The sequence below is a fragment of the Theropithecus gelada genome, chromosome 14, assembly GCF_003255815.1.
Source record: "Theropithecus gelada isolate Dixy chromosome 14, Tgel_1.0, whole genome shotgun sequence".
NCBI lineage: Eukaryota > Metazoa > Chordata > Mammalia > Primates > Cercopithecidae > Theropithecus > Theropithecus gelada.
In genome coordinates this window covers 65,169,633-65,309,513 of record NC_037682.1, presented here as the reverse complement: position 1 = coordinate 65,309,513, position 139,881 = coordinate 65,169,633, and the positions used below count along the sequence as shown (strand labels likewise).

The window sequence follows — 139,881 nt, the reverse complement described above, 5'->3', positions numbered from 1 at the left end:
TGGGGTCAGCCAGATAGTCTGGATCTATGGCGTGACTCAAGCTCCTCCTTACCCAGGGGGAGGTAAGGCCAGGCCTCTGGCAACCTGGAGTTGTCTGTAATAATCTTGAAAGGCCCAAGGGCCTGTCCCCATTCTGATTTCAAGGCATCTCCTTCCCTGTTTCATACCACATGACAGAGAAACCTGTTCTCATGGCATGTAACATCCCTGTGAAGACAGCGTTGTATATGATTTTGTATTTTTTAATTCATTTTAATCTACAGGTTGGAATCTAATTTTTAAATTTTATTGGAACTCACATTTTAAAAAGAAATAAAAACATTTAAAATAATAACAATAATAATAATAATAAACCTTTGACCGGTGTCTTCCAAGTAGTTTGATCAAAGAATTTATAGGTGTTTTCAAAACACAGTCCAGAGTGTAAAGATTGGAAAGCCCCATGGCCTCGCTTGTGTGTATGAAGTGTAAATCTGGTTTTGTTTTGTTGTTTTGGATTCTTTTGGGTTTTTGTTTTGTTTTGAAGATCAGACAGTGATCACTCTGAAAGATTGAAGCCAAGAATTTGTAACTATGATATTTACTGTAAGCTGTAGAACACTCAATAACTATTAAAAAAAAAAAAAAAGTTTCCCAAAAAAAAAAAGTCTTAGGTGACTAGACTGAGTGGTTCTTGGGGAGGGAGGCACAGAGGACTGTCCCGGGCCAGTGAGTCCCTTGGGCTTCTCCCCAAGTTGATGCTAAACTTGTTCTCAGCAGTCAAGAAAAACCTGTGGTGCATCTCACAGCTGATCTGACAAGGGTCTGCCCTAAGGGTCTCACAGCTGCTGGGGAGCTATAAAGGACAACTTCAGCACCTACCCTAAGTGTGTGATGTGGGAGCACAGTGAGGCCATTAAGAGTTGAAATCCATAGAGCCATCTGCTCAATGAAGCTGACATCTATCGAGTGCCTAGTGTGTGGCTGGCGCCTGCTGCTCATGTTTGTTAAGGCATTCGGTCCTCACAGCACAGATGAGGTGAGCCCTGTTGTTAGCACCATCTTAGATGGGGAAGCTGAGGAGGGTAAGTACCTTGGCCGAGGGTACACAGCTGGTGAGGGGCAGAGTTAGAACTCACATTTGGCATTTGGTCTGACTCCATAGCCCACGCACCAAGCCCCATGTTCTGCCTATCTCAGAGTAAGCAAGGCCCAAGTTGGTGGTGGTTGTTTTTGAGACAGTCTCACTCTCACCCAGCTGGACTGCAGTGGCGCAATCTCGGCTCACTGCAACCTCCACCTCCTGGGCTCAAGTGATCCTCCACCTCACCCTCCTGAGTAGCTGGGACTACAGGTGCCCACCATCACTCCCAGCTAATTTTTGTATTTTTGTGTGTGTGTGTGTGGAGGCAGGGTTTCACCATGTTGCCCAAGCTAGTCTTGAACTCTTGGGCTCAAGCGATCTGCCTGCTTCAGCCTCCCAAAATCCTGGGATTACAGGTATGAGCCACTGAACCCAGCGCCCTGAGCTTTCTTAAAAGATGGATTTGTCAGATGGGAAACCAAGGGGGACTTGGTGGTTTGTGGTTACAGAAAAAGGACAGCTGAGAGACTCTGGTGCCTTCATCCAAAGCAGTCCCATCAAGTGCTATCAGTTTTGCCTCCTAAACATCTGAATCTCTTATCTCCCCTCTGGGTGAAGCCACTGCCCTAGCCCAGGCGCAGGCTTCTCTTCCTGGTTATCTGTCCACCATTCCTTCCCAGGGCCGGGCGCCTACAGTTCATGCTTCATAGCTGTATCTCCAAGAACTCAGCCTCCTTACCTGGAGAGGAAACAGGCCAAGAGTCCAAGTAGCTTGGCTCACACTGCAGCTGAAATGAAAACTTAGACCTCCTTACTCTCTAATGCCTCTCACCAAATCTCACCCTGTGCCTCCACCCAGCCTCCCTTCCTGTCCTTGATCCAATATGAAACCCACCCACAGTGTCCGAGGCGGCACCTCTGGCCACAGGCATTGTTGGGGCTGAGTCACCATAGTCAAGTTTATCCGGTGCAGGAAGGGATTTTCTCCCAGAGGCTCAGCTCCAGGTCACAGTGGAGGAGATGAGGGCCAGGAGGGGAGGTGGAGACTTGGGTCCCAGCTCCTACCATTCTGGCCCATAGGGAAGAGGGGTGGAGCACAGAGGTCAAGCTCAGAACTCTTCCCCTCAGTGGTCAGCCCAGAACCCCACCCTGTCCTCCAGCTCCCACCTCCGCGTGGGCCTCTTGAACTCAAGAGCTGACAAAGCTTCAGGGATTTAGATGGAGCAAGCCAGAAACGCTTCCAGGTGAGGGTATGGGCCCTAAAGACCAAGGACATCAGACACACTCCTACTTGAGCCCTCAGCTCTTCATCCCACTCTTGCAGGCTAGCCTCAATACCCCAAGGGACAGGTGAAGAAATAGGCCAGGGCCATACCTTTCATCAAACAGAAAATTGGAGGCGGGGAGTCTGGAGGAGAGCACAGTGCTTACTGTGAGGGGCGTTCAGCCCTGGCCTGGAAGCCTGCACCCAGCCCCAGTGCACCCTGGCTTGCATGTGTGTGCGCCTCTACCCAGGCGAGACGGGCAGGCTGCGGAGAGGGCATCTCGACCCCACAGCCCAGCCTTCCCCTGGGGAAGGAGGCCGAAGGCCAGCCAAGATGGAGAAGGCAGACCCTGAGATGCAGCTGAACAGCTGGCAAATAGGGACTCCAAGCACACTCTGGTAGCCGCAGGAAATACTTCCTTGGGTACACTGGTGATGCCTGCTAGTCCCCTACAGTGGACACCCTGTCCTACACTTTGGCATCCTTTTCTGCTCCAGAACATCCCTCCTGATGTCCACCCTCTGTTTCCTTTCCCTCTTCTGGTACGAGTGAAACATCTGGATCTTCAGAGGTGTCCCTCCCCTTCCTGCCCACCTGAGAAGCCCCCGAGAGAGACACCTGTGCCCTAGGTACCCAAGGAGAGGTCAAATCCCAAAGCACGTCTACCCAGGGCAGGAGGAGGACCCCAACTTGGTTTCTGCTTAGGAGAAAGGCCCCTGCCCTCCGTGAAGCCAGGCCTCCCACAGCCCCAGCATGGCCTCCCTATAGCTGCCCTGTGCCAGCTGCAGGCAGACCAGGGACTCCCACAGGCTGGTCCTCTCCACACCTCCCCAGGTTCCATCAAGTGTCATTCATGGCCGGGCGCGGTGGCTCAAGCCTGTAATCCCAGCACTTTGGGAGGCCGAGACAGGCGGATCATGAGGTTAGGAGATCGAGACCATCCTGGCTAACACGGTGAAACCCCCGTCTCTACTAAAAAAAATACAAAAAACTAGCCGGGCGAGGTGGCGGGCGTCTGTAGTCCCAGCTACTCGGGAGGCTGAGGCAGGAGAATGGCGTAAACCCGGGAGGCGGAGCTTGCAGTGAGCTGAGATCCGGCCACTGCACTCTAGCGGGGGCGACAGAGCGACACTCCGTCTCAAAAAAAAAAAAAAAAAAAAAAAGTCATTCTTGTTCTTCAGCCTCTCCATGAGGCCGTTAGTTTAAATATCCCTCTCTTCCATCTTTAAACAACATAACACCAGTAAAACCTCAAATTAACTGAAAATTGTCTCTCCTCAGAACCTGAGGCCCCACCTAGCCATGGCCTGTGCCAGGCTTCAGCAGGGAACAGTCTCCCTCAACCCACCCGGCCCTGGTCTCCCCCCTCCCTTGAGACGAATCCCACCAAGTTCCTGTGCCACTCACCAGGGCACAGAGCGGTCCTCCTCACCCCCCAGCAGCAACTGGCCTTGCAGGCTACCCTGCGCCCACCCCCTCACCCGCTCCCCTGGCTGCCAGGACACTGCCAGGGACATTGCCCTCCCTGGTTTCTCTCTTGCCTCCCTGGCAGTGCCTTCTCTGTGGTGCCCTGGAGCAGCCCAGGCATCCGCCCCAGGCCCTGTCCCCAGGACATTTCCTCCCAGCCTAGTCCTGGCCTAAACACCCAAGTGCCTGTAGGTCGTCTTGTCTCCAGGTCTGTCTCCTGAGAGCTCCGGGCCTTCGCATCTAGATGGCATGGGACATCCTCCACGGCTGTGTCACAGGTGCCCCCAGGACTGTTCCTGTTGCCCCACCCAGCTGGCTCTAAGTCCTTGACCCATTTCCCATTACCAAACCCTAGCACAGGGATGTCCAATCTTTTAGTTTCTCTGGGCCACATTGGAAGGATTGTCTTGGGCCACATATTAACACTAACAATAGCTGATGAACTAAAAAGAAAAAAGCAAAAAAATCTCCTAATGAGCCGGGCGCGGTGGCTCATGCCTGTAATCCCAGCACTTTGGGAGGCCGAGGCAGGCAGAGCACGAGGTCGGGAGATCGAGACCATCCTGGCTAACACGGTGAAACGCCGTCTCTACTAAAAATACAAAAAATTAGCTGGGCGAGGTGGTGGGCGCCTGTAGTCCCAGCTACTCAGGAGGCTGAGGCAGGAGAATGGCGTGAACCCGGGAGGCGGAGCTTGCAGTGAGCCGAGATCGTGCCATTGCACTCCAGCCTGGAAGACAGAGAGAGACTCCGTCTCAAAAAAAAAAAAAAAATCTTACAATGTTTTCAGAAAGTTTATGAATTTGTGTTAGACCCCATTCAAAGCCGTCCTGGGCCACATGCGGCCCGTGGGCCGGGTTGGAAGCTTGCCCTAGGAATCTTAGATGGAGACGGAGACTCCATCTCACCTGGGTGTGGCACCCACTCCTGTGGCTCCTTTCCTCTCCACACTGGCCAAGCAGGAACTGAATGCTTTGGAGGCTCCCTGGCGTCCTTGGCATAAGGCCCAGGTGCCCACTATGTGTTGGTGCCCGGCCTTTGCACATGCTGTCCCTCTCTGTGGAACACATTCCCTGGCCCGCACATCTTCCTCACCCCCATTCACCTCCCGGGCTCCACACAGTGCACTTCCTCAGGTGCTCGCTGACCAGCGTGGTAGCTGCTGGCCACATGGCTTATGGAGCCCTTGAAATATTCGAGTTCCAATCAAGATGTGTAAGATACACTCCAGATTTCAAGGCAAAAGCAAAAACAGCTCATTCACAATTTTTATACTGATTTTATAGTGAAATGAAAATATTTTGGATAGACTGGGTTAAAAAATGTATTAAAATTAAGTTTACCTGCTTCTTTTTACTTTTCGAAATGTGATTGTCAGAAATTTTTTTTTTTTTTTTTTTTTTTTTTGAGACGGAGTCTCGCTCTGCCGCCCAGGCTGGAGTGCAGTGGCCGGATCTCAGCTCACTCACTGCAAGCTCCGCCTCCCGGGTTCACGCCATTCTCCTGCCTCAGCCTCCCAAGTAGCTGGGACTACAGGCGCCCGCCACCTCGCCCGGCTAGTTTTTTATATTTTTTAGTAGAGACGGGGTTTCACCGTGTTAGCCAGGATGGTCTCGATCTCCTGACCTCGTGATCCGCCCGTCTCGGCCTCCCAAAGTGCTGGGATTACAGGCTTGAGCCACCGCGCCCGGCCGTGATTGTCAGAAAATTTAAAGTCACATATGTGGCTCACACTATTTCTGTGGGACAGCCCTGCCTCTAGCTAGGGGCTTTGGTAAGAACCAGATGAGCTGATGGATCTCCTCTGGGCCCTGCTTCCCCGGCTGCTGAGGTGCAGGAACTGCGAGGGGAGGGCAGCCTGCCATGGTGCCCAACACAGGGCAGGGCTGGACAGGTACAAGTGGAACAGGCAGATAAGCTGGGAAGGGCACAGAGAAAAAGAGCTCCTCGTGACAGCACTTTCCCACCTTTTATTATTCAACACATGGAAGGGGATGGAGACACAAGGATAAGGCAACGGCAAGTTTCAATAAATAAGAGAAACAGGACGGACAGGCAGTGGGGCCCATGCCTGCACGGCCCCACATAAATAACCAGGTTGCTGAGCCAGAGTGGAGGTCAGGGCTGGGCCTGGCAGCCGCCTGCACTGCCCAGAAGCACTGGCACCACAGGGACGCAGAAACCACTGAGGCCCAAGGTGCGCTCCAGCCCCACCAACACTCTTCTCCCTAAAGCTCCTGAGATCTTGGGGCCAGCTGGGCAGGCTAGGGCTCTGTATCACAGTCCTGCCGGCATCAAGTCTGTTTTTTTCGGTTTCATTAAAAAAAGCTGGGGGAGGGGCAGGCACATGCATTAAGCCCCTTCTGTAGCAGAGCCATGGATGAACAGCCCCGTTGGGGTCTAGAAGGCAGAGGCCCTGGAAGCAGCAAAAACGGGGCTGGATAAAGCTACTAATAGGAGGGATGGTAGAGCCCAGCTCCCCAGCCCCCCACAACCCAGCCCAGAACCCGCAAAGAGCTGAAGAGGCCCTGGGTACTGAGAACGTCTCTCCCTACTTCACAGTCAGAAAAGGGGACCCAGCGATGGCCACAGACGTGCCCCAGATTAGAACCCAGGGATTCATTCTCCTAGCCCAGGACTTTCTGTTGCCCTTCCCTTTATAGACCTGCTGGAAGAGGAGGGGGAGGCACATCTGCTCTAGGGCCCTGTACAGAGGCAAGGGTGTGGCTAATTACCAAGGAATGGGGCCAGGGGTGATGGGCACGGGCCCCTCCCCTCTGCCAAGCCCAGCCCTCTGATGATACAGAGAATCCCGTGGGCTCCTAGGATCCAGCCAGGGCAAGCACGGGGGTCGGGGCATCCTGCAGGGGAGCAACCTGGCAGCAGGGCCGGGGCGGGGCTCAGTGTGCTCCTGTACACAGTGCCCGCCGCCACCTGCCTCCTCACTGGGGCGGACACTCCCACCTCCAGGCCTTGGTCTTTGCTGTCTTGTCTGCTGGGCCATTGCTTCTCGGTCCTCACAGTCCCAGCTGCAGCTCCACCTCCTCCAGGAAGCCTTCGGAACCTCCCAGGGCAGGGCCGCAGTGTCCTCAGACTAGACCGCCCCTCAGATGACCAGGTTGCTCTCACTTAGGCGGACCACGTAGCGGTTCTCCTGGTGGACAGGGGTGAGGGGTCAGAGCTGAGTCAGGGGCTGGCTTCTGGCTCCAGGAAAGTGGCCCCTGCCTAGGGCCCACCGCACTTCCACCCCTACCCCGTCTTTGGTCAGGGTTGGCCCAGGTGCCGACAGATACCTTTCTCCTTGGCCCTCACCTCGGTCTTGTTCTCTGCTGGGGGCTTCAGCCACTTAGTATGGCTTCCGCCACTTCCTAGCAGTGCCTGCTGCTCAGCAGGGAGGCCAGGTTGTGGGGAGTCAGGGAGATCACCCGCCGAGGGCCCAGCCCCCGTGATGGTCTTCACCTCAGACACCACTGAACTTGTCCGTTGCTCAGGAATTCGAGCCACGCGGAACCTGTGAGGAGAGTGGGGCAATCATCCCTGTTAGCGGGGATCCCCAGGCACAGAGAAGGCAGCACATGCCCGGGGTCACACAGCAAGTTCATGGTCCAAAGCCTGAGCCTGGAGGCCCGGGTGCCATGGGGGCCAAGATGCTGCCCTAGGGACACAAGGGTTCCATGTGAGACACAGCGTAACTAGGAAGACCTGATCTCTCTGGCCACCCCCACTGCCCAGAGAGGCCCAATAAGGGCAGGGCTCCCAATGAGCAGGGTGCTCAGGGCCCAAGCTGGGGCCCTGCCTCCCCCTCCAGGCCTCCAGGCTGTCACGTCTTTACCTGCCCCTGCTGTGTCTGTGCCCACCTCACCTGCCCACAGATAAGATGGTGATCTCGCCCTGGCGCCCTGCCTTGGCCCCGGCCTTGGGAACCCTGGTCGGGTTAGGCAGAAAGCTGGGAGCAGAAGTAGTGGCAGCTACAGCCTCAGGGGACAGCAGCACCTCAGGCCACTTCTTCTGGCTACAACGGGAGCAGCAGGGGCCAGAGAGCGAGGCCAGGCCCTGCACGGTGTGAAGGTGGTGGCGGTGCGGGCAGATGTGCGGCACGTTCGGGGGCGCTGGCGGCAGCCTGCAGGGGGCACAGGCAGAAGTGGCCATAGGCCAGGCCAGGCCAGGGGCAGGAGACCCCAGCAGGCAGTGGAGGGAACAGGGTGACTCGAGGAGGGGACCCAAGTGGGAGATCCCCAGGAGGCAGGCTGGTTAATGGGGTTTTGGCCTCGTCATCTCCCACCAGCCCACTCACTTGGACACAGGCCTGTGGCTCGTCTGCACCAGCTGTTTGCTGTGGTACTCTTTCAGCAGCTCCTCCAGGGCCGCAGCATTCTCTGTGGGCAGCTGCAGTCAGACCCTCGCTCTGGCCAGATGGGACACGCCTCCCACCCCCTGCCTCAGCAGAGAACCCCCCACCTACCCTCCACACCACCACACCCAGCCTGGGCTGTGCACCTTTTCTCCCACTTCATCAGGCAATTACAGGAGGCAGAGGTGTGCACTCCTGGGTCAGAGAGACCAGGCGGCTCGAGGCACCCTGGCAGGGAAGGCAGAGCAGGGGGGTACTCTACCCACCACGGCTGCCTCACAGGCTTCTGGAGGAAACCCTCTTCTCCTGGGCACTGGGATGGGGTCAGACCTTCTCCTCACCTTTCTTCTCTGTGATCAGGCGCACCAGGACCCCAATGGTGTCCTCATTGACATCCTCAGTCCGGTAGGCAGGGTTGATTCCTGGGGAAGACAAGGGCCCTGATCCTCGGGAAGAGGGGGAAGTCACGCTCCTGAGCTAAACCACGTCTGCCAGCAGAGGGCACCCCTGGCCTTCTTAAGGGCCATAAGCATGTGCGTTTAGGTGACAAGTCTCCCAGAGCCCTGCAAATGTGGGATCCAGGCTCAGAGAAGCCCATATCACGTTCACGACTCAACGCCGCTGCTTCCTGCACCAAGAGCCCGGGTGCATACAGGCTTCAGGGCCACGAGAACTCCAGTCATTGACTTGGGCAGGGGAGGGGGCGGTGCATCAGCATCTACTGGGTATGCACTGTCTCCTCAGCCTCAGGGAGCTGTGGGCTGCCACCCTACCCAGAACTCCCCAAATCTACAGCAAACTGCCATTCCATGGCCTCTCTACCGTGCCCTGTCTGTGTAACAATTTAAATGAGGGCCCCTAGTCAGCTTTGGGCCCAAATCTCAAGAGTGTGAGAATGGGCCACGGTGATCAACCCTGTGCCCAGCAGCAAACAGAGCTCCTGGGACTTGCACAGAGGCAGCATCCAGCAGTTAAAGGAAGTCTCTAGGAAAACAAGCGCAGTCCCAGGCAAAATGGCCCTGAGTCACCACGTTCCCTCCTGCCGGCCTAATGATCCTGTCCCCTTCCTGCCCCTGCCAGACTTCAGTGTCAGGACTTAGAAGGGGCTCTGGCTCCCATGCCAGCCCCAGACAGCCCAGCGTGCTAGCAAGGGAGATGCCATTTCACTCATGATGTGGCCACAGGATCCCATGGGCCCAGGGGAGGGTGTGTGCACGTGGGCCCCTGCCCTGCAGGGGAGTGGTGGTGTGGGGAAGAAGGAAAGGGGCCCGGGGCCCTGGGGGTGAAGGTGGTAGCACATGCCTGTCCCTCTGGTTCCAGGCCTTGTAACTCAAAAGACAGCCTGGAACCGAAACCCAAGCCCCTTGCGGTGCCTGCCCAGAACAGAACAGCTGCCCTACCAGCCCTCCTGACACAGGGCACTCCCCCTACTGCAGGCCAGAGGTCAGAGGTCACCTTGAGTAACTCCAAGGCCATCTGACCCTGGAACCATACACACAACTGTGGCCTCTAAAAAGTCCAGATCCCCACATCTGGGCAAGGCTTCACCCAGGGTGGGATCCCACTGAAGCCGCTTGACCAGCTGTGCCGCCTCTGCTCTGCCCCTATGGCCACACCTCTGTCCCCTCACCTTTCCTCCCATGTTGTCAGTCTGCAGCTGTCACCTCCCAGGCCTCTCCCTCTCAGACCCCAGAGGCCAGACAAGGTTCTGCTGGCAGCCCTCAAGTGGAGCTGGGGCTGGGCTCATGCCCCCGTCCTCCCCACCTGGACCCCAGCCGGGCCTCACCACTGCCTCCACCTCCAGGGCCGGGCCCGACCTCCTTGTGCGCCGTGCAGTGGTAGCCCTTCCGCTTGAGGAGGTTGCACACCAGGATGCCCAACAGCCCCATGAGGCAGAAGACAGGCACGATGGCGATGACCGCGTACTGGGCGGCCGTCTCCTCTGGGCCACCTGCCCGGGTGCCATTCCCAGGCTGCCGTGTCTCACCACCGCTGCTGGCCCCTGCTGCCACCTCCACGCCACGTCGGGCCCGCCGACCCCACTCTGAGCATCACAGACGATGGAGGCAGGACAGAGGCAGTGACACAAACACAGAGAGACAGGGGCCCAGGGCCTGAGTCAGAAGGGGCTGCAGGAGAGCCAATTCACCCAGGGCAGCCCACTCCCCGCCATGCTGGGGATGCAAAGGTCAACCCACTGCCCTCCTGTTTTCCTTTCTGGCCATCGAAGCATTGTCCTGAACAAGGCCTCCTCAAGACGCTCAGACACCCAGCCCCACCCTCCCCTCACGCTCGGGTCAGGGAGTGAAGAGACGGCACACAGGGCACATGCCTCAGCACAGGGAGATGGGATCTGCCTCCCTGTGGCCTGGCCATGAATCCAGTGCCTCAGGGTTGACGGACTCAGCAGCAGGAGGAGGTGCATGTGTGTACCTGAGTGTGTGTGTGAGCTCACTCATCTGCATGGGTTTTTTTAGGCAGGGTCTCGCTCTGTTGCCCACGCTGGAGTGCAGTGGTGTGATCACAGCTCACTGCAGCATGGAAATCATGGACTCAAGCAAACCTCCCACCTCAGGCTCCCAAGTAGCACCACCACGCCCGGCTAATTTTTTATTTTTATTTTTTGCAGACAGGGTCTCGCTGTGTTGCCCAAGCTGGTCTCAAAGTGATCCTCCTGCCTTGGCCTTCCAAAGTGCTGAGATTACAGGCATTAGCCACTGCACTTGGCTGGCATGAATCTCTGAGGAGATGGGGACAGGGTACAGGGGACAGGTCAGCATGTGAGTCCCCAGCCCCCAGCTGTGGCTGCCACCTGCAGGATGCTCTCTGCCACTTGGAAGCATGGTGGACAGAAACAGCCAGGGGAGTGGCTGACTGTGCCCTGCTGGAGACCCTTTGGCTACATGCCCTGCCCTGGGCTGGAAGAAGGACCCCACTGCCCCCACATGAACACTGCAGAGGCTGCTGGGCTCCAGCTCACTGGCCCCCTCCCACACATACGCCTGCACCAGTCCTAGCACCAGTCTGCCACTCACCATCACAGCCGTGAATACCCAGAGGTGCCCAGGAACACGGTTGACATGGAACACGGGGAACCCCCCAAGGCCCAAACCACCTGCGAGGAGGGAAGATACCACTGAGGCCCAGAAGTTTCCCCAAACACTATCCTTAGGAGAGGCTGGATGCCTTCCTTCCAGGCACCCTCATTGGTCCTGCCCCATCCCATTTCACAGATGGGAAAACTGAGGCCTGCTCAGGATACAATAAGGCTGGGACCCCAGGATCCAGAGTCCTGGTCACCCAGCCAGGAGCCCTCCCCGCACTCCCTTTGGCTTACCCAGGCCAGCAGTCTCCACAGAGTGTATCTTGAGTTGCCGTGCCCACCTGGGCCTCCAGCCTCCTCTGAAGGCTGCAGCGGGCATGGGGCTGACATGGGCTGGAGCCCCATGTAGCTGAGAAGGTGCCTGGGGGGCAGGGCCTGCATAATGTGCCCTGACCTGGGTTCTGTGGGAGGTAAAGGGTGAGAGCACGGCCAGGAGTCAAGTCTGAGGATCCCTGGGGGGCCAGGCACAGGACTCTGCCCCCAGCCCTCAGGGCCCTCCCAGGACAGGTAGGAGGGCAGGGCAATGCTCACCAGGTCAGGCTCCTCTCCAGGTGGGCACTGCCAAAGGGTTGTTGATGTCAGGGTGGCCAGAGGCCAGGGCAGCAGCTGGAAGAACAGTAGGCATTGAAAGAGGCAGAAAGTGCTGGGTGTGGGGTCTCTGGGGTCATCTATCCCCCACTTATTTCCTGAAAGCCCAGTGGTGAGGACCACTGACTACTCCATCCAGGCTTCAGGGACACACTCTTCTAACCTCAATCCCTCACACTGAGGAAAACCTGTCCTGTCCCAGACCTGCTGCATGGCCAGTACCTGGGGATGGAGAGAGCCACATCTGGCTCTGGAAAGTGCTGGAAACCCCAGATAAGGCCACATCAAGATCTCAAGCCCTTCCAGCTAACCAGAACAATGAGGAGGAAATGCTTCTGAATCCTCTCTCATATTCTGTCCCCCTTCCTCCCGCCTTGGGTCCATCCGTGCCCCCATCACAGCTGGGCATATCATTAACCAGCCTCATTTATCATCCCTGGAGCCAAGTCTGCAGGTGGCGCTTCCTATTCTGGGCCCTCCCTTCAGCGAAAGTCTCCAGGACCAAATCCTCCTCTGCCACCTCCCCTCGACGCGAGGCCACCCCATTTGCATCCACACACCCAAACAGGGAGACACATCCCAAAGGAAAGCTCCGTCTTCTCAGTGTGTGTCCCTAGCCCATTTCACTAGGAGTTCCCTCTGTTTCCCATTGTTAGGAATGAACTGTCTCTCCTGAATCCCTCCTGGAGGAGACCTCAGTCCCCCAATTTGGCCTAGGCTGGATGGGGCCACCATCAGCTGCCCTGGAGATGGAACAGGGATCTCCTCAGACCCCAGAGCGGCTCCCAGCACCTGCTAAGGCTGGAAGGCCTCCTGTTGTAAGGAGCAACCCTTAGCAAGGCCCAAGGCCAAGTCTCGCCCTCCCTGAGCTTCTAGCGTCACAGCAGAAAGATGGGCCCCAGAGCAGACCCCAAGATGCTGTAAGTCTGTAATGCAGACTCGCCAGAAGCTCCAGGCAGCTGGCCTGATCCTATGATCCTGGGACCTGGAATCTGGGACCCCCCAGACCAATACAGATCTTGAACCCCAGCATCTGAGGTGCTATGGCTCTCAGGATCCAAATCCCAGCTCTCTTTTGCCCAGTTTCCTCTTGGTGCCCAGCCTACCCTCTGGGCTGGGCTCTGTTCTCATGCCTGCGTGCCAACGGGCATCTTGCTCTCAGCCATGCCTGCCTTGCCCATAAATGCCAGCAGGCCCTTCCTTCTCCATCTCCCTGACAAGCCTGGGTGGGCCCAGAGGTGCTTCCTAGGGTCCGACTGCCTCAGAGTCTTCAAGAGCTGAGTAACTCAGCCCTGCCCGGCATGGGGTTCCCGGAGAGTGTCTGCACCCTCTTGCTGGAGGGCTGCAGGGCAGACGTGCGACTTTTCTCCTTCCCAGGGACCATCCCCAACTCACCATAAGGAAGCAGGACAGGGGCCGGCACAGCAGACTTGGCTTCATCCTGAGGCCCCTGGTGGTCACTGGCCTAGGGCAGATGGAGAGGAGGCTCGGCCGAGCGGCAGGGACAGGCAGGCGGCTGCTGTCCCCTCAGCACCACTTCCAGGATAACAGGACTCATGGGGAGCGGGCAAGGTGCTGCTGGGCAGGCAGAGCCCAGGGCTGCCGGCTCCACACCCCCAAGCCCCCAAGAGGGGGCTGCCCTGCCCGGGAGCCGGCCTCACAGGGCAGCACAGGCAGGAAGGCAGGAAGAAGGCTCTGCAGGCTGGGAGACTTCCCAGAGGAGGAAGGGCTTCCTTCCCCTTCCTTAAACTGCCAGGTGCCCCGAGGCATCAGGAGGGGAAGGAAGTGCGTGTGGCGGCCTGTGTCCCTGATGACAGGGTTGCAACCAACACCCAACACCCCAGCCCGCCTCCACACTCCAGCCCAGTGCTCCAGGCTCAGGCTCCCGCCGCCTCCTCCTCACAGGTCTGTAAGCATGCCCGGCCTCTGCCTTCACTCCTGCAGCTTCTGGTCCAAGGAAGGCCTCTTCCTTTACCCTTCAAAGCCCAATGCGAAGGCCTCTCTTTCCAGAAGCTTCTCTAGAAGCTTTCCCCAAAGTGGGTCTGGCTCCCACAGCTCCCCACCCCATCTAGGTCCTGGTCCTTCCGCATGGCCACTGTCCATACCTCTTCCAGGGAGGCTGACTCCTCCCTTGAGGCTGGGACATGTCTGGCCACAGCTCTGCCCTGGGCAGACCTATGGGGCTGGGGTGGTCATGGCAGCCAGTGCTCTGTCTTTGTCATCTCTCCAGCACCTAATGCGTGCGGGCACTGGAGAAATCGGTATGAACAAGACAGACAAGGTCCCTGTCTGCAAGGAGCTCCAGCCCAGGGGAGACCTAACTGCAAACAGAGAGGTGTCCCCGCCAGTTGGTGGTAAGCGCCAAGAAACAAAATAGAGTGGGAGTGCAGTGTGTGATACTTCAGAGAAATATCCATGGTGGCGCCACAGCCCACCGGTCTGAGACTGAGGCCCCCAGGTGATGGTGGCCTGCTCTGGAGAAGCCTTCAGCCAGTGGAGGAGGTGGACACAGCAGGACAAAGGACTCACATCAGACAGCAGAAGGTATGGTGGCAGAGCAAGGAAGTCCGCTGTGTACTCCCTGGAGGCCTGGCTTCAGGGACACCAGGCTGAGAGAAGCTGTTCTCCTCAGGTCACACGCAGCCTCTTAAGCCCAGGGGCAGCCTGGGAACCCAGCCACTGGCTCAGGGCTGCCGCAGGCTGAGGCACCCCGCTGTGACTCCAAGCCCAGCGAGGTGAGAAAAGCGCCTCCTGTGGTAGGTCCCAGGTCACTCAGAGCCCTCTCCCTGCAGGCAGCCCGGCCTTCCCGCCTAGAATAGCAGCCCAGGAAACCGATCTGTCCACCCACCCTCCCTCTTGGCAGACCTCAGAGGGGCCCAGGGTTTGAGTTACACTCAGGGGAGGGAGTGGGCAGCGGTCACATCATCTCGGGACTCTCCAGGTCACTGGCAACCACTCTGGGTCCCAGGCCAGCTCAGGGGAAAGCCAGGGACAGGAGAAGGTAGGGCTACAGTATAGGGTGGAGGCCACACTTCGCAGTCAACACCCAACAAATGACACCCCCAGGCCATGTGGGGAGGGCCCCCTGTCCTTCCTCGAATTTGGTCACAAGTCTTCCTTCCAGTTTCTGCCCCAAAGTGTCCTGTCCCCTTGCCAGGGCCCAGCTTCCACCTCGAGCCTGTCTCCCCATGGCCCCTCCCCTGTCCTTTGAGGGATCTAACCCACAGACCTGACCATGAGCCCCGAGTCCTCAGGCTTCACTTCCCCACTAGGCCTGACTGTGTATGACAGAGCCCGATGGTAGGGGAGGAGGGGTGGCAGGCTGTGGTGGGCATGGTAGCTCACGCCTGTAATCCTAGCACTTTGGGAGGTGGAGGCAGGTGGATCACGAGGTCAGGAGTTCAAGACCAGCCTGGCCAAGATGCTGAAACCCCGTCTCTTGTAAAAATACAAAAATTAGCCGGGTGTGGTGGTGTATGCCTGTAATCCCAGCTAGTCAGGAGGCTGAGGCAGGGGAATCGCTTGAACCTGGGAAGCGGAGGTTGCAGTGAGCTGAGATCGCACCACTGCACTCCAGCCTGGGCGACAGAGCGAGACTCCGTCTCAAAAAAAAAAAAAAAAAAAAAAAAGACAAAGCCAGGGGCAACCCGATAGCCCAGCCCCCGGCTCTAGCAGCCCTCCATGTCCCCAAGGTAGGCCCAGAGGGCTGATGCGGGGGTGAAAAGAGGCCAAACAACCACAGCAGAGAGCCCTATAACCACCCTGACCCCGGGTGGCACCTGCTAGCCCACAGGGAGCAGCTTTGCAGCTGCTTATCTGCAGACAGATGCAGAGCTGTGTAATCTAGAACCTTCCAGGAGGAAAGCAGGGTCCAAAGGCCCAGACTCAAAGCCAGCAAGGGCCCACTCCAGCACACGCACAGACACTGCCACCTAGGGCCTTGCGCCTTCTAATTATGCACCTTCTCATTACCCCAAATCAGCACTTACTCCAGTCTGGCTGCCCGGCCCCCACACTCAGCCCAGACTGAGCCCCCGCTGGACTTGCCCAGTCAGGTAGAAAGGCCTGGTGCACACACATGTCCACACCTGCTGCTCAGCACCCCTACCCCCTGCCCCATGAGGCCTCCACTATCTAAATCAGCCCTGGAACCGTGACCAAAAAAACAGTTCGGATGGAAGCCCCTTCGGCTGCGAGGGGATTTGTGAAGGCCCCATATCCACCTCTGCCTCACCCTGAAGGCTGGGCAGTCAGTGAGGCGCCAGAGCCTCTGATGCCTGACAGAGGAGAGCCACACCCAGCCACAGTGGATGGGGAAGAGGGGCCCCAGGGAGTAGCAGAGAAGGAACTTAGCTTAGAGGCCACTCCTCCCATGTCTCCTAGCCTAGGGCCCAGTCTCCACTGCCACCAACTCCCTGTGGGACCTTGACATCACTGAGTCTCAGTTTCCTCATCTACAAGATGGGGATGTTAATCTGGCTGGCAAGGCTGTCACGAAGTTTTTGGGGGATTTCTGTTTTGTTTTGTTTTTCTGAGACAGTGTCTCACTCTGCTGTCCAGGATGGACTGCAGTAGCACAATCACAGCCCACTGCAACTTTGAACTTTTAAGTGATCCTCCTGCTTCAGCCTCCTGAGTAACTGGGACTGCAGGCATGCCCCACCATGCCTGGTTGAATTTTTAAATTTATTTTTTGTAGAGACAGGGTCTCATTACGTTGCCCTGGCTAGTCTCCAACTCTTGGGCTCAAGCGATCCTCTGGCCTTGGCCTCCCAAAGTGCTGGGATTCCAGGTGCGAGCTGCTATGCCCAGCCAGTCATGGGGTTTAAAGGAGGTAATGAAGCTAAAGTAGGTCATGGGATTTCCTTCTCCACAGCCCTTCTCCTCTGCCCTGCTGGCAGAGGGCTGTGATTAAGTATTTGTTTGCTTACTTGTTTATTCCTTGCTCCCCCACCAGACAGCGGTGAGGCCAGGGATGTCTGTTTTATTTGCCACAAAACTCCACACCCAGCCCCATGTCTGAAGCAGGAGGCCTCCAAACAGGCTCACGAGGCGGGGAGGGTTTCCTCAGACTCAGCCCTCCAAAAAAATGCCCGAAAAATGAGAACCAGAAATTCCCTGGAGAAAAGCCAACTAGCAAAGGCCATGGCCAGGGCCCCAAGCTGAGGGCCCCAGACCGTGATTGAGGCCATAGGCGGTGGAGCCCCAGTGAGGTGCAGCCCCGGAGGCCTCAGAGAAAGAGGAAGCTGTGCCACCAGCCCAGGCCACAGGCAGCTTCCCCTTTCCCAGAACTGAAGCTCGCTGGGGTCACCTGGGCCCTGCCATGCCACTCCCCTTCCCCTAGGCGGGGCCCTCCCCTTCCTTACAGTCCCTAAGCTCTCCCAGGGCCTGCGCCCATTGCTCCTGCCCCGTCACCCTGTCTCTGGCCTCCAGGTCAGTCCTGCCCTGCAGCCTCGGTGCCCTGACACCTAGTTCTGGCCCTGGCCCTGGGCCAGCTCCCACCACCCTCAGGATGCTGTCCTGACGCACCGACACCAACCTCCCCCACCCACACACCTGCCATGCTGAGTGCTTTCCACCCTCACACACACTGCACCTGCTTTCTGCTCTCCCCTCATCGCTTGGCCAGCACCCACTCTTCCTTAGAGCTCAGCTCAAAGTCACCTCCTCCTGGAAGTACCCTCACCCCCACCTCCCCCTCAGCATTCATGGTGCCATGCAGATCCCATTACCCAGCCCCTTCCCCACCACGAGCTGCCTGCTCCATGCCCAGTGCTGACCCGGGCGGGTATGGACTGATTTGGGGGAGAAGGCAGAAAAGGCGCTCTTGGTAGAGAGCCCAGCTATGCCGAGCTAGAAAGGCCAGTGAGCAGGCTGAGGGGGAAGGAGCCCAGAGGCTGGGGTGGGTCAGAAGCCAGATCTGAACCCCTGGGTTAACTTGGGGATACAAAGTGTGGGGTGCAGTCCTGCTCTGCTCTGTCCTGCACTGGCTCTGTGGCCCGCCTGCAGAGGGCTGTGGTAAGGCTGAAAGGAGAGAATCACATTAAGTACTCAGCACAGGCCTGGCACTGAGTAAGCACTCCCCACACTTCACTGTGACTCAGTTTCCCTACGTGTGGAATGTGGAGGAGAAGGGCACACAACTTTTTTTTACATTCAGTGCCTGGCGCAGAGTCTGGTACACAGGTGGTGCTGGGTTCGCCCTGGTGGGAATCTGGAGGGCGGGAGGGTGGAGGAAACGGTAGGAGTCTGGAGGAGTCTGGGAAGGTTGGTGGGCAGTGCTCAGGTCACACCAAGGCTCAGCTGCCTGCCAAAAAGCCTGTACTTCCCCCTAGGGCCTATGGGAGCCTGGAAGGGTTAAGCAGGGGAGGGAGAAGAATGAACAGTTCAGTCTCAGCAGGCTCCCCGGGCTGCCTGCCAAGAGAGGCTACACTGGGGGAGATGGAGGTGGGGGCCAGCGCCCACCTGGAGCAGGGCAGGTGGGGAGGCAGCTACTCTGCTTCCCAGATAGTGGCTCCTGAGCCTGTGGACCTCCCTCTGGCCTTCAGAGGCTAGGGTTGCCTGGAAACACAGCTGGACACAGGCCTCCCTTGGCGGTGGCCGCACCCAAGGCAGGAAGACAAAGGCCACCCATCAACAGAGAAATCCAGGTTAGCAAGGAGCCCAGTGGTTCCCTGGCAACTGAGGCTGAAGTAGGGCAGTGACCACACTGGGTGGCTTTCCCTCCTCCACACTCACGGGGAAAGGAACAGACCCCAGCCCTGTGCAGGCCAGGCCCTCGTCCTGGGTTGCTGCCTTTACTTGCAGAAGAAGTGAGCGTTCCTGTTTCATAGCTGGGCAAACTGAGGTCAGGGGATGTCACTGGCGGGGGTCACGGAGCCAGTAAGAGATGAAGCAGGAATGGAGCCCAGGACTGTCTCTTTTCTGCCTCCTTTCACCCTGCAACTTAGCCCAGGACCTGGCACATCCTTTCACCCTGCAACTTAGCCCAGGACCTAACACATAGTAAACGTCCTTGCAGTGTTTGCCAACCTGATGGTGGAGGCCAGCAAGCTAGTAGCACCCAGTAGGCGGCTCAACTGAGGGTCTGTTACTAAGGACCCAGGAGGGCCCCAGGAGAAGGTGCTGTCTGCACCGCCATCCCATGGAGCCTTTAGGAGTTGCCTGCATCTATACTCCTTTGCATATTGTTCTAGTCTGTGCCAGCTCTGGCAGGAAAGGGAGCTGGGAACTGAAAGAGACAGGAAGACCAGGGAAGTCTGGGAATTCCCAGAGCGGGGAAGAAGAGGTCCCAGGGTGGAGCCCCACCTCACTAGGGCTGCTGCTGGGATCCCAGAGATGTGCGGAGGCTGGCTCAGGGCCACTCAGTGAGAAGGGCACTCCACTCCCGCCCCTTCCCACAGGTCTGGGCAGCCATGAGCTCCCAGGTCACCACACTGGGGTATGCACCCCTCAAATCCTAGACCCCTAATCCTGTACCACCTCGTGGCCAGGCAGCAGCTGCTCCCCAGCCCACCCTCAGCCACACCCCTAGAAGCTGGGCATGGTTCCGCACCTCAGACCTCCTGGCTGCCACCGGGCCTGGGCTTCAGTGGCTCAGGTGGATGGGGTGGGGCTGAGGCTAAGGGGGCTAAATTGGCCCCTTGAGGCCAAGAAAAGGGCTGAGGTGGCCACACCTGGCCCACCCAGCTCCTCCCAGACTGGGTATGGTACAGGTGCAGTCCTCGCCCCACTTCCTGGGTCGAGTCTGGGGCTGGAGGAGGGATGTCTGAGCCCAGACAGTTATCTCTGGCAGAGAGGGGGCTCCCTAACCCTCCTCACTGAACACTACTGCCTGTCCCCTTCCCACTGTAAGCTGGGTCTCACCCCTTAAAGACAGTGTTCCATGCTTCACATGGAAGAAACTGAGGCTCAGAGAGGCCAGGTGGTAGCCTGTAACAACTTCATCTTGAAGGAGATGAGGTTTACCTACCCTGGAGTAGGGGCAACTGGCAGGCGGCCCTTGCCTGTGCCACCCAGGCCTGGCATCTCCACTGCTTCTGGTCCACCATCGACCTGTCAGCACCACGGACAGCCGTGTTGCCAACCCTGGCCCAGAGACAGAACAGCAACGGGTCTGGGGGTGCTGAAGGACACCTCACTGCAATCCAGCTCATGCTCTGCTACATCCTCCAAGAAGCCACCTTTGCCACCTGCCCCGGCCATAAATCTGATCCCGAGTCCCTAATGTGCTCAGCATGGGCCCTGCCCCCAATCACCCTGACCTGGAAGACCTGGGCGGAGGCTTTGGGAGGGACTTGGGGGAGACCACAGCCCTGGTCTGCCCCATTCTCCAACTCTCCCCAGACTTGGGGTGCTGCGGAAAGAGGCCTCCCCCACCCCTCCAGGGCCATCCCAGGTCAGGTCCTACCCAGTGGAGCTACGCTGAGGACTGGGGTCAGTGCATGTGCAGTGATGGGGCAGGGAAGAGACAAGGTTGGGCCCTGGAGCAGCCCACCAAGGTTCAGACTCTGGCTCTGTCACTTCGTGGATCTGTAGCCTTGGGCAGGTTACTTACCCTCCCTGAGTTTCAGGGTCTTCCTCTGCAAACAGGGGTGCTAGTCCCTGCCTTATGGGACACTGAGGGCTCTCAACACAGCCCCACTAGGACCAGAGGAACCCAAGCTCAGGACCAAGCAACAGCCAGCCGAGGTCACCCAGAGGCTTGGGTATGGCAAGAGTGCTTTGGGGAACTCCATGTAAATCCTGGCAGCATGAGTAGAGGGGCCTTGGCCTCTCTGGGAGGGCCCTGGGTGCCCATGTCCCAGCCTCTGTGCAGGCCTGCATCCATCTGCTCCCACACCAGCCAGGGCCACGGTCAGGAAGGTAAGGGGTAGTTCAGCAGTCAGGAACCCAGCCCCAACTTCCCAAGCCTGTTTCCCAGTTGCGCCAGTGCAGCTGACCTCATGGTGTGGTGGAGGACTCAGTGTTCACAGGCAACAGGGGCTCTTCTTACAATCAGGCCTTGGGCCAGGCATCCCCTCCTACAGGAAGCCTCCCCAGCCTCCCTGTCAAGGGGGCCCCCTCCCCTCTCCAGACTCCCCCACCCCCCACCCCCGCCATCAGTTTTCAGTCTCCCTTGACTCCTCTAGAAGGGTTGAGGCTCCTTGAGGGAGGGAGGGATTGGGTGCGTGCAGGAGGCCAGACACACAGCGCGCCGGTGGTGCGGGTGGCCAATGTCCTCCCCTCTCACTGTTCCTCCTCACAGGGCATGCACTGGGCTAAGCACTGGTCCCTCCTCTGGAAGCCCCCACTCCTCTCTCTACCTGCACACTCAGACCCTGCTTCTAACTGGCTGTAGAGGTCCCCGCTGTCCCCCTCTGTCTGTGACAACTAGCCAGGGCACTTGCTCACAGCCACATGGGCAGTTGATTTATAGAGCTCTCATCTTTCCCAGGATGGCCTAGGAAAGAACTCTGGTCTTCAAGGCCAGCAGACCTGGGTTTGGATCCCAGTGACACTGGGGCCTAGCAAGTGCCTCCCCTCTCTGGGCCTTGGTTTCCCTGCCTGTGCTTGGAGGGAATGATGACCCCCAGGAGTATAAGGCTGAGGATGTGACAGCCTCCTGGGCCGTAATCCCAGGGATAGGCAGAGTAGGGATGCAGCATTGGCTTCTGTCCTCTCTGCCACCCCAGCCCCACTCAGCAGCACCAAGCCTAGGCCCAGACAGACACGGGTTCAGCACACAGTGGGTGTTCTCTCTGTCCAGAGACCACATCCCTGCTCCCCCATCGATCCTGAGTGGGGAATGGCGCCAAACATGCCCTGCTGGGTGATCTCAGGCAAAACCCCTTCCTCTCTGGTCCTCGCTCCTGCTGACGTGGTAGAAGGGCCGGCCCCGTAACAGAGGTAGTCAGGTGCCACCCAGCCAGACTAGGTACTGACCAGCCTGGCCCTTCTCAAGAAACTAATGTTAGAATTGTCAGACAAACCCTTTGACCCTCACCTCCTGCCTGGAGACCAGGCTTGGGGCTGGGCGGGATCTGGAGGGCCTGACTCCAACATGAGTGGCCGCATGACTCAGCCTAGGGTTGCTCTCTGAGTCCAGGTTCCCCCATACCAACTTGGAAAGGAGAGGGCCCGGGTGAGTGCTATTGTGAGGAAATGCTGGGCCCAGGGCCTGGCGCACAGCAGGACCTGAGCAGGGACAGTTTCCTCTACTGACACAAGATGTCGAGGACCACGGCAAGCACTACACTTGCCCCCTACCCACAGGAGTGGCCGTGAGTCTCTGCCCCCAACCCCAGCACACATTCTGCCTCAGGTCATGGTGAGCACCAGAGACCTGGGTGCAAATCTCCCGGTGCCTCCCAGCACACAGGTGCCGGGATCCTAGGGCAGCTGCCCGTCCTCAGGAAGAGGCCTCGCCAGCACAGAGATGGCAGTGGGAGGGGGTGGGCTGCTGGCCACACTGGCCCCACCAAGCTGAGCATGCAGTGCCCACAGGTGCCCCAAACCTGTGCTCATTCCCCAGCAGTGAGGGAGGACACCTGGCCGGTGGCCCGCAACAATGAAGAGAGACTGATTTAGGGCCGGGAGGGCTTCCTGGGCGAGGCGGAGCTGGGGCTATACTCTGAATGGCCAAGAGGGTTCTAGAAAGAGGGAAGCTTTAAAAGCAAAGGCAAGGCAGACGAGGCATCTGGCAAGGAGAGGCAAGGGTGAAGATGTAAATTCTGAAAGACTTTGGAAGGAAAGGCCTCAATGCCAGATGAGGAGTTTGAACTATACTTTGTAGGCAAAAAGCAAGAGTTACTTTATGGAGGTCACTCTGGCAGTGTGTGGGAGAACCGATGTGGAAGCAGAGAAGCTGGAACCAGAGCCCGGGCAGGGATGGTAAGGCCGGAGCTGGAATATGAGGCAGGCGGACATCGGAAGGTGTGTCTTGGGCCTACTTCCAGTGCTGGCCAACCTCCAGCCGCCAGGGAAAGTGTAGACACAGAATGGCGAACTCAGGACAGAAGGCAGGTACCGTGTCTGGAGAGTGAAGGTTCTGGGAGACCTTGGGTAAGTCCCTGAATTCTGAGAACCTCAGTCTCTCCTTCTGTGAAATGAGATTGCACCCGACCCTATGAGTAGCGGCAGGTGCTGACTGGCCCTCAATGTCTCCCCTTCTCGGCTAGACACAGGCCCCTCCCTCTAGCAGCTATCACACCAGTCCCAACTGTGGCCACAAGTGGAAACCCAGCCTGGCCCCACTGTCATCCCCAGAGGCCCAAGTTCCCAGAAAGGTTTGGCTTGGCTAGGGCACAGGCTGAGGCTGGGGGCCTCCTTCAAGGCTGGGATAAGGAGAAGTTAACCCTTCCCCTCTTGCTCCCCCTCCCAGGCCCTAAGCTATTTCCACCTCATTGCTGAGGATGGAAATAACTTGGGCTCAGCCCCTAGAGACCATGACAGCTATTTTCATCAGCCCCAAGCAGCACAGCTTCAATCATTGCAGAGAGGACCGAGGGACAGACACCATGATCCCCAGTTCCAGTTCTTGGCCAAGTGGCAACAGTGGTCAGAGCCAAAAGGGGTCTCTGGGAAGAAGAGGGAGACCGAGGCCCAGAGACAGTAGAGATCAGCTCAAGGTCACTCCCTGTCTGCTCCCCACCACAACATGCAGACGGATTTGGGGAAATGCCTCTAGAGCAACTGCAAAGAAGGGGAGGGGGCCTCTCAAGTATGATGAAGGTCACCTGGGACTCTCAATTTTCCCTGCTACCCCTAGGCTGTGCTGCTAACTCCATACACTCTTCAAAGCCATGGGGACACTCCCAAAGCCAGGTCCAGGCTCTAGAAGGCAGGGGACAGGTCTTTCTGATGATGTCCGGTTGGGAATGAGGTCTGGGGAGGAACAGGAATACCATGTAACCCACCCATCCCCAGTGTTCCAGACATAGGTGTACACACACACATCACTTAGAACTCACAATGGGACACCGTGGCAAGGCCACGCCTATTAGCCCAAGTTTGAGAGACAGAAGCCCAGGAAGGCCATGAGCAGTTACTAGGAAGGTGGGTGATCCACTCTCTCAGGTCTCTGGGGTCAGAAGACCTGAATTCCAGTCCTGGCACTGTCCTGACTCTGTACGACCTTGGCCAAGTCACTTTGCTTCTCTGATCCTCAGTTCCTTTCTCTGAAACATAGTCACTACATCTCAGAATCACTGAGAAGATTCAACAAGACAGAACATGAAGTGTTCAGAACAGTGCCTGACACTGTCCCCGACCCTGTCCCCCATCCCTAGAATGCAATCAGCATTTTCCGAGGACAACAGCAGAAGACAGAACTTCCAGATCCTACAGCAAGTGCCACCCACTCCCAGACTAGGGAGCCCAGCTTTCACCCCACCCTGCATGAACCCCACAGGCCCCATATGGGAGAAGGGGCCTCAGAAGGGTCTTGCCCAGATGGCGAAAGGGTTCATGCTCTCCAGCAAGAACTCAGCCTCCCAGACCAGAGACCACTCCTGGGGAACAAGTCTCCCCACTCTCCCCAACCCAAGGAACTGAAGAAAGGACACATAGACAGAGAAGTGAATGTCTATGGATTTGGGATCCATATTGTCTATCAATCCATTTCATGACAGAGGACCAGGAAGCCTTTGGGTGGGAGGCTAATGTTTTCTTGACCAGTTTTGGAGAAGGCTGAGCTTCCAACCCTATCAGTAGCCCCTGAGTGCAGACCCTGGGCCACTGTGTCCCCAAGAGAAGCCTGGCCCAACCCCCCCACTGCAGTTTTTCTGCCTGAAGGGAGAACACAGGCGGTTGACCCAAAAACAATAGAGGATCCCAAAGTGATGATTCACAGTCCATTCAAAGCCCAGCACCTCAGTGTGCAGATGGGGAGACTGAGGCCTGCGCCGGGATGCGGGGGGAGTCTGAGAGCAAGATTGTGCCTGGGTCCACTGAGAATACAGATTACACAGGGGCAGAACTTTGCCAGGTGTAGGGACTTCGATGCATGGGTGTGTGGGTGCAGGTAGGCGGGGACACGCTGAGACTACCACAGGGCCCCTTCCCTGCTGCCAGCTGGGCCACCCCACCAGATGTCGCCCATCCTCGGCTCTCTCCTTCAGCCAGGGCACGTCCCTCAGGGTCCATCTCCTCACTAAGCTGAACTCCTAAGGGGTGCCCTCGTGGGGACAGCCCTGGAGACCCTTGTCTCCTGGTTCCCCAACTTCCTCATCACCCCCCATCTGCTGGAAGGTGTCCTAGGTCCGGTCTCTCCTCCTCCTGCCTCTTACTCATCATCGCCCTAGGTGCAGACAGACACACACACACACACACACACACACATACACACACACACACACACACTCTGACACCACTTGACCCCACACGCACACCATGGCGCCAGCTAGCTTGGCTCATTCTCAGTCACTTGGTCTCCTCTCCCTCTATTTCACACTCACAGTAACGGGTGGCCCTGGCCCTGCGCCGGTCACGCCCCAGGCCACGCACTTCGTGACCCCAGTGACCCCGGGTCTCTCCCTCACAACACATGCACACACGCTGCCTGTCTCCCACACACAGAGCCCCTCTGTGTCGCCTGCTCGGCCCGGCGTCACCGCCCAGTGTTCCAGCCACACGTTCGCCCGGCCAGGCCGCCTCACGCGCCGTGTCACCCACAGTCACGGGCTGACACCGTCCAGACCCCCCCCCCCGGCCGCCCCGCGCCGCAGCCGCGCCGAGGCGCCGCCGTCCAGTCCGCACCCCAACCTGGTCTCCGTCCAAGTTTCCCGGGCCAGGGATCGCTCCGGGCCCCACTGGCCCCTCACACCGCAAGTTCCGCTGCTTCCCCGCGCGCCCCCCGACAGCCACGGCGCAGGGCCGGCCCAGAATCGCGGCCGGAGGACCTGCAGGTCCCGGGGCTCGGAGACTGGGGGGGGCCGGTGCGCGGAAGGCGCCGGGACAGGACGCGAGGCTGGGGGAGTGGGGGGGCGGCGCGCGGCAAGGCTGCAGCATCCGCCGCGCCCGCGAACTTCCTCAGAGACGTGGGGAGGCAGGGGGCGCCTCTAGGGTCAGTATCCCGCTGGCCCGGCCGCGGGGAGTGGACTCTGGATGGGGGCTCCGCGCGCCCTCCTTACCTGGCCGCGCCGCGGCAGCTCCAGCTCGGCTCCCCGTTCGACTCGGCGCCCCGGCCCGGCTCGGCTAGCGCCAGTGAAGCAGCGCACCCTGCGCGCCTTTTGAATGAATCGCCTGCCGGGCCGCGAAGGTGCGCAGCCCCGCCCCCTCACGTCACGGCCGCCGGCCCCGCCCCCGACGTCAGAGCCCTGGCTGCGCCCCCGGCCCGACTCACCCCGAGCCGCGGAGGGTCTGGCCGCTCTGCCGGCGGGCGGCGCTGCTCTACGTCGCCCTCTCTCGCGCCCCTGGGAACTGCAGGGGGCTGCGCGGGACTGGGCGACTAGGCCCAGAGGGCCTCTTGAATCCGCCTCTTCAGGGCTCCGAACCAAGAAAGAAGGGGTTGTGCGAAGCAAGATAAGGAGACTGGAGACTGAGATACTCCTCTGGGTCCTCTTACCATTGCCAGTGTAACTAGAGCCACCTCTGCCCCTTTCTGGGCCTCATCTTCCTCCTGCCAGTTGGTGGCCAGGAAGAATAACCTCACTTTGCCTTGTTGAGGAGGCCCAGGCCCAACCCTGGAAACCCTCACCTAGTTGGTGAAAAGGCCTGGTGAAGGTGAGTCTGTAAAGGAAACCCACACAGTGGGCTTCGGCACATCCTTCCGGGCCTAGTGAAATCCTCTAGGAGGCGTCTCCTACCTTCACTCCCCCACTCCCCGCACCACTTCTCTCTGCCAGGGTGTTAGTTTCCCTCCAGCAGGACAGGTGACTCAGTGCCCCCTCCCTAGTACAGCCATCCCATCCTGCCAGTTTCCAACGCCAGTCATCACAAACTCCAGCCACTATTCACACTGTATTCCGACTCTGAATCGTGTCCCCTGGAGTTGTGCTACAGGGTGTGCCAGGACTGGAGGGAGCAGCTCAGTGGCCTGTTCCCCCTCTCAGTACTATTCAGGGGATCTCAAGCGGCCCTCCTGGGACAGTAGGGCTGATGGGAGACTGAGACACCAGGGAGGGCCTAGTGCTGGGCCAGAGGCCTGGCTAGGGTCAGGATAATCACAGCCCATGACAGAGATGGAGAAAGGAAGGTAAATAAGTCTGCTGGGGATAGATAGCTGGGGGTGGGGTTCTAAACAATCATAGAATCTGAACCCAGGGGCTAGGAGACAGGAAAGGTCAGGTCCCCAGGGTCCAGGAGATTCCAGGAAGAGAACTGGACACCGCACAAGGAGGGGAGCCCGGGATGAGTTTCCATTCCCCTGGGTCATGCCCAGGTTGTGGGGGAAGGGCATAAGGAGCTGCAGGTTATTGATGTCAGGATCATGACATCAGCACCCTCATATGTCAGTGGAGACCTCCAGGGCTAGGGCAGGGATTCTTCCAGGGTCCCACATCCCAGCCTATGGAGAGCCAGAGCAGCCAGAATGCCCTCCACTCCTGGAAATGTTTTCTTTGTGAGGGGACCATCTACACCCCAGCTCTAAATTCTAGAGTTCAAATGGTGGCAATTTCAGGTGTCACTCAATAAACCAAATGGGGAAGGCCAGGTGTAGTGGTCACATCTGTAATCCCAGCACTTTGGGAGGCTGAGGTGGGAGGATCACTTAGCCCAGGAGTTCAAGACCAGCCTGGGCAACATGATGAAGCCCAGTCTCTACAAAAATATGTGAGAGAATCACCTGAGCCCAGGAAGTTGAAGCTGCAGTAAGCTGCGATTGTGCCACTGCACTCCAGCCTGGGTGACAGAGTGAGACCTTGTCTCAATCAATAAACTAAATGGGGAAATGATTTTTGGTTAAGGAGCACTGGCTATTAATCAGACATCCTAGAGAGGGTCCAGGCCCCTCTCTACCACCAGCTCTCTGTGAGGTTTTGATCAAATCCACCCCCAACTCAGTTTTCTCATCTGAAAACTGGAGTGCCAGACATATTGCCTGAAGGTCATTTTAGTTCTCTGTGGGAGGGGGCTACCTGGCTGCCCTGGCAGCAGCTCCATAGGGTAGATCTCCTGGGGCCACAGCCCAAACACTTCTCGCCCCTGCAACCCCCAGGTTAGGAGGTAGCTTAATTATTATTTACTGCTGGGTGGATGGGCCAGCTTCTCCTGCAGGCAGCTCTGACTCTGAAACCACTGTGACGTGAGCCCCTCCCTGAGAGTCTACCAGCATCTGGGTTGCTCCACAGTGAGTAGACACGGAAGGAGTTGTGGAAGCCACAGGAAAGATTTAGACTTGCTTTTTATGGAGCTTGGAGAACCACAGGCTTGAGAACAAAGGACTGTCAGAATCACAGGTTTTCTAAAATCCTGGCATCTCGACTGAACCCATGGAGTCAGCATTGGAATCCCTGAGCTCAGGGACCTCAGAGACCATCTTGTTGAACTTCACATGGCCCACAGCTGGGCAAGTGGGCCCAGGGGATGTGTGCACCTCATTGTAGGTACACAGCACAAGGTCCCAGTAAACTGGGATGAGCTGTGATGAGGATCTGGAGGCAGGGGCACAGGCGCCATGCCCCAGCCAGGCCCTGTCTGGGGTGGGGATCCTGGGTCACAGGATCAGAGCCACCACAGTGTGGCAGTATACAGGGGATCTGAGTAGATGACTGCCTTGGGGTCATGGACCAAAGGTAGTGGGTGCCACTCTACTTGCTGGCTGTGCTGGAATTCCAAAAGGAAGTACATACAGTACAAGCCTGGAGGAATGGGAGGCTCAGACTTAAATTTCAATGCTCCAGGCCAGGCGCAGTGGCTCACGCCTGTAATCCCAGCACTTGGAGAGGCCGAAGTGGGAGGATCACCTGAGGTCAGGAGTTCGAAACCAGCCTGGCCAACATGGTGAAACCCCGTCTCTACTAAAAATACAAAGAAAAAAAAGTTAACCAGGTGTGGTGGTGGGCGCCTGTAATCCTACCTATTCAGGAGGCTGAGGCAGGAGAACCACTTGAACCCAGGAGGCAGAGGCTGCAGTGAGCCAATATTGTGCCACTGCACTCCCGTCTGGGTGACAGAGCGAGACTCTGTCTCAAAAAAAATTATAAAAATAAAAATAAATTCAATGCTCTACCCTAGGCTAACCACCAGCAGGCCAAGTCCTAACCCTAAGAAGGTGGGCTGCTGTCCTGTGTTTGTGTCTTAACTCCAGGGGAGGGTGGGCTAAATCTGAGGAGAAACTGAGGCTAGGAGGCCAGGATGGGGCTCAGCCTGGGGCCAGGCCAGAAGCTGAGCTGGGGCTATCTGGGTCTCAGGACCAGGTTCAACCTGCATTTAGGTCCAGACCCTGGACTGGGTCTGGAATCCCACTGGGGTGGAGGTGTCAAGTCTTTGGTGACTGCCTCACTGGCTCCCTCACGGGAGGCCCAGCACTCTCAGTTCCATCCATCCCAGGTTCTATTGCCCACCTGACTGGTGCTTAGGGAGGCAGGTGTGGGGTCTTCCTGGTCCCATGGTGAGTCTGAGAGAGGAACCCAGAGCCATGAACTGCAGACGATGGGGCTGGTGGGGACCCTGGGGACTGTCAGGGTGAGACTTGCAGTCCAGTTACTCTCTGGGCCCAGAATATGAGCAGGTCAAGAGCTAGGGAGTGGGAGCCAGGCCCAGGGAGGCAGGTGGCTTGCTGAAGCATCTGAGGTTAAGGAGCCTGGAGAAAGAAAATCTAGGGGAAAATGGAAGAATATACGCTTTGGTGTCACATAGATAGTGGTTAAGTCCCACGTCTGCCATTGCCAGGCTGTGTGACCTTAGGCAAATGACTTCACCTCTCTGAGAACTCGCCCATCCAAGCGTGTAATGAGGATCTGCTGAGACCTCATATCAGGGGCACCAGCTTCTTCCAGGCTGCTGGGCTCAGAAGCTCCCTCTTCTCTCCCTTCCCTTGGTGGAGTGTTTGTCCTGGGCAGCAGGGACTCTGCCCAATTTACCCTGATGCTTGCTCACTATCTCCCTCCCGAGTCCAGCCCATCAAACTACCTCTGACCCAGCTTGGGATGCCGGCTCACTTGCCTTTGCCAGGCAGGACTCCTTACTGGCTATAATCGGGCCTAAAATAGACTTCCCTTGCCGCTTCCTGCAACCTGGCCTGTGGCTTAAGGTCTGTGGGGACACAGACTTGGTGTTTGGCAGGCGTGCAGAAGATGTGAAGGGCTCACAGAGGTCATCCAGGTCCATGGAGGGACAGACACTTGCCTGACATCACACAGTGCAGAGAGGCCAGGCTGCAGCTTGAGTTCAGGCCCTGGCGTCCCCCATCCCCTCCCCAGGCCCTGCCCAGATGGTTTAAGGTAAGGCCTTAGCCAGACTTGCTCCCTCCAAGCCCTCTGGACCAGCCCAGTGCTGAGGCTGGTTTGAGGTGTGTGACAGGGCCCCTGGAGGCCAGCTCATTTAGCCTTCTGCCTCCCCTGGCTTTAAGGGTCGTTTCCTGGCTTTTCTGACCACAGGAAGCCTTCCTGCCTAGGCTCTCCTCCCCAGCTACCCCCAGCCTCAATGCTGCCTTTCTGTGTGACCTCAGGTATGTCCCTGTCCCTCTCTGTGCCTCATCTTTTCCATAAGGTAGATGGTCTAGCTAAACCCTGCCCCCTGTCCCTAACCCAAGGGACCACCTAGAGAACTCCCTTGAAGAGGAGATGGCCTCTGGCTTTGACTCTCCTCACTCATCTGGGATCTGGATCCTCTTCCCAGGGCTGGTCTAAGGAACATTAGTCCAGCCTCAGGAGTGACTATGTGTGGCTCTGGGTGCTCAGGCTGTCTCTCCTGTCCTGCAGCCACACCAGGCGGCTGGCCATCCTCTTCCATGAGATACAGAGACCTGAGCAGACAGATTCCAGATTCTATCAGTTAGTGGGTAGGTGACCTTGAGGAAGGCATCTAACCTCTCTGAACCTCAGTTTCCTCATCTGACAAGGAGGGTAATAATGGTACCAACCTCCCAGGACCATTGTGAGGATTCGAGATGATCCATGCTCCTGGCTTGCAGCAAACACTAAGTGGAAGCTGGGTTTATTCAAGACCTACAGTTGATTCTCACCTGAATTCTCCAGATTTAATTCAACAAATATTTACTGAGCATCTACTGTGTGTCACGCACTGTGGCAGGCCTGGGGATGGAGCAAAGAACAAAATCCCACGCTCATGGAGCTCCCAATCTAGCCTCCCCTGCCTTTTCCTCTTCCCCCATCCACCTAGGCCTGCACCAGGCTCCTCTACCCCTCCTTGCCTTGGTTTGAGCTGTTCCTTTTTTTTTTTTTTTTTTGAGACAGAGTCTCCCTCTGTCACCCAGGCTGGAGTGTTATGGTGTAATCTCGGCTCACTGCAACCTTGGCTTCCTGGATTAAAGCAATTCTCTGCCCTAGCCTCCCAAGTAGCTATGACCACAGATGCATGCCACCACACCTGGCTAACTTTTGTATTTTTTGTAGAGATGGGGTTTCTCCATGTTGGCCAGGCTTGTGTTCCCTCTTAACATCAAACCCAAGCCCCACTTTCCCCTACTCCAGTGGCTAACCATACTCATGCCCTTTAAAGCAGTAGTTCTCTACCTTGGCTGGTAGATCATGGTGTCAGAAGCCGGGGTGGTGGTTACCCTTGAAGGGTAGACAAGAAGGAGGTCTAAGGGGAGCTTCTGGGGTGATGAGATTTTCTGTTCCTTGACCTGGGTGTGTTCACTTTATGAATACCCATCACGCTGCACACTAATGATTTGTGTCCTTTTTTGTATAAATGTTATATTTCAACTAAAGGTTTCTAAAAAACATATAGACACCTGGGTCCCACCCTCAGAGTTCAGATTTAGTTGGTTTGGGATTGGCCTGGGCCCTCATGATTATAATGCACATCCCAGGCTGAGAACCACTGCTTCGGAGGAGCTAATCCTTCCAGGAGCCTCCCCTGGGCCGGGAGCCTGGGGTCTGACACTCATTCCAGGGCCTCCCTGCCCACAGCTGACGGGGTCTGGGCTGTCCACAGGCTGGCCAGTGCCCTGGAATGTGGCCCTCTAAGTAACAGTGGGCTGGGCCAAGCCCATTCTTACTGAGGCCTTGAGTGGGGGAAGTGGTGAGGATCTGGCCTTGGGTATCTTGTGCTAAAACTGAAGTCTGCCCAGGGGCCTCTGAGTGGAGGAGGCAGAGCCCCTGAGGTAGGAGAAGCTGGAAAGCAGTGGAACAGCAACTGACTGGCAGTGTGGGAGGCACTGGCGACTCAAGTGGAGAGGCCAGATGTCCTAAGATGCAGCTCTGATGTCTGGACCACTATGCCCTGTGACGACAGCTCCTTGCTGCCAGTTCACGTCTTCACTAATAAGCACTCTTCTAGTTCACAGGCACAATGAATCTCTTACTTGCAATCCAAAGACCTGTGCATGCCAAGCAGCAGTCCTATGCGGGAAGGGATCCTTAGCCTCATTTCACAGGTGAGGAAATGGAGGCTCAGAGGGGATACAACTTGCCCAAAGGCACATAGCTAGTTAGTGGCAAAGTTAAGATCTCAAACAAGGTCTGTCCAGCTTCAAAGCCTGTGTTCCTTCTAATGCTTTGTTTCGTTATAAATTCCACGTGAATGATGCCTCCTACTCCATAATATATCCATAATAGAATCCCTTCCTCCCCAGATAGCCCCAGTAAAATGATGCTGCAGGGAGATGGTCCATGTCCGTCCTGTGGTGTTGAAGACCCAGCAGACCCCTGAAAGGTGTGCTGCCAGTTTGCAGAGCATGAGCTTGCATGCCCCTTCAGGGACTGACTCAAAAGTCAGTCATTTAGGCTGGAAATGTTCATGCGTGTGGCAGAGCTGAGGCATGATGTACTCTTTTCTAGTGATGGCCACGAGTTCTGCAGGTGCACTCTGGTGTGGAGGGCTCTTTGTCCTTGCACAGCATGGCCCCATGTTGCTGGGCCTATGTGTTCTTGTGTCTGATTTAATGACAGACCTCTTCAGACCAGAAATCAGACAGACTTGGATTCTACCCCTGCTCCATAGCCTTCGGAGGGTTGGAGCAGGGCCTTGGCCTTCATCAGGGTTCTCCAGCTGTGAGGCTTTGCTGGAGAACATTGTTTCCTGGAGGAGCTATAGACAGACTCAACGGGAGGCCTGGCTCTTTATCTGGAGCTTCAGATTCCCAAGCTCTGTCCAGGCCCACTGACTCAGAAGGTCTTGATTAATACGTAAATAATTTATGTATCATGTTTCCACATCTACATGTCATCTGCAAGGATTCTACCATGTAACCCTGGTTACAAAGCACTGGACTAGTACAACCCCTTTATTTTCCTGATGAGGAAACTGCAGCCCAGACACCTGCCCAGGGTAACACAGCAAATCGTGGCAACCTCGCTGTCCAGCACTCTTCTGGGTCTCCAAGGCCTCTCTTCTTCTCAAGTGTGTGGACGTCGGAAGGCCCATGTGGCCAGGGAGACTGAGCCCTGAGGTTGCTGACAGGAGGCCACTGTGGCCACCAATGTAGTCATCTGGTGTTTCTATTTATTGACTCTTTAAACTTCATCATCCAAAGAGAGTTAATACATGACTGTTTGGTAGCAAGAGAAACATAATCTAAGAACACAATGACCCACCCACCCCAAAGAAAACCAAAACCAAATAGAACAAACCCCATCTGAAACCAAACCTTTGGAGTTTTAGCTGAAGAAGCGAGGGGGCTGAGGGTCAGAGTGGCTCCCTGCATTCCAGGGGGTCAGGCAGAGGCTGCTCTCAAGTGGAAGCCTTCTCTATTGAAGAGGCTACATTCAGCCCTTCAGCTTTGGGGGGTCCTTCCTGAAGGGGCTTCCCTTGGCAGGAGGGGTGTGGAGATGGATTCAGTGGTCAGAGTGAGGGGCTCCTAGGTCTGCCCTCCAAGGTGACCATATGTGCCAGTGCATGAGACACAGGGAAGCAGGGCCAAGGACTGGGGGCGACTGTGAGGAGATCACGGGCCCATTTCTCCTACCTGAGAGAAAGCCCTGTCCAAGGCCCCATCAGTGTTCCCAAATTAGGGAACCACTAAAGGCACCACCAACAAACTGGGAAATGACAAAGCCTAGCAGGTCCCCAGATGGCAATCACTGCCCCCTAATAGTCAGCATCTTGATCTAGAGGACTGAGGGCAACCCAATCAGGCGGGCCCTGGAAAGTTTACGTCAACGGGCAATGCTTAGCGCCTTGGACATGCAGTGTGCGTACATGTGCCTGTATGAATGGAATGGGGCTCAGGGGCGCGTGGGTTTCTCCAGGAAGGCTTGGTTAGAGTCCCAGGGTTGTCCCCAGGGCAGGAATAGGTTTCTTTTCCTCATGTCATTTCCTCAAGTCACCCCCACCCCAGGTCACCAGGTCACTGCATAAATAAATGCTTGGGAAGGTACACATCTAAAAAGGAACATAAATACTGTACATGGGGAATTCCCCAGCCTTCCTGCTGCCCTCTAGAAAACCCTCCAAATATTGCACATGGCCCTCCCCAGCCCCATGGGGTCCAGACCCGGCTGTGTCTTTGGTAGAAGCTCCAGGGTCAGAGGTCCTGGTCAGCCCACATGTCCCCCACCAGATCATGACTGGGAGCACGGAGGCAGCCAGAGGGTTGGGAGAAGCCATGGCCTGCCTGGTCAGTGGGTGTTCTATCAGGAATGCTTCTGTGAAGACAAGGCAGAGCCCACGCAGACACACGTGTGCCCCTGGCCGGACACTCCTGGTCAAAGTCTGCGTGTGGGCTAGGAAGAGGCAAGCAGGCCGAGGGCAGGTGGGCGAGCGAGTCCTGGGCCACAGCAGACAGGGTCACACCCTCCACAGGAGGAGGTGGTTTGTGCTGTCGTCTCGGCCCACAGTCTCACTGCTGCTGCCGCCCCCACTGCTGAGTCGGAAGTCCTCATAGCCATCACCTCCACTGATAACCAGCATTTTAGGCCTGGCCGAGGCGGGGCCTCGGTGCCGAGGGGAGTCCCGGTGCTCCAGTGACGGCAGCTTCTCGGGGCCTGGGGGCAGAGGGGAGGATCTGTCAGCCTGGGGGCGAATGGAGGCTTCACTGTCCCATCGGGGCCTGAATTCCCATACTCCAGAAGATAGGAAGGAAGATGTGCACACTTCCTATGGGGGAATCCCACTTTCTGTTAGCTAGGAAGTTATTTAGAAAGAATGCCTGCTTCTTGGCAGCCAGACTTCTTATGTCCTATCTGTAATCTCTAGTCAGGAGTGACATAACTTCCCAAGGTGACACCACTTTTGATTTTTTTCTTTTTACAATGTAAGTGCCCTGTAAGACGCCACCTTCTCTCTTGATTACTGCATGCAATGTCCTTGCATTAAATAAGCCTCCTACTTCCAACAGCCCTTTCCCAGGTAGCTTAAATCTTCTGCGAACCCAGACAACTCCTGACCCGAGGCTTTACTGCTTCCTGACTTCCATGGCCACTTCCTCTTGGGAATATCATTTCTTGTCCTGCCAAAGCAAAACTTTTCTGGTTGTGACCTCCTGATGTACCTCATTTCCTGATGTTTCACTTTTTTTTTGAGACGGAATTTCGCTCTTGTCGCCCAGGTTGGAGTGTAATGGCACACTCTTGGCTCACTGCAACCTCTGCCTCACTGCCTCAGCCTCCCGAGTAGCTGGGATTATAGGCGCCCGCCACCACACTCAGCTAGTTTTTGTAGTTTTAGTAGAGATGGGGTTTCACCATGTTGGCCAGGCTGGTCTCGAACTCCTGACCTCAGATGATCCACCCCCTTCAACTTCTCAAAGTGCTGGGATTACAGGTGTCAGCCACCACGCTTGGCCATATTTTTATTTTTATTTTTTTGAGACAGGGTATCACTCTGTCACCCAGGCTGGAGTGCAGTGGCCCAATCTCTGCTGACTGCAGCCTCGACTTCCCTGGGCTCAGCCTCCTGAGCAGCTGGAACCACAGGTGTGTGCCACCACACCTGGCTGTTTTTTGTATTTTTTGTAGAGATGGTGTCTCACCATGTTGCCCAGGCTGGTCTTGAACTCCTGGGCTCAAGCAATCCTCCCATCTCGTCCTCCCAAAGGTGTGAGCCACCGCGCCTGGTGGCCTGCTGTTTCACTTTCTAATTCTCAGTCCATTTTCTGTGCTAGTGCCATTCTATGTTGTTTTCTGTTGCTATTTCTATTTCCTGCTCTGTGCATCACTTTCTGATTCCACTTCCTGCCCTATATATCATTTCTAGTCCTGTGCTATTTCCTGGTGTATATAGGAAATATATACAACAGGATGTATTTCCTATATACATATTCTATTTGTGACATATTCTACCTCTTAGGTTATAGTTCCCTCCCTGCCTCCCATGACATTTCTCTGGCCAGACCTTTATATACACACAACACATGCAGGTGCGCACACAAATACACACACACAGACACACACATACACACTATCCTAGATTTCATTTGGGGACTTCCATGGCCTATTTCCTGTCATATATGCCACCTCCAGCTCTATGTGACACTTTTCCTCCCTCTCAAAAGCTCTTCTGGCAGGATAGTGGGAAGTCCTAAACCAAACGTCCATGATCCCTGGCTTGGGGTATGATGCACTGACCCACCTGTGTCTGGGGCAGGTGGTGGGGTTGGGCAGAGCAGGTTGAAGCCATCTGGCAGCTGGACTGTGGCCAAGAAGCGGACGTGGCCGGTGTGTCCCTGGCCAAGGCCTGTGGGGCTGAGTGGCGCCCGTGGGCAGCTGACAGTACTGGGCGAGGTGGGCATGGTGAGGACAACACCAGCACTGGTGCCCACCCACAGCAGCTCCTCACACACCAGCAGCGCTGTGATTCGCAGACAGGCAGCCTTGTGCTGCCGGATGATGGCATCCGAGCCTGGGGTGGGAGACAGACCACAGCTGGGGCCAAATTCGGGCCCTGGCTCAGCCTCAGCCTCCTCTACGATCGGGCAGAAAGGCTCCAAGGAGGGTGCTGTGGTAGTTTGAGCTCAGTACCTGCCAGCATCCTGTGCACAGGAGGGGTAACGTCTACTTCTGCCAGCTGCTCAAAGGTGTCTGGATGGTAGAGACACACGTGGGCGCTACCTTTCAACGTCACCCACACACCCAGGCTGGAGTCCACCATGCAAGCCACGCTGCGGCTTGAATCCTGACCCACGTAAAACGTGTGCTAGGGAAGGCAGGGAGAAGATGGGTCACTGGCAGGCCTGCCTCCCTTGGCCCACCCTAGCCTGGAGCTTTGCCAGTGTCCATCCCTTACAACTCACACTAGCGTTTGGTCCTTGGTCTGATTAACCTTTCAAAGCTTGGTTTCACCAGCGCCTCCCAACTTAATTCTCAGGAATTACAATGGAGGTGCTCTTTCCCCATTAAACTTGAGTGATTTAAGGATCAGAGAACTTCAATGCTTAAAGGATTTTAAAATCAGTCACTGGCCTCCCCCTGGACAGGTGGGGAAGCTGAAGCCTGGAAGGGAAAGGTCACACAGCAAGTCAGTCACCGAGCTGGGGCCTGAACCCAGGGCTTTGGACTCCTGCCCAGCCAACAATGGAATAAGTGAGAGGGAAATTAAGGGAACCCGTTGCCCCTGGATACTTCTGACATGTGTGCAAGTGACATGTGCAGCACTAAATGCCAGAGTCTAATGCTAATGGATGTTGACATCAGGAAGTACTCCTGTCCTATCCCCAAAGGACCCTAAAACCTGAGTTGAGAGATAGAGTGGGCAGGAGGATGAGTAAGATTCCTAATATATATGGGACACTTACTGTATTCCTCATCAGCTAGAGAAGAAATGAGGATCGAAGGAGGACAGGGACTGGCCAGCGTCACTCTGTGGTCAGAGGAAGGCCCTAGCCCTCTGCTGGATGCTGCTTATGCTCCCACCATGGTCTCCGTCTCCCTCTCACACAGACCCAGCTCATCCCACGGTACCAATTCCATCCCCCCCACCCCCTGCTACCTCCAGCTGCAGCGTGTCAGGACTCAGGACAAGGACTCGGTTCTGGCAGCCACACCACAGCCGCCCACCCACAGACACCATCTTGGTGATGGGGCTCCCCTGGGCGCCCAAGGTCACTGATTTGAAGTTCTGGGGGTCCCAGAAATGGCCTGGAGTGGGGTAAAGAAAACAGGAAATTCACTCCAGTTCTAAATTTGAGCCTCAGTCTCCCCTGAAATGAGATGTTAGCATTCCCCTTTATAACCAAGGACACCAAGGCCCAGAGAGGGCCTGGGAGTTGCCCACAGCCATATCTCCAGGAGACAGCCCCAACACCAGTAAGGGGATAGGGGCAGGGTGTGGGGGAGAGCAGATACTCACCTGCTTCCCTTTGGTAAACCACAAGGTCTCCATTGGCCAGAGACACAAACACCTGGTTATTCAGATACCTGGGTAGGGAAAAGAGGAAGGAGGAAGGGAGTTCAGGCAGCCAAAGTGGGTTACCCAGGACCAGGGGAACCACAGATAGAATGGGTATGGCTCCCAAGAGGCCACCTCTTCCCACCTATTGTTCTCCAGGTGGGGGTTGCCTGAGGCTAAGAAAAGGGAGTGACTTTCCCGAGCTCACACAGTGTGTAAGAGGCATAGCTAGCCTGGGGCCAGGCCTCTGGCTTCCAAAGCCTCCACAGAGAGGAGGGACAGTAGAGCAGGGGGCCCAGGTGAACAGAAGGAGGCCTGCACGTGTGGCAGAGAAGAGTCTAGACAGGAAGGGCCACCCTGGGGCCTTACAAGATGCAGGTCACAGAGGCTGCGTGCTGGAGCTTCATGCTGTTCCTGCGGTCACGGATGCTGTCGGAGGACTGGTACACGTGGACACTGTGGATCGGGGTGTGCACCTGGGACAAATGCTTGGGGCACACCAGCCCCTGGAGTCATCCCTCCACCTCTTTGCCCACAGCACCATGTCTTCAATGCCGGGTGCCTGCCCGAGGTACAGAGGTCCCACAGCCTCCCTGGGATTGTCAGACCCACCGACATCCCTGGTTAGCAGTACCCCTGAGGTGTGACCCAAAGCCCTCCTGCCTCAGCTCCAGGGGACCACATGATTTCCAGAGCAAGGAGCTCAGAGTTCTGGCACTGTATCCCTAGTCCCTCCCCTGTCCCTACCAGCCATCCTCAGTGCCCAGCCACACGGAGCTCTGGTAGGCCTCAGGGTCAACACTCAGCAGGTCCTCAAGGCTGCCCCGGGTGAAGGAGCCGCGGCTGGAGCGGCGAAGGGCTCTCCCATCCATTGGGCTGGTGCTGCAGGGACCGCCAGGCCCAAAGGAGCCAGACAGTGGCAGGAAGCCTGGCTCCTGCTCCTCCTCTGAGCTGGTGGTCTCTGCTGTGGCCTCCTTGGAACTCGGGGTCTCCTCATCTGAGGGAGACAAAGGTCTCTGGCTCCATCCCCCTCTGCCAGGCTTGGGACCTGGTATCTTTCTAGGCCATGCATCCCTCCTGGCCATGCCCCTCCAGAGGGCCTCTCGAAGATGTTCCTCCCCATCCTCGAGACCTCTGCATCTGCTCCAGCCTGCTGCTCTGCTCACCGACAGCTCAGCACTACAGAATCTTTGATCTCGTCTGGCCCCCTTGGACCCAGTGGCCACACTGTGGGTCCCCACCCCATCTTCCTTAGCTGAGTGCTCCAGGGTCTTCATGATCCTGCCTGACTGTCCCACTGTCCTCTGGATCCTCGGTATCACATCCCCTGCCCTCATTGCTCTGTGTGCTAACATCCTGAGGTCTGACGCCATGCCTTTGCCCTACACTGATCCCTCCTCGCCCCCTTCTCTGAGCAGTCCACCCTGCCTGCCAGCGCCAAGTTGGAGGAGATAGCCAAAGCTCACTGCCAAAGCTGGAGGAGATGGTGGACCGGCTGGCCTGGCTCTGCAGCGTCCCCGAGGGGCTGGGCGAAGACTCATCGTCAGAGTCACTGTCAAAGGGCACCAGCTCTGGGCGGGGGTCACCCTCGGCGAGGCCCGGCGTCATCTCCAAGCCCGAGCCTGCAATGGAGATGTGAAGGCAGGGCTGTGGCCCAGGCTCCGCGAGCGTCGCGGCTTCCTCGTCCGCGGCGGCCTCGACGTCCAGCTCCGGCCCGGCGGGCTCCGGTGCCGTCTCTGAAGGACTCCTCAGCGACGGAGGAGGCTCCCTGCGAGAAAAGAGAGTATGAGAGCAGCTCCGAGCCAGACAGGGCCCCGCTAGCGGGCACGCCCACCAACCCCGCCCACACTCGCCAGGCCCCGCCCACAACCACGCCGGGGCGACCTCAGCGTGTGCTGGGACAGGGGTTGGGTCTCCCAGGCCCGCGGTGCAGCCGATCCCGCAGCCCAGGCCTCACCGGTGGCAGCGACGCTGCAGCCCGGGCACCGCCCCGATGCAGAGGATGCGGGCGGAACAGACGGCGATGCAGGCCTCCACGTCCGGCTCGGCGCGCAGGCTCAGCAGGCACACCTGGCCCACGTAGCCGTCGCTGTTGCAGACCCACACTTCAGGCGAGGGCTCCGGGCAGCTGTTCAGGGTGGGAGCCGCGCAGGAGAACTGCAGGAGGCGCCAATGGACAGGAGAAGGTGAATGGCAGAACTGCTGCCAGCATTCCCCACTCCTGGGAAACCCGGGCAGAATGGAGGGAGGCAGGCCTGCATGGGTGTGTATGGATGCGCTATACACCCCTCTACACACGCGTACACATACACGTGGCACAGGACCCTTTTTTTTTTTTTTTGCAATAGGTTTTTGGTTTCTGCTCTGTCTCCCAGGCTGGAGTGCAGTGGTAGGTTCATGACTCACTGCAGCTTTGACCTCCAGGGCGCAAGCAATCCTCCCACCTCAGCCTCCTGAGTAACTGGGACCACAGGGGCGCGCCACTAAACGTGGATAACTTTTAAATTTTTTGTAGAGATAGGGTCTTGCATAGCCTGGTCTTGAACTTTTGGGTTCATGTGATCCTCCTAACTTGGCCTCACAAAGTACTGGAATTACAGACATAAGCCACTGTGCCTTGCCCATGTGACCCTCTACACATCAAATGTACTCATGCCTATGGGATACGGGCATCATGCCTACATGTACACACACATATCCCTGGATATAATCATGGATACATGCATAGAAAAAATGTGATGCTGGTAACCTCTGTACATATGTATGCAACCTCATACAAGCACATAAATGAAGCAACTTCCCGTCATTTATATAGCCTTTGTTCATATGCACGAAGCATACCCATATACATGTATACATGTAATACATATATAGCACCCACACACATACAGAGAGCTGAATTTTCCAAGACATAAGGAGCAATAGTAATGTTCAAGGTATGTACACAATGTCATACACAAAATAAAAATTCATGAAAACCTGCTGGCTTTGAAAACGTGCACCCACGTGACCCAGATGCAGACATACCTGCATGCCACTGCGGGTTTTCATGATGGGGATGGCCTTCAGGAACTCAGGGTCTAGACAGCTTTTGCTGGATGCTGCAGTGGAGATGGATGGACAGACAGACCCTGCTTAGCACAGCATCCATCTCACCCTGGTCCTGCCCCTGCCCCATTCCCCTTCCTCCCCTGCCCCTCAGGGTCTCTCTAGGGGGAGGCCTGATCCAAGCCACACTAGAATAAGGCAGTCGCTCCTGGCCTCAATCTTTTCCCATGTGTATTGTCTTGGGGTTAGACCCAGAGGTTTCTATGGATCTTCTAAGCCATGAACCATGATCAATAGCTTTCCCTGATCTAGCCCTGCTCAGAGTATGTGTAGGGAGGGTATGGAGGGTCCTGGCTATCGGTGCCCACTATGGGGCAGGTCCAGCAGACAGTGAGACCCTATCCATGGAATCCCCCCCCTGTCAGGGAGGCCACAGCTATTATTTAGTCTGATGTTTCACTGCAGAAGCCCCCCTCCCCACCAGGTGGAGCTGGAGCACAGGGCACTGTGGTTCTGGCTCCTGAAGTCACAGACAGCTGTGAAATGCTTCTGGCCTCCTTCCTGGAGGCTCTAGGAGGAGAGGACCAGCATGTGCCTTGGCTTACCCAGCTTCCTCTTGGCCTCATCAAAGGCCTGTTCAAAACCAAGGCGGGCATCAGGGTGAGGGAACTCAAAGATGTAGGAGTCGGTGCCCTCGGGCCGAGTGGTGCACAGCTCCAGCTTGGTTGGCGGGAAGGAAAGCGCGTAGCACAGTGCCTGCTTCTCTGACAGGTCCCGGTGCATGGCAGCTGAGAGGTCCCGCAGTGCATCGTCCAGGCTCTGTGGGGAAGAGGGCCCAGGCTTCAGGCCCCAGCATCTCACCACAGCCTGCGCCTGCCCTTGAGAATGTTTGGAGACCTGCCTCTCTCCTCAGACAGCAAGTGGGATTGTCTCCTCCCTCAGACCAAGAGGTGGCCTGGATTCCTTTGACAGATGGGGGATGGGCCCTCTGTCACCCTCGGATGGGGATGCAGCTACGTCTCCACCCTCAGACCTGGAACATGTTACTTCCCCCATATGCAGGGAGGCTGCAATTTTTGCCTTCAGATGAGGGAAAGGAACGTCTCTTCTCCCAGGCAAATGTCAGGGCTGTCTATCTCTGAGATAGGGTCAGAAGCCTCCCACCCCCTGGCTCCCCAGCCTTGGGTAGAGAGCACAGACCTGGTGGGGGAAACCGAGGCTCTCAGAGAGCTTGCTCATTTGGCCCAGGGTGGTGAGGTCTTCATCAAGGCGACTGATGGCCTTCTGGATGTTCTCCCGATTGGTGGCTTGGGATGCCCCTAGCGGGGAGAGAGGAAGGCCGTGGACAGATACAGAGACAGACAAGGTCAGGCTGGGACAGACTCTCCTTCCCTCACTGCACAGCCTGCAGCTGGGCCTGGGGAGAGGCCTGACAAACCGAGAGCATAGAAACCCCAAACTCTTGGGGAAAAAGTTAATAGGCAGCTCCCAGAGGAACCCCAGGCCTGTGAGCTGGGGACTGGGCCTGATTCAGAGCCATGTCGTGCAGGATGTCAGGCCCACGGAGAATTCCCGGGAGAGCACGGAGTATGAAATGATGGCTGGCTCTGCGATACGCAGGCTCCCGCTGACACGGAACTGCTGCGGCGCTGCAGCCTGCCATGGGAGCAGGGGCAGAGCAGACAGAGCCCCAGGCAGTCAAATGTGCTGACCAAGACACTCATCGCCCCACAAAGGAGGGGGCAGTGCACGATGCCCTGGATTTCTGTGGTCCTATCCCATACCTGAACACTGCCAAGTGACTGGTCCTGCAGATGCCCTGCCACCCTCAACCCAAGGCTTGGGATGCACACTGTGGACCAGTGGTCCATACGTGGAGCTGTCCCTCCACCCTTGGGCCAGGACACATGTGTCTTGAAATCAAGGGAAAAGAAGTTTCTTTTTGCTTTTTCCTAAATGAGTTTCTTTTCCTGTTTTTCTCTGATCTAGTTTATAGAGTATGTTATTGGTGTATATAAATTTAGTATTTGGGCCACAGGTTACAGAATGGTAAGGCGTCCCTGGACGGGTCATGACAGCACTAAATACATGGATCCTGAGACTGGTAAGTCCTGTCCGAAGTGGCCCTGTGACCAGGAACCCCATGGGGGTGAGAGGCAGCCTGCTGAGGAGGGGAGGGCACGCTTTGTAACTGTAAGATGGAGTCACGCTGGACAGGGAGGCTGTCTCACCACGTCTACGGGAAGAAGAGTGTGTGCCGGGTGGATGGCAGTGGTCTTTCCTGCCAGGTCGAGGCTGGGAACAGCTCTGCTGTTACCTGAATATTTGTGTCCCCGCAACACTCACAAGTTGAAATCGAATCCTGAGTGTGTTGGTATTAAGAGGCAGACCTGGCCGGGCGTGGTGGCTCACACCTGTAATCCTAGCACTTTGGGAGGCCGAGGTGGGTGGATCACGAGGTCAGGAGATCGAGACCATCCTGGCCAATGTGGTGAAACCCTGTCTCTACTAAAATACAAAAAAAAAAAAAAAAAAAATTAACCAGGCATGGTGGCGCACCCCTGTAGTCCCAGCTACTCGGGAGGGTAAGGCAGGGGAATTGCTTGAACCTGGGAGGCGGAGGTTGCAGTAAGCCGAGATCACGCCACTGCACTCCGGCTTGGCAACACAGTGAGACTCCGTCTCAAAAAAAAAAAAAAAAAAAAGAGACGGACCTTTGGGAGGTGACCTGGTCATGAGGGGGGAACCACTGTGAAATGAGATTTGTGCCCTGATAAAGGGGCCTGAAGGAGCTTGTTCACCCCTTCCACCAAGTGAGGACACATAGAAGGCACCCTCTGTGAGGCACAGGCCCCTTGCAGTTCTGCTGGCACCCTCATCTTGGCCTTCCCAGCCTCCCGAACTGTGAGCAATACATTCCTCTTATTTATGAATTGCCCAGTCTACGGTATTTTTGTTAAAGCAGCCTGAAGAGACGAAGCCAATCTACTCCTTTTGACAGAAACTGTTCCATCCCAACCCTCACCACCTGGGCAGCCGTGTTTTCTTCTATATGACCCTGCCCCATTCTTGCTCACAGCTGACTGGACCAGGAGTGGGCACCTAACTTAAAGGTGGTCATTCTATTGACTTGGACCAATTAGAGTAATAATCAGGTGGTACTCCTACATAGTGGGGCAGGCCTGGGTTCACCAAGGGGCCGGGCAAGCCCGTCTGTTACCCTAAGGGCCAAGCTCTAGGTGAGCTCCCCTCCAGCTAAGCCTGGAGCCAGTCTGGGTCTGATCACAGGAGTTATGAGGAAACAGAAAGCTAAAAGCAGTGAGAACAGGGTCGACTCAGCAAGAAGGGAAGAAAGACAGACGCCACAGGAGGAGCGGCTCCTGGAAGTTGCCTCAGCTCTCAACACTCTCAGCCCCAAACAACATGGATGGCTCCAATCGACCCTTTGCTTGCAGTAACTCAAGCGAGTGTCTGTTCCCTGTGTGTGAAACCGCTGAACCAGACAGTGCAACATCATCTAATATTAGGCGCTCAAATGATTTTGCACAGATGAATCAATGGCTAATTACAGTGATGCTGCTCTCTGTGCACCACCCCCACCCAGCTCCCACTGCCAGCCTAGGTCCCTGCCCAGTTGGAGGGCGGTGTGCATGGACAGATTGTCTGGCTCCATGGGTGCCAACTGGGTCCTTCATGCCAGCCCCCTTGCACTGGATGAGAAAGTGAGGCCCAAAAGTGGAAAACCAGCTGGACAAGCAGCCAGACTGGCTGGAGCTCAGACCCTCCAGGAAAGCTTCTCAGAGGAAGACCCCAACACCCAGAACCCCTAGCATCAAACCCACCTTTGATGATGTCTGTGTCTTCCAGCGGCAGCTTCCACAGCATCTTGTACTTGCTGGCTGTGTCAATGACACTGGCTGCCGTGTACCTGTGGGGAGCCAATGGGGCACTCTGGCCAGGGTCGGGGAGTGGGGCTCAGAGAGGGACAACTGCTCCCCTGCTGGCACCACCCAAACCCCGCCCCAGCCACTCACAGGCTCATGGAGCTGCGCCGCAGGGAGCCTGACTTTCGCTTCAGAGTGGTGCAGACGATGAGGTCCGTGAACAGGAAGAGAGACCGGTCCTTCTTGCCACTGATTGCCTTCTGTGGAGCCCAAGGCAGAATTTAGGCTGGGTGGACACAATCCAGAAGCCCACCCACCTGCCCATAGTGCCCAAGGGGACACTGAGACCCACGGAGGGTGAGGGCTCTTCCCCAGCTGCCCAGAGAGTCAGAGCAGAGTGGGGACTCAACCAGGGCTCCCTCAGGGTGAAAGACCAGGGAGACCTGCAGATAGAGGGTGAGAGGAGAAAGTGAGGAGGTGGGGACAGCTGGGCAGACACTGGGACACTTCTTACCACTTCAATGACCATCTCCTGTCTCAGGAACCGCCGCAGAGGGGCCTGGAGCTGTGGGACAGCAGGGACAAGGTATCTCGAAGGCCAGTTATTAATCCCTATCCCCTCCACAAATCCCAGTGATCCCTCGGCCCCACCCCATGGGCTAAGCCAATGGAAGCAGCATGCTGCCCACCCTCCCAACACCCTTGTACTGCCAGGTCATGGGACCCAAGGTCAGAGACAGACGTGGAAGAACACAGACAGGTGGAGACGTGTGGCCAGAGGCTGGCAGACATGGATGCAAACACACTGTGGTTCTGGACATGGATGCAGCCATGATTCCAGGTGGCCACAGATGCACACAGAGGCCGAGTGGACACAGATGTGGGTGGGGTGGGGCGGGGCAGGGTGCACGCACATCCTCCATGCCCTCGATGTGAGCCTCTATCTCCTGCAGCACGCGGGCATGCCGCTCTGCCTCCTCAGCACTCCGCACACCCTTGTTGATACGCTCAGCCACCTGCTTGATGTTCCGCTGTGCCTCCAGCAGGAGTGGATGGTCTGGGTGGTCCTCAGGTGTATGCTTCAGGAGGTCCTGGGGTGGGAATGGGGACCAGACCTGACTGCTTAGCTACCCCTGGGGCCCCAGACTACTGGAGCAGGAGGGACTATGGGTAGACACCAAAGAGGACTTTCCTACCTGACCCCTAGGGACCCTGATGTTAGGCTCAAAGAGGCAGGGGCCTTAGACCTCCTTGTATCCCCCCATGCTTCCAGGCCTTGCCTACTTGCCCACCCAGCTCCATGCCCACCTTCACCAGAAGCTCGTAGCGTGGGATCCGCTGCACAGGCTTGATCATGAGGTCAGACAGCGCCTGCTTCTCCTTGTTCTCACGCATGCTTTGCTGAAACCCATGGATGGGCACCGTGTGAGGAATGACATGCCAGGGAGACTATGTCCAGGGACAGGTCCCCAGCAAGGCCCATCCAGCTCCCCCTGAGAGCAGAGGCTGGCCCACTGGCTGGGGCTATGGTGCCCATGCTGGGAGCTCCTGGGACCCTCAAAGCTGGCCCAAAGTGAGGGTCACCTCCATCCCCCTGCCCTAGCCCACAGTACCTCTAGGAACTTGAGAAAGGCAGGCCTCGCCTCCTTGGCCACACGCACAGCATCCTTTGCATTGAGGAAGTTATCAATATAGGCGGAATAGATGTTTACTAGGACATCCTTGGAGAACTGTGGAGGAGGAGGCAGGTTGGGGACCCTCAAGGTATCCCTCACCCCACCTCACCCTGTCCTAGTTTTCACTGATTCATGAGTCGCCATCTTTTCCCTCCAACTAGAAATGATACAATCTCTAAGGGATCAGGCATGTGTCTTGTGGCTCTAAGTGTGGTCGTGTTTAGGCGTAAGTGCATGTGTACACATGGATATATGAGTGCGCATATTATCTGGGTGTGACTGTTCATGTATGCACATATGTAGACCTGAACGTATCATGTGAGCTCAGACCTGGTTCTCTCACTTCCAACTAGGCATTTCCATCCCTAGATCTCCAACCTCACGAAGTCCAGTCAGGCAGGTCTCCCTTTCCCTGTTCTCTGAGTGACACAGACTCATTCTAGTCATTTGGCCTTTGCTTATGCAGATCCCTGCCACCCGCCCCAGGAATGCCCTTCTTCATCCAAATCTCGCCCCGCCTCAGGGCTGTGCTCCAGTTCTGCCTCCTCTTGGAAGTACTCCTTTCCCTGACGAGCTCTGCCTGATACTCCAGTTGGCCTCTGGCTTCTCCTGATCTCCTAGGACAAGTTCTCCCTCTCCATGAAAAGTGCTCCCATTCCACCGACAGTAAAGCCCAGCTCAGGGCATACAGCTGGTGGCTAATACCTGCTTGATGCTGATGGCAGACTCAATATGGAGGTTATTGGTAAGAAGCCTTGTCTGGGAACCAGGACACCTGGGTTCCTGTCTCAAGCTACGTGACCACATTAGTGATGTTTGTGTACACCTCAGAGTCCTGTCTCTCTCTCTTTTTTTTTTTTTTTTTTTTTGAGACGGAGTCTCACTCTGTCGCCTAGGCTGGAGTGTGCAATGGCATGATCTCAGCTCACTGCAACCTCCGCCTCCCAGGTTCAAACGATTCTCCTGCCTCGCCTCCAGAGTAGCCGGGATTACAGGCATGCGCCACCACTCCCGGCTAATTTTTGTATTTTTAGTAGAGATGGGGTTTCACCATGTTGGTCAGGCTGGTCTCAAACTCCTGACCTCGTGATCCGCCCGCCTCGGCCTCCCAAAGTGCTGGGATTACAAGCGTGAGCCACTGCGCCCACCCAGAGTCCTGTCCCTCTAAGGTGCCAACTGCTCCTGCCTCTGGACAGAACAGGGCAGGGCGTGAAGCAGCAAAGGGAGGAAGACAGCCCTCACCAACCACCCCCACCCTGGAACATAGCATCCTGTGCTGACCCCTCCCTGGGGGTCCAGGGCTTTGCCGTAGTCCATGGTCAGCATCAAGGTCTAGGCAGGGGGCTGAGCTTACTGACACTGAGGGTGACGATGGGCTGGAGACATCAGCACTCAATCCAAGCTGGGACCCCATCACCCCTGTCTGGTCCCATCAGTTTCCTGGTCAGCAAGGACATTCTAAGATGGTTCAAGGTCCCATCCCACAGCATAGCAAATATACTGAAACATATATCCCACAGAAATAGATATAATTTTTCACTTGTAAAATTTCTGGAAGAATTTTTACAATTTTGCTTTTGAAATTATGTGGCTCTGAGAAACCATTTAGTTTGCATTTGGCTATGATTTATCAGTCATGGTGTATTCTTGAGAATTCTGGCAAAATAAAATGGAACTGGAAGTTTTTCAAATGTAATTAAATTCTTATAAATACTAAATTTAACAATGAATGAAAATGGCATGCTATGTTTTACAGGCATTTAATTAAATGCTTATTGGTTTTGCTTTTGATGTTCTTTTTGAATTCTGAAGTCAATACCTTTTCTAAGTTCTCACTCACTATTGTGGGAGCTTGACAAGTGTACAGTGGAGATCTGGCCTGTGGTGAGGCAGTATGGGGTAGGGGAAGCCAGGGCACTGGAACCGGGCTTTCTGGAGTTGAGTCCTCCACCACTTCCTAACTGTAACTTTCATCAGGTTACCAATCTCTCCATGTCTCAGTCACCAACTTTAGAATCAGGGTAACCACTGCACTCTCCTACTAGGGCTGTTGATAGATACAACACATTTAGATCAATGCCCAGCAGACAGGTATGCTATTATGATGAAAATATCTGATGGAGAAAAAGTCAAGACTCAGCCAGCATCAACATCCAGCCCAAGTCCAGGGTCAGGGCCAGGACAGTTATTTTGGTTCCAGTAAAGATAGGGTGGAGGTCAGTACCAGCATCCATCTGAGGTCTGGGTCAGCGTCAGCACCAGCTTGGGGTCAGAACTAGAGTCACGTCAGTGCCAGCCAGGGGCAGGGTAGGGTCCAGGATCAGAGTCAGTGTCTGGCTGGGGTCGGAGTCCGTACCAGAGTCTGGCCAAGCTCTGGGGTAGGGGAGTGTCCAAGTTCAGTCCACCCAGGGGCTGGGGTAAGTGCCAATGTCTAGCCACGTTCTGTGGTCAGATCTGGGACCAGAGTCAGCATCCAGGTGGGGTGGGCGGGGATGGGGATCCATGGCCACATCCAGCCCCTTCCAGGAGGGCCTGTGCTTGTGGGAGCTGGCAGCAGCGGGGCCACTCACCGACTGGACGAGCAGGGCTCCCACCTTCTGCTGGGCATGCCAGGTGTGCACGCAGTGCCGAACCTGCTCCAGAAATTGCTCGTGGTGCTCCAGGAGCTCGGGGATCTGGTCGAAGATTTCGTCCACCAGTGCAGGGTCACAGAGCACAGAGTTCTCTGGCTGCTTCAGCGGCTGCATGTAGCCCTGAAGGACCCACAGGGTTGGTGCACACTCCCTCAGAGATGCCGCCCTACCCCACCTACACGGGACCCCTGTGTGAGTGCACACAGAATCACCCGGGCCTGCAGCTCAACACCCTGCCTTCCACATCTTTCTCTTGAGACCAAGAGCTCCAGGAGGGAGATGGGAAGACCTAAGCTCATGCCCTCATTGCTGAGCCCAGGGCCTGGCACAAAATGGGAGCAAGGATGCTCAGGAGAGGTTTGTTTAATGCGTGAACAAATAGAGCTTGGGATAAGGAAAGCAAGATGGGGCTCCTTGAAAGACCTCCCACCACTAACTCGGCAAAGATTTACTGAGCACTTACTACATACCAGCCACTGCTCTAAGAATTAGGAGACAGCAGTGAATAAGAAAGACCACAATCTCTGTCCTGATAGAGCTTAGGATCTAGTCTGATGAAACACACAAAGTTTTGAAAAAAGATTTTAAAAAAATATCATATTTCATCAAATCTAAAAAATATTTTATTTTATTTTATGGCAGAGTCTTGCTCTGTCACCCAGCCTGGAGTGCAGTGGTGTGATCTCAACTCACTGCAACCTCCACCTCCCGGGTTCAAGTGATTATCCTGCCTCAGCCTTCTGAGTAGCTGGGATCACAGGTGTGTGCCACCACACTCGGCTAATTTTTTATATTTTTCGTAGAGACAGGGTTTCACCCATGTTGGCCAGGCTGGTCTCGAACTCGTGACCTCAAGTGATCCACCTGCATCGGCCTCCCAAAGTGCTGGGATTACAGGCATGAGCTACTGCACCTGGCCATTATTTTATATTTAAGAAGAACTGGTTGCCAATTAAATTATGATATGCTACCAATTATAGAATGAACCTGATTTAGGGACATTCAAATGTGAAGACCACAAGTCTCAGAATGGGTGATGTGTGGAAATCTCGTAGTTAGTTAAAAGGCGGTAAATGTGGCCGGTCGCGGTGGCTCAAGCCTGTAATCCCAGCACTTTGGGAGACTGAGGCTGGGCAGATCACCTGAGCTCAGGAGTTTGCCACCAGCCTGGGCAACACAGTGAAACCCCGTCTCTACTAAAATACAATAAATTAGCTGGGCATAGCGGTGTGCGCCTGTAGTCCCAGCTACTTGGCAGGCTGAGGCAGGAGAATTGCTTGAACCTGGGAGGTGGAGGTTGCAGTGAGCTGAGATTGTGCCACTGCACTCCAGCTTGAACAGCAAAATAAATAAATAAATAAGGCGACAATGGTGTGAAGATAAAGCAGGAAGGATCATGGGAGATCACGAGACCACATGGGAAGTTACTGGAGGCTCTTAATGACACTCTCCGAATGCTTTTTTACAGATTTCAGATCTGCTGGCCAGTCTGTGACTAAAACTCCAGTTATTTTACGTCAAATCTACATGCAATGATGTTCCCCTAGCTTGAATGGCCCAGCTCAGGGGCCGGTGCGCTTGTGGAGAGGTCGCCCTCTACTGGCCCTACGCTGTAACTGCAGGCTGAGGAAACAGGAGGGTGTTGTTTGAAAAAGCATATGTGATGTTGCAATAACATTTATATTAAACATTTTTTAAAATCTGGCTTGTTTTATAAAACAAGTTTGAGAAAGTAAAGCTCAACAGAATCCTCTCTCTTGGCTGGGGATTCTGAAAAGGCCGGGATGACGGTGAGGAGATAGGCAGGCAGTCTCCTACCCACAGGTGAGCCAGCTCCTGGGCTGGGTCAGGGCCTGCTGCTCCACAAGCAGCAGGAGCAGCAGCTAAACCGCTCACCTCAGGGTCCAGGCACCCACACAGAAGTGGGCACACAGCAGGAGGAAAGAACAATGACTGAGAGCCCAATATGGAACCTGGCACAAGCCCCATTCACTCACCAATGCTCAGCCCGCCCAGCAAGCACTGGGCACCTCACTGCACAGACCCCCTGTGGGGCTGACATGTGAATGGTGGGAGGCAGGAAAGAAGCACAATAAATACGTAAATTACTACACAGCACGCTGGAAGACAGTGAGTGCTACACAAAAGAGGAGTAGGATCAGGGTGCCAAGGGGAGGGGGGCTCGTCAGGGTGGTCAGGGAAAGGGGTGTTTGTTAGCTTCAAGTGTTAGAGTTGAAAATAGGCTCAGAGGGTGAGGGTGACGCTGAGGAAGGAGTATAGCCCTAGGACCTAGTTTCAAATCCTCCCTCCTTCTGGCTCCTAACTTCTATTTAACTTCTTCGTTCATTTTGAACACCTGGCCTGCAGGAACAACACTTATCAATTAGTGAGGGCAGTGATCGCTGGAAGTTAACACTGGGACTACAGAGTCCAGTCTCAATTTGAATACCACTGTGTTCCAGGTAGGGTAGACTAGTGGGTGACAGGGAGGACCCAGAGTCACAATGACAGGGTTTTAACCCAGGGTGTGCCACTTCCTAAGTCTGTGACCTTGGACAAGCGGCTTTACTTCTCTGGGTCTCAGTTGCATCATCTGCAAAATGGTGTTTATAGTCAGATTTGTATGAATTAACTCACTGTTCTAAAGCATTCTGAACAGTGCCTGGCACATAGTGGGCACTCAGTAAATGTCAACTAATACCACTCACTAGATGGATGACCCTGGGCAAGCTTCTTAACCTCTCTGAGTCTTCATATGAAGAAGAATATAATATCTACCTCACAAAATTAATACAAAGATTAAATGCAACTTTTTACCATGCTTGCAGAGCCGCAGGCAGTATGCTAAATTATAAACATGTCTCTTTAATTACCTGCACTCAAGGCAGGTCTATTACTATCTCCTCTCTACAGATGAGGAAACTGAGGCAGAGACTGGTTACGTGACATGCTCCGGGTCACACAGCTGGCCAGGAGATGGAGCCAAGTTTGAATGCTGGCAGCTTGGCTCTAGAGTCATGCTCCTGTCCTGGAGTCAGACCTCAGTCCTCCTCCTACACTCCAGGGCTGCCTCCAGGGACGGTCCTCGGGTTCACGTGACACCCTCCTGTCCACCTTCACCTAGCTCACCCAACACTCTAGCTTCCTCCACCCACAGGTCCTGCACCCTTTCCCAAGTGCAGCCCTGGATGGGTCCAGGAGATGTGGCGGAGGCAGAAAGACACGCCCAGGCCCTGTCTGCTCCCAGCTCTCCACTGCTCCTGCCTCCTGCCTGTGAACAGACATGGGTGCCGTCATCACCTTTTGTTTTTTTGTTTTGTTTTGTTTTCTGAGACAGGGTCTCACTCTGTCACCCAGGCTGGAGTACAGTGGCACGATCTCGGCTCACTGCAACCTCCGCCTCCCGGGTTCAAGCTATACTCCTGCCTCAGCCTCCGGAGGAGCTGGGATTACAGGTGCCTGCCACCATGCCTGGCTGATTTTTGTATTTCTAGTAGAGATGAGGTGTCACCAAGTTGGCCAGGCTGGTCTTGAACTCCTGACCTCAGGTGATCTGCTTGCCTCAGCCTCTCAAACTGCTGGGATTAGAGGTGTGAGCCTCCGCGCCCGGCTCACCTTTAAATCTTCTTGCTGGGAGATAGGTAGATTAGCTACATTTTGCAGGCAAACTTGAGGCTCAGAGAAGGTGAGGTGATTAGGCTAGTATCACCCAATGAGGACGCAAGTGACTTAAACCCTGGGCTGTCTGACCCTAATGCCTCCAACTCTCACCTAGGGGATGGCAAAGGACCCCCTCAGGCCCCTGCCATGTCTACTCCTCCTGCCTGGCATTGTGGTTGCATCCCTCCCATGGCTTCCTTGTGTGCACAGTAAAGCCCAGCTCCATACCCAGCAGCCTTCCTTCCTGCAGCCATCCGGCTCTGGTTCCCTGCTGCTCTAGGTTCCTTCCAGCCTCCCGGCCTTTGTCCCTGATGGCTCCCTCTGCGGGGAGCCATCCCTCTGGGCTCTCTCTGCTGAAATCTACCCACCCTTCAGGTCTCAGCTAAATACCCCAACCCCAGGGAAGCCCTCCCTGACCCCTACACCAGGGCAGGCCCCCTTCTGTGTTCTCATCTCCCCATGCACTTTTTAAAAACAATAAACAAACACAATGTATTTTATGGTAAAATATATATAATACAAAATTTACCATTTTAAATGTACAGTTCAATGGTATTAAATACATTCATAATGTGTGACCATCCAGCTCCAAAACTCTTTCTATCCTGTAAAACTGCAACCCTGTACCCATTAAATAGTAACTCCCCATTCCCTCCTTTCTCAGCCTGGCACCCTTTCCCTGGCACCCACCATCCTACCTTCCATCTCTGTTCTCACTACCCCAGGAACCTCATACAAGTGGAATCAGACAGTGCTTGTCCTTTGAGACTAGTTTCTTTCACTTGGCATCATGTCCTCCAGGCTCATCCATGTTGTAGGATGTCAGAATTTCCCTCCTTTTAAGGCGTATTTCTGTTGTGTGTATGTACTCTGTGTGTGCACTTCTGCATCACCATGTGTCACTGTGCGTGATGTCTGGCTGATCACTGTCGGTCTCTGCTATAGCCCGTGAGCTCCAGGAGACAGGCCCGTACCACTAATGCCCCTGCACAGAGAACACTGCCTGGAGCGCAGAAGGGGCTCACCGTGGATTTGTGGAGTGAGTGAATGAATGAATGGTGAGTGAGTGAATGCTCTGGATGTTTCCATAGGGTGAAGGTTCTACCTTCAGCCTTTGCTGTCACTCTGCCCAGCTAGCTTGGGCAAATTCATCCTCAACGGTGACTGCCAGGCCTCACTTCAGCTCAGGTCCACACTCATCCAGCCCCAGGCCATGTGTGCATCCAGGCTGTGGGCCGTCCCAGGTTCATGTCTGAGCCTGAACTCACCACCTTGCTCCAGTTGTGCTTCTCCCCTGGGCCCCAGCTTTCCAAGGCCAGGAGCCCAGACATTATCTTGGGCTTCCCCACCTTGCCCCCCACATCCAACCAGTTACACCATGCCTGGCCTGACCAGTTTACCTCCTGAGTGTCTGTCCCCAGCACTCCCTTCCTGTAACCTCTATCCTTGCCTAATGTCAATGGCCTTGACCTCTTCTGCCACCCACCTTCCCAGCTGTCAGACAGATTTCATCAAGCATGAATCAAGCCACACACCTCCCTTGCTCAAAGCCCTTTGCTGATCATCCAGGGACCCTGGCAGAATCTACTCCCTCCAACTGGTGTTCTAGGCCCCCACACTGTGGCCTCCGCCGACTTCGACGGCATCGCTATAGGACCAGCGCCTTGTGCTCTGTGCTGGCCACGTGGACCTCCGAATGTGCCAGGCCTCACTTGGATTTGCAATGTGCCATTCCTGCTGCTGAGAAGACAGGTCTCGGTGGAAGCGAGCACCTCCTCCAGGAAACCTCCCTGACCCCAGGCTTAGCAGGTGCCCCTCGATGTTTCTAGAGTGCCCGTATGCCCGTATACTCCACTACGTCCTCAGCAGGATGGTGAGCTCCTGTGGCAGGGGCTGGGCTCTCTTATTCATCCCTGCGTCTCCTGCACCTGGAACAGGGCCTGCACACAGCAGGTGCTCAACACTAAATTCTAGTCAACTCCTACTTCCCAGTTAGAGAATACAATGGAGGGGGCACATCAGAGGGAGTTCACGGATCTAAGTTCAGGGTCAGCGTTGCCAGGGGGACGTAGAAGAACAGTGGGGTAGGGACGCCTGCCCTGGGGTAGCCTGGCCCCTCTGCATTCTCTCCTGCCCAGGAGAAGGCTTCCTCCTTCTCTGGGATAGCCATGTTGGGGGTTCTCCATGGAAAGGCGATGGGTGCCAGGGACACGGCTCTCTGGCCTCAGTCCCTTGTCCATGAAAGGGGTTTGCTCACACCCATCTGACAGCCTCCTAGGCTCAGAAAGGCTGTTCTCAGGGGAGTGGGCCCCGAGCCCCACCTGCATCAGGGTACGCAGCGACTCCACATACGACTGCTCTGTGTCCAGCAGGGTCATGGCCACGTGCTTCCGCATGTCCTGTGGGGACAGGAGCAGAGGGTGAACAGGGGTCTTGTTGCCCCCAGACCCCATCACCTGTAGCCATGTGGTGCCCAGAGAACCCGTCCACACCCTCTCCCTGCCCTCCTGCCCCTTCCCTCCTGCCACCCAGGGCTCCCGGCTATTCCCCTGAGGCCCCCACAGGCCCTCCACTCTGCCAGTTGCTCAGCTGCTCCCCCTGCCCCCCACTTACACCTCAAACACGTGGCCTCATACAGTTAGGCCGTCACTCCTCTGCCGCTGCCCCATCCACCCACTTCTTGGCTCCTCTGCCGGGCTATTGAAAAAGGTTCTTTAAAAAAATCAATAACCTTTCACATTTGCAAAGAACAATGACTCCAGGCCAGCACCCACTCCAGCTGCCAACTCTGAAGACCCCACTTTCAGGCTCAGCGCTATGGGGACATGCCCACCAGGCTGGGCTGCCCAGCATCCCTAAGAGTAGATACCATCACCCTGCTACAGAGGAAGACACTGTGGACCAGAGAGGGGAAGTCAGTGCTGAAAGTCACACAGCTGGGCAGTATCAGGGTTTAGCCAGTCTCAGATAAGGCTGGATCCCAATTCTGTCATTTAAAAATGTTAACTAAGCCCTCCTATGCGCTAGGCGCTGTTCTAAGCATGACATATTATTCAATAATCCTGGCCACCCTGTGAGGTAGATGTTATTATTCTCTTCATGTTAAGGAGGGGAAAAAGGAAACCCAGACACCGATGCCTCCATCCTATGGATCTGATGACCTGAATTACTGAGTTCCCAAGGGGTCATACAGTCTCTGCACCCACACCCCCAGGCACACTGTGCTCATCCCTGTCTGGGGGGCCTTCTTTGTGTTCAGCCCCTGGGACTGAACTTACCTGCTGCTCCTCTCCACCAGTCCCTACACCTCTACCCCCACATCCCTATCTCCAGGAAGCCTTCCCAGATAGCACCAGCCCCAACAACTTCCCTTCTCTGGCAGAGACTCCACTCTAAGCCCTAGACCCCTACACTCCACTCCTGACCCCTCTAAGGCCCTAGAGTGATCCTGGGCAAGGCCCCTAACTCCTCTAGGCTCCAGATCTCTCGGTTCTTCTCCTCTCTCCACTCCCCTCCTAAGTCTCAGCTTGGCCTGAGCACTTGGGACCCTACCTCAGGCTCCTGCCATCAAGGCCTGCTGGTTCGAGCAGGTGCTGTGCAGATGGCAAAGCCAGGGTGTCCATGTCTGTGGCATCCCTCCAGCCTTCACCTCTAGTCCCTCAGGGTAGGGACTCAACCAGTGGGGCTGTGCTGGTCACTGCTATGCCCAGGGCCCATGTCTTAGTGGACCTGAGCCCAGGCCTGTCCAGCTTGCTTGACCCAGCCACTGCTCCCCCTCTGCCTGTGGCACACTCACTTCAGATCTCTTGCCCTCTGACCAGGGACTCAGGGGCAAGACCTGTCCCCACAGTGTCCTATAATGAAGCACACTCAGAAAAGTGAGCTCCCATGCTAGGAACTCAGTGGTGGGGGTGTGAAGGACATCCCTTGGGGCAGGGAGGAAGGGGGGCTGGCTCTCCCCATCCTTACCAGCCCACCATTGCCAGCCCTGGGCTCTGACAGGTGGGAAGGCACCTCAGAGCCTCCGGAAACAGCAGACCAGAGCCTCAGAGGCTCTGGAGACAAGCAGACCATCTATCCTTGGTACTCCTGTGACCTCTAAAAAACCAGGGCAGCTTCCAGAAGGAGGCAGTGGGAGCAAGGCTCACTGTATGATGGAGAGCTTGGGAGAGTGTGGGGGGCCAGGAAGGCCTCCCGAGGACAGGCCCAGATGCTTAATCCTGCCCTACCCCACTCCAGGGACATCTCAGCACCCCACAGACATGGCCTTGCTTCAGCCTCACACTCAGCTCTGTGACACAGGTGTTCCCATTTCCACTGCACAGGTGAAGGGCCACGTCAGAGAGGTGACATGACTTGTCCAAGATCACACAGCCAGTGAGTGGCAAAGCAAGGACCAGAGTCTCTTCAGCCACCCCATGACTCTCAGGGCTCCAGTCCCTGGAGTTCTCGCACAGACTAACTGGGCAGCCACAGGCCACAGGTCCCCAGCACTGTCCTTACTGGCTGTGTGACTGTGGTGTCACCTAACGGTGGCTGTGTGACTGTGGTGTCATCTAACGGCCCTGTTTCCACATTCTCTTCCATGAAATGGAGCAAATAACCCCTCTCTCCCATCATCATGAAGGCAAAGGCGGCAGTGAGTGCAGCAGCTCTGTCCACACACAGCAGGTCACCAGTGTCCACCCTTCCTCCACCTCAGTGAGACGGCATAGGGAGCTCCCTGACAGCAGGGCCAGGCCAGGTGCGGCCCTGGGCCTCTCAGCCACCCTCCCCCGCCCACACCACGGCCCCATCAGGCCCAGCGGGCACTACGATGGTCATGGTCAGGGAGGCTTGCCCTGAGAGGCAGGGCTGGCGCTGGGCCTGATGCCAGGAGGCTGGGGTGACACGGGGAGGCTGACGCTGCAATGCCCGCCTCTCCCAGCCTCCTCCCTGCGGCAGAGCACAGTGGCCTGTCACTCAGCTGTCAGGTAAAGACACGGAAAACAAGGCCAGCTCCCTGTCACTGCGCGAGCAGCCCTCCACACGTGCCCAGACACGGGTGTAGTGTGCGGGGGTTGTGGGGGTGGACAGGGGAGGCAGGAGGCAGACAGCGCAGCTGTCAGCCTGAACAGCAGGCCCACCTGTTCTGGGCGGGACAGCCCTGCAGGCCCAGCCTTCCCACAGCGCCCCTCATCCCTCACCAGTCCCATCCCCAGACCTTTGCTACACCAGGCACTGTGGGCACTGGGGGATACAGCAGGAAGCCAGAGGGGGCCACTCCTGGGATGACTGGGGCATCACAACCCAAAGACTAAAACCCTGATGGGCACAGTGTGAAGACAGACACGCACACAGAGACGCCATAAAGGCAAGCCGCCCCACACAGAAATAAAAAACACAGCCAGGTCACGCAGCTGAGAACCAGGCCCGCCAGCCCAGAGACTTGAGGTTGTGGAGAGACACAACACAGCACGGGGAGGGGACAGAACTACAGCCCCCAGTGGGGCCGGGAGCATGGCCCAGAGTCCAGGCCCAGAGATACACAAAGACCGGGAAATAGCCCCAAGACGCCTCCCCTCCCCTGTAGGGGTAGGCACACCTAGCGAGAACGGGAACGCTGCTGTTCCCACCGCAGCATGACTCCTCCAAGGACCAGCAGGCCCAGCGGCAGGGGGAGGATGGCAGTGGGGGAGCAAAACTGACTCTACCTTCCAGCACACAGATACACCAGGGCCACCTCAAGCCTAAGAGGAGGGCTGGGAAAACCTCTCCTTCCTGAGCCTGTGGAACCAGGATACCACTGGCGACAGCCTCGGCTTCTATAGGCACCCATTCTGCAAGCCGAGTGCCACCAGGCCTTGACCCTCAGCACCCTGCCAGCCACACCACCACCTGCCAGGGTTCCTCACCCTCAATCTCCCGGTCTCCATCCCCGGTCACAGAGAGCCCTGCGCCCCATGCCTCCCCTCCTCCCACCGTCTCCTGGGTTGGCTCCTGGGTCGGCTGAGTTCTAGGCCGTGGCCCAGGTCCCTGGCTGCCCCTTCCCCTGCCCGTACCTGGGCCTCCCCAGGATCCTCCGCGTCAGTGCTGCTGCCCTCGGTGGGCTCCCCGGAGGCGGCGGCTGGGCCCAGATCGCGCATGTCTTCCAGCGCGATGGTGAACTGGGCCAGGGTCTTCACCATCTGCAGCATGCGGCCGGCCCGCCGCAGGGGCGGGGGCGCCGGGGTGGCGGTGGGGGCGGGGGCGGGGGTCGGCGCGGAGTTGGGGGCCCCTTCCCACTCTCGCTCCCTAGGGCCTCAGCCCGGCCGCGGCGGCAGTTGCAGTGGCGGTCGCGGTGGTCAGTTCCAGCGCCGATCTGAGCGCGGCTGCCGGGCCGGCGGCGGCGCTGTTGCCTCCTCCGCGCTGGGAGTGCGCTTGGCGAGCCAGGCGCGCGCGGCGCAGCTGTGGGGAGGAGGGTTCCCGCCCTCTCCGCGCCGCCCCATCTACCCCAGCACGCTCTGGGCTGCCCTCGCACCCGCCCCTTCCCCCACGCAGCGGCGTCCGCTCACGGACCCATCCCCCGCCCCAGGACACAAGTCGGCGCACAGCCGTGGACAACGCGGCGACATGTACTTTCCGTCCACACCTGTACCCAGCGCGGGCACACGCTGAACGCAGCTTCCCACCGAGGAGCCACGGAGCACGGGACACACACAGGGGCACGAACACACCTACAGGGAACAGGCCACGCTCATGGAAACCTGCCTCAGGCCTGGACCCGTATGCACAAGGGGGTCAGGCCAAGTGCACCCACATCAACACAGTCCCTTACAGACCTTAACCTTGACACACACGAACATGATCCATCCTTGCGCCCAGACAAGTGCTTTTGTGTTTACATAACTATTGTCAGGCAGAAACAGGCACATGTGTCCAGGCTTGGACATTTAGAGATGTGCACACATACACATCCCTGGTCTTCCACCCAAGGGAGGAGCTCTTGGGCCTGAAGGAGGGCAGTTATCACTCAAAGGACCCACCTTGAATCATCCCTACCCCTGCCCCGACCCAGCTTGGCCTGTGTCCTGTACCTGGGACCATCTTGGAGGGTTCCAGTCCTGTCCCTATCCAACCCCCCCACCCCTAGACTGTGCTCCCATCCCTAGACTGTGCACCCCTAGACTGTCTCCAAGCAGGATCCTCACAAGCTGCTGCTTCAAAGCCCAGAGTGACAGCAGAACTTATCCCAGACTCAATTTGGACTGAGGGGTGGCGGTGAGCAACCTGCTTTTGCACCAGCTCCCACCCCGCAAGATGTGGGGGCTCTGAAGCACCCTGCAGCTGTGCCTGAGCCCTGGCCGACTTCATGCCTTTTAGTGTGCTGCACGCTCCCACGCTCACCAAGCCCCCAGCTGACTCCCTCTCCCAAACCTGGTTTCCCCTGAGTTTCCTGCACAGTAGACATCCTGACCCCATCGATCAAGCCAGGCCCATCTGTCCCCACGTCTCATCTCCTTGCTCAATGTGCTCCAGCCACTTCTGTTTTAACTTCCAGAAATTGACCATGCTCTCTCCTGCCTCAGGGTCTTAGCCCGTGCCTTTTCCCTCTCCTCGTAATGCTTTTTTCTTTTCCTTTAAGACCAGCTTCAGGCGGGCGCGGTGGCTCACACCTGTAATCGCAGCACTTTGGGAGGCTGAGAAGGGCACATCACCTGAGGTTGGGAGTTCGAGACCAGCCTGACCAATATGGAGAAACCGCATTTCTATTTTTTAAAAAATTACAAAATTAGCCAGGTGTGGTGGCGCATGCCTGTAATCCCAGCTACTCGGGAGGCTGAGGCAGGAGAATAGCTTGAACCCGGGAGGCAGAGGTTGAGATGAGCTGAGATTGCAGTGAACTGAGGTCGCGACATTGCACTCCAGCCTAGGCAACAAGAGCGAAACGCCTTCTCAAAAAGAAAAAAGACCAGTTTTAGTGCAAATGCCACCTCCTCAGGGAAGTCCAGGGAAGCCCTCCCTGATCCTCAGATTAGGTCATGTGCATCTAATTTCTGCTCTTAAAGGCTCTCATTTTTCCTTACCTTAACCATGTATTGCAGTTCGTAAATATACATTTAAGCGATTACTAGATTGAGGCCCGTCTCCTCCCAGGAGACTATAGGCTTCCTGAGGGCAGCATCCTTGTCCCTTTTATAAGCCAGGGCACTGTGCACACAGTACAGGCTGGCTTAATAAGCCCCCAGTAGCTCTTCCTCCTCCCTTCTCCCCACATGCCCAGCAGTTACTGACTGAGAGGCACACCAGCCTGAACAGCTCTCTGCCTCTTACCCTCCCAGCTGGATGGATTGTGGGCTTCTCTGCAGATGGAGCCTGCTCCTCCTTTTCCTCCTCCCGGGGCTGGGCATGCAGGGGGTCTGGAACAGCCAGACCAATTGACTGAATGGTGGCTTGAAAGGGAGGATGGACAGGCCTATGATCCAGTCCAGACATCCAGGTCCCACAGTACATGCAGAGTGGTGGTTTGAAGGCCCCATCCCTGGCTCATTGCTTGGTCACTGAGGATTCCTAACCGACATCTGGCTTTCTCTCAGGGTACCTCGTCCCCGATCTGACCCTCTCAAGCTACACGACCCTGGGCATCAGCTTCCTCTGAGTGGCTGAGAGGCAGTGTGTGGTTCAGAATTCAGAGAGGTGCATCCATTCCCTCACTAGCTTCAGTGGGATGGGCCCTGAAGAGATCAGTCCACCCTTGTTGGCCTCCAGGGGCTACCAGACAACACAGGGCTTTTCTCATAGGGCTCAGCAGAGGGAGTCACTGCTACTTGAGGGGAAGGTTTTCAGGGAGGGCTTCCTGAAGGAGGCATGGCATGAACAAGGTCCTGAGGTCAAGAGATCCACAGGCATATGGGTGCCCAGAAGGCAGAGTTCACTGACAGGCCCTATCCCCAAGAAGGGGGCGGGACTTGGTGCCAAAGCACTGCTTGCTGCTGCTACTTCATTAAGGATGGCTAATTAGATCCAAGCCTGTTGTCTTGGCAATGGAGTGGGGCTGGTGGGTCGGGGAGATGAAAGGAAGCAAAGAGAAGGAACAGGAGCACATGGGTCGGTCGCTAAGGCAGGGTTTCCGGAGAGGGCCCCATAACAGCACAGGCATCAGAGCCCTTCAGGATGAGGTCAGCTGGGGTGGGGGCTGAGAGCACCAGGCGGGCCACAGTACCCCTATGCTGGTTGGTTCTGCTGTTGTTCCTCTAAGCTCCTGTTCTGAGTGCTGATTTTATTTTCCTTTGGGGTATGTGCAGTTGTATAGAATAAGTATGGCTCAGAAGAGTTTCTGTAAGTGTACAAAGTGCTTGGTGAAGGCCTACCCAGCCCTCCTCTCCATACCCCACACCCCACCATAAACACCTCTTCTCCCATGAAAGAGCCACACTCTCACCTGCTTTTTAGTCAGGGAAGGCAAGACAAAGAGGGGAAAAAGGGCTCTGCTCTACAAGAGTACCACCCCACTCCAAGAGAGGCAGGCTGGGGGTCCCAGCCTTGGGGAGCACCTAACCCTCCCTACTTCTGCCCAATCTGCTGACAACTTCCCCATCTCTGAGGGAATCCCAATACCCTGACTACCCGCCTCTGGACACACCACCCAGTCTGAGCCCACCCACACCTCCTGCATCTGGGCACTGTCCAGCTAGGGGCCACCTGGTCCTCTAGCTGGTGCTGGACCAAATGGGACCAATGACGAGAAAGGCTAGACGTAGGGATGAACAAACAAATGGACAGATAACCAGTAATGACTGAATAAATGAAAGGATGAAGGGATGGAATCATGATAAGATGAATAAATAATAAATTAATGGATGAACAGATCAATGACAGTCATGAATACATGAATGAATGCACAGATACACGGCTTAATGGATGAGTAATCAATTGTATTTTTATTTTATTCATTAGTTGATTAGTTCAATAAATACTTATAGAGAACCTACTAGATGCCAAGCACTGTGCTGGGAATTTAAAGGTAAGGAAAGAGGTCTGTGCCCTACTGGGCACCACAGTCTACACAGGAAGACAGGAACTGAGAAAGAAATGGCAAACATGATGCAGGTGGTGAAGGAGAAATGCCGGTTCTGGGACAGCAGGCCTCATCAGGCTCCTGGGGGTGGAGGCACAACCCTATTAAATCTTTGTCAAGAGAGTGCCTGGGCCCCAGAGCTGCCCAAACTGGAACACTGGGAACCCCATAATCTCAGAATTGCCACACCACTAATGCTGTTTGGACAATTCTCAGGGGCCAGGCACCCCACCATCGCTTTACACATCCTGGCTCCTTTAATCCCCATAGCAGCCTCACATCAATAACTCTATTATTATTACTCTCCCTTCTTACAAACTAGGAAACTGAGGCTCAGAGAAGTCACCTGGCTGGTAACAGGTAGAACCCAGTTCTACCAGCCACCTCTAGGGCCCAGGCTCCTAAACTCCATCCTCTCCCCAGTGGGGAGAGCCCCACTCCACCTCCCCTGGCCTGGTGCACACAGCTGGGCTCCCCCCACCCCCACCTCCCTGGTGCGGTGGTTGCCTTTCTTCAGCCTCCTTTGTTACAAGATAGTGACTATGAACAGATTCTCCTGAAGGTTTAGGTGGTAAACAAAATGCCATCCACAGGCAATGCTAGAGTCAAAGAAGATCCTCTTCCCTGGGAACTCGGCCCTGGCGAATGGCCCAGACAGACTGTCTGATGCTCCTGACCCCACCAAAGTCCACAAGCATAGGGTTGGTACGGGATGTTCCCAACCTAATGGGCTATCCATTTCCCTGACAGCCGCTGCCTTCCTCAGGTGCTTAGTTCATCAAGGAGATGAAAGTTCCAAAAGAGGGACTTTTTGGTGTAGAGAGATTAAGAGCTCTCTGGAGCCAGAGAGCTCAAGCCCAAATCCTGGCTCGGCCACTTACTGGGGAAGTGACCTTGGGCAAGACACTTCACTTCTTGGGGCCTCAGTCTCTCCATCTGTTCCTGTTTGAGGACTCTGTCTTCTTCTTCCCATCCTCCTACCTTCTCTCCTCTCCTCCCTTCCCCTGCCTCCCCCTGGTCAGGTCCTGTTCCCTAGAGACCCTCCCTTCTGGAAGGAGGAGCCTCTCAAGGCTCCACAGAGTTCCCAGGCCTCCCAGGCAGCTAGAAGGGAAGTGTCCAAGCCACAGGGCTCCCTGGGGACTGGCTGCTCAGGGTGGGCTCCATAATTCTGGGGAATGTGCTTTGGGAATGGGAAGGAGAGCTCCTTAGAGCCTCAGGATCTTCCTGCTATGGGGACACTGCCCTGCTTCGGTGGGTCTGTGTATGCAGCTAGGGTGGGATTACGAGTGACATGACCTGTGTCCTCTCTGTGTGGACTCCTCTGTGTGTCTGTGTGCACTCCTGTTGGGGTCTTCTGTGGACATGTGACTGCACAACTGGTGAGGGTGATGGTCCATAGGGTTCAATAGCAGAGACAGAAAGTGAAGGGGTCACTTCAATAATAATAAAAAATAGCTGGACGTGGTAGTTCATGCCTGTAATCCCAGCACTTTGGGAGGCTGAAGCAGGAGAATCACTTGATCCCAGGAGTTCGAGACCAGCCTGGACAACACAGGGAGCCTAATCTCTACAAAAAATACAAAAAATAGCCAGACCTGGTGGCACACACCTGTGGTCCCAGCTACACGGGAGGCTGAAATAGGAGGATCACTTGAGCCCTGGGATGCCAAGGCTGCAATGAGCTGTTTTCCTCATCATCATCTCCGGTGGGTGTGGTAGATTGTATATTTTGAAGATAGCTATCATCTCATATGCTTTTTTTTTTTCTTGAGAAAGGGTCTCACTCTGTCACCCAGGCTGGAGTGTAGTGGTGTGACAGCTCACTGCAACCTCAAACTCCTGGGCTCAAGCGATCCTCCTGCCTCAGCATCCTGAGTGGTGGGGGTACAGGCACCACCATGCCCAGCTAATTTAAAAAGATTTTTTAGAGATTAAGTCTTGCTATGTTACCCAACCTAGTCTCGCACTCCTGGGCTCAAGCAATCTTCCTGCCTCGGCCTCCCAAAGTGCTAGGATTATAGGCATGAGCCACTGCGCCTGGCTCACATGCTCTTCTTACAATGTGGTATTGACTCTTCCCACAGAGTGAGGAGGTCCAGGTCCCCTCCCTTTGAAGCTGGGTAGAGCTTTGTGACTGCCTTGAACACAGAGCACAGCAGAAATGATACTATGTGACATCCAAAGCTAGGTCATAAAAATGCCATGTGCTTCCATCTTGCTCTCTTGGCTTACTCATTCTTGAAACACAGCCTCCACGTTGTGGGGAAGCCCAGACCACATGCAGGGGCCATGTGTAGGTATGCCAGCTGACAGGCCAGATGAGATCCAGCCAAATGCCAGCATTCATCACCAATCTGTGAGTGAGGATGACTTCAATTCCAGCCCAGCACTATCTGACCACACTGCATGACCCTCAGTGAGAAGTGCCTAGCTGAGGAAACTGAGGATCAGGGAGGTGGAAGAGCCACAGTCACACAGGCAGTGAGTGGAAGAGATGGACTGTGAACCCAGAGTCCTTCATATGCTGACAGGAGAAATGAAGGAAGGGGATGATTTCTGCACAGGCTAGATTTCATCTATTGCCCCAGAGGGGTCGAGTTGGGACTCCAACCTCACCACTCCTTCCAGAAACTGTCCCCGCTGGCTGATAGGAGGATGGAGGTGGTAGCCTTCACTCCTTATGCTAGGACTCAGGCCCGACTTCTAGCTGCTGAACCTTGCTGGTGCACTCTTAGCCCAGAAGGGACCCCCCTACCCACTGCGCTCCCAGCCCCTTCCTAGACCTCTGGGAATGAGGCGTGCTTGCTGTATCCTTGGTGGGAGCTCATGTCTACAGCTGGCTAATGTTTAGTGAGGTGCTGTTTCTCATGTATTATCTCATTTAGTCCTCACACCAGTCCTCTGAGTTACGTATTCTTGTTATGGCCATTTTACAGATGAGGAAACAAAGGCTCCAGGAAGCGAAGCAACTTGCCTGAGGTTATGAAGTCAGGATGTGGCAAAGCTGGGATTTGACCCCAAGTAACTGACATATCAGAGAAGCTGAGTGACCCCACCAGGGTCACAGAGCGCATTAACAAGGAGTCAAGCCAAGTCCAGAGCACCTTGAATAAGGAAGTGGGAGGCTGTATTCTCTTCCATGGATGGCTGGGAGTTAGATGGAAATAGGACGGTCTCAATGTCTGCTCCCTGCTTTCCACAACCAGAAGATCCATAAAAGCAGAGTCTAGGTCTCTTGACATACAGTAGGGGCACAATACTTATCTATTGACTGTCTTGCTTTGCAACTTTAGCCAAATTCCTCTCCACTCTGGGATTCAGTTTCTCCCTTGGGCAAAAATGGGGGAGGAGGGAAGGTGTAGATGGATTCTAAATTCCCCACCAGGCTTCCTGGCAGAGGTGGTGGGGCTGAGGTCATGCTCAGAGGTGGAGGATGGACAGCTTGACCCTCCTCCCTGATTTCAGGCTTCAGGATTAAGCCTATAGCTCCAGTGAGGAAGCTGAAGACCCAAGAACTGCACTTCCACCAGAGGCCCACAGGTGGCAGCAGAGGCCAACATGGCAGGGGCTGTGGTGCATGTGGTTTGAATTTAACTCGTTTTTTTTTTTTGTTTTGTTTTGTTTTTTTAATGTGGGTTTTTTCCCCTTCTTTCTTCTCTGAGATCCGCCTCCATCCCTCCCAATTTCAAGAAGATACAGCTGGACCTTCCAGGCTGGGAAGGAAAAATTTCTTAACATCATGGATAATAGCGGGAAGCAAGAGGTGGGGCTTGAGGGGTAGATGGATAGACAGACCCCCAACATATGTGAAAAACATCTTAGGAGCTCAGAAGCTCTAAATGCAATCATCCTCTCAGCCCAAGAGGCTGGGACTGTCACCCCCATTTTACAGGCAGAGAAACCAGAACCCAGATCTTCTGGGTCCCACATCTGAGTGTGAAGGAGGGGGAGGTTGCCCTACCCTTGGCAGTCGAGGAGGACCCCACTGGGAATCCCATGAGGCCTTAGGGTAGGTAGGACTTACCTACCTTGCCTATCTGGCAATTCCTGCTTTAGGGTTCCCAGGAAATGCACCCACCTTCCCCTATGCACACTTCTGCCTACGTACTGACCTGGCCTGTGGTCACAGCCCCGGCTTAAAACCTGTGAATGAGATGACCTCCAGGGGCCTTCCTCTCCCAGCTCTAAAAGTTATTTCATTCAAAATGTCTAAACGTGGCTCAGCACTGGACCAGTGCTCAGGGAATCAGGCCCGTGTGGCCCAGCACCACCACCGTTCAGCCTCTGATTCCTGACCTGCACAGAGCACTGGAAAGCAGGGCTCCCTTCCCTCTCCTCCACCCAGTTCCCCAGCCTGCAGGGAGGCTGGGATCGTGGGAACGGAAGTTATCCAGGGTCTGTTTCCAGCCCCTCTTGTTCCCTCCCTCCCTCAGACCCAGGAGCAGGGAGAAGGGCTGCAGTCGTGTGTTGTCGGTGGGATGGGGTGTCCTGCCTCTGGCGCAGAAGATGACTCACTGGGCTGTGGGCCAGGCACCCTGGGAAAGGCCAGGCCAGGCCAGCCTCAGCCGGAGCCCCAAGGAGCTGAGGCAGGAAGGAGGGGGCCAGGGCCTGCCTCGGCTGAAGATAAATCCTGGGGGCTCTTGAAGCCCCACAGCCAAAAGAGGCTGTCTTCCCCACTTACCACAGTGCCACCAGAGACCTAGGGAAGCCTGAGGTGCAATCAGCCCCCAGTAGCCTACACATGTGACCTCCCAGCCTCTCCTCTAGCCAGGCTGGTCTCTTCACCACTGTCCACCCCCAGCCTCCTCCCCACTTCTCCACCTTTGTGTAGACTGCTCCTCTGCCTGGGCTGCCCTCCTTGCTCTTGGTCCTGTTTAAACACCATCTAACTTTTACGCTCTGCCTCTTCCCGGAAGTTAATCTTTTAAGTCCTCCACCCTCCATGACCTATCCCTGCTATAGACCAAGGGCACTGATCAAACTGCCTGGTGCTAATTCCCCAATCAGCAGCCTCCTTTTTGGCATATTGAAAGACCTACTATGTGCCAGACTTGCACTCAGGCAAGCTGCCTAGGCACTAAGGGACATATAACAAAGTCTGTGAGCTCCAAAATGGAGGGCGCACTTCTGCCTTGTTCCAGCAGCTTCCATGCCTACAACAGAGGCTGGCCCACAGTAAGTACTCAGTTCACATTTGTGAATTTGTGGATGAATGAAAGCAAGTATCAGTGTAATGACTGTGCACTGATTAGTTTAGAATATCCATGTTCAATCCTCTCTTGAAGGAGGGAGGCAGAGAAGGGACCATTTCTATGCATTTGATATATGGGCACTGAGGCTCAAAGAGGAAATGTCTCATGATCCCCAGGGTGGCAGACAGTCAGCTGAGCTAGAATCAGACCAGAGACCAGGCCTCTGGAGCTCTTCCACTGTAGCTTGTCCAGATAGGCCCAACCAGCTGGGTTGCACTGTGGCCCCTACCTCCTCTACTCCCACCCTGTTCCAGGACCCAGGTGACATTCTTGGGGGGAGAGTAAGTTCCACCCATCAGTCAGTCACTCCAGCCCTGACCCTGGGGACCCTGGCATAACCCAGAACCAAGGGAAGCCCCCTCCCATCACACCAGGCAAGCATAGGGTGGTCAGGATGCCCAGGGGCAGTGATCATGCCCCTTCAACAATCCCTCCATCCTAGCCTCTGGAAGAAGTGGTCTCTGCCTCTGGCTGACCAACACCAGCTTGGGCTTTTAGGCCTTACTGAATTTATCCACCAATGGTGACCAGCCCTAATGCCTGGACAGCCATAGTCACACGTGTGTGTGTGTGTACATGTGTGTGTGTATGCGCGCACGCATGTGCAGTGATTAAGATTCACAGCTCAAGGTCAGCCTAAGCCAAACCCAGGGCATACTCTCCTGAGGCCCAGGACAAGGCCACCACTGCCAGGAAGTTTTTCTGGTAGCACAGACCTGCCCACTCCCCTTCCTCTGAACTTCTGGAGTTTTGGCCTTCAAAACTCAGGGTCTTTCTAGTCTTGTCATGATTACTGGCAATAAGTGGCACCACCCAGTACCTCAGAGTTTACAAAACACTTCCAGGGCCTAATTTCATGAGCTCTTCTGTGGGTAGAGCAAGGCTCGGTGAGAAGCCATGCGTGCTCGGGTTCTCAAGACAAAGGTTGGTGGGGCCGGGGCTCAAATCTCAGTGCCGGCACTGATCTGCTGTGGGACTGTGAGCAAGTTACACAACCTGGCTGGGCCTGAGGACAGGAAGAGAGCAAAAGCATAAACCAGGAGGAGAAGATCTCCTGAGGGATTCTTCTGTGCTGCTTACTAAGTGCTCTGCAGGTATTATTTTAACCTCACAATAAGCCTCCTGGGTAGGCCCTATTATTACCCTGTTATACAGAAGATGATGATGAGGCATAGTTAAGTACCTTGCTCATAAGTTAAGTACCTTGCTCAAGGTCTGTCAAGCGGATGGGATTCCCGCCCCCAGGGACTCCAGAAAGAAGAGGTGTGGGGTTATCTAGGAACCAGGAGAGAGGAGCACCTTCTAGCCTAATAGAGTGACTCCGGGAGCGGCCCAGGCTCCCAGCATGAGGAGGACGCCCACTCGACCTTTTCCACAGCAGGGAAAACTGGTGGCAACCTCAAAGTCCAACCACAGGAAGGCCCAGAGATTCATGCACTTACTGAAATCTTTGAAATGCTATGGAGAAGTGTTCGGGTGTAACATCAAATGAAAGAAGCAAGAAGCACACATTCTGCACCAGCTCAATGTTATTTAAAATACACACACACACACACACACACACACACACACGGAGAAAATACAGCAGAACATTAACAGTGGGCAGGGGCCCTGGACAAAGGTGGGTAGAGGGGTAGAGCCAAAGACCACTCTCCACTGATGGCTTCCCGACCTCCAGGAAGACCACATCTGTGCCTCAGTTTCCCCATCTATAAAGTAGAGAACATAGAGGGTTTACTTCTCACAGTGCCCGGAACAAAGCATGAGTTCAACAAATATTGGCTGTTTTGAATAACCAGAATCTTGGAGGGCAGGTCCCCTCAGGGGTCAGCAGGTGGCTGAAGCACCTCCTCCCACAGTAGGCCTCCCTGGCAGCCCTTGCTGGCATATCTGCAGGGCTGAGGAGCTCCCCCTCCCATGGTGCCATGGTAGCTCCTTCCACTATGGGCATGTCTGCTTGAGAGAAAGCCAAGCTGGACTGGACCCCTCAGTCTCTGGGTGGCCTTAGAATTGGACAGCAGTGACCTCAGGAAGAATTTTCCTCCATCTTCCATTCAAAAATCCTTTGGGCTCTGATGCTTCTGTAGGGTGATTCTCCAGGTGAGGGTTGGGAGAGGTTTTCCGGGTGGCTCTCTTGTTCCCAGCCCAGGTGACCACCTCTATCCCTCTCTCTCTCTCTGGGACAACAGAGTAGCATTTGTTGGCAGCACTTTGTGCCTTTTCCATTTTCTCCTTTGGAAAACAAATGAGAAGCCCGGTGAGTCTGACCTCCTCCCCACCGCCCCCGCCACAACCCTCCAGGCCCCCAGGGGCAGGAGGCCCTCTCTGCCTCCTCCCTGGACAACAGGCCTGGTGGAGAACCCCAGAGGAGGGGCCCTGTGAGCTGGCTGTTGCCATGGCAATGGCAGCCCTGGAATTTGACGGCTGGGGCCCAGGAGTGGGGGTGGGGAGCTAGTATAGGCTATGCTAGGGGCAAGGAGGAGGGTCCAGGGACCCAGGAAAGCTAAGAAGAGCAACGCAGGGCAGGGGTCCAGGGTCCCCTCCATGGCCTCAGTTTCTCCATCTGTAAAAGAGGGAGAGAGAGGCATGGGACTTAAGATCTCTCTTTCTACCTCTAATCCAAATCGAGACATGGATAAGGGCTAGGGGTATGGGACCCAGCCAGGACAAGGCCAGATGCTCCCTTTGATGGACAGGGACGCCAGGGCACAGGGACTCAATCCAAGGGTCACACAGGAAGTCCAGGGTAGTGGCAGGACTAGGTTCTGGGGTATGTGGTCTGTCCACTCTGGCTTCTCTATTTTGCTAAAGGAGAGGACAAGGGTGCCTGCCTCATGGTAGGGAAAAGAGGATCCCCAAGAATGGTAATAGCTGGGCCCACAGTGCTGAGACAGCAGATAATGTGCCCACCCTCAGAAACCCCTGGTCTTTCTGGATCCAGAGGGCTGGCAGAGGGCCTGCCCCCACCCCGCCTGCTGCGCCAGGCTGCAGCGGGTATTTTTAAATGGGTGTCTGCCCCTCTCCACCTTCCTGCCTGCCCTCTCCAGGAACACAGTGAATTCTGCTGCCAGCCCTCCATCCACTTGGGCCAAGCCTGAGTGGGCGCTAGCTCCACGGTCTTACTCTCTGCCTCCACCTCCAGGACAGCCAGGGCAATGTCCAGGGCCTCCTCCAGCTATGATACTCTAGGCTCAGAGAGGGGATGGGGCTTGCCCAAAGTCACACAGTACAGACAAGGACTTTGGGAATGTTGTGCCACCTTCCAGAGCCCAGCAAGATCTCTGGGGCCACTCCAGGCTCTTCTGTTCATCCCTCTGCCACTGCCCCTCCACAGTCACAGCCTCGATCCCCTCAGCTGACCTTCACACCCACCCTAGAAAGATACTCCAATTCTGACCAAGTAATTCCTCACCTTAAAACCAACCATCCGGAAAAAAACAGAGTTGCAGCCATAACTCACATTACACACCAGGATAAATTCCAAACCGATCAAGGATTTAAATGTAAAACAAAACAAGAAAACTGAAAATACCAGAGAAAAAATATGAGATAATTGCTTTATAACCTTGGAGTGGGAAAGCCCTTTCTAACTATGACTCCAAATCCAGAAGCAATAAAATAAAAGCTTGATAAAGTAGAACACATAACAAAACCTTCTGCATGGTAAAAATATAAACAAAGTCAAAAGTCAAGTGATAAATCAGGAAAAAAAATTTGCAACTCATATGCCAGACAAAGAACTAACTTCCCGAATATTTAAAAGGTTCCTAGAAACTGATAAAAACAAAAGGCCAACAACCTAACAGAAAAATAGACAAAGGATATGAACCACTCACAGAAACAGGAATCCATATGTCTCTTCGAGATAGAAAAAGATGCTCAACCTTACTCATTATAAGATAAATACAAATTAAAATACACTATCAGACCTATCAGATTGGGAAAATATCCAAAGGTCTGAGTTGGTGAGACTATGGGGAAATGGGCCTCTTACCTACTGCTGATGGCAGACCCCCATGGACAGGAGCAAAATGAGAATCACATTTACCCTCTATCCTAGCACTCCTAAGAAATGACCTACAAACAAGCTTGTTCACTGCAGCACTGTTTGTAACAGCAAAAGACTGAAAAAACCTAAATATCGGTTAATATGTGGTTGCATACAGTTTGGTATTCCGCAAAATGGGACACCATGCAGTACAAAAAAGAATATGAGGCCAGGCATGGTGGCTCATGCCTGTAATCCCAGCACTTTGGGAGGCTGAGGCAGGCGGATCACCTGAGGTCAGGAATTCAAAGCCAGCTAGGCCAACATGGTGAACTCCCATCTCTACTGAAAATACAAAAATTAGCTGGGCAAGGTGGCACACACCTGTAATCCCAGCTACTCGGGAGGCTGAGGCACAAGAATTGCTTGAACCTGGGAGGCAGAGGTTGCAGTGCGCTGATATCGCACCACTGCACTCCAGTCTGGGTGACAGAATTAGACTCTGTCTCAAAAAAAAAAAAAAAAAAAACCCAAAATACAAAAACCAAAACAAAAAAAAAATGATATTAAGTATAACGAGCAAGGGGCAGAGCAGTGTGCTACCATCTGTGCAGAGGAAGGGAACAGACGATGAATTTGCTGGTGTTTGCAGATAAAAGGATTCACAAAGACACTACTAGCTGGGTGGCCTGGGGTCAGGCAGGGTAGGAAATAGGCAGCCAGGTGAGAAGGAGACTTTCTATCCTTTTGGATTTTTCCTAATCATGTGAATATATCATCTATTCAAAATATTAAATATATAAATTAAAAAAAAATCCACCTTGCAATCAGACCCCTGCTGCCCACTCCAGCCTTACGTCTCATCTCTGAACAGCCTTTGCACCTCTCTTCTTTCTTCTCCATCTTGCCTCTCTGGGCTCCCTCCACGAGTCTCTCTCCTAGACCTTCTGGGCTCCCCTGGCCTCGGGGTATCTCTGCCCCAGCCCAGACCCTGCCCTGGTGACACAGGCCTGATGTTCCTGTCTGAGTCTGTGTCTGCCTCCTCATAGCTGGAGCACAGCCTGTGTTCCCAGCCTACATACAGAGGACCAGGTTCCAAGGTGGTTGGTCCTCCTTGAACGAAGATTACACTGGAGAACAGGGGGCACTGCCTTGGAGTCCCAAGTTTGGAGCCTTTGTCTTTGCCTTCCCTCTTCTGTTTCCACATTGGTCTCCTCTGAGACAGTTCCAGTCTCACATGTGGTGTTGCTCCAGGAAGCCCTCCCTGCCCAAATCACATTCAGAGAGGGGTAGAACTGTCCAATTCCTCCTTCAAGCCAAACCCCCAACCCCTGCCTTAGGTTGAGCGACCTCAGGGCTGGGCTTTGAGCTTCAAAGTGAGTCCCCAGCCTGGAGGAAGGTCCTGGGGTCAGAAGTCACTGGGTGACTCTGGCAATCCTGCCCCTCTCTGGGCCTCCATCTGTACAGCCAGGAACACAGACCAGCTGCTCCAGAGTCGCTGATGGGCAACTTTAAAGCAGGGTGGGGATTTCTGCTAGCAAAACTCCCCCAGAGCCTCCAGCCTGCAGAGTCCCATCCCTCCTGCACAGCCCCACTCCTTTCCTTTGGACAGCTGCCCGTGGGGAAACTCCAAGCCTCCCTCAGGGAGCTCAGATCATCCCCCTACCAAAGAGGATTATCTGGGCTACTCTCAGTGACTCCATCCTCTTCTCTCCATCCCTGGGGCTCTTCCTCAGCCAGCTAGGTCAACTTCCCTCCCTCCCTTCCAACTTGTTTTACAGCTTCCCACTGATCCCCAGTGGTCTGTGGTCCAGTCCAGCCACCACAGACATTATCACATCAAATTCTCACCATAACCCTATAATAGGTACCATAATCATCATCCCCATTTTACAGGTACATAAACTGAGCCACAGAGGGGCTAAGTACTAACATGTGAGTACTTAGCTTTTACAGTGAATAATTACCCAGGACTACCCACAAAGCTAAGAGGAACAGTAGGATCTGAAGCAAAGTCATCTGGCTTCAGTCTGTTCTAACCATTACACTAACCCAGCTGGATATGAGATCAAGTACTTGTCCCCCAAGACTCTCAATGACCTGGCCCTTGCTGACTCACCAGCATCAAACTTCCCCACCTTTACCACACTCTGGTTGCATCATGTTCTGGCCATAGTAGTTCCTCCAACCCATCGCATTCTTACATCCTGGGCCTTTGCACATGCTGGTCTCTCTGCCATGTGTAGCTTCCTATTCTATGTTTGGCAACTTCTTACTCATCAGACATTTTTGGTGGCCAAAGAAGTGGGAGCCTAGGCTGTATGGTGGGCCAGGAAGGCTGGTCACTAAGCGGTGCAAGGCCTAGGTCCTGAAGGGCCTCAGACCTGCCAGGCTCAGAGCTCAGTCTTTCTCCTGCCAAGACTTGTTCATACTCTTCCTTTTACACACTCCAAACTCTGGGGAATTCCTTCCTGATTCTAACCTAACTCACTCACTCTACAGGAGTCAGGAGGATTCCTGGACCTCTGGAGAATGTGCTCCTGCCTGTCCACTGTCAGTGTGACGGAGCTGGGCTGAGACAGGGTGCACATTCTGGGAGCGTAGCTGGTTGTCAGCTCCCACCTCCCTCAAAGAGCCTGTGTCCTTCCAGGTGGCAGCAGGGGGCAGGCAGGATCTTCCCACCATGCCAACAGGTTGTCCTCCTGATCAAGTGGGGCCCAGCCAGCTCCAGGCCCCAGGTAGGGGGTGCCGTCTGCTCATAGGAGCACCAAGGATGGGTGGTGTGCTCCATCATCCTGGCTGCGTCTGGAGACCTGGCCCCCAACAGAGTTTACCCCTGCCCAGGGAGCTTGGCTGGTTGCCCTTCTGAGCCTGCAGAGACACTGAAGGGAAAGGCTTGTCTCACTCTAACACCTCTCATCAGGGAGGGCTTCCCTCTGCACACAACAGAGATTTCCTGACTGAGTCCTGAGAGCTCCATGGAAGTACATGGGGTGAGATGTGGTCCAGGGGGCAGACATGACCCTACTTTCACTTAAGTCGATGAGATTGGCCTGCTTTATGCTTCTGTGTCAAGATTCCTCTAGAAGAAAACGTTCCACTATTTTTATTTTTATTTATTTATTTATTTATTTATTAATTTTTGAGACGGAGTTTCATTCTTGGTTGCCCAGGATGGAGTGCAATGGTGCGAGCTCGGCTCACTGCAACCTCTACCTCCCGGGTTCAAGGAATTTTCCTGCCTCAGCCTCCCGAGTAGCTGGGATTACAGGCGTGTGCCACCATGCCCAGCTAATTTTTGTACTTTTAGTAGAGATGTGGTTTCACCATGTTGACCAGGCTGGTCTTGAATTCCTGACCTCAGGTGATCCACCCGCCTCGGCCTCCCAACCTCGGCCTCCCAAAGTGCTGGGATTACAGCCGTGAGCCATGGCACCCAACCAAGTTCCACTATTTTTTTTTTTTTTTTTTTTGAGACGGAGTCTCGCTGTGTCTCCCAGGCTGGAGTGCAGTGGCACGATCTCGGCTCACTGCAAGCTCCGCCTCCCGGGTTCACGCCATTCTCCCGCCTCAGCCTCCCAAGTAGCTGAGACTACAGGCGCCCGCCTCCGCGCCCGGCTAGTTTTTTGTATTTTTAGTAGAGACGGGGTTTCACCGTGTTAGCCAGGATAGTCTCGATCTCCTGACCTCGTGATCCGCCCGCCTCGGCCTCCCAAAGTGCTGGGATTACAGGCTTGAGCCACCGCGCCCGGCCAAGTTCCACTATTTTTAAAAGCTTGGATATTACCACTCTGGGATCAAGTCCAGGCTTTCAGGCCTGGCCTTTAGGAACCCCCGGGGCCCACCTGACCTCTCCAGAACCAGGGAGCTTTCATGGTACCCCAGACACACCAGGGTTTCTCCATCACAGGCCTCTGCCTTTGCAGTTCTTTCTGCCTGGAGGACCTTGACTCATTTCTGCCTATCAAGGTCCGGCTAGTCCTTCAAGATTCCAGCCACTGCCCTAAGTTAGCCTTCCCTGCCCTCACCCTTCTTGGCCTCCTTTGACCCCCAGTTCTCAGATGGGGCTTCTTGGGGCAGGAACCCCTTCTCCTTCACCCTGCAGCCCCCATGCTAACCCTGCACATACAGGCACCAGCGGGCCACAGTGCAATTGAATTTTAAAGGTTCCCCTGGGTTCCCCCAACTCACCACTCAGAGCTTATTTCAGAGTGAATTATCCACAACTAGTCAGAAAAGTTAGGAGCAGCTGTGCAGTCAGCGCTCAGTCAGTCCACCAGTGACAGTGAACACCCCAGTTCTCAGTCAAGTGGCTGGGATGTCCCCATGGGAGCAAGGTCTGCTCCCAGGCAGGAAGTGGCCTGGGCCCTCTCCCCACTAACCAGGCTCTGGCATCCACTGCCCAGCCCCGCCCCTTGCTGGACACTCAGAGGGTGGTACAGGAGCAAACTGCTCTGTTCACATCTCTCCAGAGAGAGAATGCCTGTTTATGTTACTTGTTGACATCCAGCTGCCCCAATCTAATCCAACTTTGCTGTCATCAAAGCTTGCTCCAGGGAAGGTCTCAGGCTCAGTCCTCACTGCTGATATCTGCACAGATGTCTTTGTGGGTATGGAAATCTGCTGGGGATTGAAAAGAGAGAGAGAGAATATGTGTGTGTGTGTGTGTGTGTGTGTACAATGCCTATATGCTGTGCTCCTCAGGCTTTGCCTGTGTTGAGATGGGCGGGGGTTTGCTGTCAGCTGACCCCACAGCGTGGGAACTGTTGTTTCAGTGTGCCCCCCTCCAGCCCGCAGGCTCCACCAGGGCTCCTCTCTACATCTCCAGCCCAAGCACAGGGCCCAGCCCTGGAACGAAATTTCTTCCCCAGCACCCACAGCCCAGGCCTGGCCACACAGGAAGCGACCTGATGACTGAGGCCTAAGAGTTCAACTCATGGGACAGGACTCAGGGCTAGGGGCCCAGAGGGAGACAGGGCAGGAGGCTGGGGGTGGGGGAGGTTTGGGCTGGCTGCGGGTCTGGGCCTCTCTGGGCTCTTTCTCCAAATATGGAAGGTTTTTTTGTCTCCATTTGAGTCACGTCGGCCATGGCCCAAGAGATCTGCTTTCCAGATACAGCGAATGGGACTGTACCACACTGCCTGGCCTGCTGTCTCCCCTTCCCCTGCCCGTGGCCCATTCCTGCACCTTCCCCAACTCCTGGGCCAAGCTCTCTCTGCCAGCAGAAAGCCCAGCACCCACCTCAGCTGCTTTCCAGCAACAAGAGAAGGGTCCCTGGGCCCATAAAGGGAGGAAACACTCATTCCCTCTGTGCCTGTCACCTGCTCCCACTCCCCAAGGGCCCCTCAAGTGCAACTGAGCCATTCAACTAATATTTACTGAGCAACTACTATGTGCTGGTTCCTGGGACTCAGACCATGGACTGTGAATCCAATAGGATCACTATGTCCAAAGAAAAATCCACCCTTTCTTCCTGTGCCCACCTTGGTGATGGCACTACCCCCCCCACCCAGGCAGTCCTAAGCGCCAGGGGCCTAAGCAAGGGTTCTGGAGCCAGACCATCTGGGTCTGAACTCCAACCCAGTGAGACTATCCTGGTTTGAATACCACCTCTCTCTTTCTGGGCTCTGTGATCTGAGCTAAGCACCCTCACCTTCTCTGGGCCTGTGTCTGCTTCCCACTCCACCCCCAATCAGTGCCAACTAGGGATAGCACTCTTTGCCCATCTGCCAGCTTCCACTTGCCTGGTCCCCAGGGCAGCAGCAATGCAGGGCTAGGCATAGGCATGGGTGGTAAAGGGAGCTGAGAGGAGCCTGGGCGCTCCCCCAGGGCAGGGCTTAGCTGTCCTCCTCCTGCCTCCCCCACATTATTTATTTACTAAATGTGTACTGAGGCTCTACCTCGTGCCAGGAACAGGAGGGCTTGGCATGTGTGGATCCACCTGACCAGAACCAAGCATTGGGTCACAGGGCAAACTGGGGGCTCCCACCCACATCTCCACACCCTAGAGCCTTAGAGGTCTGTTACCCTGAAGCAGAGAGGAGCTACAATCACTGTGTATCCTGGGACAGAGGTGGTTCCTGACATCTGGGCTGGGAAGCTGAGGGGGACTCTGCCCTACACGGCCCTTTTCCTAAGGCCAGTCCCTGGCCAGGGTCTCTGTCTGGCTCTCTCAAGAGAGGCAGGGTGACACAGGCGGTCAGAAGAGATGAGAGACAGGCAGAGGAGCAAGACCCAGGGAGGAGAGCAGGGCAAAGGACAGAGGACAGGAGGAGAGAAAAAAGCAGGGAGCCTCCGTGAGAGGAAGGCCTGGTGTGAGCGGCTGGAACAAAGATGCAGATGCCCAGGGGGCCAGCAGAGACCCTCCACTGCCCAGGCCCTGTGTCCAGGTGATGAGATGGGGCAGGCTGGGCCCGCCCTTCTCCTACTCCTCCACCAGCCTTGGGGCCAGACCCAGGACTATTTTTAGCTGGGGCTGAATTTAGCCATTCCCTCGGAAATTCCTCACCCGCCCCAGGCAACGCCCCCGCTGGCCTTGGGGAGCAGCCTGGAAGCGGTGGGTCCAGGCCAGAGGGAAGGAGGGGCCCAGGAGCAGCAGGAGCCTGGAGGGCGCTCAGGCATCTGATAGGGAAGCAGGCTTTCTGCTCAGTCCCCCAGTGTGAGGCACTCCTCTCCCTACAGCACGGCCCTCCTCTTCTTCAGGAAGGCCTCCAGGGTTGTGGGGCCACAGAATGGCACTGGTCTCAGGATCTACAGTACAAATATCACAAGGTTCTTTGTCTCTGACTACAGGACCCACCACGAGGGCTGCTGGCAAGGATGCCTGCCTGTGGACCTACCAGTCCCCCTCCCCCAGCTCCGGAAAGCCTGCATATTCTAGAGCTCTGCTGGGACTCTGGAGGACTCCCACTTCACAGATGGGGAAACCAAGGCAGAGGGACTTGTCTTAGGTTAGAGCCAGCAAGGCAGCCCAAGCCTGCTCTTTCGCTCCCTTCCATGCTCCCTCCATCAGGCCTCTCCCAGGAGGGCTGGACTGCAGGGGCGGCCTGGAGCTCTGCAGCTCTGCAGGGACCCCCTTAGAGGCAGGGCACTTCCACTAGAGCAGAGGGTTTGAGGTCAGACAGGAAGCTTACTGGGCACAGAGGCAGGGCTCACAGCCACCTCACTCATTCAGAATACAGAGGAAATTTCTGCCCAGATGAGAGGTGAGTCCTGCTCCCCCAACCCCGTTTCTGATAGAGCCCCTGAACCTAAATTCGAATTTCCAGATTCTACCTCCAAATTGTCTTCCCAGTCAGTTCTCCCCTCGCCAGCTCCACATCCTCTGCTACCTAAGCTCAGGCTACTCATGTTCCCAGACCCTCAAGTCCGATCATCACCTCACAACCAGAGGATGCTATGATGTGCAAAGCTGGCAGTGCTCCCAGCCCTTCCTCTCCCAGGAAGGGAGAGGGGAGCTGGCAGAGGGGAGGTCCTTTGCCCAGGCCATTTAACTCGGCACTTGAGGCTTTCAACCTGGCTCCTGCCCACCTCTCCCCAGGTTCTCTGGTCAAACTGAGACCTCCCTGCCCCTCTTGGCCTCAGACACATACAGGGGCTTCCCTTTCCTGCCCTGGCTCAGACAAGTTCCTTAAAATGCCATGTGAACCACATCACTGCACTTCTCAAGAACTCTCAGTGGCCCCTTACACAGTGTGAGGTTGGAGCAATGCTGAGATGCATGGGGAGGATTTCTGGCCCTGGTCCACTACTGTGTGGCCTTGGGCAAGGCCCCTTGCTGGGCCTCAGTTTCCCCATCTGAATGATGCAGGGATGAGGAAGGCTAGAAAACATGGCTGGTTTCTAAGGGTCTTTCCAGGTAGACAGTTCCGGCATTAAAGGCCCTGGCCCTTTTCTTCCTCCTCCTGCCCTTTTGGCCTGCCAAGAAGTTGGACATCTCATCACCAGGCCCTATGCCAAGGAGACAGGGGAAGACGGGGGACACCAAGAAACCCCTGAATGAGACCTCAGTGATGCAGGCAGCTAAGAAAGATGGAGCTATCGGGACCTATATTGGGGGAAGGTGTCCCTCCCCATCCATCCACCCCTTCCCTTCCACATCTGCTCCTTAACCTCCAGTGCCCTGTCCTGGGAAAAGACTGAATGTTTGTCCAAGGGGTTGGGGAGTGGGGTCCCAGCAGTCCCTGGAGGCCTGGCTGTGGGGCTGGCTGGCAGCCAGGAACCCTGCCTCCCCCCTTCCTGCTCCACAGCGCTGTGAGGGAGCAGGGCCTGCTCACCCCCTGGGAACCAATAAACAGGAAACAGACACCAACCTTGTGTTTGCTCCCTCCGCCTGGCCCCTCCATCACACTGCCCCCACTGCCCTCCCACTGGCCCCCGACCTGCTGCATCTCTCCAGACCCCAGAGCCTCCGGACCACAGGATGTCAGAACCAAGAAGTCACAATTTCAAAATCACAAATAAAATCAAGAGGTCTGCACTCTTGGAAAAGAACCCAGAATCCTTCATCTTGAAACTACAGGATTCTAGACTCTGAGAGTGACAATCTCAAAAGCATACACTAAGTGGCCACATTTCTGAGAGCTGTCTGGAGCCAGTGCCCTGGGCTGAGCACTCCAGAAGCATTCTCTTTTTGGCCCTCATAATAACTCCTTAGTGCCCTCATTCTACAGCACAGGAAACTAAGGCTCAGAGTTGGGATCAGATGACTTGTTAATATCACCCAGCAAGGGGTCAGAGTCAGTTGTGATTTTAACCCTTATCAGTCTGAACCCAAAGCCCACCAGGCACACACACTCAGACTCCCTGAGCCTCACAGGCCGCTTCCAGTGAGGGGCAGCTTTGACGCAGAGAGGGCTTTGCCTCTTCTCTCCTCCGCGTGTGAGCTGAGCTATCCTGGACATGTCCCAGGGTGGGGTTGGTGGCAACAAAAGTAGGGGGGGAGCTGGAGAGAGGAGCAAGGACAGTGGGCATGTGGCTCAGCCTCCGGTCCTGGTTTCTCCCTCCTCCCCACCTCCAGAGAACCAGGCTCGGAGCCACTGACTATGTGGGTGTAGCCAGGCCCCAACCTGCCCTCCTGTCTAGAGCTTTGTCTTCTGCTTCAGGGCTGGAAAGAGGTGCCCAGCAGCCAAGAATCTTAGAATCATAAAACCTTAGCATCTCAGTCATGAGGGGAGGAGGTAACATTTCTTGAGCATTTACTGTGTGCCAAGCCCTCTTGGCATGCTTTCACTTAATCTCAGCAGCAGGGTGGGTGCGGTGGCTCACGTCCGTCATCCCAGCACTTTGGGAGGCAAAGACGGGAAGATTATTTGAGCTCAGGAGTTCAAGACCAGCCTGGGCAACGTAGTGAGACTTTGCCTCTACTAAAAGTAAAAAAATTAGCCAGGCATGATGGCGCCCGCCTGTGGTCCCAGCTCATTGGGAAGTTGAGGTGGGAAGGATTGCTTGAGTCCAGGAAGTCAAGGCTGCAGTGAGCCATGATTGACCCATTGTACCCTAGCCTGGGTGACAGAGTGAGACCCTGTCAGAAAAAAAAAAAAAAATTATCTTTTTTTTTTTTTTTTTTAATTTGAGACGGAATCTCACTCTGTCACCCAGGCTGGAGTGTGGAGTACAGTGGTACAATCTTGGCTCACTGCAACTTCCACTTCCTGGGTTCAAGCAATTCTCCTGCCTCAGCCTCCTGAGCAGGTAGGACTACAGGTGCACGTCACCACGCCCTGCTATTTTTTAAAAATTTTTAAATTTTTTTTATTTTTAGTAGAGATGGGGTTTTACCATATTGGCCAGGCTGAGTCTTGAACTCCTGACCTTGTGATACGCCCGTCTCCCAAAGTGCTGGGATTACGTGCATAAGCCACCGCGCCTGGCCGAAAAACAAAATAATCTTAACAATAATCCTCTGTGGAGTGAGGGGATACTGCCGCCATTGACTACAGCCTCAGGGGAGTAGGTAAGTGCTTGCCTGGGTCTGAAAGCCAGCGTGCGCGGAGATGGCATTCTGGACAGCACCCTTCACCCTCCACATGCCACCTCCCTGAAGCCTCCCTAGGCTTCTCAGGGATGAAGGGACCTGACAGGTCCTCTGGTCAGACAGCACCAATGCCACCAATTCCCACGTGGAGCTCCCAGCACATGGGATGAGGGCGTTTCTTTCCTTCTGCCGCCAGGCTCTCAGTTCTGCCCTCAGTTGTGGCAGCCTGGCAGAGACGTGACCCTCAACCCCTCCCTAGGCGCCGACCTTCCCTCCTTGCCCTGGATTTAAATTCTCCTATCAACTGCCCTTCTTGAGAGCGGCCTCATCCCACTTCCAGTCATCAAAACTACGGCCTGCCACCTCTGGAAGCCAGGCCTGGCCCCAGAACACACTGGCACTTCTGCCCCTGCCCCACCAGGCCTGGGCTCTGCCTGCTTCTGGACCTCACCCACCTCAGGAGGCTAGGACCCTTGGTGAAAGCTCCTGGCAAGGAGGGATGGTGTCCAAGTTTTCTCACTGCCCAACACGGGGCTCAATGATTGACTGCTAAATGAATGAATGACAAATGAACATGGAAAGAAATGGCAAGTTAAATGCAGTGGGCCTGAGTTAGAAGGTTCTGCCCCAGGACCAGTACCAGCTGGGGACTCTGATTCTCAGGAACCAACAACCTGGTCCTTTGCCTATCTGCAGTAGGCAGAATAATGGCCCTGGCATTACATCCTTATGCTAATCCTCAGAACCTGTGAATACGTTACCTTACATGGCAGCAGGGACTTTGCAGGTGTAATTAAGGATTCTGAGATGGGAAGATTATCAAATTATCAGGTGGGCCTAATGAATCACAAGGGTTCTTAAAGAGGAGGAAGGAGGCCGGGAGCAGTGGCTCACACCCGTAATTCCAGCACTTTGGGAGGCTGAGGTGGGCGGATCATGAGGTCAAGAGATAGAGACCATCCTGGCCAACATGGTGAAACCCCATCTCTACTAAAAATACAAAAATTAGCTGGGCATGGTGACGCATGCCTGTAGTCCCAGCTACTCAGGAGGCTGAGGCTGGAGAATTGCCTGAACCAGCGGAGGTTGCAATGAGCTGAGATCGCGCCACTGCACTCCAGCCTGGCGACAGAGCAAGACTCTGTCTCAAATAAAAAGAAAAAGAAAAAAAGAGGGAGGAAGGAGGTATGGGGTGAGCAAGAGATTTGAAGATGCTGGGGAAGATGGGGGAAGGGGCCACAGGCCAAGGAGTGCTGGCAGCCAGGAGAGGCTGGTAAAGGCAAAGGCGTTGATCTCTCCAGGGCCACCAGAGGTGGGCAGGCCTGTCAGCACCTGGATCTTAGCCTAGTGAAACCCTTCATTCAGACTTCTGACCTCCAGACTGGAGAGTAGGAGATCTGTGTTGTTTTCAACCACTAGATGTGTGTAGTTTGCTACGGCAGCAACAGGACACTAATATACCACCCAGACCTCTGCAATCAGCACAGGTCTTCCCACCTCAGGTGCACTCTGCACTCCCCTCTCACCCTCTTCCCGCCTGGCAACTTCTCCAAGCTCCACTGGAAAGAAACCAGAGGAAGTTTTGTTTGTCTGGTTTTTGCTTTTTGTTTTGAGACCAGGTCTCACTCTGTCGCTCAGGCTAGAGTGCAGTTGGGCAATCACAGCTCACTGCAGCCTCAACCTCCTGGGCTCAAGCCATCCTCCCACCTCAGCCTCTCGAGTAGCTGGGACCACAGGTCTGTGCCACCACACCTGTTTTTTATTTTTAATAGAGACAAGGTCTCCCTGTGTTGCTCAGGCTGGTCTTGAACTCCGGGGCTCAAGCAATCCTCTCACTCAGCCTCCCAAAGTACTAGGATGACAGGGGTGAGCCACCACGCCGGCTCAGATAAAGGTTTACTGTCCCGTCAACTGCAACACCACACTTCTGGACAGGCCCCAGAGTGAGCACCAAAGTCTGCCACAAGTGTGGAGAAAGACCCTATCTGGGGGTGGGGGGGATCCTAGAGCAGGAGCCGATGGTGAGAAAAGCAGGTGCGGGGTAGACCCGGGCCTGAGTCCCGGCACCACTCTGAACCTGCCTTCTCAGCAGCCTAGTGGGGTGGTGGGTCCCTGCCTGCCAGCACTTCATTCTGCAACCGAGATCCTGCTCAGGATTGGGTCCTTTCCCAACAGCCCTGGGAGGAGGTTTATCCTAGTGCCCGAGAGCAAGGATGGCTCTGTGGCTCTGAGAGGGGATGGAACTTATTGAAGGCCTCACAGTAGGAAGGTCGTAGGGCAAAGCTGGACCGCAGGTCTCCTGACTCCTAGTGCAGACACCAGGCTGTCCCTAGTGAACCCTAGAGCTACTGGAAGTTGGGGTCCTGGAAGTCCCTCCAGGGGGCTCAGCCACTCTGGTTGGGGCCCCAAACCCCTGCATCTCATGGGCTGAGGTTCACTTACTGCACATAGCCCAGCAGCCTGATAGTTTTCCTCTGTGTCTGTCTCTCCCAACCCCCAGAATGCCCCAGAGACCCTGGGAGGTGGGAATTAGAGGGAGGACATTGTGGGGGGAATCAACTCCCATGGGGAGACATCAGTTCCAATAGGCTCCTGCTTCCCAGGGGACCCAGGGCCCCCATTTCAGGGCCTGCCAGCAAGGCGCCAGGCTGCCTGGGCACATTTCCCAGTAAGTACACCAAGGCTTCAAGCCTTTCTGGGAAACACTGGCTCCCCCTTCCCCCACCCTGCCACCACCATCCCTGCCAACTCTGCTTAGTGGGAACTCTGTGGGACCAATGTATGGTCTAGGAGTCAGGACACCTGGAGTCAAATCCCATACTCAAGCTTTGGGGCCTTGGGCAGACCCTGCCCACTCCGGGCCTGCTTCTTTATTGGACTATTGGAGCCATGGCAATGCCCACCTAGCTGGAGGATCAGACGGGAGGGATGGGGCTATCTTGGGGGTTTGGGGGAGGCATGAGCTCCCTGTCCCAGGACACATGCATGCTGGAGCTAAATGGGTATCATGGTGGCTGCAGAGGAGATACCAGTGGGATATGGCCCTGTCACCTGCCTCACTGGGACCCTGTGGCAGCTCCACTCTCCTAGCCTTTCAGCCAAGCCAATGTGGGTCTGCAGGGGGTGGCCAGTGTAGCCCAAAGCCCAGTCCACCCTGGGGACTTTGTTGAACTCCACCTCCCCACCCTAAGTGACCCCTCACACACTGCCCAGCCATGTGAGAAGTTGTAGCTCTGTGTTCACCTTGAACATCAGGGTCCAGGCCTTTGAGGAGCCCCTGGGGCTGCAACAGAAACCCACCACCCCACCATCTCTGCCTGGGCCCCAGCCACTGTCATTTTTTGTCCAGATTATTCCAGTAGCCTTCTGACTGGCCTCACAGCCTCCACCTGGCCCTTGCAATCTACCCCCACAGAGCAGCCAGAGCAGACCCGTGAACGCATAAGTCAGACCAGGCCACTATTCCACTCAGAACCCTCCAACAGCGCCTGCCCTGTCTCACTTTGAGTACGTGCTCAAGTCCTCCTATTGGCCTACACGATCTTCCTCACCCTAACCCACCTCTGATCTTCTACTTCTCTGCTCCATCATACAGTCCTCTTGACTGTTTCTCAAACACCTCAGTGCCTTTGCACCTGCTGTTCCTCTCTGCCCAGAATGCTGTTTCCCTCAGCCACCTGACCTGCTCCCTCACTTCCTCCAGGCTTCTGCTCAAATGTCACCTCCTCAGACAGGCATTCCTGATCTCTTGATCTAAAGTACCCCCACCCTGTCATTCTCTACTCCCTTATCCTGCTTTATTTTTCTCCCAGTCCCTACCACTCCCTGACACAGAATGTCTCCATTTACACAGGCCTCCTCCCTAGTCTGGAAGCTCCACAAGGGCAGGCCTTTGTTTTGTTTGCTGCTGTATTCCCAGGCCTAGAAGGCCTGACATGTCTCATTGCTCAGACAGTATTTGTTCAATGGATGAATGCATTACCTTATCAAGGGCCACCCAAGTCTCTGAAACAAACTCTTACTGCACACAACCTGCCATATTCCTTTCCATCTCCTAGCCTCTGCTCATGCTGTGCCCTCTTCATAAAGCCCCTCCCTCTCTCTCAGTATTCAAGGTCAAGCTCAAGCAGAGCCTCTTCTAGGAAGTCCCTCGGCCAGTTTCCAGGCTAGTCCCTCAATATCCTAAGCCCCTTCGTGTTGGCTTCTAGATCCTACACTCTCTGTGTGTCTCAGCTCCCAGGAAGCCTGGGGGTGCCTCCACCCTACTGCGGGGCAGCAATGTGTAGCCTGAAAGATCATAGATGGGAGGGAGGGAGGGAAGCAGGAGGGGCAAGTCCCTACACGGGGAGAGGGGGCTGGGGACAGGATTAGCAGCAGCCTCTCCGCCTCCCAAACCCAGCTGGTCCCGGAAATGTGGGGCTGGAAAATGTCAGACTCAACTCTAGTCCATCCCCCAACCCTTCCTCGCTGGGGAGGACTCATTCCTGGGCAGCGTTCCCCTCAAGAGCCCAGGGCCCTTAGGAAGGGGTTAGGAGGAGATGTGAGGAATAAACAGGGGAAAGGGGCTGCCCTTCTGCCTGTTCTCCCCCATCTCACCCCCTCCTGCTGGGTGACAAGACATTTAATTATAGATATTTGGTACCACTCAGAATTCCGAGTGTCCTGATCACCTCCTCCCTTCCCCCCAGAACCAGTTTCCATGGAAAAAATCACACAAAGAGCCAAGGAGGGGAAGGAGAGAACTCCCACCCCCGCGGGTTCCCCGCCAAAAGGGGAGAGAGAAGGGTGACTGGAAGAGCAGTTACCAGACCTTCATCAGCAAGGCAGGGAGCTGGCTGGGTAGGGAGGGGGTCTGAGTGGAGAGGAACAAGGCCAGGGTTCTGGTGCATGGGCCTGGCTCTGCCCGCCCTTGCTGTGTGACCTTAGACCTAGCATTCTCCCCTTCTGGGTCTCAAAGTTCTTCCCATCCCAACGGGCTCTGGTGAATTAAATAACCACTATGAAAGTGTTCAGGCTGTTGGGGATGTGGAGGTGACACTCCCAACTGTCTGCTGACTTGTCTCCACTACTCAGATGGCAGACCAATCTCCTTGGGTCCCTTCACCTCTAAGACACTGATATGCTAGGATCCAGGGTGAATCCAACAGTCTTCGACTCTAAGTCTGCACTGTAAGATACCCACAGCTTTCAGAGTTGAAGAATGAAACAGACAGTGTCTGGCATATAGTAAGCATGTGATAAATGTTGGCTATTGTTACTGCTATTCCAGTATGTTAAAATTTTGTGAGTTCATCTGCCTCTGCTGCTGAGAGACAAGACATTCACTGCTGTGGGCTACAGTTGTGGCATGTGTCAAACGGGTATCAGGGACCTGAGGGCAGAAGGTGGGACTGCAAGACTGCACTTTGAGGCTGGGGTGGGGGAAGCTCTCCCTCACAGGAAGAGGTGTTGACCAACCAGGCTACGGTGGGCCTCAGCGGAGGTAACAAGAGTGTGGGAGGGGCGGGGCAGGGAGGCCAGACAGCTCTGCCTCCTCACCTCCCAGCACATAGACAGGCATTCCTGGAATAAATGACCCATGAGCGATCCGTTACTCCCTGTTCTCCTGGGTTCATGCGCCTATTGCAGACAGCTGCCTTTCTCTCCCCTCCAGCCACACCCCTGGCTCCTCCCATTTCACTTGACACCCCCTGCAGGCTAAGTCCCTCCTTCTGAGCCTCACAGACCAGGCAATCTAACCTCCCACTGTACAGATGGGAAAACTGAGGTCCAAAGATGACTCTGTCCAGGTCTGAGTGAGTCAAAAGGCTGAGCCAGGCCTGGTCCCAGGCCTCCCACCTCCCGGCAATGGGGGTAACACCACACAGAGCGTGAATATGGACCTGAGGGTGAGGGACTTCCCACAGCCTGGGGGGTAGGGAGGGGGCCCTTAGTCCCCAGGGACTGCCAGAAGCAAAGAATGACAGCTCCTCTCATCTCTTCTTATTCTGGAGTCCATACCATGCCATCTCCACCCACGGCCCAGGGAGCATGACTGGAGCCTCCGGCTTGAAACAAGGGAACATTGTCTCCTCAACAGAGGCCACCAGGAGGGGGTGGATAGCTGCTCCCCATCTTCCCGGAGCCAGAAGGAAGGGGACAGCAGGAGGGGTTCAAGCTAGCAAATGAGAGAACTTCCAGGCTTATGAGGGGGTGGGAAATTGGAAGATGATGGATCTTTTTGGAGCCTACTGCAGTCTACCAGGTTATACTGAGGCCCACGAGGACCCAGCCCTGTGTTCAGAAGCCAAGCCTGGTGGCTGAGAAGCAGCTGGGCAGTGCAGCCTCCATTTTTCTTCTTTCCTGCTACCAGAGAGGGAAAGATCACACCACCCACTCACCATACAAGACAGCCTGCCAGGCAGAGGCCATCACCCCCATTTTACAGAAGGGGAAAGTGAGGCACAGAGCAGGGATATGATGGATCCTAGGCCACACAGGGATTAGAAGAGCAAGGCTCATACCCTGCTCTTCTAATGACAGACTCACCAGTTCCCTCCCCGTAAGGGGACATCAAGCTGGGCCTGGAAAAGTGAGAGGCCTGGAGTGGGCAAAGGCTTGGAGATCAGAGACCTTTGTTCATGGCAGGAAGAAGCCCAGGTTATGGCAGATCTGTCCTGCCTCAGAGCTCCAGAAAGGGGTGCGGGGGTGCGGGGGGTAGAAGAGAATGTGAAGGGAGGTGGGGTAGGAGAAGTTCTGTAAACTCCCACCTCCTCTCTGGGTCTCAAAGCCTCCTCTTAGGAGCAACCCCCAGCCACCTTCAGCTCCCTGAGTCCCTTGGTTTACCCCTGTCGTCTCCCCCATTTGAACCTTCAAGGATCCCAGAAAAGATATATGGGAAAGGAGGCTGGGGAGAAGACCCCTGACAAGAACTGGCCCTGCTCTCTTCCTCTCCTCTCCGACCTTCAGAACTGGTACTGGAGTTCAGGGGCACCAGAGCTGCCCTCGCTGGGACTCAGAAGGAAGGACAGGTTCAAAACTCCCCGCTCCTCACTTCCTGCCTGCTCTCTCTGCAGCCTCCATGAGAAACCCCAGAGGCAGGACCAGGGAGAAATGGAGAGAGAAACAAAGAGAAAGGGAGTTCAGAGGGGCCGTGAGAGCGCTGGGAACCGGAGTGACCGAATTCGTCCAGGGTTTATAGTTTCCAGGCTTCTCACACAGTCAGGGAGCGCAGTGGGAGTGCAGGCCATAGTTGAAATAACCGCTGGCCATCCTTGAGCTCAACCCAGAATCCAGAGCCTGGAATCTAGCTCCCAACCCAGATGCCAGGGCATATGCCATCTGGATCCCATCTGAATCCACAGCCTAAACCCCAGGGATAGCTGAAGCCAGAAGGTAGAAGGAGGGGTCTCAGGGAGAGTGAGCCCCCGGGCTGGGGGTCTGGCAGAAAGGGGGTGCATCTCAGAGTCACCAGGAAGGGGGTAGAGTGGGGAAAAGATGCAAGCAGACAGGATGGGGAAACAAGAACCGACGCCCCGGACCCATAGAGGCAGCCCTGAAGATGGGGCCCAGAACCACTCCTGACCTCTCTAAAGGGCCCTGGCTGCTCAGCCTCTGCAATCCCCTCCCTGCCTCTAACTTCCCCTAGAAGCCCCCATCTAGAAGCTTTTTTCATCTGAGGAGGCTCTAGCAGAACTCAGGCCCCAAGAGTCCCCAACTCAAACCCGCAGGCTCCCCCAAATCTGCACAGTACCAGCTGGATAGAAACATAGGCACTACTTTGTCCACCCACCTCTCCTGATTGGGGAGATTAAGTCACAGAGAAAGGCCAATGTCACACAGCAAGAACAGAACTGCAGTGAGAACCCTGAGACCCCTCTGCTCCTCCATAAAGTAAAGTCTTGTACCTTCCCAATTCTCCCAGGCCCAGGAACACATCTATATTCTGACCTGTCATAGGAAAGCCACATGAGGAAGGGCAAACCGATGTCAACTGTGGCCCCTGAGCCAAACATCCTATCAAGGGTCTGGCCAACACAGCAGCAAGCCTCAGAGAAAAGACTGAGCCTGCTCTGGGTGCCATCACACTCATCCCTCCAACAAAGAACCACACCGGGATTTCCAAAACCAGTCCCTGAGAAACATCCAAAGGACAAGATAAGAATCCTTTGTAATTACCACCCAGAGCACCTGGAGCAGATGAGCACCTCTGCCATTAGCACCAGCAGAAAACTGAAGCTTCTACAGGGCCCGAGTAGACAGGAGCCCTGTGTCCTTAACACTGTTAAAACTGCATGGGCACGTCCAGGACCAGAAAAGCACCCTTGGCACCTGGGCACCTGACCAGTGAATACAATGCAAAAGGCTCCAACTGAAGTCAATGCCCACCGCCCTCTGTTGGCCCCATCCTGAAGGCCCCTACAAAGGACTCACCACCTGTGGCTTGCTGCAGCACTTGCTGGCAGGGGCAGGCTCATCTGGAGGCCGAGCTGCCTCAGGGGGCTTGGTCTCAGCAGAAGGCAGTGCAGCCAGAGGCAAGCAGGGCATGTCCACTGGCACTGGGGCAGGGACCTCGCCAGAGTGCAGGTTCAGCATGTACTGTTTGGTGACGTCCTCGAGCGATGGTGCCTGCAACGTGGGATGGGCTCGGGCAGGGAAGCCTATGGGCTCTGGCACAGCCACAGGGGGACCGACAGAAGTTGGTGGCTCAGGCACCACAATAGGCATAAAGGTGGCGGGCACACTGGCATGGCGAACGTGTTTGGAGGAGGGCCGGGCTCGAGACAGGCCGCCAATCTGGTCCTGACTGCCCTCCTCTCTCCCAAGCTCCTGGTGACTACTCCGAGCTGGGCGCTTCTTGGAGCCTCGGCGGATTAGCCTCGGGGATAGAATGTCAGCCAGCTTGGGGTCAAGGTGAAAGTTTTGGTGGGCAGTGGCAGGGGGAGGCAGAGCCTCAGGTAGGGCCCTTTCAGACTGTGCCCGGCTCCTGGCGGCACCAGGCTCTTCTGGCTCTGCCCGCTGCTCCACAAGGATGGGCTCGCTGCTGGATGGAGGCAGCACGGGTTCAACTTCTCGGATGGGCTCCCCTCCAGGGCCCTGGAATCCAGGTCCAGCCAGTTCCCCACGGCGGCTGGGGTCACTCAGGGATTTCTTCTTGGGGGCTTTGCCAGCAACCCTGTCGTCCACTACACGCCCCAGGGTGCCAGGCCCCTGAACTATGCTCTGAATAACCTCCTGATATCCCTTGCTCTCTTCACTGCCCACAGACCAGTCACTGTGACCACTGGTCAAGCCCTCATCCATGGCTGAGGTGGCAGGGAGCCCTGTCTTGGGGCTCAGTGAGCCCAGGAGGTTGCTGTCCACGGAGAACCCAGTGGGCTCTTCAGAGGTGGCAGCCCGGTGGCGCTGAGGAATTGGGTCACTCAGGGACCTGTAGGCCTCACCTGCCTCCCCATTGCTCAATTCACTCCCACCAGAACCTGAAGGTGGGACTTTGCGACGTCGGCGGAGGGCACCTGGTGTGGAAGGGATCTCAGGGGACACCAGGGCCCACCCACCCAGACTGTCCTCAGTCCCAGGACTACGGTGGTTCGTCTGGGCTGAGGATGAGGAAAGGGGTCGCCACATCCCTGTAGTACCCAGGCCACAAAATACTGCAACAGGAGGCTCAGGGTCCGCTCCAATGCCTTCATCTGTCAGACTGGACTCAGGGCCTGAGAGCTCCTCCTGGGACCGCTGCCCTCGGGTCACGTCCCGTGCCCAGTCAGGGCTTTCAGGGGGGGCATCGCTTCCACCATCTTGCTGGGCACCCATGCGCTGGATCTTCTCAAAAACCTGGCGGGCCTCCTGCACATACTGGTCCTGGACGATGAGGGGCAGCGGATCCTCCTCGGCACTAGGGCCTGCCAGCAGTAGCTCGGAGGAGCTGGGCTTCAGAGCACTGGTGCGGGGCAGGCGGCGAGCCATGGGCTTCTCAGAGCAGGTGAATGACTTTGCTCTCCGCAGAGTGGCTGTCAAGTCCTTGAGTGTGGGGCGCGTGCCAGGTGATGCTGGGGCTGGGATGGACACGGGTTCAAGTTGCCCCATGGAGCCACCTGCGGATGGTGAGTCTCTGCCATCTAGGGGGCTGCTTACACGGTCCCCGGGGCTCCCACCAGGTTTTCGGACCCTCAGTTCTGAAAGGTCTGAGCGCAGGAAACTGAGAAGCGTCAGGGTTTCTGAGGCGATATCTGGATTTGACAGGGACTTCCGCTGCCGACTCTTTTCCGGCTCAAATCCTCCATCCCTCAATGCCCTAGAGGTGCCCCCAGGTCCTTTGGCACGGGTTCGAGCCTGGGACCGCAGGAGCCCTTCCCCAGCTCCAAAGCTAGGGGAACGGTACACGCCCCAGCCCCCAGAACCCCTACTAGACCATAGGTCGTCGTCCTTGAGAGTCTCCGTGCTGGAATAACGGCTGCTACCGCAGGAGCCTGCGGGGCTGGCCAGGTACGAGGGAAAGCTCACCTTGGCCACACGGAGAGCTCCTCCCACAGAGTCAGACATAGGCCGAAGTCCCTCCTGGGGACCTGGGACGCAGGGCGGAGAGCCACTACCCCACTCCCGGAGTCCTTCTTCTCCAGGGGCTCTTGGAGATGCTGGGGGCTCAGGGCTCCTGGCTCCCCCTGCTGAGTCCATGCTGCTTAGATTTAACCCATCACTGTCAGGCCTGCAGTCCTGATCCAATAGGGAGCTTCCAGGCCTGAGCCTGGGCCTCCCTCCCCAGCGGTGGCCGCCCTCACCGTCTCGGTCGTCGTCACTGCCCGAGGAGTGGCCGCCGTGGTAGGCCGGACTCTGGGCTCCAGGCGGCTGCGGCGGGCCCTCCTCTTCCTCCTCGCTGGAGCTGGCAGCGCGGCTGCGGCTGACACGATAGGAGGAGGCGATGGAGGAGGAGGAGGAGCAGGAGGCCCGGGCCCCGGCCTGCGGTTGGGAGAAGATATGCCAAGAATGTAAACCATCCGCTGGACGCAGCGCCCGCTCCTGTTGCTGCTGCTGCTGCTGCCGGCGCAGCCTCCCTTCGATCCCCGGCCCGGTCAGGGGCCGCGCCGAACGCAGACCCACCAGGGGGAAGCATGTCCGAGGGGGTGGCGTCGGTGGCTGCCGCGACTCCCGAGCCGGAGGCTCCCACGCGGCACCGTCGGGGCTGGGCGTTCCCGGAGATTCCGAGTCGGCGCTGGGCCTCCTGGAGCCAGGACCGCCGAAGAGCTTGCGCATCTCGGTGACGCTGGGCCAGGCCCCTCGCGCTGGGCCCTCGGCCGCTTCTTCCGCGGCCGCAGGGAAGACGCCCCCGTCCCGGGCCCCAGCGGAGCCGTAGTCCAGACGCGGCGCGTCGAAGCGCCGGGAGAGTTGGCGCACCGACGGCGAGAGGCTGCGGAGCGGGCGCGGCTGCGCGGGGGCGGCTGGGGGCCCAGACGCCAGCTTGGACACGCGCCGAGAGGGCTGGCCCGGGGCAGCCGTGGTCCGCCGGCACGAGGCCCGGCGCCGCAAGCCGGGGGTGTCCGTGTCCTCCTCCCTCGGCCCGGGGCCGCCGCTCCAGCGCTCCAGCAGCTTGAACGAGACGCTGCGGTAAAGCGGCGGCCGGGGTGCCCCGTCCGCCATGGTGGCAGAACTCACTCCGGGGGGGCTGGCCTCCGAGAGCCGTGGCCAACCCCCCCTGCGCCCCCTCTCCTTAGGAGCGCAGCGGCCCGCTCCGAAAGCAGCGCGTGGGGGTGTGGGAGGAGGGCGCAGAGATCGGAGCAGAGGTTTATCAGCCGCAGCTCAAGTTTCTGTGGCCACCGGCCGCAACGTCTCCATCCCCGGTGGCCCCTCTCGCCTCACCGCCGACCCCCAGGCCCAGCCCCCGCCGCGGCTGGAGCTACCAGGGGCACTGCGGCTCCGCCTGGGCGGGATCCCAGCGCTTAGTTCCTCGACTCTGCGCCCGCCTGCCCAACGGCCTGTCTGCCTCCCCTCGCTCTCCCGCTCCGGCTCCCACTCCCTCCCACTTGGCTGCTCGCTCCTGGCACCCTTTTGTTGCAAATAAACTTTGTGGCAGAGGAAAGGGGGCGGGGGGCGGGGCCTCGCGCCCAAAAGAGGGGGTGGGCTCCGGGCGTGAGCGAGCCTGGGAACCGGGTGGTGGGAGGGAATCTGGGAGGAGCCGAAGAAGAAAAAGCCTGTTGGAGGACTTGCATACTGAGGTGACCCTCTGGCCCTCCAGAGACGTCCCTCGGGAGCCCAGCGGGCCGAGCTGCCCCTAGGGACTCGCTGAGACACACGCAACCGCTGAGCGTGCTCAGCTCCGCAGACTCGCAGCCAGGGCGTCGCGCCCACCGCGGGCCAGCAGCTTCCGCGCGGAAACACGTCCTGCCTAGGGGCTCCAACATGGCAACCTCGGACTCACAAACACTCGTACACACTGACATTCAGGTGCACGCAGACGCACACTCCCCAGGCCGGGAAAGGGGTAGGACTCGGCGCCAGGGGGAGCCCGGAGAAAGGCGGGCTGACTACAGGACCCGTCGCTCCCCGCCTCGCCTTGATCCCCGGCCGCCCCCCGCCCCCTCCCCGCCCCCTCCCCCGCCTCGCCCCCTCCCCGCCCCCGCCCCGCCCGCCCTCTGAGGCGAATTCGGCTGTAGCCACGCCCTTGTCCCCCCATCTCGCTCCCAAACGCCCCGCCCATCCCACCTCCCAGCCGCCTGTCCAGCTCCGACAGGCCCCTAACCAGCCCAGCGCTGATCCAGAAGCCCCACCCTTCACGACCGCCCCTACTTTTCCAGCTCTCACGCCTCCCACCTGCCCCAGCCGTCTGGCGGCTCTTCTCCTGGACTCTCCGCCTGGATCCCCGAGCCCCTTTTCTTCTCGCTCCGGAGTACGCGGCTCTTGCGCCCTCTCGCGGCCTGATTTTCTCAACGCATGGAGTCCTGGACGGATAAAGCAGCACCCATCCCCAAAAAACCGAGAGCTGGGAACACTTCCTTTCAGTCGTTACCTAATCCCCTTAGTCTTTTTCAGACCTTCGCAAAGCGCCCTGCCCTTTCTTAGGCCTTACACACAAAAGGAGCTTCGACGGGAACGCTCTCGACTTCCCACTGCCAAACCTATACTCTTATCCGCAGCTGCTCCACCTTCCTGGTAGGGAAAGTGTAGATTGTTTCTCTGGCGTCACCCTGATCCCTCTCTTGAGCTCCCCTCCGGCCCCTGCTTCCGTCTGAGTCTCACATTGTTCTGGGTATTGGGACATCATCCCCTTCCCCATTCCCACCTGCCTCTAGATCCCATTCATCCTCCCGGCCCAACTAACGAATGAGCGAACGAATGAAAATGTATCCAGTACCTATGATGTATGGGCAATATTATTTAACTTATTTTTTTAAATCCACAAACCACCCTTGGGGACAAATATTATTACCCCTTCTCTGTGGGCCGTGAAGGAGAAGTAACTTTGACCACTATGCAAGTCAGGAAGTAGCAGCTCCTGCTAAAATTCAGATTTTAGGGTCTTCAAACACCATGCTCCTCCAGCCAGCTCTGAGATGCACCCCCAAATCCTGATGAAGGAGGTTCTCGCTCCTTTGAGCCCCCAGTCTCCTCCTTCTCCTCCTTGGGCCTGACCTTGCTTTCCCCAGGAACAGAGGATAACCTGGTCTGACCCATGCCCCTCCAGTGCTGCCCAGCCTTCTTCAGGCCTAATCAGACTGCCCTGTCCCCTCCAACCCCCACTAGCAAGGCCCCAGGGACACATAGTTAGGTCAGCAGTCGGCATTACCCAGCCAACCCCACTGCCACTGGGTCCAGCCAAGGAGACTGTAGCTGGGCCAGACTAGGCTGGGAGATGGGGCTCAGAGAAGAGAGTCAGGCAGGAAGATAGGAAAGGATGGTAGACACCCAGGGATTGCCTGACTACCGAATGAGAGAGGGAGGACTCAGCTGGGACCCCAGAACCTACTTGCTACTCATATACCCCACAGGATGAAGAGGTCACTCTCCACTCTCTGGGCAGCCTCTTGAGTTGTGGAATATCTCTGTAGCAAGAAAGCACTTCCTCTCTGAGACCAGCATCCAGGGAGTCCCTCACCTCAACCTCATCTCAGCTCTGCCTCGAGGGGGCCAAGGAGTAAATCTCTCCCTTTTCTCTAGGAAATTGATAAAAGAGAGCCCTGCCGGCCTGTGCCTCTCTGTTCTGACTTATTCTGTGACCTTGGGTAAATCCCTGCACTTGCCTGTGTCTGAAAAGTGAGGAGTGGGTCAGGTTCCCCAAAAGTGCCCTCTCTGGCTCTGGCATTTGACGTCAGATTCTCACCATCTTTAGTATTTTCTTTCTACTCTTTGGGGCAAGTTTTGGTGTGTGCTGTGGGGTGAGTTGGGGAGGGGTGGGAGACAGGAGTCATCCCAGGAGTCACTCTCTCCTCCCATAATGATGACTCCTACCATCTGAAATTTGTACTTTTCCACCTCCCTGTCACTTCTGGGACAGAAACCCTTATTCCATATCACAGATGGGCAAGTGGATAGAGAGGAGTGGAGGTTTAGGTCACGGGCTCCCAGAGTCTTGTGGCTTGGCCTTGAGGTGAGCTGGCTTGGGCCTTTGGCTCAGGAATCCCCTTGGTGGGGAGGCAGGGTGTTTAAGGATCTAGACTGGGTCTCTGTCCAAAGAAAGCTCACCCAATCTGAGAGTGGCTTGATTGCTTCCAGGGCTTCATGAATCCTCCCACCCCCAGCTCCTTATGATCCAGGATAAGACAAAGTTATCTTCCATGAACAGAAGGGATCTGGAATTTTTATGGTGCTGGGTAATTATGTACAGCAATTTTTAGCCCCAAGATGATTCATCTGATAGGGGGCTGGGAGCACTGGGCACCAGAGTGGAGAGAGAAACCCTATGCTGGCTCACCTTCTGCAGGTCACCCCCTTTCCTCTGGGTCCCAGGCTCCTCACCTATGAAAGGGTAATGAAAACAATAGCCCATTTACCCACTGAGTGATGGTGATCTAGTGAGGTGAGGACCATGGAATCCCTTGGAGAAATCAAGATGGGAAGGTTTTGAAGGTCACAGGTCATGGCCAATGATGGGCTTTGGTGGGCTTCGGGTACAGATAGTCCCCAGATCATGATGTTTCAACTTAATGACTTTTGACTTTATAATGATGCAAAAGCTATGTATATCCATACTTTGAGCACACATACAATCATTCTGTTTTTCACTTTCAGTAAAATATTCAATAAATTACGTGAGATATTCAGCATTTTATTGTAAAATAGGCTTTGTGTTAGATGATTTTTGCCCAACTCTAGGCTATGGAAGTGTTCTGGGCCTGTTTCAGGTGGGTTAGGCTAAGCTCTGATGTTTGGTAGGCTAGGTGTATTACATGCCTTTTTGACTTATGATATTTTCAGTGGGTTTATTGGGATGTAACCTTATCGTAAATCAAGGAGCAACTGTACTTAAGAGGGAGAGAAAGGATGAGTGCGGGGACAAGATGCCATAAGCTCCATGAAGGAGCTGTCTTACGGGGAAATCTGACTCTTCTGACTCCATTGCAAAGTCAAATAGAAACTATCTGAGATTGCCCCCTTTCCTATATAATTAGACCATAAGCACACAGGATTAAATTCTTTATAATATTTAGATCACACTACATTCTCATCAGTTATTCAACTGGCTTTTGCCAAAAAACAAAACAATACAACTAGGACCTTTAAAATAATTCACATCTCATTATATAGTTCTTCTGCCCCCATCCTCCTGCTGCCCCACCACGTAGAAAATCATCATCTCAAATCCTGTGTTCACCATTCTCTTGCTTTCCTTTTTATGTGGTTTTATTGTATCTACATATTCCTTCAAACTATATATTTTCATTTTAGTTGTTCTTAACTTTATAAAAAGGGCATCCTGCTGGACGTGGTGGCTCATGCCTGTAATCCCAGCACTTTGGGAGGCCGAGGTGGGTGGATTGCTTGAGGCCAGGAGTTCAAGACCAGCCTGGCCAACATGGTGAAACCCAGTCTCTATTAAAAATACAAAAATTAGCAGGGTATGGTGGTGCATGCCTGTAATCACAGCTTCTTGGGAGGCTGAGGCAGGAGAATCGCTTGAACCCAGGAGGCGGAGTTTGCAGTGAGCCAAGACCACACCACTGCACTGCAGCCTGAGCAACAGAGCAAGACTCTGTCTCAAAAAAAAAAAAAAAAAAAAAAAAAAAAAAGGCATCTTGCTTTACATAATTTGTTGGGACTTCTTTTTTCTTAATATTATACTGCTAAGATTTACCCATACTGTTGCATGCCTCTATAGTCCATTCTGGCCATGTGGACTATTTCAATGTGTGAATATATCACAGTGTATTGATCCAGTGTCTTGCTGATGCACATTTTGGTGTTTCCAGGTGTTTGCTGAGCATTGTGCATGACTCCAGGTACACATGGACAGAAGTGCTTGAGCACAGGGCAGGCAATTGATCAACATTAGGAGGCATTGTCAAGCTGGGATCTAATTTCTCTTCTATGTTTTTTAATCATCTGTGTTTCTTGTTTTTTTTTTTTTTTGAGACAGAGTTTCTCTCTTGTTGCCCAAGCTGGAGTGCAATCTTGGCTCATCACAATCTCTGCCTCCCAGGTTCAAGCAGTTCTCCTGCCTCAGCCTCCCAAGTAACTGGGATTACAGGCACATGCCACCACGCCCAGCTAATTTTTATATTTTAGTAAAGGCAAGGTTTCACCATGTTGGTCAGGCTGGTCTCAAACTCCTGACCTTGTGATCCTCCTGCCTCAGCCTCCCAAAGTGCTAGGATTACAGGCATGAGCTACCGTGCCCGCCCTTGTGTTTCCTTTTATATGAAGTGCCTATTTGTGCCTCTTGCTCATTTTTCTATTGGGTTATAGTATGTTTAGTACTTTATGAAATTTCTGCTCTAACTTTTCTATCCCTCGGTACCCCTGGTGGCTTAGGAAGGTCTAGTATTTTACAGGTAAGGAAACAGAGGCTCAGAGGAGTGAAGGTGCTTGGTCAAAGTCACAGACTCTGTCGCAGCCCTTCTGCACTGAGCTAATGCCTTCTGAGGTCTTCGGAGGTTCTGGGCCTCACTTAGAAACCTTTTCTGCCCCTCAGCTAGGTCAGGGCCCCTCTGGTATTTAGCATTTCTTGGCCATGGACCATTCCAGGAGCTCATCATCTCCCTAGTGATACCCTCTTCGCATGGGTCCTCTTTATGATCTGCACTCTCCTCCCCAGCTGTAATGATCCAGGTATGTATGTGTTTCATTATTACCTGTCTCCTCCATCAGACTAGGAACTCTATGAGGGCCCAGCGTGATACTTGGCATATAGGAGGTGCCCAGTAAGGACTGTTTGCTGGATGAACTGTTTCCTTGTCTGCATCCCAAACCCCTTGGATTCTTTCCCAAGATTAGAGCCGGGACCTGAGCTTATCTCAGAAACACAGAGTCAATATTCATTGAACAAATGAATGAGGGAGGAAGAGGCCAGCTGTGTCCATTGCTAGGACAGATCAGATGCTCCTGGGCTTTTCCCGTTTGGAATGGAAATTTCCCCAAGACAGTCACTGATTCCTGACTTTCTAGCTTCCCAATCCTTGCTCCTACCTCCCCACCCCTACCCCACCCCGGTTGTCTGCCCCCAACTGCCACCAGCCAACTCTCAGCAACAACTTTGTCCTGGAAGCTCCATCCCTGGGCCTGGCCTTTCTTGGAATCTTCCTCCCTCTTCTCTTCTCTGCTTACTACCCCCACTTCCTTCCCTCAAGCCTCTCACTCACCCAACTCCACTCTCCCCTCATACCACCATCATTCAGAGACTCCTGGGCTCCTGCCCTCCACATCTCTGGCTCCTTCTCCTCAGCTCCCTAATCTTGGAGTTCCCAGAACTCCTCCCCTCTTCCCACTCTTTCTTTCACGAAGCCCACCCACCCACTCGAGCTCAAGCCACTTTGGGGTTGACCATTCCCCAGGCTCTGCATCTTTTCTAAGTAGCCTTCCCAGTGTCCCTAGACTTTGTTGATTCCTAGCTCCCACTCCAGCCTAGACCCTGGCCCCACCCTCTGTCCAGGTCACTGCCTGGCCTGCACCTAAGGTTCACCATCCCAGGGTGGAACCCAAATAAATAATGTTATGGGAATAATAATGAAGATGAGACACAAAGAGGTGAAATAACTTGCCCAGGCCGGACGCGGTGGCTCCAGCCTGTAATCCCAGCACTTTGGGAGGCCAAGGCAGGCAGATCACCTGAGGTCAGGAGTTCGAGACCATCCTGATCAACATGGTGAAACCCCATCTCTACTAAAATATAAAAATTAGCTGGACATGGTGGCACGTGGCTGTAATCCCAGCTACTCGGGAGGCTGAGGCAGGAGAATTGCTTGAACTCAGGAAGTGGAGTTTTGCAGTGACCTGAGATTGCGCTATTGCACTCCAGCCTGGACAACAAGAGCACAACTCCGTCTCAAAAAAGTAAAAATAAAAAATAGGCCGGGCGTGGTGGCTCATGCCTGTAATCTCAGCACTTTGGGAGGCCGAGGCTGGCAAACCACGAGGTCAGAAGATAGAGACAATCCTGGCCAACACGGTGAAACCCCATCTCTACTAAAATACAAAAAATTAGTCAGGCGTGGTGGCACACGCCTGTAGTCCCAGCTACTCGGGAGACTGAGGCAGGGGAATCGCTTGAACCCAGGAGGCGGAGGTTTCAGTGAGCCAAGATCGCACAACTGTACTCCAGCCTGGTGACAGAGCAAGACTCTGTCTCGAGGCTGGCAAACCACGAGGTCAAAAAAAAGAAAAAACTATTAAATAAATAAATAAATAAATAAATGACTTGCCCAGCATAACAGAGCTAGTAAATTGTAGAGCCAGGACATATACCCGGATGGTCTGGCTCTGGAGTCTGCACCTTCCATGCTATTCGACCTCACAAAGGGAAGCTTGGAATTTACCTGTGGGTCACAATTTCGACTCCTGGAAGAGTAAGCAAAGGGTCACAGCTCTCGGAGGTCAGCTGGGACAGTCATCTGGGACTCTCTACAGGGGCTCAGGTGGGCTATGAGCAGAGGCCCTGTCCCCTCCCCTTGCTCTCACTCTCCCCTAGCCCCCATCCCAGGCAGTTGAGAAGACTGGTCTCAGACTCGAAGCTAGATGCAAGGTGGGTCGTATATGTCCTGCTTGGCACAGTGGGGCACCATACAGGGAATAAAAACCAGCCTCTGTCTTCTAACATACATCGGTCTCACTGTGGTCACAAGTCAAAGTTCCTTCTGTCCAAATGGTCTGCCTCTCCAGCAAGGACACTTTGAATGGCCTCCCATGGTGGGTTGGAGCTGGTTTTCCCACTTCTTCAGCCAGCTGCAACACCAATTGCCATGGTGTTTAACTCCTCCAATGCCCCTCTCTGAATGACCCCATTGCCCAGCAGCCTTGGGGACTAGGCAGGGCTAAAATAAAAATATTGCATAAGTTATACAGTCCTTGTATAGTAACAGTCCCTGCTCTGCCTTCTAAAAGGAAGACAGTTAGCCAGGGGTAGTTCTTGGCTTACAGGTTCTGCGTGGTGCACCAGCAGCCAAGGGCAGGCTAGATTGTTCTACATAAGAAAAACGGATCTGGGAGGAGGGCACAAGGACTGGAGGAGAAGTGATGGGGAGGAGAAATGAGAAAGAATGGCAGAGAATGAGGAGTTGCAAAGGAGTTGCAAAGGAGTAGCTGAGGGCTGCAAAGGAGTAGCTGAGGGGTGGTTCTCAGAGGGGAAGAGGATTTGGTGGAGGGTGTGGGGTCTTTTTTTTTTTGAGATGGAGTCTCACTCTGTCCCCAGGCTGGAGTACAGTAGTGCAATCTTGGCTCACTGCAGTCTCCGCCTCCTGGGTTCTAGCAATTCTCCTGCCTCAGCCTCCCAAGTAGCTGGGACTACAGGCACCCGCCACCACACCCAGCTAATTTTTGTATTTTTAGTAGAGATGGGGTTTCACCATGTTGGACAGGATGGTCTCGATCTCCTGACTTCATGATTCACCTGCCTTGGTCTCCCAAAGTGTTACGATTACAGATATGAGCCACCGCGCCTGGCTGGGTGTGGGGTCTTGTGTGCTACCATTCCCCTTTGCTGCTTCCTCCAGGGACCTTCGGTAAAGATGCCTTTCCAAGGCTTTTTAAGGCTTGGATCTGTGTTTGACATGCCTCCTTATGAGATGGCCTCAAGGCAGCTCTCCAGGTACCCACAGGTCAGAACGATGGGCCTGAGAGGGCAGGAGTGGAACATGGCAGGAACAGTCAGTCTGTCATGAGACCGATCAGTAGGCTTCCAGTGGTGGGACCTCCATGTAGCAGCCTCCTGGTGGCCCTGAGGCTCTCAAGCTGCTGGCTCCTCCATTTAGAGTGAAGCAATGTTGAACAACTGTTTTCCCTCACTTAGGGGCCTGGTGGAGGTACCCCAGGTACAGAGGATACCCTAAGGTTGAAAGAGCCACCTTAGGTGGATGAAGGAGAGGTGGATCTGGGGCTCATCCTAGCCTTGAATGCTCTGGCCCTACCCAGCTGTTTTCCTGGCCACCCCCTTCCACACACCCAGGTCCCACCCCACCCCACCTATCCCCCATTTAATTGAAACTCACTGTTGCTTTACAGGCAATTTTTTCTTTTCTTTTCTTTTCTTTTCTTTTCTTTTCTTTTCTTTTCTTTTCTTTTCTGAGACAGAGTCTTGCTTTGTTATCCAGACTGGAGTGCAGTGGTGCAATCTCAGTTCACCACAACCTCCACCTCCCAGGTTCAAGTGATTCCTGTGCCTCAGCCTCTGGTGTAGCTGGGACTATAGGCGCCTGCCACTACGCCCAGCTAATTTTTGTATTTTTTAGTAAAGATGAGGTTTTGCCATGTTGGCCAGGCTGGTCTCAAACTCCTGACCTCAAGTGATCTGCCTGCCTTGGCCTCCCAAACTGCTGGGATTACAGGTATGAGCTACCACGCCCGGCCCCTCAGCTCATTTCTAACTCTGGGTTTTGTACACATCACCCCATGCCTTCTACTCGGAGTAGCTCCAGAGCTGCTTCACTCTCTGCTTTTTGAATTCCTCCTGGCTCAAGCTGATCCCTTCTTTTCTTTTTTTTCTTTCTTGTTTTTTTTGTTTGTTTGTTTGTTTTTGAGACAGGGTCTCACTCCATCGCCTAGGCTGGAATGCAGTGATGTGATCTCGGTTCACGGCAACCTCTGCCTCCCAGGTTCAAGTGATTCTCTTGCCTCAGCCTCCCAAGTAGCTGGGATTACAGGCACCAGCCACCACGCCCAGCTAATTTTTGTATTTTCGGTAGAGACAGGGTTTCACTGTGTTGGCCAGGCTGTTCTCAAACTCCTGACCTCAAGTGATCCACCTGCCTTAGCCTCCCAAAGTACTGGGATTACAGACATGAGCCACCACTCCTGATTTATTTTAATTTTTTTAGAGACAGGGTCTCCATCTGTCGCTCAGGCTGGAATGCACTGCTGTGATCCTAGCTCACTGTAACTTTGAACTCAGCACCTCAGCCTCCTCAGTAGTTAGTACTACAGTCAGACACCACCACACCAGGCTATTTTAAATTTTTTTTGGTAGAAACAGGGTCTTACTGTGTTGCCCAGGCTGGTCTCAAACTCCAGGGCTCAAGCATTCCTCCTTTCTCGGCCTCCCAAATTGCTTAGATTACAGGCCTGAGCCACTGCACTTGGCCCCCTGCCTCTTCTAAGAAACTTCCCCTGGCCGGGCGCGGTGGCTCAAGCCTGTAATCCCAGCACTTTGGGAGGCCGAGGCGGGCGGATCACGAGGTCAGGAGATCGAGACCATCCTGGCTAACATGGTGAAACCCCGTCTCTACTAAAAATACAAAAAACTAGCCGGGCGTGGTGGCGGGCGCCTGTAGTCCCAGCTACTCGGAGGCTGAGGCAGGAGAATGGCCTGAACCTGGGAGGCGGAGCTTGCAGTGAGCCAAGATCGCGCCACTGCACTCCAGCCTGGGTGACACAGCGCGAGACTCCGTCTCAAAAAAAAAAAAAAAAAAAAAAAAAAGAAACTTCCCCTGATTACTCCCTCCATTGGCCTCCCACTGCCTGGAGCATCTGGCCAACTCTTGCCCTTGTCTGGAGGCTGGCTGAGGCACAGCTCCCATTTTCTCGGCTTTCACACTTGCAAGGCCATGTGTCCTCTGCTCCGGCCCCCTGCCTGTCTGCCCAGGGCAGATCCCAGCACAAGGCTGGCCCAGCTGGATATGTATGGAGCATTCCTGGGTTGCACTAAAGTGTTCCCCACTTCTGCTTGCCAAGTTTCCACTCAGCCCTTGACATCTGGCTCAGATGCTCCATCCTCAGAGAGCTCTTTCCTGACTCTTCGGACTGGGTCATGGACACCCTCTGTGTACCCCCTCCCTGCAGCCATGCTTCCCTCTGTCACAACCCTAATGTTGCTGTGCCAGTCTGTACTTCCAGCAGTTGGGAACCTGTATGGACCAGGGCTAGGACGGGTTCTTCTAGGGCCCCAGAACCAACCCAAGCCTGAGCACAAGGTGTCAGTAAAGGCTTGCTAAATAAATGGAATATCACTCCTCTCCAGAGAGCTCATAGTCATCCTCCAAAACCCAGCTCAAATGCCCCTTCCCAGAAGCTCTCACTTCCCACTCTCATCTTCCCTCACCCGCTTCATTGGTGACTCAAAGCATGGAACATACCCCTTGATGATAGTACACGTCACACTGTATTTTTGTGAGCACCTTAATGTGGTTTCCCCAGCTCTCTATGGCTGACTAGGACCTCTCAAGTGCCAGGCCCAGGTCTGTCCATCTCCATGCCCACAGGGCCTGGGCCAGAGAAGGGGCTGAAGAAATAGTTTTTGGTGAGCTTCTGGGTCCTGTGAGGGACCTTACTCCATGCCCAGCTGAGCTGAGCTCTAATTCTCTGCACGGTTTGGGGTTGGTGGGGCTCCTGGTGCCCTGGACACAATGGCAAACATGAAAGCTGCCCAGGCCCTGGAGGACTTAGCGACCCTGCCTCTGCCATTTGGCTGTGAGTTTCTGTAGGAGCTCATGTGGTCGTCGGCGGAACTTCTTCTGGGTGAAGTAGAAGAGGATGGGGTCCAGCACGCTGTTGGCGCTGGCGAACGGCCGTGTGCCTTTATAGGCCGCTGCAAAGGCCTCCAACACAGGGCAGGGGACGCCTGGCGTTGAGCGCACTGCCAGGTAGGCTGTCTTGGTGATGTGGAAAGGCAGGAAGCTGATGGCAAAGGCAGCGGCCACCACCACCGCCATGCGGGCTGCCTTGCCACGCCGCTCCTGGGCCACAGGCTCTGCTGGGCCATCCTGGCGGCACAAGCGGCGGGCCAGGAGACAGTAGCAGGCCAGCAGGGCAGCAAAGGGCAGCAGGAAGCCGATGACAGTGAGAGCCATGCCATAGGGCATATAGCGGGTGGCTAGGGCAGGCGGGCTGAGGTCATAGCAGACGGTGCGGTTACGCTGGATGCCTGTGGCAGCAAAGACGGCTGTGGGCAGGGACTGGGTTGTCACAGCCAGCCACACGGCTACACACACTAGCCAGGCGGCCCGGCGGCCCCCACGTTTGTGCCAGGGGGCCAGTGGGTGGCAGATGCCCAGGTAGCGCTGGAAGCTGATGCAGGTGAGGAAGAGGATGCTGCCATGCAGATTGGCGTAGAAGAGGAAGCGGACCAGGCGGCAGGCGAAGTCGCCAAAGGGCCAGTGGTCACCTTGGGCATAGTTGTAGATGAGCAGGGGCAGGGAGCAGGCATACAGTAGGTCGGCCAGGGCGAGGTTTAGGGTATACACAGCCGTGCGAGTCAGGGCCCGGCGGGACATGCAGATCTGAGTAATGACACAGACGTTCAGCGGCAGGCCAGCCGCCAGCACCGCCGAATACACAGGTGGCAGCAGCAGTCGCTTGAAGTTCTCGCGGTAGACACAGGTGGTGGGTGGCAAGCCCAGAGCCTGTCCTGTGCCATTGTCCCACTCCATGGCTGCTCAGGTGAGTTTCCTATGTTCAGGGAGGCTGGGAAAGCAATACACAGCCTGTCAGTGACATGCTCACTCACCACCCAGCAGGCCCTGCCCCTCCTCGGGCCCTGATCTCCGTGTCTGAATAGTGAGGGCACCAACTTTGTCAACTCTGCTACTCTAACCACCCCATGAAGCCCCACAGAGCCCTCACTTCGAGAAAATTTGTGATACAATAAAGCTCACGCTTGGGAACAATCTGATTCATTTTGTGTGCGTGTGTGTGTATGTATGTATGTGTGTGTATATACATATATATATATATTTTTTTTTTTTTTCCTTCAGCCTTCCAAGTGAACTTCTATTCATTCTTCAAAGCCCTGATCATATGTTTCTTTCTCTGTTAGTGGAGATTGATGGACTTGGGTTTGAATCCCAACTCTGTTATGTATTTGCTATGTGACTTTGAGGTGATGATTTCATTTCACCTAAGAAAAGGGGGAATGTGGCGCCTGCCTCTCAGGGATGTCAAGAGGTTAGAAGCACTAAATCATGCTGTGCAGGGCTGCCAGGGGCTCCCTGGGGTGTGGAGACTCTGGTCATGGTGGATCCGCATGTCTCTCACAGACTGGGACCTGCCTGAGGAGAGGGGCCAGGTCCGGTGTCTCTCTGGTCTTAGTCCAGGGTGTGGGGCAGAAAGGGCCCTGATAACTCTTAGTTAACCAATATGAAAGGTCCACACACCAGGGGCTCACTGAGGACCGCACCCATCTCCTCAGCCTGAACTCCACCTTTCAAAGCCATGGTTCTTCTGGCAGAGGTCTTGTTATCTGTAAAATAGGGGAAGGAGGTGATACCCAGTTCCCCAAGGCCTGGTTCCACTTGAGGCTACAAAGGCAGGTTTGGCAGAGCCTCTGACAACACAGCGCCTGCTAGTGCCCAGAGTGAAAACAACGTCCCTGAAGGCGGATGGGTGAGGGACCAAGTCATCTGTTTACTTTACAGAGATGGAAATCCAGGCACAGTGAGGGGCAGGGACTGCTCCTTTCTTCGTAAGTCAGAGCAGAGTCAGAACCAGAACCCAACTGCCCAGTCCAGAAAAGGCAGCTTAGTGTAGCCCACAGACATGGGATGTAGAGTTTACATGACCAACTTCAGAGCTAGGCAGGCCTGGGTTTAAATGTTGCTCCCCCACTTACGTGCTGTGTGAAACAGGTCATGTCACAGTGTCCTCATAAGTGATGTGGCCAGCGTCCTCATCAGTGAAATGTGTGGTGATGACATTCAGTAGTGCTCAATAAATGCCATGCCATTGCATTCTACATCTTGTCCCTCCTCTCATTCTTTCGGGCTGGGTTTTGGGAGAGCCAGCAGCACAAATACCCTAAGGGGTTCCCTGATGGGGTAAGTCTGACTGCTAGACACTCACCTCTAAACTGACATTGCCATATTACTGGTGTCTAGAGAAAATTTACAACTAAAATCCAATGGGCCTTTGAGATAATGAATCTAATCCTCCTCTTTTCCCATTTTACAGACGGGAAAAATTGAGGCCCAGAAAAAATATGAAGTCCTGCAAATGCACTCAGTGGGTGGTAAAGGGTTCAGGCAAAGTATACGGACTCTGGTCCAGATGCTTAGGTTCAAGTCCCAGCTATGCCACGGATGAGCTATGTGGTCTTGGGCATACTAGTTAACCTCTGTCCTCCAGATTCCCCATCTGTAAAATGAGATGAGATAGTACCTGCCTTATAAGATTGTTGTGAAGATCAGTGCCTGGCATGGGGCCAAGTGTTTTCTGTTCTTAATATACCTACTAAGTAAGGTTATGGGATTTAAAAAAGTTATATTAGAGAAAAATACATTCTTCCCAACTTACAATTTCATTTTGGTGAAGCTATTTTACCCCAATTCTGGGCAAAAGGATAATGTTGGATTCTCTGTCTGCAGCCCACATCCCATGTCACCCTCAGTTACCAAAGATTCTTTGTGGGGCTTTAGACCGTATGCTAGGAGTGCTGGGTGCCCAGCTAGGACAAGGTAGGAACGACGAGGAGACCAGAGGAAGAAACATAGCCGCCCCCCACAGCATAGCCATGAAGCCAGGATGAGCACAGGCAGAGAACGTCCGCTCATCTCTTCATTCATTGGTTCGGGCCATTCTCATTCTCTTGTTTCCACATGACAGGGATTCACTGAGTCCTCTCTACCAGCTAGATACATGAGGGCATAGTGTATAGGTGGACATGGAGATATGGGGATACAGATACAGATATGCTAGTCTGATGGAGGAGACCAGTGTGAACCACCTGGTGGAAGAGACTTTTCAGAGCAGAATGAAAGACAGAGCAAGGCCTGGGTGGTTGACCAGGATTTCCATGGGTGGACAAGGGTGGGAGGACACTCCGGGTGAGGAGGAAGGTTGAGGGACACAGCACCCCTCTACCGTGTTCCCCTCCTCACCATAACCCTCTGTTCTTGCAGACCAATCTCCTCTCACACAGGGTCTGACAAAGAAATCTGAGGAAAAAGAAAACTGCTGGTTCCGTGGGGCTGGCCTTTGAGACGCAGCCTCTGCCCCTCCCTGACCCCTCTCCTCACACAGGGTCTGAGGAGACCAGTCTGCAAGGGAAGAGGGTTGTGGTGAGGAGGAGAACATGTTAGAGGGGTGCTGCATCCCTCAACCTTCCTTTAGGAGGCCTTCACCCTCAGATCCCACCCCCAGGGACAGCCCTCTGTCTCAGATGAGTGGGGACAGCAGTCTGCCACTCGCACACCCTGGTGAGACTGATCCTCCTGGGACCCCCTCCCCTCCCTCTTGGAAGGAGGCAGAGGGCTGCAGGAGGGGACCCAGCGCACAGCTGTCTGGGAAAACCTTCAGGGCTGTGTCAGGAAAGAGGCCTGACCATCACCCCGGCTCCTTTGTCTATTTTCTGAGGACCTAGGAGAGCTGAGCTGTTCTCCCAGTTCCTGGCAGGGGCTGGCCTCAAGGAGGGTGCTCTTGGCTCCCACCTCCAGGCAGCAGCTGACCTTGGCGCTGACATCTGTCACTAGCTCTTGGGTCCTAAGTTCTGGACCAGACCAGACCCCAGCCTCTTCCTGGGCTGGACTCTGCCCATGGTGCGGGGGGCTTGCTAACAAGTGGCTCTGACTACATCCTTCTCTCCATTCCTCTGCCCTTTGGGGGAAAGGCCCAAACCCTTTTCCTGACATTCAAGACCCCTGCCAAGCCCTCCAGCCCTATCTGAAGTACACCAAGGCCACTCTGCCCTTGCCCCTTCCTCTTTTGTCACACATTCCCAAGACGTGGAGACTCCCACATAGCCAGTGGCAGCCAGAGAGCCAGACTCCCTCTCCAGCCTCCCCATCTCCACTGTTCCCTTCACACAAAGTGCCATCCAACTAATCTCCATTTATCAAAACCCTAAGTATCTATCTAGCTCCAGATCTCACCTTGCTTCTTCCTTTTTTTATCCCCCCAGTTGGGTGGAATCCCTTCCTCTGGGCCTCCTAACTCTGTGGGCCTCCTTTAAGTCAATGCTGAACCCAGCCTTCCTGCCCAAAGTCACAGTTCCTTGTGTCCACCCACCCCCCACCCCCCACAACCCCTGCACTGGCCCATGGCCCCAAGATGCACTGACACTCACAGGCAGCCTCCTGTCCCTGCAGCACGCTGGTGGTCCCAAGTGTGTAGGGGCAAAGGGAAGCCAGACCTGAGGCTCCCCACTCTCCTGCCCTCAGCTAGGCTGCAGCTCATCTGACAGGGTGAGCAGCTTCCTCTGTTTCCTGGCAGGACTGTCTCTGACTAAAAGAGTCTCTGTGGGGGCCACCGGCTCCCTGCCATCCCCAACACCACGCCTAGCGCCTGGCGGAAACTGGGCTTAGAGGAGCAAGGAGGTGGAAAAAAGGCGTCCTTCCCGGAACACTCCTCTACCCCAGCAGGGGAAAGAGGGGGATGGGGCAGAGGAGGAGGGGTAGGGGAGAACCAGAGGCTGTCAGCCCCATAGAACCAGCAATTTTCTTTCTGCTCAGCCATCTCTCAGTCTTCGCAGCTGTCAAATGGGTAGGGCAGTGATTAGAGAGCTCGTGGCTCCTCCTTTAGCTATAACACTCAGAGCCACGGGGTGTCCATTCCTCCTCCCAGCCATTCACTCCCCCATCTAGCCTTCCTTCCCTCATTCAATAGCTCACTCACCAACATGGCCATCTACCCATCCCTCCGTGTGGCAATCCACTTATGTACATACTTACTCAGCCCCCTTCTCCCTCCCTCCTTCCCTCTTCTCCTTTTCTCCACACACATTTATCGAGTACCTACTATGTGTCACCAGATCCTCCTACGTTCCCCCATTTCACAGCGACTGCTTCTTCCACACAGCAGGTGCAGGGCGCATAAGGAGTGATGGACATGGGCTGTGGAGATAGATGTGATGCCCCTGAGGACCCAGTTGCCTGTGCCACATCCTCCCCATCCCCTCCTCACCACCAAACTGGCCTCAGAGCTGTTAGGAGACCAGAGCAGGAGATGTGGCTTCTCATTGTCCCGGGGAGGCCAGATCCAGAGTGGGAAGCAGCATTCCAAGAGGGCGACCTGGAGGAGGTAGGCTTTGATTTGGAGCAGCTGAGGTAGCAAGGTGGGTGGCAGGGGAGGATTGTGTGGGGAAAGAATGCTGCCCTGGGAGTTTGAGGCCCAGGTTCTTACTCCACCTTTGCCCCCAATCACTGACTAGATAAGCCCCTTCCCTTCTCTGAGCCTCCTGGGTAGAATATGGTCATACTGACCACCAGTGTGCTGGGAGGATAAAGTGCCACTCAGGGCGGCTCATCTTCTACCCTGGGAGGTGCAGAGGAGACTCTTAGAGCCTAGAGCATCAGAGCTGAAGGTGCCCTTAAAGGTACCGATCTCACCCCAAAGCCACTTTTATAGGCAAGGGGATTGAGGAACAGAGTGGGAACCCAAAGTTTGGATCACACTGAGAAAAATCAGGTTTGAACTTCTGATAAAACACTTGGTCAGTTGTGCACAGATTGAGCACCTACTGCTTGCTTAGGCCTGTGCTAAGAGGTCACTTCTGCCAGCTGAGTGTGGACCTCCTGGTTGGATTTGACCTGTGCTGTGGCCCAGGAGAGCAAGATGGCCTTCAGCTCAGCAGCCAGTCCTTTGCTGGGTCCTTGGGACAACCTCCCACAGCCACTCCCAGCAGGCTGGGTCACTGTCCCAGGAATGGGAACAGATCTGAGGGCTCCTGGGAGGTGTTGTCCCCAAGGCAGGGCAGGGCAGGGCTTGGGTAAGAAGCCTAAGTGGTCTCAGTCCCTGCAACCTGGATGGATGGGAAACACAAAGCTGTCCCTATCATGTCTTATCCGCCCAGACGTGCAGATCTGGAGACCCCTAATCCCACTGCTCCGCTCAGATAAGGGCACTTGGACTAACCTCAGAGGGGAAGAAAAGGCTCATGGGGTCCCACTTGACAGATGGAGAAAGAAACTAAGGCCAGCTGCCCCTTTCCCACCCTCTTCTCAGGGGTTCAAGGGCATACAAGAGGCCTGGCCTGGCACCTCAACAACCACTGAATACCAATTACCCACTGGCCTTTTAGTTCTTTGCCTTCCTAACAGAGTCTAGGTTTGAGGGCTCTCAGGACCTTGGAACTACAGCATCCTAGGGCTTGGGACTTCAAAGAATTTAAGGATGACTGAATCGGAGCCAAGGAACTGCCCTGCTCTCACTGGGCCTTAGCTTTGCCCATGGACCTGGCTAGGCCTAGAGGAGGGGACGGGGCCTGGGAGGGAGCACTCAGGTCTGAGGGGTCATGGGTGCACCTGGGAGGGAGTAACCTGTAAAGCTCATGGAGAAAGCATGTCCACTGCTGGGCACTAAAGGACCAGAGGGACCTGGACTCATAACAAGGCTGAAGAGGGCATCACAGGCAGGAGGTCCACTGTGGGCAAAGGCACAGAAGTGGGGAATGAGCTTAACCTCTGTGAGAAATTAATAAATATAAAAGCCAGAGCAATGGATGAGCTCTGCAAAGAGGGGCCTTCAGATGAGAGGCCTGAGAGGGGCTGGCCCATCACGAAACCTCCAACGTGGAGCCTTCTTTTGGCAGAGATCCTCCCTCCTTGGCCTCCCAAAGTATTGGGATTACAGGCATGCACCACTATGCCCGGCCACGGCCAGTCTCTCTCCCTCTTTCTTTTCCTTCCTTCCTTCCTCCCTTCCTCCCTTCCTTCCTTCCTTCCTTCCTTCCTTCCTTCCTTCCTTCCTTCCTTCCTTCCTTCCTTCCTTCCTTCCTTTCTCTCTCTCTCTCTCTTTCTCTCTCTCTTTCTTTCTTCTTTCTTTTTCTTTTCTTTTCTTTTTTCTTGAGATGGAGTTTCACTCTTGTTGCCCAGGTTGGAGTACAATGGCACCATCTTGGCTCACTGCAACCTCTACCTCCCAGGTTCAAGTGATTCTCCTGCCTCAGCCTCCCAAGTAGCTGGGACGTACAGGCATGTGCTACCATACCAGGCTAATTTTGTACTTTTAGTAGAGATGGGGTTTCTCCATGTTGGTTAGGCTGGTCTTGAACTCCTGACCTCAGGTAATCCACCTGCCTCGGCCTCCCAAAGTGCTGGGATTACAGGCGTGAGCCACCGTGTCTGGCCAGTGTTGTTTCTTAAATGCCTATTCTGTGCCAGATGTTTTATCTGCAGTCCTGGGCAATTTGGTGGGGAGTGGATTATTCCCTCCCCTTTACATATGAAGAAACTAAGACTCAGGAAGGGCCAGTGAGTTTTCCAAGCTATCCCAGCCAGGTGGCATTTCAGTACGTTCTTCTTGACTCTAAGGCCCCCTTCTTCATTGTTCCCCCTAAGTTGGAGCTCAGATGCTCAAACCAGGGGATTCTCAGGGGAGTTGGGTCTTTCCTGCATTGAGACCCTGTAGCCATGAGATGGCACCAGCGGACAGCCAGCCCCACTCTGTCACACAGCCAGGGAGGGGTGAGGGCAAGGCTGGTCTGACCACAGTGGGGGGCCTCCCCTCAGGGCTGGCACTGAGCAGCCTCCGGACTGGGTTTCCGGTCTCATTTCCTCTTGACCCACTCCCCAACCTTCCTTCCACTCACCCTCCCCAGATGAGCTCAAGCTCTCATTCTCAGGTCCTCACCCTGGTCAGTGTGGTCACAGGAGCCACTGGGGACATGGCAGGGACAACAGGGTCAGCACCAAGCCTTATCTGTCTGAGGTAGAGGCCCTGGCCCCAGGTATCCACCACCCATCTCCACCCCAGGTACACCTTTGGCAAAACACGGCAGCCCCTCACCTCACAGCAGGGACGGCCTCTTCCAGTTTCCTTTTTTCAGTTGGGGTAACAACCATGGTGTCAGTTCTAGAGCAGGAGCAATTCAGTATGGACATAGGAAGAAATGACAAGGGGCCCAGCCCTTCAGGCTGCTTAGATCCTATGGTCTCAGGATAAACTTTACGTGACCCCAGAGCCTCCCCCATCCCCTGAGGCCTTCATATCTAGCAGGGATGAGGGGATCTGTTGGCCAAAGGCAGGAGCTGGAAGCCTGAGTCACTGTCTGCCAGCCAGCTGAGGCAGGAACCAGCTCAGACCAAGCTGGATGTGGAAGAGGCTTCCTAACCTTGGCCTGCCTGCCTGCTGGGAAATAAAGGCCTGGAAACCCCCTTGCTGGGCCCCTGACCAGTGAGTTAGCAGCAAGGGCACAGGATGCCAAGGGTCAAGAGTTAGCTTCCTTCCCCTAAGGAGTCAGACAGGCTGGGATTGACCACCAAATTGCTGTGTGACCTAGGGTAAGCCACCTACCCTCTCTGAGTCTGAGTAAACAGGGCTACTTATGGTGCCTACCTACCATACAGAGTCACTATACCCTCTGTGCCCCAGTCATCAACCCAATCCTGACTCTGGAACTGCCTCTAGCCTGAGGCAGGGTTGCCCTGGAGCCCACCTGAGGCCAGCTTGAGGCCAGGTTCCTAATGCAAGTGCCTCCCTGGCACCCAGACGACAGAGGGCGGGAAGCATAGTCCTCTCACCTGGAGGAGTTCTGGTCCTACCTGTGGCATCTGGCTGGCTCCAGAATGACAAACCTGGCAGAAGAGAACATGGAAGGCAGGGGCTCTGATTTCTCTTCTCCTTTCCCACTTCCCCTTCTCACCTCCTGCTCAACAGGAATTAAATCTAAAACTGAAACAGCCATTTTCAGTGAAAGGAAGAGGAAGCTGCAGCTTTGGGGAATTTTGGGGGTTGGGGCTGCTTCCTTTGGTTTCTCTCCAGCCTCTTCAAGCTTAGCAAAGATGGAACTTACATCTCCCAAGACCCCACTATGTATGAGGGGCCCCAGCTGCCCAAGAGTGCACCCAGAAGCCCCACCACAACCTGGACACATGTATTAATTGAGCACTGATGATGAACCAAGCATTGTGCAAAATGCTTAATGTGCCTTGTCTCATTCACTCTTCAAAACTACTGTTTCCACTTTACAAAGGAGGTGACTGAGGCATCGCAAAGTTAGCAAGAGGTTCTTTCTTGGGAATGTGAATGAAGAGGGTTAGAGGCCACACGGCCCCAGTGGGCACAAGGCTGAGAGGTCAAGGGCAGCCCTGAGACTGAGGAACTGTGGATAGCACAGAGGCCCAGGGAGCAGCTGTGACAGGGCAGCCCCCAGTGAGCAGAGGGACGGCCTGTGGTGCCCAGCCCTTATAAGTCCACGCCTATAGGGCCACCGCACCTTCCACCCAGTGCTCTAGGAGATCCCCAGGGTCTCCTAAAAAACTCTCCCCTGGAGATAGTTGGAGAGGCTCTCTGTGCCTTGCTTGGACCACCAGGCCATCCCATTTGTTTGTCTCCTTGTGGGAGAGGCTACGTGGTTCTCCCTTCAAGAAGGAACCTGCTGCTTAGCTGCAAGTAGCACAGTTGGCTGATGGCCTCAGTTAGTGCCTTAAGGATCTGCCCATCCTCCCAGATAACCAGGCTTCAGTCTGTGGGGGAACAGATGGCCCAGGTCCAGCCACCTGGCCAGCCTAGCAGTCATTGTTCAGCCCCTCTGTAGCTTCTTCCCACTCAGTTCCCAGATCCGCTCTTATGATGACGACCCTGCCCTCTGATTTTCCTTTAGGGGATCCCCCTTCTCCCATCTAGAGTCTTGGGGATCTGGGAGTGATGGGTCTGTGATTGAAGCCTGCCAATGAGAGAAGAGTGAGCCCCTCAGGCCTGTAACTGGCTCGGGGTGGAGGAGTGATCTTCATTGCATGCCTCAGAGTCAATTCTGGTGCTTTTACTGGGGCATCGGGAAGGAGACAGGTCTTCCACAGCATTTGCAAAGCTAGTAGAAAGCGAGGCAGGAGCTGCTGGAGCCAAGTGAACTAAGTTCCAGGCACTGTCCTGGGCGATGGAGATACTGCCACCAGGGAGAAGACTGTCCACATAAAAAGCCAGGGAATGGCAGAGATGATAGACAGGGATGCATCGTTTCCTGAGAACAGCACTGAGTGCCTGGTTTCAGCTGTGCCTGAGGTTTTACCTTTGGTGTCATGAGCTGATAAACTCCCTTTTTGCCTCAATCCATTTAACCTCGGATTCTGTCACATGAAACTAGGAGTCCTGCCTGTAGATCTGCACCTTGTGCCCAGGAAGAGAGGTGGCATTTCCCTACGGGAAAACTGAGGCCAGTGAGGTTAGGAACTTGCCCAAAGTGCACTATAAACCCACCATGACACCCTGTTTCTCAGGAAGAGTAGCCTAAGAAAGGACAAAGAAATGGAGGTCAGGGGTCAGGGCAGAGAAGACCAGCCAAAGGGGCAGTGTCAGACTCCCTCCCTTTCCTTCTCTAACTGTGCTAGGAACTGGGGACAAGGTCTGCTTTGCCTCTGGGGCCTCAGAGAGGAGTACAGGCTTTGGCTCCCAAGAGGCACTGGGAAATGTTAGATGATTGGATCCAGTCTATAAAGATGAGTCCCGGGGCTCTGTCCTTGGTGCTGCCTGGTTCCATTTTTTTTTTTTTTTTTTTTTTTTTAAATCTTTGTTTTGGCTGATGTGGAGATTTGTCAAGCAGAATGAAGGTAATGGGTTCAGGAGTAGCACCTCTGAGACTACTTGGGTCCCTCAGTCCCCACCTCAGGAAAGGCAGGCCACCAACCCTGCCAAGTGGCTATTGTGGGTTATGATCCTGCCCAAAAATTTCCCAGGTAGACCCTGAGGCCCGAAGGTAGGCAGTTTTGTCCACAACTCGTACAGGTAAGGTTTGGCTGTGGAGGGAGAGCCTCAAGGAACTCCTCCCCTCCCGTGAAAGGCAGCCCCTGCCTTGATTCCTGCTCTGATCGTCCCTAGCTCTTCCTAGGGCCTGAGCCCACCTGGCAGTGATAAGACATCCAGCTGGACCCAGGGGTCAATGACAGGCCTCTGAGTTCCAAACAGTCAAGGCTAGGGAGGCCTTAAGGTCATCCGACCCAGAGGTCTCCCCACCATCCCCCCAGAGAAGGGGGCTCTCTGAAGCCTTCCTGATTGGGCTTATTTGGCCCCTGCCTGCATACTTCCCATTACAGAGAGCTCACTCCTCTCCTAGGCCACTGCATTCCACCTTGAGAAAGCTCACTGGGAGATATGCTTTGTCACACCAAGCCCCGAGATCTGTCCCTAGTGACTGCTCTCCCACACCGGTCCAGCTTGCCCCTGGGGCCATAGAGCTTGGCTGCCCCAGGACACCCTGCAGAGATTGTCCCAAGACCATCCATCTATTGGTTTTCATTCTCACCAGGCAATTTCAGGCACATGTCCAGGCCCCAGGAGACCTAGTGGTGGATCCTCAAAGATGAGGCTGTGGTCTGTGACTGTTTTCAAACCTGAAGACAAAACCCTTTGCTACCCTCTGTCCTGTTTCATTGCCTGCCTGGGGCCTGTAAAGGGGGCATGGTCTCTTCTTTTGGGAGGAGGAAACTAAGCCCCCAACAGCTTAGTTACTTGCCAGGGCCACCAATCCGTCAGTGATCTTCCAATCAGCTGAACTGCCTGCCTCCAAACCCCAAATCTTCACCCTCAAACTGGCCCATTTCTGGCCAGTCCAGTGTGGGAAGAAGAGGGCTTTGTGGGTGTCTGAGGGGTGGCCTGGGAGGAAGAGATCAAAGTCAGGGGCAACTACCTCATTCAAAGTGCAATGTAGGAGGTCAGCAGGCAACAGGTGGCTCCCGCTGTGGAGTGTGCATGAAGAACACAGGACAGGCTGGGTGCGGTGGCTCACACCTGGAATCTAAGCACTTTGGGAGGCCAAGGCGGGAGGATCACTTGAGCCCAGAAGTTCGAGACCAGGCTGGGCAACATAGAGAAAGCCTGTCTCTACCAAAAAATGTTTAAAAATTAACTGGGTGTGTTGGTGTGTGCCTGTAACCCCAGCTACTTGGGAGGCTGAGGTGGGAAAATCGCTTGAGCCTGGGAGGTTGAGGCTGCAGTGAGCTATGATCACACCACTGCATTCCAGCCTGGACTACAGAGCGAGCCCCTGTCTCAAAAAAAGGATGCAGGACAGACCCCCTCAGGTGGTCACTTAAATGACACCTTCTCCATGGGACCTTCTCCTACCACTCCAAGCTAAAATTATAATCTCCTACCCAGCACATACACACGTGTGATTCCTATGCCCCTTCTCTGCTATATTTTTCTCCTTAGCATTTAAAATCTTTTAATACACTGTTCTACTTATTTATTGGTTATTGTCTCTCTCTCCTGACTGGAACATAAACTCCACCAGGGCAGGGGTTTTCGTGTTTTTTTCACTGCTGCATATACTTAGGACAGTGTCTGGCATATAGTAGGTGCTCAATAAATATTTATTGAGTGAATGAACAAATAAATTCCAGAGGTGGTTCAATTATGTCTACACAGAGAGGACTGGCTGCACGGGGGACTTTGCTTGAGGCTGTTCATATAGGAAGCTGTAGTTTGTACTTAAGAGTATGTGTTTTGGCCGGGCGCGGTGGCTCACGCCTGTAATCCCAGCACTTTGGGAGGCCGAGATGGGTGGATCACGAGGTCAGGAGATCGAGACCATCCTGGCTAACACGGTGAAACCCCCTCTCTACTAAAAAATACAAAAAACTAGCCGGGCGAGGTGGTGGGCGCCTGTAGTCCCAGCTACTCGGGAGGCTGAGGCAGGAGAATGGCGTAAACTCGGGAGGCGGAGCTTGCAGTGAGCAGAGATCCTGCCACTGCACTCTAGCCTGGGCGACAGAGTGAGACTCCGTCTCAAAAAAAAAAAAAAAAAAAAAAAAAGTATGTGTTTATTGGGGATTGGGAGCAAATAGAGATTAAATGTGAGCACCAAAGGCCTTTAAGCCAGCCCTGGGGCTGCTTCTGCCTGGCTGTGTGTGTGAGATTTGGGCTGTGAACAGTCCCAGCTGAGAGGGGTGAATAAGACTTGGCCTGGCAGGGCTGGGCAGCCTGCATCTCCCTCCTGCCCGGTCTGAGGTTTTTCTCTGGCAGTCTCACCTCCCTGCACAGGATCACTCCCTCTGCACTGGGGCCCCGGCCCAGAATCTTTCTGGCTTCTTTTCCTTCCCTTGCCAGCCTAGGCCTCCCTCCCAGGACCCAGGATTCCCATGAACACAACCAATCAATTCGTGTCCTTCATTCATGGTGCCACCAGACTGCTCCGTCCTGCACCGTGGGGCTGAGTGGAGCTGGAGGACATGACTCAGTTGAGTGCCTAAGGCCCTGCAGACCCTGTCACTGCCCCACTTGGCTGGGTCCCCAAACTTCTGTCTGCCCTAGGGCATCCTCTCTCCTCTCCCTTCTAAGCCTTGGCCCCATCTTTCTTGTCAGTCCCATACCCTCAACCCTACCAGCCCTCAACTCCTCCTTCAGAGCAGACAGGCTTTCAGAGGGGCTGCCTTCAGTTTTCCACTGCCCAAATAAACCCCATGTCTGCACCTTCTCTCCTCACCCCTCCACAGCCCCGCGGGACCCCAGGTACCGCCTCCTGCCCCCTCTTCAGCACCCTCCCCGTGCTGCATCTGCTTGTTCCTTCCCCTCAGCCCAAACACTCTCCACTCCCCAGTCTCTCTCTCTCATCTGAGCAAAATGTCTTCCTTGACCTCTCGTGCCTCTCCGTCTGTTCCTCTTCCTCCCTGCACAATCAAGCTTCTGGAAGAGTCACCCACAAGCCCTGCCTCTACTTCCTCCCTGTACCCATTTCTCACCCCCTTACAGTCAGGCCCAGGGCAGAGCAAGGAGCCTTTGGGCCCAGCTCCGGGAAGAGCAGTGGGTACTCTGTCTTCTCGGTGAGGTTGGCAAGATGGAACCAAGGAGCGATCGACTGCCTGAGCTCCATCCACAAGGAAATCTCCAAAGTGATCTTGACAACACAGGCCTTGGGGAGAAAACAGGCCACTGAGGATGACTGGGCTTGACATCCCTGAGTACCACTCAGGGCTGGTGCAGGGCTTGGGGAGGAGAGCCACCTCTCTGGCTTCCAGGAGAGGGCCTGGACTCTGCCTGGAAGGTGGGTGGGGATCAGGGCTGGCAGGGGCACCTCCAGGACGTCTGTTTAGCAGGGGATTAGGGAGGTGACTGGTTGGGATGATACCTTTGCATGGCTCATGACACTGGTTTGAGAAAACATCAATGGTTTCTGTCACAGAATAGGAGGGGTCATTGCTTATGGAGCAGGTGGGGGTGGGGGTACACGGCTCCCCAGATTACTCCCTGGCACTGCCCCTGGGGACACAAAATGTGAGGATTCCCTCCTGGAACAGGTATGTCCTCAGAGCTCCCCAGAAAACCCAGAGTTCTTCAAGCCCCAGACCATGGAATTAGATCCAAATGCTCAATCCCAGCATTTGTACCCCTCTGTCACCCATCACTGTTCCCTCTGCAAAGCTTGGCACCCAACAGATATATGGGGGTTCCCGTCCTGACTCCACAGCTTATGAGCTGTGATTTTACCTCTCTGAGCCTCAGAGTATAAATACTGTCAACAGTCACAGCATCACTGGGGGCTCAAATGAAATAGTGGATCTAGATCACCTAGCCCAATATCTGGTGCACAGTAAGTATTTGCTCAGTGGGGCTTCTATTATCGCCCATAATTTTATCATAGATCAGCCAAACTCATGAGAAATGACCTCCCTTGCAAGCCTTGCTCCCTTCCTTTCTCCCTCCCTCCCTTCTCCATTCATTCATTCATTCGCCATGCATTTACAAGGAGTCTCACAATGTGCAGGCACCTCTCTGGATTCTGTCCTTTGAGGAGCCCCTGTTAGCGGAAAAGACAGATGAAGATGTACACCCATGGGTCTCTGGGAAGACAAAGGAGGTCTCCAACCCAGTCTGTGGTATCAAGGAAGGCTCCGTGGAGGAGATGATTCTTTGGTGCAGTGTGGAAAGGAAAAGGCAGGTGCTCTAGGCAGGGAGATCTGCTGGAGATGTGGGACCTCAGAGTACCTGCATGTGTTTGTATTTGCAAGTGCTGAGGGGCCCTGCAGGAGGTAAGACCGTGGGGTCATTAGGTCCAGGCCCAACAGGCCTCAAAATGACAGGCTACACATGTGGCCTCTGCATTGAGGGTGCCAGCTGAAGAAAGTCCTCATTGGGAGACCCCTTTCTAAAGCAGGGCAGAGGCATGATCAAATTTGAGACTTAGAAGGCTGCTAGTTGAACGATGAATTGGTTGTGGTTAGATTCAGAGAAAATAGAGCCTAAAATGGGGTTGTGGCCATGGGATGGGGAGCTCCAGTGACCAGCCTGTGGTAGACTCACGTCAAGGATCTCAAATGATAGGCTCACAGCAGTCTTCCCTGCCCCCTAACAAGCCCTTACAGCCAGAGTACTGGAAAGACAGATGTCCCACACCAGCTCTCAGGCCACAGGTGGAAAACTGAGGTCCAGAGCAGGCAAGAGGATGCTGTAGCCCTGCATGGAGCTTGTGGGCAGCCACCTATCTCTGTGTCCTGTCACCAAGCCTGCTGCTCCAGCCTGGCTCTCCTCTCCAGGGGCAGCAAAGGAATGGCTTTGATAGCGGGAGACTTGGAGGAGTAAAAGGATGACTTGCTCCAACTGCCAGACCCATGCAGGCCCTCCTCCATCAGACAGACTGGGGAGGGGAGCCCTTAGAGCTTCCAGAGTTCTCTCCTCTCCTTTGCACCCATTTTGCAGTGAAGGAAACTGAGACCAAGAGAGGAGAGACATTCGGTTCCTGGGATAGCACAACCATCTGGACATGCGATGTCAGCTGTGGGAGACAGAATACCTGGCCCCGAGGCCTGGCCTTGCCCCTGGGCAGCTGGATTCAGTTCCTGAGGACACTCAGCTGGTGAGGGGTGGAGCTCTAATGGCACCACCGTCTGGCTTCTGCCTGGCCCTCGTGCCCAGCACCATTCCCAGGAGTCACTTCCTTTTCATCCTAGCCTGTGTCTGTAAGCCATGGCTGAGCAGGATAGAATAGGAAGGAACCATGTGCCATCTGCCCCAGATCGCTGTGGATGTGGGCAGGTCCCTTCTTGGATGGAGGCCCCACCCTGCCCAGGGGAGCCAGATGTCCTCAGCACAGCTCAGCTAGTCTGTGCCCCACTGGCTCTTCCAGGGTGGGCTTGGGTGGTGAAGCCCCACTCTGGTTCTTGGAGTTTACAGACTTGACCTAGCACCCTGAGTGTCTGGTCTATGCTTGACCTGGACTGTACTAGGGCATGAGGATGGGCTGAGGGAGCGGATGCGGATGAGCTGATATAGCAGACACAGTTACCAGCCATTTCGAGTAGTCAGTGCCAAGTGCCTGCTGTCCTCTAATCCCACCTGGAGAGGCCAGCAGGGCAGGACTTGCAATTTCTCTGGTGGAAAAACTGAGGTCCCATTTCATGTCAATCACCAAGCCCTGTTTGTGCTCCATTTTCACATCTCAGACTCCTCTTCTCTCAGCCCGTGGCCCCTCCTCCGACCTAGACCACAGCCTCCTCATGCTTTCTGGTTTTCCATCTCCAGGGCCAGTCCAGCCCCTTTCTGTGGCCAGATGGACCCTTGCTCAGCAAAAGTCTGACTTCACTGTTTCTCTTTCTACGCTCTCTCTATGTCTTCCCAGTGCCTGAGGATAAAGGCAAACCCAGTTCCTGTTGACCTCTCCACCCTCAGCTCCCACTCCTGCCCCTTGCACGCGATCTGCTGGGCTCTGATTTACTTTCAGTTCCTGCTCTTCTTTTCCCCCTCGTCAGTGCTGTTTCCATCACTGGATTTCTCTCTCCCCACATCTGTGGCTGGCCAACTCCCATTGTAAACTCAGGGATAGGGGAGGCCCAGGTCCTGCCCACTGGCGCTCAGTGGGGACAAGGGACATCTACCTGATGATCCATAACCCGAAGTCCCAGAGTCAGTGCCCCAGAGTCCTGCCAGAACACAGGCAGGGAGGGATGGTTCCACAGGAGAGAAAGCTTGGTGAGGAGGTGACAGTGAAATGGTCAAGTGTATGTGAAGGTAAAAGGCAGAGTCCGTGAGAGGCCTGTTGAAGGATGGTGAACAGAGCTGGAGCTGCTCTGCATGTGCTTGAAAAGAGGCCCAAACTAATAATGATGAAAATACGATTATTGAAGACTTAGTGCGTGCCAGATGTGCATTGCCTCATTTAGTCCTCATAAGGACCCCGCAAGGTGGGACTGGTTATGATCTTCATTTTATACTTCTGGTGGGGAAACCAAGGCACAAAGTTTAGCTCAAGGTAGCACGGGGAGAAAGAATGACTCCTGGGCTATTCTGAACCGAGGCAGCCTGGTTCTAGAGTGCATATTCTTAGCTCCTACAATAGAGCAGGGCTGGGCTAGGAAGGATTTCAGGTGGCAGGGAAATCCAGCCCCTCTACTGCTCTGACCCAACCTGCCTGGGGCCCAGACTGCCCTGGCCTCACCCTTCCATCAGTCACAGGGCCTCATAAATGCTGCGTCCTCTAGGAAATCTTCAGGGATCAAATAGAAGGATTCCCTCTACTTCTTCCAGGGCCCTAACAGGAAGCCTAAGGTAAGGGACACCCTTCGAAGCAGAACTTCCCAACCCTGGCTGCCCATCCGATTCCTGGACTCTTTCTGGGGAGGAATGTTTGCCTGTCCAGCATCTCTTCCTATTAGGAGCCTCTCGCCCCATTCAGTGGAGATTTTCTTCATTCAAGGTGGTAACCAGACCCAGGATCCATCCAGACCCTTCGCCAGTGATTGGTTCAGGGGCAACCAATTAGAGTTTGCCCCAGGAATTTTTGTGGAATCAGCATGAAAGGTTCTCACTCTTTTTCTCCTGGATTATTAGCTGTGCGGACCATGGAAGCCTGGTGCTTCTGGAAAGAACTTGAGTGAGAATGTAGGAACCTGGTGGAAAGTCAGGAGAGAGCTGTTCATGGTATCCTTGTAAGTGCTGGATCTAGCCATGTCAGATCTAAGTCTACCTTTGACTTTTTATTTATATAAACTGATACACCTTTTCTTGCCCAAGCTAGCTGCGTTTGTCTCTTGCAACCAAAATAACCCTGACCACCCTGACAACAAAAGTATAGGCAAGAACAACAACAGCAAATTAAGTAAGTTGAAATTTATCAAAATTTAAAACTATTGTACATCAAAAGACATTATCAACAGAGTTGGAAGGCAACGCACAGAATGGGAGCAAATATTTGCAAACCATATGTCTGATAAGGTATTAATATCTAGAATGTATAAAGAACTCCTACAAACTAAACAACAAAAGAAACAACCCAATTCAAAAATCAGCAAAGGACTTAGATGTTTTTCCAAAAAAGATATACTAATGGCCAATAAGCACATGAAAAGATGCTCAACATTACTAATCAATAGGGAATGCAAATTAAAACCATGAGATACCACTTCACACCCATTAGGATGGCTGTTATTGGAAAAAAAAAAAAAAAAAAAGAACAACCTAGGAAATAAGAAGTGTTGGTGAGGATGTGGAGAAACTGGAAACCTTTGCATTACTGGTGGAATGTAAAATGATGTGGCCTCTGTGAAAAATATTTTGGCTGTTTATCAAAAAATAAGCATAAAGTTACCATATAATCCAGCAGTTCTACTCCTAGAATTCCAACCAAAAGAATTGAAGGCAAGGACTCAAACAGAAGTTTATATATAAATGTTCATAGCAGCATTATTCACAATAGCTCAAAGATAGAAACAAGCTAAACATCTGTAGATGGATGAATAGATAAATAAAATCTGATATATATACACAATAGATTATTATTCAGCCTTAAAAAATGAAATTCTGATACATACTACAACATGGATTAAACTTGAAAACCTTATTCCAAGTACAATAAGTCAGTCAAAAAGGGACAAATACTGTATGATTCCACTTATATAAGGTACCTAGAAGAGTCAAATTCATTGAGACAGAAAGTAGAGTGGGGGTTGCCAGAGGCTGAGAGGGTGGGAGAATGGGGAGTTATTATTTAATGGGTGTAGAGTTTCAGTGGATGACTTTAAAAAGTCCTGGAGGGCTGGGCACAGTGGCTCATGTCTGTAATCCCAGCACTTTGGGAGGCTGAGGCAGGCGGGCAGATTACATGAGGTCAGAAGTTCGAGACCAGCCTGACCAACATGGTGAAACTCCGTCTCTACTAAAAATACAAAAACTAGTTGGCCATGGTGGTGTGTGCCTGTAATCCCAGCTGAGGCAGAAGAATCACTTGAACCTGGGAGGCAGAAGTTGTGGTGAGCCAAGATTGCGCCACTGCACTCCAGCTTGGGTGACTGAACAAGACTCCATCTCAAATAAATAAATAAATAAATAGTCCTGGAGATGGACGGTGATGATGTGATGGTTGCCCAACATTGTGCGTGTACTTAATACCGGTGCATTAATTGTACAATCAAAAAGGATTAAAATCATAAATTTTGTTATGTATATTTTATCATAATAAAAGACAAACAAAATAACAATAAACAAACAAACACACAAAACTTGGCCTTGACCAGCACATCTACTGTATTGGGAGACAATTCTCCCAGGGCCAATCAGATTTCTGCATGTTTTGTGAGCAGAGACAGACTACCTTTGTTCCAGAGGATCTTTTCAAGGATATTTGTAGAGCAGACAGCCTTGGAAGATAAAGATAAAGATAGTGTCCCCTTCTAGAGCCAAAACCAGGTTTATTGACTGTCTGGTGGACAGGCTTGCTGCCCCTTATAAAAGACGCGGATTGCCTAAGCTCCACGTTCCTTACCTTGTCATGCAAGCCATTGCATGTGCAGGTATTACCTGGCCCCCTTTACATTGTCCTGCAGGAATTGGGGAACAAGTGCAAATGCTGATATTTGGGCTACTCTTATTGTTGTGAGGAAGAAAGTTCTTTATCTTTAACCAGAAGTCTTGTGTCTTCTGCCAGCATCTATGAAACTATAGCAGGTCAACTCATTGGCTTGGAAGTGTGGTCAAATCACAGGCCCTTCCCACTTTCTTCATACTTTTTGCATCGGAATATCAGGTGGGAGAAAAAAAAAAAGTCTGTATTTCTGGCTCATGCCTGTAATCCCAGCACTTTGGGAGGCCAAGGTGGGCGGATCACTTGAGGTCAGGAGTTTGAGACTGGCCTGGCCAACATGGTGAAACCCTGTCTCTACCAAAAATACAAAAATTAGCCAGGTGTGGTGGCGCATGTCTGTAAACCCAGCTACTTGGGAGGCTGAGGCAGGAGAATCGCTTGAACCTAGGAGGCAGAGGTTGCAGTGAGCTGAGATTGTGCCACTGTACTCCAGCCTGGGTGACAGAGTGAAACTGTGTCTCAAAAACAATTCTGTATTTCTGACATTATGATGTAGTGGACCAACTTGGGTTTATAAGAATCTTGCCCTAGACCTAAACCCATGAAGAGTTGGTTTCCTCCTTTTGGAGGCTGCTTCTCCCTTTTCACTCCAGCTGCCAGGACACTCACAGTGAAGTTTCCCTGTTCACCTACCTGAGGACCAACATTCATCTCAACCTTCTATGTAATTTCTATATTCCTGCTCCTGGATTTAAAACAATTAAGATGTAATTCACATACCATAAAATTCAGCCTTTCAAAGTGGACAAGTCAGAGGTTTTTAGCATATTCACAAGATTGTACAACCATCATCACTATCTAATTTCAGAATATTTTAATAACCATAGAAAGAAATCCTGTACCCAATAACAGTTACTCCCCATTCCTTTTTTCCCCATCCCCCTGGAAACTACGAATCTCTTTTTTATATTTATGAATTTGCCTGTTCTGGATGTTTTATGTAAATTGAATCACACAGTGTGCACCATTTTGTGTCTGACTTTTGTTTAGTGTGTCTTCAAGGTTCATCCATGTTGTAGCATAAATAAAAACTTCATTTTTATGGCTGAATAATATTCCATTGTATGGATAGACCACATAATTGTTTATCTGTTCATCCACGCTGGCATTTTGGGTTATTCCCACTTTTTGGCTATTATGAATAATTCTGTTATGAACATTTATGTAGAAGTTTTTGTGTTTTAAATTTTCTTGTGTATACACCTTGGAACCAGGGGGTCATATGGTAACTCTTTGTTTAACCTTTTGAGGTGCTGTCTAACTGCATTCCAAAATGGCTATGTACTTTTTCATTCTCACTAGCAATGTATGAGACTTCCAATTTCTTCACAGCCTCAGCAACACTTGTTATTGTCTGTCTTTTTCATTGTAGCCATTTTAGTGGGTGTAAAGTGGTATTATATTGTGGTCTTGATTTGCGTTTCCCTAATTGTTCCTTTTCTTATGTTTTCATTCATATTTTACCATTTCATGGTATGCTCTGAAGCCTGACATCTTGTGGAACAAGTACCCCATGGAGTGGGAGAGTCATGAGTTTCAGGGACAGATAGTCCCAGGTTTGAACCCCTTTGTATCTACTAGTTATGTGACCTCGAGCAAGTTATTTAACTCTCTGAGTCTCGGTTTCCCCACTTATTCTATGTGAGTTATAGTATTAACCGCTCTTGGTGTTGCTGTTATTATAAGATAAATCTATGATAAAGCCCCTGAGTGGGCCTGGCACAAAACAAGTCCTCCATGAATCTCACCAATGAATCCAAGAGTCAGAAGGGGAGATTTACTGCCTGGGAGGAGACCTAGGCTGGGGACTGTTTAGCTTTTAATCTATCATCTGCTTTACTACAGCAACTTTTTACAACAGAGGCATTTCTGTGCCAAACATTAGCCTCTCTGTGCCTCTGTTTCCCCTCCATGCTATGGAGGTGTGTCCTCCTCAGAAGCATGGTGGGCCGCAATGCGAAGGCATGAGGAATGAGGCTGCACCATGCTGTCAAGTACTGGTGAATCTGCCAGGATAGGTTCTGGCACTTCCAAGTCCGTCTCTTGCCTCAACCATCAGATTAGCTGCTGCCTGAGGCAATTTCTTCCCCCCTCAGACAATGGGCTCTCCTTCTCCTGTGCAGATTTGTCCCCTCGTGCCCCTGTCCCTCAATAGAAGGGACAGGGCACTCAGGAACTGTGGGCTGATGTGAAAAGCGGGTTCCTATCCCTCTGGTATGACAGAAACAAGGTTATCCCTCACTCTGAGTTGAGATCTGCCTGCTGGTACCATAGGACAGCCCCAACTCCGTCCCAGGCAAGCAAAACCGGAACTGCCCTGGGAGTCAGGATGCCAGGCTCTGTCTCAGCTACTGCAGAGTTCATCTTCCTGGAGCTCAGTACCCAGCCCAGCCCCTGAGTTCCTAAGGGGCGAGTTGGACCCACTAGCCCCTGGGTCCCTGGCATCCACACAGAGCTGGGCACAGAAGTCACTGACGGAGCCTACACCATCTCCATAGACCAATGACTGCATCTTGTGCAGACCCTGCCCTCCCATGGAACTATTAATGACAGGGCCAGCCCTGGGACAGGGGAAGCAGCAAGATATCACCCCATGCCGGGGCATTGGCCCTAACTAGACAAGCCAATAGTCAGAGAGGGAGAGTCAGAGCCTGGGCTGCCAGATCCCCACCCCAGCCTGAAATAGAAACCCATTTCAGAGACAAATGGGGAAATGGTCCCAAGGCAGGAGGGGCAGGGTGGGCTGTTGCACCCAGCTTCCTGAGAGTCTCGACGGGCCCCGGGTCCTCTGCTGTAATGGGCACCTGTTGCCAGGCTCTGCCGACTCACTCTAATGCTAAGGAACCAGGAAAGCTAGGTTCAGAGCTCTGGGTGTGGACACTGACAAATTACAGTCCCAGCTTCCACCTTGGACAGGATCCTTTAATTTCTCTGAGCCTCAGCTTCTTCTGCTGTAAAATAGGAGTAACAGTAATCCTGACTGCTTTCTTTTTCTTTTATTTTCTTTCTTAATTTTTTTTTGGAGACAGAGTCTTGCTCTTGTCACCCAGGCTGGAGTACAGTGGCACCATCTCAGCTCACTGCAACCTCCGCCTCCCGGCTTCAAGCGATTCTCCTGCCTCAGCCTCCTGATGCTTTCATTTTTGTGTAAAACACTTGACACATTGTAGTTGCTCAGTCAATGACAGATCTTGTTATTATTACCTAACTTTCTCTTTCAGCTCAATTTTGATGGAATGATTTATTCATCTGTTATTTCATTTACTTATTCGTTCAGCCAAACAGCCAATGCACACCTACTAGGTAAGCCACAACAGCTAATAAAGTTTTCAGAGTTAGATAAGAATTGAAACCCTAGCGCTGCTGCTAGTTGGCTGGATAACTCTGGGAGAGCCATTTCCCTTTAATAAGCCTCCATTTCCTTGCCTGTAAAATGGGAACAATAAATACCATTTCTGGAGGGCATTGGGAAGTTATAAAGAGTCAGTGGCACTCGAGGCGAGCAGTTTGAGACCAGCCTGGGCAACACAGCAAAATCCCATCTCTACAAAATATTTTTAAAAATTAGCTGAGCATTGTGACACATGCCTGTAGTCCCAGCAACTTTTAGGTTGAGGCAGGAGGATTGCTTAAGCCCAGGAGTTCAAGGTTACAGAAAGCAATGGCGGTGCCACTGTACTCCAACCTGGGTGACAGAGCAAGACCCTATCTTTAAAAAAATAAAAATTCCAAAATGAAAAGGGTCAGTGGGACAGTGGTGTGAAAACAGCCAGTGCATAGCCACTGATGGGAAAACAGGTGGCAGTGGGCTGTACAGAGAAACCAGGCAAGCTTCTGGCAGAACAGGCCATGCTGGGAGCTACTGGTAGTCGGGCCTCCAGAGACAGCCACAGGATAAGGCAAGGGCAGGAGAGAAGAGTCGGCAGGCTCAGAAACAATTGCCAGGTTTCCGGACCATGGCCCCTCCCTTTCTGATAAACTGACAAACAGTGAGGAAATGCAAAAAAAGGTTGTAAGAGTTTTAGAAGAGTCCCAGCCACACAGACAGTCGAGGGCAGTGTGGAGTTCCCCCCACCCAGCCAGTCATACACACACACACATACACTGGCAGCTGGACGTTCTCACTTTCGCATACACACCCAGGGGCTTGGCACACACACAGTTGCACCTTCTGGGGCACAACACTTTATGTTTGCAAAGGGCCTTCTTATTTTTCATCTCATTGATACTGGAGATGTATCAATGAGGGTGGAGGGGTGGAGAGGTTCCCTGAATCTGACCCATTCTAGAGCTGGCAAGAGATGAGAGTCCCAAATATCTTCAAGAGCCGGGACTGAATGCATGGGCTGGGCTGCTTGTTTTCTCTGTGTGGGTGTCAGCAGAGCTGAATGGCAATAGAAACTCCGGAAAAGTTTTAACCCAGCTCTCCGAGATAGGTCCTTTCACCCTTAACAGGTCACACCTGGACTCAGGGACCCATTTTTTTTTTTTTTTCCAAACCACTCTCGTGGGGCCAGCTCCAGGCTGTCTTAAGATTTAGCTGGAATGGCAGAGGTGAGAGGCTTCCCAAGGGTCTCCTCTGTGGACAATTATTCGGTCACTAATCCTTCCTACTCACTCCCTCAACCAAAGTTCCTGGGGAGTTCTGAGGGCAGGGCCCAGCCTCCTCTGTGAGGGCTGCTCTCCAGCGTACTACACTTAGCAGTGTTCACATAGCAGCGAGAGACCACTGTTGCCCCCATTTTAGAGAGTAAGAAATTGAGGCCTAGAGAGGAAAAGTGTCCTTGCCAGCCATTTGGACTCATACCCAGACCTCTGTGGCTCTGAGTCTTGCCTGAGCTATTCCACTTCTTCAGCAAGACACAGCCCAGCACCAATGTGTCCATCTCCTCCCCGCCCCCGCTGACCCCATCCCGCGTGCCTCAGCCCTCCATGCTATGCAGTCTGCAGGCTCCAGGCATAGTCAGGCAGAGGAAGGAGGAGGACCCCAGTGTCTGCCCCACTGCCGCTCTTGCCTGTGATGAACCTCGGTGGCTGCAAGTGGACTGCATGTACTCAGGAAGATGCTAGGGGAGTTGAGGGGCGTAAGCCCTTCCAGGCATGGACCCAGAAAACTCACCCAGGAGTTAGCGAGTGCCCTGCTTGCAGTCCGTGAAGTGCTGGAGCAAATTCCCACTCGCGGAGCAGCCCCTGCTACCAGTCAGTTCTATGCCTGAAACTGTCGCGTGCAATGTCTGGCAGAAGTCTGGAGAGGCAGCAGATGAGGAAACCGAGAGACTTGGGGAGAGGAAGTAACTTGCCACAGCACAGAGCTGGCAAGCAGCAGGGCCAGGACTCGAATCCCGAGAACCCTGAAGCTCAAGTCCTTTACACCAGTGCTGACTCATCCTCTACCCAGCTGCCCGCAAGTCACTTTCTTCACCCTCTGTTTGCTCACCCAAACAAGCAGCATCACCAATTTAGCCCAAGTGACTGTTGGGAGGATGGAGTGAGATAACATTTCAGGACAAGGGCCTGGCACAGGGAAGAAACGAATTGGGTGGCCGTTTTCTCTCCTCCTCTACATTCTCACCCCAGCCCTCTCCTGGCTTCTCTGGAGTCTGGAGATGGCCCTGCTTCTGCTCATTGCTGCCGCAGGAAACCAGTAACCTGGTTTTCTCAGCAGTGCCTGGAAGGTCCGTTAAGAGAGGCTGAGACCCCGAGATTAATGGCTGTGTTATCTGTGGCTCCAACCCTGTGGGCCCAGACAACTTCCACCCAAGGATGAGGATGGCACCGAAGATGGAGGGTGATCCTGGGGGAAAGGCTGACCCCAGGCGACCCTCCCCTCTGCAGCACCAATCCATCCTTGAGCTTGAGTTTAGGCTTTATGAGGAGAAGGCAGCCAGGGCGGCTCTACCTGGGCCCATGGTGGGCCCTCCCTGTCTGTAAGATGACTCATTCTCCTGCTTCCTCCACCTCCTTTTCTTTGTTACAGGTACTTATTGGGCATCTACTCTGTTCAGGTAGTGTTCAAGGCACTTGAGGTCAAAAAACAAAGTCCCACCCTTGAGACACCTGTAGTCTAGCAGGGGAGATTAGTTTCTTTTGGTAAATATATAGCAGGCCAGATAGTGATAAGAGCAGCGGTAGAGAAACATAAAGGAAGGTAAGTGGCAGAGAGCTAGGGGACTGCAGCCTCGGACAGGTGGACAGGCCCCATCTGGATTTGCCAGATCTCCCTCTCCCAGCCACCTAGCCTGGAGGAGACCCTTCCCCAGGCCCCAAGCCCCCACTCTGTGCCAGACCCTGCCTCGGTGGATCTCAGCAGCAGGCCAGTGCCAAGGCTGAGACTCCCTGGGCACAGGCAGCAACTCAGGGCCACCAGGGCTTTGACAGGGAGCATCCCGAGCTTGCACCCCACTCCCAGCCCTGGGGAAGCTCTCTGCTTCCTCTGTGGTCCAGAGAGGGAGCACATCCCTCAACCAATCCCCAATCCCAATATCCCAGTAGACGAGAGGGCACTGGACCCAGAGAGGGTCAGGGCTTGCCTGGGTCACACAGCAAGGCAGAGCTCCCCCTCCTGCCCTCTCTTGGCATGTCCACAAAGGTAGGTTCAGGGGTGAGCCTCCCAGCACAGTGCTGGCCTGTGAGGGGCTGGCTGTGCCCCCCGTCAGCTCCTGGTAAAGGAGTGTGAGGTGTTTCTGTGGCAGGCCCATCTGGTAGTGTCAGCCTGCCCCACCCTCTAGGCTCTGACAGCCAAATTCTCCTACCTTAAGCCCCAGGAAGCTGAAAGCATTTTCCCTGTAACCCCAGCTCATGAGAGTTTTGGTCAACCCTGCCTCAGCTTGCTGTGTGACCTCAGGCAGTCCCATCCCTCTCTGGCCTCAGTTCCCTCATCTGCCAAATAGAGGAAGTGAATGCACTTACATCTCAGGAGTGTCACGAAGAATGAGCAAGACACTGACAGGAGGGCAGCTTGCACATTTTGAGACACTATCCAGATGACAGGCAGCAGAAAACTCTCAAAACCAGCCCCTCATCCTGTGGGGCCCTGGGGTAGCCCCAGAGCAGGTCCTTGATCCTTGATGGGAAATAAGCACAAATTCCACCAAAGCCACCTCTGCTCCCAGCCAGCTGACAGGAAGGGCCCTTCCTCTGTCCTTGTGGTGAGAAGGTATGAGGGGAGAGACGGGAAAGGGACAAGGCTGGGAGGCCTGGGAGAGCTTGTTCCGGGAGGCAGAGGCATAGCCCTGAGGTAGCCTTGAGAGCCACCAACCTCAGTCAGGCCCCAAGGCTGGGGGAGGATGTGAATGCTGGGTGCACAGTGTCCACCTGGGGGCTTGTCAGCCATATGTGCCTGTGCTGGAAGATGCACATGCATTCACAAGGCACAGGTGTTTGGAATTGTGCCCAAGTGTGTGTGTGTGTGTGTGTCTGTGTGTGTGTTTCTGTGAGTGGCTCTGGAGTGTGTACACCTGTTCACATACATGGTTGCCCAGGCCCGGGCCTCTGCATGTGCTCCACACACATGACGCTCCTGGGGAGCCCCACAAACCCCTAGTCCACAGGCCTTGTTTTCCCAGGCTCTGAAATCCTTACCGTAATCCCAAACTGTCCCAGATACCACGGGAGATTTGTGCGGTTCCCAGGCTCTGGATTTTCCCCAGGAATAAAAGCAGTTACATAAGATGAGAAGCCTTAGGGGATAACTTTCAGGCACAGGCTCTCCCAGCTCAGCCCAGGGTGTAGGCTCCTCACGGGGAGGGGAGGAGTGCCCAAGGTTGAAGCCCCTCAGACCCTATGTTGCCTGTGGGCACTGATCCCTCCACAGTACTCAGTCACAAGCAGGAAGCCCCTGGGTCCTTTACAATAAATCAGGTGCTTTACAGTTTACACCCCACATGCCCTTGCTGGGTGATGCTCACCACTAGCTGGCCAGGCTGACTTTGGCATCCTACCCCCCGAGGCCCTGCCCCCAGGCAGCCACTGCTAGCTCAGTCCTAGGGTCTTCCTTCCTGGCCCTGGGCTGGGCTCGCAGTTCAGCACTGGCTACTCCCTTGGGTGGGTCTCACCCCTTCCTGAACCTTGGTTTTCCCAGCTGTGGAATGGAGCTGTTCCGATCCACACGAGTCAAGGGCTGAGAAGGGTCTCTGTAGCCTGTAATAAGGCCCCTGGCAGACAGGAATGGTCTCGTGCACATCCCTGGCCACCGCCCATTGGCCCCTTGCTGCTCCCAGGAGTCAGGAGGGAAAACACTACCTTCAGCCCTCTTGACTGAAACAGACTGGCCCCAGTCTGTAGGAGGAGATGTGGTCCCTCTGGGATTCAGATCAGATCCTAAAGAGAGTTGGCCCACTTCAAGCTTGCAGGAAGCATGGTTGGTGGTCTGCTTGGACAGGAGGAGACTGGACATCTTTTTTTCTTTTCCCAGACAGGGTCTCACTCTGTCACCCAGACTGGAGTGCAGTGGTGCAAACACACAGCTCACTGCAGCCTTGACCTCCAGGGCGCAAATGATCCTCCTCAGCCTCCCAAGTAGTTGGCACTACAGGCGTAAGCTACTACGCCTGGCTAATTTTTGTATTTTTTTTTTTTTTCGTAGAGACAGGGCCTTTCTAGTTTGCACAGGCTGGTATCGAACTCCTGGTCTCAATCAATCCTCCTGCCTCAGCCTCCCAAAGTTTTAGGATTACAAACGTGAGCCACCGTGTCTGGCCAGAGCTAGGCCCTCTTGCTGAGCTGCAGAGGTTTTCCCTCTCTGCAACATGAGCCCCTCATTCTGTCCAGTCTGGGACCTGCTGTTTGCCATCCATTATAGGAAAGCACAGAGAGACCACAGAGACCTGACAGAGTTGTAAGGAGCACGTGCCTGTGGATGCAGTTCTGCACTGGTGCATGCACAGCACACCCAGACCCGGACACAGCTCCACATAACTCATGCAGGTTCACACATGCATATGCACATGTGCCCTGGCACCTGCCACACTTGGGAACATACCACCCACAGTAGGCACTCAGGCACCCTCACATGCATGCACCCACCTCCGCCCAGCATACATAGGGCTCTAGCTTAGCTCAGCAGCAAGTTGCATGTGAAGAGCTTTCAGAACCAGGAAAGAGATGGGAGAGGAAGGGCTGAGTCCTTGGATGCCCAAGCCCTTCCTTTGCCCCTCCCAGAGAAGCTAACAGGTTTCCCCAAGAACACAGATGGTTTGTGTGGCTCACCCTCTTCAGCCATCCCACATAAGTCCTGGTCAGAATACTCAAAGAAAGTAGGCAAACGTTTCTATGGGAGGATTGTCCCCAACTTGCCCAGTCAGCCACCAGTCCTGCTTGTCACCAACTCAAGGCAACATTTCAAGCTAATCACTGTGAATTTTGGAGCTCTCCACCCCCCAGCCTATGCTGAGTTCAGACATGGCTGTGCATCAATGATGCTGCTCCTGCTGGCTCCGCAGGAGTCTTTTCTACAACCTGAGGTCTCTCAGAGAGAACGAGGTTTGCCTTTGAGGTCTCTTCAGCCCCATTTCTTGTTCTTTCTCTTCTTCCTCTTGATGGCCTTTCAAGGTGCCCAGTGACTCCACAGTTCCCTCATCCTGAGGGGTGCCTACAATCCAAGATCCGAACCTGTCTCTGCTCTAGGGCCACCCTCCCCTGAGAGCCGTGAGGTACTCCCAGCACCTCTGCTGCTCTGATGAGGAGGGGCCTCTGGGTTCACTGTCATCCACCCCAGAGAGCATATGGTCATTTTACCAGGCACCTGCCTCCACTCCAGGCTGGCTTAGGCAGGGAAGAGAGCTTTTCTGGGGCTTCTCACATGATTCGGCTGAAGTAACCTCTTCCTTGGGAGTTTATAAGTTTGCAAGAGTCAGACTGCCAAAGCCAGGGCCAGAATCCTCCAACATTGGAGCCAGAATGGGGGAATGTTACAGCTTTAGAGTGTAGAAAGTTGGAGTTTGAATTGTAGACTTCTAGAATGTTTGAGTAATTATAGACTCTTAGGGCTAGGACTGTGGAATTATAAACAATTATAGCCAGAATTGGGGATTAAAGGAAATCAGGGCCAGAAGCGACAAGAGCATCACTCGGTCCCACCTCCCTGACAGCTGAGAAGAGAGCTGGCTTTATCACTCAGCAAGTCAGGGCTGGGCCAGGCCTCCTTCTCCCTGGGAGGGCTCTATCCAGACCTTCCAGAGAAGGTCTCAGGGCCTCTGGGGCAGCAGTACTCCCTGCTAGGGGACAGTGGGGACAGTGGCTTGCCTCTGCCCCTGCCCGAGCTTGCACTGGCCCATCATGGCACCCCATCACCATGAGATATATTTGGGTGCCCTCCTTAGATGTTTCCACAGCTCCCAACACTGCCTTTTTTGTCCCCTTGTCCTCCAAGGCCTCCGGGCAACTCCTCTAAACTGACCCAATGAAGTCAACAGGAATAGGGGCACTTGCTCTGCCAATGCAAACATTTTAGCCCCAAAAACAAGGCTCAGCCTTGCTGGGGGGAGGGCTTCCTGGTCCATTTCTGCCTGCAGCTCAATGCTGACCTCACAGCCTCCCTTTTAGCTCTCAGGGCCTGTCTTGGTCCAGGGACCAAACATTCCTGATCCTGTACTGGACTTTCCTCATTCCAGGCAGAGGGCACCCCAGGCCCCTGCTCCTGCCAGTTTCCAAACACACATACACAGGGCCAGCATTTTTCGGTCCCTCCAGGATTTTTCAGGACTGAGAAGCCTCCATCCAAGCCCACGGCTGCCCTGCCTTTCTCCCCCAACGTCTCACCCACGCTCCATCCCAGGCTTTGACAGAGACCTGCATTGTCCCCTCCCAGACTGCATCTTCCCAGGAATCAGATGGTCACTGAGAATTCAACAAGGATTAGATCTGGAAATGGGAAAGGATCCCCCAGACATACTCAAATAAGGACTCTCAGATTTCCAGCCACACAGCTTATTGGAATCATTGGCTCTGTGAAAACTGAGAGTTCCTGGGGTGGGCAGGGACCCAGTTGTGTGGGGGTCACCATTACTATCATCATAGTTTTGTCACCAGCTGTTAGGATTTCTATGTATCAGAGATTGTGCCAGCCACTTAATATCCAGGCACTCAGTCAGTCCTAAAAATAACCTATGAAGCAAATACCTCCACATCTACATTTTACAAAGGAAGAAACGGAGATGCAGTGAGGTTTTGCCCAAAGTTCTGCAGATAAAGTACCAGAGCCCTTTTGCAAGCCTCTCTAATATTTCTGCATTTGCTTAAAACAAATTTGAACCAAGCCTGGATGACACAACCACCTGTCTCAGAAGGCAGCCTGCTAGGGGAACCCCCTTCTTCGTGGTCCTCAGGGTCCTGCAGCCTCTTCCTGCCCAGGCAGTGGAGAAGAGGCAAGAACTTCATTGATGGTCAGGGTTCCTCCTCATAAGCCCAGCTCTCTTGCCCCTGCACTAGGAGTGACCAAGACAACCCCCGGCCCCACCCTGCAGCACACACCACATACCCTACATCACAGCCTCACTCCCGCTGAGTCCAAGTCCTTGCATCTCAGTTTGGGAGACAGGCAGGGGATTCCCACCACAAGATAAACCCAGCTTACCTCCAAGACTTGAGCCAACTCATTGGATGGTAATTTATCAGAACATTATCTTTACATTAAAACAAATGCAGAAATATTTTAGAAGCATGCAAAATACACAGGAATTTTGGAAGATAAAACAATGAGATTTCGGAGCAGCTTCTCTTGTGTGTGCATGTGTTTGTGTGTGTGAGAGGGTAAGCCTGGGACCTGTCATACTTTCTCCACCCAGATCTGGGTGAGCTTTCACTCTCCCAAGCCCTCCAGGGCACTGGGTGGAAAAGGCAGAGCCACCACAGAAAACATTCTGTCAGTGTCACCCCTGCACAAATGTGCCCCACCTTCCACCACCCAGCTCAGCACACCACAGGGGCCATGGATGTGCCACATAAAACACACACCTCACAATTCACACAGCACATACCCAGCGCACCATCCTGCCAGGGCTCCCGCCACAGAGTGTACATGCACCCTGGACCCCTGTGTTACCCCAGCACAGTCACTCAGAGCTATAGAGAGTTGCAGTGCACACTTCTCGCAGGCGGACACACACCGCGATCCATGGGTCACACCTTGCACATACTGCACACTAACCTCATACAACCCATTAACCCATTGCTCACGTAATTTTTTTTTTTTTTTCCAGACGGAGTCTTGCTCTGTCGCCCAGGCCGGAGTGCAGATCGCGCTCACAGTAATAATTTACACATTGCCCACACTACACACACATTGCAGGGACTCACCCCTGGCACCCGCCCTGATCGGCCGCGACCCTGGAGTGTGCAGGCCTGTCCTGTATCCCCCCGCCTCCGCACCCCTTGCCCCTCTGTCCCCGCCCGCGCACGCCCTTACCTGCGAAGCGCAGCACCAGCCGGTCCGGCCCAGATGTCACTTGCCCAGGCGCTGCTGGGAGGCGAACCCGTCAAACGAAGGGTAGACGTGTAGATGGCGGCAGCAGCTCCGGCCCCAGCGTCTCTGGGACCCAGCGGAGCCAGAGCAAAGCGGCAGGGGAGGGGCTGTGGCCATGCGGCCTCGGCACCCCGCGTTGAAGTCCCGCCCAGCCCGGATGGGACTCGGCGGCCCGCCCTCGTGGAATGAGGGGTAGGTGATGTCTGGAAGAGGCTGCAGGCCTCTGGGGACCGCTCCTGGGCTATGACCTGGGACCGGTGGACTCCAATCCAAAATCCTTCACGACTTTACCCTCCCTGGCCTCAGTTTCCCTCTTTGTATTGGTATGTGTGTGTAGGGGGTGGGTATCAAATGGTGATTTCTCCCATCTTTCCAGCTCTGACATTCTGCAGTTCTGGGATAGTGGGGAGGAGGGAGGAATAATTTTAATTATTATTTCCTTGAGCACCTACTATGTGCCAAGCACTGTGCTAAGGTGTTTTAATGCATACCTCATTTAATCCTCATAGCAATTCCAGAGGCATTATTACTCCTGTTTTATAGGTGGGGAAACTGAGGCACAGAAATGAAGTGATTTTTTCAAGGTCACACAGCTGGTAAGTGGCACACCTGAGATTTGAAGCCAAACGGTCTGACTCCAGAGCCCAAGTACCCCTGAAGCGTGGGTTTGTAACACTTTCCACACCATACCCTGCTTCCTCCTCCTCATAACAATCCCAGGAGCTTGGTGTTACCAGTCCATTTTACAGATAAGGAAACTGAGGCTCAGGGAGATTAGCTTGCTCCAGGTCACCCAGTTAGCAGGACATCACACTCAAGATGGGAGTGGGGATGGGAGTGATGCTAGGGATGGTGTCAGGACAGTGCCTGGTACACAGTTGGTGCCTCATCACTGTCAGTGTTCCTCCTGACTGTCACTCTCCTTCCCTCTCTTCTTCCCTTTTATTGCCTAAGATCTGGCTGGTGGACAGGGACCTCTGATTCCCTCATCTCTAAAACCTCCCGGATCTGCTGTCCTCAGATACAAACCAGCTCCTCCTCTTAGCCCCCATTGTGGATTTTTATTCAACAATTACCGTGCCAGGTTGTGTGCTAGGCACTGAGGGTGCACTGGAACAAGACAGTCCAGACAGTGCGGGCCTTGTGGAGTTGGTAATCTAGTGGGAAACATGGACACTAAGCAAATAGTCATGCAAATTTCATATATAGTTGCATATTGTGTTAACTGCTAAGAAGGAAAAGTCAAGAACTGGATGAAAGACTGTCATGGGGAAAGAGGCCGTCTTATTTAAATTGAGAGATCTGGGAAGGCTTCCCAGAGGAAGAGACATTTAAACTGAACTAGGAGGAGTTAGACTTAGTCAGGTGAAGGTAAGGGGAAGAGAATCCTAGGCAGAAAGTACACAGAGGCCCCAAGACAGGAAAGGTCTTCCCTTCACTGTCAATGTTCTTGGGAGAGGTGACAATTCTTGGACTCTTCTCTGCAGTGCCCTGCCCACCTATCTGGTCTCAGCTTCTGTAGCACCCACAAGATGGCCCTGTCAAGCATCCAGTGACCCCCATGTCTCTGAAGCAATGCACACATCTTGGTCACTCCCCCAGACACTTTCAAAATTCCCCATGTGACCTGTACAGCTCCCTTCCTGGTTCTTCTCCCACTTCGCACTCTTCCCTAGGTAGCTCTGTCTCTGTCCTCCCCAGGGCTCTGTCCTACTCTCTTCTTGCTCACTCTGTGCATTCTCCCTGGGGAAGGTGCTCATTCTCCTTATTCTCCTTTTATTCAGCAAATGTTGA

At 54.5% G+C, this 139,881-nt stretch overlaps 4 protein-coding genes across 13 annotated transcripts in view; 1 reads left to right on the top strand and 3 right to left on the bottom strand.

Moving 5' to 3' along the window:
* Positions 1 to 945, top strand: part of FAM168A (family with sequence similarity 168 member A) — a 199,672-nt gene extending 198,727 nt beyond the window's left edge. For all 3 annotated transcript variants that reach the window (XM_025357165.1, XM_025357164.1, XM_025357166.1), the window contains one exon: positions 1 to 945. This exon is cut by the window's left edge and continues 5,309 nt beyond it. The gene's annotated coding sequence lies outside the window, so the exon portion shown is untranslated.
* Positions 946 to 5,745: 4,800 nt separating this feature from the next.
* RELT (RELT, TNF receptor) lies at positions 5,746 to 26,188 on the bottom strand. Its single transcript, XM_025356618.1, has 11 exons — positions 25,949 to 26,188; positions 13,233 to 13,302; positions 11,781 to 11,855; positions 11,484 to 11,650; positions 11,182 to 11,261; positions 9,933 to 10,190; positions 8,488 to 8,568; positions 8,090 to 8,171; positions 7,658 to 7,915; positions 7,108 to 7,306; positions 5,746 to 6,949 (listed from the first exon to the last, which is right to left on the bottom strand). The coding sequence occupies exons 2-11, from the start codon at positions 13,275 to 13,277 to the stop codon at positions 6,902 to 6,904; spliced, it is 1,293 nt and encodes a 430-aa protein (XP_025212403.1). The 5' UTR covers positions 13,278 to 13,302; positions 25,949 to 26,188; the 3' UTR covers positions 5,746 to 6,901.
* Positions 26,189 to 33,092: 6,904 nt separating this feature from the next.
* ARHGEF17 (Rho guanine nucleotide exchange factor 17) lies at positions 33,093 to 94,775 on the bottom strand. 2 transcript variants are annotated; one of them, XM_025356617.1, is made up of 22 exons: positions 94,363 to 94,775; positions 90,779 to 94,327; positions 55,436 to 55,513; positions 49,392 to 49,574; positions 46,759 to 46,875; positions 46,454 to 46,546; positions 46,060 to 46,236; positions 45,660 to 45,710; positions 45,296 to 45,405; positions 45,104 to 45,189; positions 42,462 to 42,580; positions 41,867 to 42,080; positions 41,241 to 41,314; positions 40,171 to 40,370; positions 39,680 to 39,981; positions 38,961 to 39,210; positions 38,583 to 38,669; positions 38,175 to 38,242; positions 37,815 to 37,963; positions 36,848 to 37,022; positions 36,459 to 36,728; positions 33,093 to 34,873 (listed from the first exon to the last, which is right to left on the bottom strand). In XM_025356617.1, exons 2-22 carry the CDS (start codon positions 93,977 to 93,979, stop codon positions 34,677 to 34,679), a joined length of 6,201 nt encoding a protein of 2,066 aa, XP_025212402.1. In that variant the 5' UTR covers positions 93,980 to 94,327; positions 94,363 to 94,775; the 3' UTR covers positions 33,093 to 34,676. The 2 variants fall into 2 exon arrangements, with proteins under 2 accessions (XP_025212402.1, XP_025212401.1); XM_025356616.1 differs by having other exon boundaries at positions 90,779 to 94,367.
* A 10,283-nt stretch (positions 94,776 to 105,058) lies between these two features.
* On the bottom strand, positions 105,059 to 138,172 carry P2RY6 (pyrimidinergic receptor P2Y6). Of its 7 annotated transcripts, XM_025356996.1 has the most exons (4): positions 138,031 to 138,172; positions 130,747 to 130,872; positions 107,068 to 107,153; positions 105,059 to 106,378 (listed from the first exon to the last, which is right to left on the bottom strand). In XM_025356996.1, the coding sequence occupies exon 4, from the start codon at positions 106,342 to 106,344 to the stop codon at positions 105,358 to 105,360; it is 987 nt and encodes a 328-aa protein (XP_025212781.1). In that variant the 5' UTR covers positions 106,345 to 106,378; positions 107,068 to 107,153; positions 130,747 to 130,872; positions 138,031 to 138,172; the 3' UTR covers positions 105,059 to 105,357. The 7 variants fall into 7 exon arrangements, with proteins under 7 accessions (XP_025212781.1, XP_025212783.1, XP_025212785.1 ...); XM_025356998.1 differs by lacking the exon at positions 130,747 to 130,872 and having other exon boundaries at positions 138,031 to 138,143; XM_025357000.1 differs by lacking the exons at positions 130,747 to 130,872; positions 138,031 to 138,172 and adding an exon at positions 137,200 to 137,439.
* Between the last annotated feature and the right edge of the window lie 1,709 nt (positions 138,173 to 139,881).

Excerpts from the sequence above, each read along its gene's own strand:
- RELT (XM_025356618.1), bottom strand. The coding sequence starts at position 13,277 with ATGAAGCCAAGTCTGCTGTGCCGGCCCCTGTCCTGCTTCCTTATG. Across the intron at positions 11,651-11,780 it reads CTGGAGAGGAGCCTGACCTG|AACCCAGGTCAGGGCACATT; the intron begins GTGAGCATTGCC and ends TACCTCCCACAG. Across the intron at positions 8,569-9,932 it reads CCCTGGAGGTGGAGGCAGTG|GAATCAACCCTGCCTACCGG; the intron begins GTGAGGCCCGGC and ends TGTCTTCCCCAG.
- ARHGEF17 (XM_025356617.1), bottom strand. The coding sequence starts at position 93,979 with ATGGCGGACGGGGCACCCCGGCCGCCGCTTTACCGCAGCGTCTCGTTC. Across the intron at positions 39,982-40,170 it reads CTGCAGCGTCGCTGCCACCG|GGAGCCTCCTCCGTCGCTGA; the intron begins GTGAGGCCTGGG and ends CTTTTCTCGCAG. Across the intron at positions 38,243-38,582 it reads GCCTCTGTGACCTGCATCTT|GTATCTGAATAACCAGGTGT; the intron begins GTAAGGCCCCAG and ends TTCCCTACCCAG.
- P2RY6 (XM_025356996.1), bottom strand. The coding sequence starts at position 106,344 with ATGGAGTGGGACAATGGCACAGGACAGGCTCTGGGCTTGCCACCCACC.